At 37.6% G+C, this 144,179-nt stretch overlaps 2 protein-coding genes across 3 annotated transcripts in view; both read right to left on the bottom strand.

The window, feature by feature from the left end:
• APBA1 (amyloid beta precursor protein binding family A member 1) overlaps positions 1–3,110 on the bottom strand; it is a 225,905-nt gene extending 222,795 nt beyond the window's left edge. The window contains exon 1 of the mRNA XM_025360610.1: positions 2,901–3,110. The gene's annotated coding sequence lies outside the window, so the exon portion shown is untranslated. The remainder of the gene's footprint in view (positions 1–2,900) is intronic.
• A 35,843-nt stretch (positions 3,111–38,953) lies between these two features.
• On the bottom strand, positions 38,954–89,457 carry PTAR1 (protein prenyltransferase alpha subunit repeat containing 1). 2 transcript variants are annotated; one of them, XM_025360177.1, is made up of 8 exons: positions 89,323–89,457; positions 79,991–80,160; positions 70,677–70,743; positions 64,320–64,424; positions 62,316–62,529; positions 53,105–53,409; positions 48,142–48,176; positions 38,954–48,060 (listed from the first exon to the last, which is right to left on the bottom strand). In XM_025360177.1, exons 1-8 carry the CDS (start codon positions 89,406–89,408, stop codon positions 47,834–47,836), a joined length of 1,209 nt encoding a protein of 402 aa, XP_025215962.1. In that variant the 5' UTR covers positions 89,409–89,457; the 3' UTR covers positions 38,954–47,833. The 2 variants fall into 2 exon arrangements, with proteins under 2 accessions (XP_025215962.1, XP_025215963.1); XM_025360178.1 differs by lacking the exons at positions 70,677–70,743; positions 79,991–80,160 and having other exon boundaries at positions 38,954–48,176.
• Positions 89,458–144,179: the final 54,722 nt, after the last annotated feature.

A 144,179-nucleotide genomic window follows, 5' to 3' on the forward strand; every position in this document is an offset into this window, starting at 1 on the left:
CCCCAAGGTGCTACATACAGTTAATTCCTTTTGGACCCAGAGGTCATTTTCAAATATCTCTTACTCCTAAGTCTTCTGAAATAAACAAACAATAACAACAACCAAAATGAAAACAAAAAACAAAACAAATAACAAAAAAAACCCTTAAGAGACTCAATAATGGTAGAGAAAAGCACTGATGCTATTTTAAGTGAAGGAAAGGCATCCATGCACAAAAAAATGGCTTGCTGCAGGCCACAGCAAAAGGTACAACCATTTACCAGAGCTGTCTCATGAACCTTATACCAGTCCAATCTTTAGAAAAGCCAGATATTGCATTTTTAAAACTATCAACCTGGGCAACGTAGCGAGACTCTATCTCTGAAAAAAATAAACAAATATCTGGGTGTGGTGCCATGTGCCTATTGTCCCAGTTATTCAGGAGGCTGAGGCAGGAGGATTGCTTGAGCCAGGAGTTTGAGGCTGCAGTGAGCTATGATCACACTACTGCACTCCAGCCTGGGCGACAGAGGAAGACCCTGTCTCAAAAAGATAAATAAAAATAAAAATGATCACGTTTATGTTAGAAAAGAAATCACTGATTCCTGAGTCATCGATTATGCTGCTGTGTAATTTCTCTTTCTCTAAACAGTGTATTTACCTGGTAATTCCTCATATTATTAAACTTTCTTGTAAGACATTTACATCCCTGGTCTTACTTGCAAATATAAAAGATGATGACTTTTTTTAAAAAAAAAATCAAAACCTCTTAGAATGGCTTTTAAATTCCATAAGTACTTTTCTCAGAAAGGGATTTGGCATAACAAATAAGAGAGTAAAGAACTAAGATTCAAAATTCATTTTTACAAATCTATCCTTAAATCTTGGATGAGAGCCAACAACCAACCTCATATTAAAATCTTAGAAGGCTTGACTTGAAGAACATGGGGAAATTTACTTTACATTGACAGCTTCAAGAACACCTAGTCTATACATCATTAAATAAGATATATGGGAAGAAAAAAAGCATATGTGGATAGCCCTAGTTTTATTATTTTCAATGAAACAACGATATCGTGCAACCTTTGCCCATAAAAGAATGCAAAACAAAAATTTTAAAAAAGAAAAAGAAACCTCTGGTGCCAACATGTTGTATATTTACTTGTGTAGCCATGACTGCTACGGGCTTTTTGAAGAGAACCGGGCAGCCAGTTTGGATTCCGACAGCAATGCAGTAGAATTTAAGGTGTTATGACTAAAATATGTCCTAAACAGGTTAAGCTAGACATACAACATTTTAATACAGAAGTGTCCAGATACTCATTCCTGTGAATACCGCAGGAGAAATATAGGCGAGGAGGAATCACACTGCCCTGGATACACATGAATATGCCATCTCCCTGCCTATCTCTACCCAACCCTACACACACCTATCTTTACCACGCAGACACAATTAAACAGCCATAGACTCGATGCATTTCTGTGTCCTTGTTCCCACTGGGTGAGTTATTGCCAGCCTGACATTTTTCCAAATTCCCTACTAGTGGGCTATATCAGGTAGGAAAGCAGGGACTTTACTGACCTGGGACCCCATCACTGTGGGTCTTGGGAGATTTCAGTTTCCAAATGATACACGGCACCACCTAGCTATTGTGACAGCTGGGAGAGTGGATGTCACCAGCAGTAGAAATAAAGTATCCTGTTTCCTGAGGAAAACGCCCTGGCTGTGCGACGCTGACCAGGTGGGCACCAAACACTTCTCCGTGTGATATTTTTCTTCTTTTTTAAAGACTGCCCCCCGCCCCGCCGCATCTCTCTATACGTACACACCTCCAGAGTTCATTCTAAAAGAACCAATACAAAGACCATCCATCCTCTAGCCATAAGGTTTTCAGTGCTTAAATGTGGAAGGAGAAGGTCTAGCTAGCATTGAAAGTTGTGGGGACAGGAAGAGGAATCTGATCATTCAACACTATTCTCCTTCAGGTCAGACAGGAGAAAAACAATGGAAACTGCAGAGTCAGGGAGTACAAGACCCTTATGGAACAGGTGCTAAGCAGAGAAGTAGTATCAGAGGATGGAAGCCCCCTTCAAAACCGGGTACACCAGCAAGCCCAGAATGCGTAACGGTTATCCTATTTCCCTGCCATGTGCCTCAAAGCAACATGCTCACTTCCACATCCCCATGTCATGAGGCCAGAGGAAGGGGAAGCGAGAATCCCTACACTGGGCCATCCACACGCAGGAGCAGAACAGAGACTGTGCTCAGAGTTGCAGGGTCAAAATAACAAACACTGTCCCACAGTCTTAGCCGGTGACATCAAGTCAAGGCAGCGGCAGATCTCTGGGTTTGGGGCGCTGTTTGGGGAACGTGGATGCAACCAAACGCGTACACACACATACACAGAATTTTACAAACCCGCCCCTACCCCACTGCCTCCCTCCACACTTCACACACCAAGTGCATCCTGCCCACCTCACCGTTTCCATCATCACATTCTTTCTCCAGGAGAGTCAGCCGAGAGATGAGGGATCCTAGCGGGGATTCCTGGAAATGTCACCCCCCAACACCTCCGTCCTCCACCCCCATCCCCTCTGCTATACCTTTTACACACACACTCTCACACACTCACTCCTGCCATGACTGTCATCAGGCCCGCCTGCTGCGCCCGAAGCCTGGCATCTGAGCGGGCACCGGACCCCAGCCGTCTCGCCCGCAACGCCGCCTTACCCCGCCTCGCTGGCTGATGGTTCCAGGCACTGCCCCCTGGATGTCGCCTGCTGCCCCCGCTCCTCCGCACTATTGTTCCAGGCAGCCCCTCTCGCGTCCGGGGGCGCCCTTTGGCTAGGACCCGGGCTCCGTCGGGGGCCGCATCAGCGCCGGGCACCCCTTCTCACCCACCCCTCCCTGGCTGTGGTACCTTGCCTGACAGCTGGGTCCGCGGGCCCGCGGGAGCAGGCGGCGCTAGTGACAGCGCTGGTGCCAAGCCTGGGAATAAAGCTCCGCTCCAGCCGCTGCTACCTCCAGCGCCACCATCTTCTCCCGCCGCAGCCGCCGCCGCCGCCGCCGCCGCCGCCGGGACCGCAGCCGCCCTCGCCCAGCTCCGGCTCTGCAGCCGTCGCTCGGAACCCTCCGGTCTCGCGGCCCCACCCCCTTTCCCCACCCTCCCTCCCGCCCTCCAGCTCTCTAGCTCTCCCCTCGTGACGCGCGCCGGGGCCGGGCGGGCCTGCGAGGGAGGGCGCGGGGGAGCGCGCGCGCGCACGCCGCCTGCTAGTAGCGCCCCTGCCTCCCACGCCCACTCGCGTGCGCGCGCGGCCCGCGAGCCCGAGGCGGCGGCGCCGCCGGCGTCCTCCGTGGGCCCCTGGCCGCAGCTCCCCTGCCTCGGCGCCGGTGGGCGTGCGGGACACCGGCGCCTCTCGCCTCCCCTCGCGTCCGGGTTTCGAAGGGCCCGCCCTGCCTGTGTTCCACAGCCCTATCCTCTGGTTCCCGGCCAGACGCACGGAGGGGAAAATGCGGCTGCATCCCCGAGGGGACTGACGGGGACCTCCACCCTCCTCGGTGGCAAACCAAGGGGTCCCCAGTTTCCTAGCCAGGATCTGTGGCCAACCTCTGCGCGAAGCAACGGGCCACGCTGCAGGACCACGAAGCCAGGCAGCTGGGTCGACTCCTGCAGGGTGTTCTCTCGTGAGTGACTCCCGAGCTTTCCCGCTTCCCAGGCCCCTTAGATACCGCCTGCGCTTCAAATCCGGAGATTGACGGCGTCTCCGGAATGCGCCGCAGTGCTGCGAGTTCCCCGCCAGGGGGAGAGCCGCGCGGGTTTGGGCCTGAGCGAAGCGGGCCGGGCTGCAGTTCTCCAGGGAAACTGCCCAGTCCGGCCAGGGACAGCGGAGAGCCTGCGGATTGTGAAGCCGGGGAAGGCTCGGCTTGGTTTTCCTACCCGCTCCTCAGTTCTGGTTGATCGGAACTTAAGAGTGTCTTTGAGCCTAGCATAGGCTATCCGCCCTAGATATGGCTCCTAGCTCGAGAGGCCACCCTTTGCAGCAGGGACCAGGTGGCAGGTGCTGTGTATTAATGAAAAGCTGTGGGCTAGACAGGCCCCGAGAGGCCTGAGCTCTGGCGCTAGCCCCACCTGTAATTAGCAATGCAATAACTAAATCATTCCCCGTCTTTGAAACACAGATTTTTCATAATAATGTTATAACGCACAAAGGCTAGTAGTTTGCAAAGCCCTCTCCAGACATATATTCTCCTCCAGTAAAATGAGGATAAGCGCTGGTTATCCAGATCCCTTGGGAAATGCATCTTTTACCACACCATGTTTCCATAGTATTTTAAGCACAATGTCTCCAGAGAAGTCTGGGGGTGTAGCCTAAAGCATTCTGAAAGTCTTGTTTTAGCTTTAATATTCGTATGAATTCTGCATTGTACCTCGTAATTTTTTTTCTTTAATAAAACAGCTACCTTCTCAAAAAGATCTTTTAGTAAAATTTAAGATTATATACTAGGAAGATGTATGCTTGTCCTGTGACATTACTCATTTTTTTTTTTTTCCAGTGAATACTTATTTGGCATATGTACGGGCCAGATATAGTCCTTTTCCACCAGAGCTCACAGTAGGCTGAAGGAAATAGGTATTCAACTATTAGACTGGCCAGGCACGGGGACTCACGCCTGTAATCCCAGCACTTTGGGAGGCCGAGTACGGCAGATCACTTGAGGCCAAAAGTTTGGGATCAGCCTGGTCAACATGGCGAAACCCTGTCTCTACTAAAAATACAAAAATTAGCCGGGCGTGGTGGTGCACGCCTGTAATCCCAGCTGCTGGGGAAGCTGAGGCATGAGAATCGCTTAAACCAGGAGGCGGAGGTTGCAGTGAGCCGAGATCGCGCTACTGCACTCCAGCCTTGGCGTCTCAAAAAACAAACAAACAAATAAAACAATCAGACAAAGTGCAACTGTGATAAATTCTCAACTGCAAAGGCGCTAAGGTGCATGGGAAAACCTAATGTAGACTCCAGGACTAGGTAAGGCTTTCTAAGGAAAACGACATTTCAGATCCCCCAGGAGAGGCAGCAGTGAGACACTTCCATGTAAAGGGAAGGAAATGTCAAAAGGCCCAAGCAGGTGGGGCGGAAGTGAGATGAAGCTGGAGAGGCAGGCAGCAATCAGAACCTCAGGAGACCTTGTGGACCGTTTTTAAACAATAATTTTGTCTTATGAGCCTGGGAAGTCAATGAAGGGTTGCCAAGATTTGGGAGCAGGCAAGCAGGATTACATTTCAGTTCCTGAAAGATCGCTGAGGTGGCTTGTGAGGAATTGATTCGTGGAGGGTCAGGATCCAGGGCCGAGGGAGTCTGAGCTTATCCTACTTAGTGGGTGTTTAGAGTTTTCTGTTTTTGCGCTAACTGCTCTTTTGATTGTTTTTAGTTCTTGCCTCTGCTCTCCTGTGTACTCATCTAGGAGGCTTTCAGAGTGCTTCTCTGTAATGGTTTTTGTTTTGTTACTTTTAATCCACTGCGGTTTTAGGAAGGAAATTAACCTTGTTAGAATTTCAGGTTAAATAAGAGAATATAGGTTCTGAGTGAGAGGCTCTTTTCTGTGCATACACTTACTGCTGTTTGGTTTGCTATCTCAGAGATCTTTCTGCTTATCTTCTACTTTTTGTGTTGCGTTTCCAGTTAGACTAGGTTCTTAGATAAATGAATGAGGGTTACATTATTGCTTTAATAATATCCTCGAATCTTACCTCACAGGATTTTTGTGTAAAGAAAGTATGTGAAATTTCTCTGCAAAGTATTACGTGCCATATAAAGAAAGGTAATCATTGTTAGTTATAATGGTAGCCTAGAGACCTCCAAAACTAATTATGTACCAAATGTTCATATGTGGAAATTTCCCTCCCTCCCCTACCCCTATGAAAAACACATATTCCTATTTCTTCCAGATAGCATGAATCATTGTCTTAAGTGCTATTGTTACTCTTGCCTTGGCTGGCAGGAAACTCAAAGCCAATTTTCAGATTGTCGTAGGAAATGAGTGGATCCACATGGCATGTAGATCCATGTCTCAGTCCCTCCTTTGGTCTTGTTCTATTCTATTTCTAGATTTCCTGTGCCTGCTTTATTGTTTTTCTTTTTAGTAGATCTTTCATAAGGCACTCCAATCCACCTTCTCCTGTTAACAAGGGTCAAAACTGCTATTCAGGTGTTTCAGGAAGCAGTATATAAAATACTGGCAGCCAGGCATGTTGGCTCATGCCTGTAATCCCAGCACTTTGGGAGGCCAAGGTGGGACGATTATTGGAGGTTAGGAGTTCAAGACCAGCTTGGGCAACATAGTAAGACCCCCATCTCTCAAAAAAAAAAAAAATTAGTGGGCATGGTGGCGAATTCCTGTAGTCCTAGCTACTTGGGAGGCTGAGATGGGAGGATTGCTTTAATCCAGGAGGTTGAGGCTGCAATAAGCTGTAATTGTGCTTTAGCACTTCTGCCTAGGTGATAGAGCAAGACCATGTCACTAAAAATAAAATAAAAACACTGGCAACCTGCTGACCATTGAAGCAGGTAACAATAGTGGCCGGGCGCGGTGGCTCAAGCCTGTAATCCCAGCACTTTGGGAGGCCGAGACGGGTGGATCACGAGGTCAGGAGATCGAGACCATCCTGGCTAACACGGTGAAACCCCGTCTCTACTAAAAAATACAAAAAACTAGCCGGGCGAGGTGGCGGGCGCCTGTAGTCCCAGCTACTCGGGAGGCTGAGGCAGGAGAATGGCGTGAACCCGGGAGGTGGAGCTTTCAGTGAGCTGAGATCCGGCCACTGCACTCCAGCCTGGGCGACAGAGCAAGACTCCGTCTCAAAAAAAAAAAAAAAAAAAAAAAAACAATAGTATAGACACTGTGCCAAGTGACTTGGGTTTAAAGTAAAGCCTTCACCACCACTGCATGTGCACCTAAAGTCTCTGTGCATGCCAATTTAAAACTTCATATTATTGGTAAACTTAAATATGTCTCCCAATGGCTCATAGTTTAATCTCTGAGGTCCCAAACTCTATCAGCCTACACTATACCTACAAATACAGACGGTTCCTGTCTTATGATGTTCGACTTAGAAGTTTTTGACCTTACTTTTGGGCTTATCAGGGTATTAATTAATTTTTTTTTTTTTTTTTTTGGTCAGTGTCTCACTCTGTTGCCCAGATTGGAGTACAGTGGTGCAGTCTTGGCTCACTGCAACCTTCACCTCCCCGGTTCAAGCGATTCTCCTGCCTCAGCCTCCTGAGTAGCTGGGACTAAGGGTGCCCACCACCATGCCCGGCTAATTTTTGTATTTTTAGTAGAGACAGGGTTTCACCATATTGCCCAGTCTGGTTTCAAACTCCTGACTTCAAGTGATCCACCCGCCCCAGCCTCCCAAAGTGCTGGGATTACAGGCATGAGCCACTGTGCCTGGCCTTAAGTGCATTTTTGACTTATGTAACCCCACCATAAGTCAATGAGTGTCTATATATCTTGCTGTCACAAGCACTGTTTGTCACTTGGTAAAAGGACAGAGATTCAAAAACTTTTATTCATTTAGGGTTCTTTTTGTCAATAAAGACTTGAAGATTCCATTATTCACTACATCCATTCAAACTCCACAAGAGTGTGACCATATCTTCCAGCTTTTGATATAGTTCTGGACAGCTTAAATTGGACATCCTTCTGATATAAGTTGATACTTTTCCTTGATTTCAAGTTCTTAAGTGATTACCCTCTTTCTGTATCAGTCTTTGAGCTTATGAGCTGAGGTTGTATGTAAAACAAGCATCGAACAACCTTCGGTAATCTGGTTTCTCTTGAGGATTTCAGTTCTGCTAATATTTAGTAATCCAGCATAATTTCCAAAATATTGTATAGCCTTTTTGTCACAGGATTTAAAGTGTATGAAAGAAATATACAATTATGAGATGTATGTATCATAAACTTCAATAAATTTGCTTGTATATGCTGATTCTTATTTCACCAGCTTTTTTTCTGGGCGTAAAATCTGTCCAGAGAAATTATGCCCTTCTTTTCTTTTTTATTCTCCAAACAGGCCAGGCTCCTTCTCTTTTTCTCCCACTGTGCCCTTTAATGAGTCCAACCAGAATTTTGTATGATGTGTTTATCTGATACATTGGAAGACATTCTGGTGCCCCATATAGTAATTCTACCTCTGACAATGAAGTTTTTGAGTAAATAATGTCACGGGAACATGCTGACTTTTAAAAATGGTTGTAATCCCATTCTCTGAACCATACTCCATGACCAGGAGCTTGGGTTACACTGACTAACTTAAACCACTCAGCTCCCAGTCCTGGAGCTGGGTCAGTCCTCCCCAGACCACATGGCTGATTGAGGATAGAGCAAGATCTGGTAACTACAAAAAGGGTGAAATGGGAAGAGGGAAACAAAAACATCACCTTCCCTGTTCATCTCAGGCTTATAATAGTGAAAAACTATAAACTTCAATGTAAATGTACCACAATAAGGAAATTGGTGTATAGATCAGTATGACTGTACAGTGGAATACTATGCAGTCTTTAAAGATACCATATGCACAGAATTTTTTTTTTTTTTTTTTTTTTTTTTTTTTTTTGAGACAGAGTCTTACTCTGTGGCCCAGGCTGGAGTGCAGTGGCCCCATCTTGGCTCACTGCAACCTCTGCCTCCCGGGTTCAAGCGATTCTCCTACCTCAGCCTCCTGAGTAGCTGAGATTACAGGCGCCTGCCACCATGCCCGGCTAATTTTTGTATTTTTACTAGAGACAGGGTTTCACCATGTTGGTCAGCTGTTCTCGAACTCCTGACCTTGTGATCCGCCCACCTCGTCCTCCCAAAGTGCTGGGATTACAGGCGTGAGTCACTGCGCCCGGCCAGATTTTTTTTAGTAACATGGAAAAAGTTAATTTTATATCTTAACTGAAAAAGGCTAGATACAAAATTGTGTAGATGATGGCCATAACTTTTAAAAATGCACGGAAAATAATACATCAAAATGCGAATGGTAGCTCACTCAAGTAATACAGTTATTTTCTTCTTCCTATGTTTTGGTAGCTTATATTTTTTTTAACCAATGTACCTTAATTTGAAAAACAGTAATACTAAGAATGTGGCTGTAAACATTAATACCCCTTACCACCAGATGCCATGAAAGTAAGTATTGGGTCACTTTGCATTTCTAAAGCATTTTTTCCTAATTTGATCTATCCTTCAATTTTTATTTTAAACACCACATGCTTTAAGAAAATGTTTTTAGACTAATGTTACTCTCATTGAAATACCTTATTTTCTGAGCATTTGTTTGTAGCACTAGGAGCCTCACAGCCTTTGTGGAATGTCAGGATAGGAACAGATTTTAAAAATGATTAAATTGGTTGCTCATTCCGTTTAACACTTGCTTATATATACTTGGTTGTTTCCAAATTTATTTTGGCAGTAAAGTACTTGAATATGATGGTCATTCGGTAGGAACACCGAATGACCATAAAATATTGACATATTTAATTCATGCTACAAACCAGGCACATAAAATATTGACATACTTAATTCATGCTACAAACCAGGCACAATTTTACCAGAAGAAATTATAACTATGTGTTTCTATATAAAATATGCCATTACAATTAGAAGTATATTTCCTTGAAAATAAGAAGCTGTGAAATTAAGTGCTCAGCAATTTCAGAATTTTTTTCTTTTAATATGTGTTTGCTACAGATTTATATCTTTTTGCCATCTTCTTACTAAATCAAGTGGTAGTAAATACCAATGACTGAAGGAAGATGTCTAGGATAAGAATATAAAACTGAGAAAATTCCAGTAGATATTTTTCTGTTACTAGTTTGTAGACAAAAATTATATATACATGCATGTGTATGTGTATGTATATATATATGTTACCATTATTCATTTTTGGCAGGAGTCCACCTTGGTGCTGTTTCTAGAATGGCACTGACATATGGACACATGATTTAAAATCACTGCTCTATTCCTGTTTTCTGTTAGGTATTTTGTTCCATGTATGTTGGTATCACCTCTCCAAGTTGTTTATGAATCCTGAAAGATCAGTGACCAAATGTCAACTACATTCTCTTGGTATTTCCTTCACTAAATACCTAGCATATTACAGAGTACCTAGGAAGAACTCATCAAATATTTGTTGGCTGACTGATATACAGATACCTCTTGGTGGGGTTATAGTTTCTACTGAATGCCTATAGCTTTCCCACCATTGTAAAGTCAAAAAGTCATAAGTTGAACCATGGTATGTTGGGGACTGCCTGTACTTATTAGCTATCTTTCCAGTTATTCCAGTTAGGGTGTTCAGGAAGATTATCTAAATAATTTGCCATTAAAACAATTTCCTTTTCATTTGCTGCTATTTTTTATTAGTATTCAGTAGTGCCTGAAAAAAAGTTATAGATATATCCACTGACTCAAAAATAAGGGGCCTGGTAAGGCTTTCAGAGTATATAAAATCAGTGTGAGCGATGTTATCAGATCTTTAACCCCTCTATCAGCCAAGGAAATTTTTCCCTCTCTTTCCTCTCTCTGTCTCAACACACACACACACACACGTTCTATCCTGTGAAATTCTATTTCGTTAAAGCACTACTTCTTGAGAATTTTTTTCTATATGCTTGCACAATATCAGCATTCAGGATGAGCAATAACAATATAATGAACAGTCATGACTATATTTAACATTTTCAGTAGGTAATACTATTTTTAAAAGCCACCAAATATTTAGATCTTCATTCCCCAAACTTTATTAATCTAGTATGTGCTAGCTACTATAGTAGGCATTTGAAAGTTCAAGCTCTATCCTCAAGAACTTGTCTACTTTAAGAAAAATCAGACAGACCTATAATCAAATAGCTCCATTGAAGTTTACTGACTGGGATAAGAGACACACAAATGACAGCCTGGTTAAATGGTGTTTTTGTGTTATTTGTTTGCTTTTCTAAATACATGTGTTTCAGGAAATTACATCAATTCTCAATCTTCTAGAAGTCAAGTCTGTAGCTAAATGAGCAGGTTTTCTTCCTCAAAAGGAATTTTGTTTCCTAATTGTAAAAAATATTATGATCACCTAGATTTGATGGTTTCCATTTAACCAGAAGGCTTGTGAGTTTCTCCCAGGTGAGAAATTGATATATTTGAAAACACTTTGGGCAGACAAATGTGTCTGCTTCCCGAAAAAGAATAGAGATCATCTTCCTAAATGGATCAAACTTCTGAAAGTTCAGAAGAATTGACTTAGGGTCTTTGACATTTTCTATCAAACAGAAAACTGACTTTTAAAAGGGGACGTTAGTCAATATAAACTGTTAAAAAAAATCCGTATTTTCTACTTTTATTTTATTCCTCAGAGAAACTCATCCTTCTTCTGCCTTCTGCCTCAAACTCATATCTTTTTATTAAATCTGACTGTGGAGATGCTTCTAAGTTAGGTCAGTATTGCTATGGATTGAATTTTGAGAGCACATTTTAATTTCAGTATTCACGCAGCTGAGCACTGCTAAATTGAATAGGCTGTGGTTATGGGAACTGCAGGAACTGAGATGGAACCAAGAAATCTGTTACTGGAGAAAACTTTTGGGTGTGGACAGATTTTAAGTCACTCTTAATAAGCTATGGTAGGTTAAGGAATAACATGTTGTGGGATTCTGGAAAGCAGCTTTTCAGTCTTCCTTGCCATTTGGGAATTATTTTCATCCTTACACCACTGGAAACTTAATCAAGAAAACAGAATTTAAATGGGTCTCAGTGAGCTGCGTAGCATACATCTGAAACTTGTGCAACAATAAAATTCTTTTGCCAAGTGGATAGTTAGGGCTATATTAGTAGCAGGCCTCTCAAAGAGCATCAGGTATGCATTTTAATTCTATTTGCCTAGAACAAAGAATAATCCCCTAGGCTTCTGTATACTTTGCTTTAAAAAAAAAAAAAAAAAAAAAAAAAAAGGGGGGGGTGGGGAGGTTGAGAGACTTCAGCTGTAGTTTCTCTTGATCAATTCTGAATATTAATATAATAGGATGTGAAGTTTTTCCCAAGGTCTTCCATGGATCACTAGTTCTGGGGGAAGACAATAGTTATCATGTGGGGAAAAAAAAAAGGTTTCAAGATCAAATACATCTGGAGAGCTCTGGAGTAAGCTAAATTGTACAGGTTTTTGTTTTTAAATTGCAGGGCTTCTAGGAGACTTTAATTGTAAATTTCCAGGAGGGAAAGAGAGATGATGGAATTACCAAACTTACAGTGTTCCTTTTGCAAGAAATTTTTTGAGGGACAGGCAAGGATGTGTTATGACTTCTGTGGGCCCCTTGCTCCATAAATAAATATTAAAGATTATATTTTATAAGTGGGTTGGTACAAAGATGAATATATTAATAGTCTATAATAAAACATTTTGTTTGACCTAAAAGTTCATTTTCTTTTTGCTTCTGATTTTAAAGGAAATTAAAACATTTTCCTGAGCCCCTGCAAGTATTGTGCCTAGGCAATGTACCTACTCGATCTAATAGGTGAGTCGACCCTGGGTCTAGGTATTACACAGGAGGAATGAGTCACTGCAATAAACCTACAAAATGGAATCTAGAAGCACACTATGGCATTTCATCTGAGGTACTGAGATTGTGGCCGCAGGGTCGTCGCTTCTTTTCTTCATGCGATGGTCACTGAAGAAAGAAGTCTAACACACACACACACACACACACACACACACACACACACAGTGGCGAAAAGTAGACTGTGGCAAATCTCCATGTTATTTATCCTGTGTGAGCTCTACTCATTCAGTATGTTACCTTAAGCTAAAATACTATGTCTATTTTCAGTGTTTTCGATGTAAATCTATATGGGGTTAGATGAACTGGCTGGAAAAGGAGATTCTTAGTTACTCATTTCTAGGTATGAATCTAAACACTCATTCATGCTCAGAGCATCTTTGAGAGAAAAAGTTCCATAGCTGAAACTGATGTCACCAATCTTTATTATGGATAAGACTTTCAATTTATGGTTCTATTATTTTGTCACAGTGAACTTACTGGCTAGGGATATTGAGAAATGAGCATTATTAATCCTTCTTTGACAAGCAAAGTCTGGGTAAGAAGCTGTGGGTAATGCTCGCAGTGGGGTGGGCATGATACTAAATTTGACCTTTGGCCATGGTAGCCAAATTTCCACAGACTGATGATTCATTTTGAAAGATAAATTAGTAAAAGGGAAGTGATATAGTTTAGATATTTGTCCCTGCCCAAATCTCATGTTGAAATGTAATCCCCAGTGTTGCAGGTGGAGCCTGGTGGCAGGTGTTGGGTCATGGGGGCAGATGCCTCATGGTTTGGTGCTGTCCTTGTGATAGCGAGTTCTCACGAGATCTGGTTGTTGTAAGTGTAGCACCTCTCCTCTCATTCTCTCTCTGTCTTTACCTTCTGCCATGAGTAGAAGCTTCCTGAGGTTACCCCAGAAGCAGAGATGCTGGTGCCATGCTTCCTGTATATCCTGTAGAACTGTGAGCCAATTAAACATCTTTTCTTATAAATTACCCAGTCTCAGGTATTTATAGCAATGCAAAAACGGCTTAATACATGAAGTTTCCATATAGTCTAGAGATGTTCAACTCAGAACAGTATTATTTGGTTTCTCTACTGAGAGTACATTCACTGAAAAAAAAAAAAAAAAGTTGCCATTTTCTCGCTCAGGAGCAGAGGTAAATGGATTCTAGTGATATACCAAGTATACAGGAGAATTTAGTATACTGCCTCAGCCTCCCAAGTAGCTGGGACTACAGGTGCGTGCCACCGTGCCTGGCTATTTTTTTGTATTTTTAGTAGAGACAGGGTTTCACCATGTTAGCCAGGATGGTCTCAATCTCCTGACCTCGTGATCCACCTGCCTCAGCCTCCCAAAGTGCTATAATCACAGGCGTGAGCCACTGCACCTGGCCAAACATTTTAGACTTTTTGTTATGCAAGTGCACAAAGACATATGTATATATTCAATGTAGCATTGTTGTTAATATATGAGGAATTGCTAACCAAAATGATTATCACTCAGGAATAGATTAAATAAATTTTAGTATACCAAAAAAGGACTATTATAAAACATTAAAACAAATGTGAGGAGCCCATATGTTCATACAAGGGAAATTGTCTACAATATATTGTTTTTTGTTTGTTTTTGGGTGTTTTTGTTTGTTTGTTTGTTTTTGAGACGGAATCTCACTCTGTTGCCCAGGCTGGAGCACAGTGGCGTGATCTCGACTCACTGTAACCTCTGCCCCCCAAACTCAAGCGATTCTCCTGTCTCAGCCTTCTGAGTAGCTGGGACTACATGTGTGCGCCACCACGTCCGGCTAATTTTTGTGGTTTTAGTAGATGGGGTGTCGCCATGTTGGCCAGACTGGTCTCAAACTCCTGACCTCAGGTGATCCACCTGCCTAGGCCTCCCAAAGTGGATTACAGGTGTGAGCCACGGCAATATACTGTTAACTGAAAACTCAAGTTACAAAACAGTATGTTTAGATTGATCCCATTATTCTCTTAAAAATATTAAATATTCGTCCAAAAAATTTGGAGTAATATATAGCAAACTGTAATAGTAGCACACTCTCCATCATAAATAGCTACAACACTTGAAACTTTTATAATAAGCATTTATTATTCTTGTACTCAGAAAAAGTCATTAAAATTTTTTTAAAGTGTTTAAAAAAATGACCATTCAGAAATGTTAGTAGAATTATATTTTTCCTAAAAGTTTTTTTTTTCTCTCTCAGGCCCAATTAAGCACTGGATTTCTTGTGACATTGAAACATATAGCAAGAGAGTTTGTGGTCCAGCGGCTTTTTTTCCATATACCTGTCCTCTCTGTGGCTGCTAGGGTCAGATGGAATTGGGATCGTTATCATCCTTGGCTTAAAAACTCATCTAGAGTACCTTTATTAAAATCAGAAAACTGAACTCTATGATTAGCATGAGATTTCTCTGCTGCTGTAGACTTAGTAGCAAAGGTTAATGAGTCACATTATATAATCATAAAAAAGATTAACAATTCTCCTTATTGAAATTTTGGTAAATATAAAATAATTAAAAGAACAGAATTACTCATAGCTCCTTCACTCAAAGCAACTACTGTTCGCATGTAACATTTTTAACATTTTAAAAATTCCTTTTTTGCCATGTCTCCATTTTTACAAATATGTGATCATATTCTATAAATAATTTTTCATCTTACTTTCATTATTTAGCACATTTAATCACATTATTTTAGAAATTTCTCTGTAAACATCATCTTAATGGTTATTTAATATTTAATAATTTATCTAATAACCTTCTGAGAAGCTTGCCATTTAAGTAGTTTCCAAGTTTTCATTAATATAAGAAATTATTAGTGAACATCCTTATGCATAAAGCTTTTTTTTCCCCCAGGTTTTCCCTTTAGGGAAGTTACTAGAAGTGGTACTGCTATTCGAGAATGCAAGACTCTTGATACAAATGGCTAAATTGCTTATTCTAACTTACACTCCCACCAGTAATGAAAAAAGATACCTGAGTACCTGTTTCATTATACCCATTATTCATTTGATATTATCGGTAAAAACAAAACCAAAATTTGTTAGGTATAAATTGAAGTCTTTTTTAAAATTTGTATTTCTTTGCTACAGGACTGAATATTTTTCTGCCACATCTGTTACCCACCTTTTTTCCTTTGGTCAGTGTGTGTGTGTGTTTGTGTGTATACTTTCTGTTCATGTCTTTTACTCATTCATCTACCGGGTAAAAGAGTTTTTACAGCTTATCAAGTTGCAAGAATTCTTCACATAGCCAAGGTATTCATAAATATATATATTTTAATTTTGATGTAATCCTAAACTTAAAGAGAAAGTTGTAAGTATAATATAAAGAACTACAAAAATCATTTTTGTCTGCAGCATTTTCTGCAAAGATTGCCTTCAGTTGTAGTTTTTCTTTTGTTAGGATTTTGTTTAAAATTTATCCTTAAAATGTGAGTTTATTGGGCTTTTAAAATCACAATTATTTAATCCTTTCTAAGATACATAGTCCTCTTCTCTGGGAAAATTCAATATTAAATTCTATTTTTGTCAAAATCTTTTTAAATAATTTGACTTATTTCATATATCATTTTAGTCCATTCAAAAATGAAAGATGAGACTCTACACTGATTTTTTCCAAAATATTTAGTAATAATTGTCTCCCCAAAATGTTATTGAATAATCTTTTGTTACTGGTTTTTAATGTCCCATGGATCACGTATGAAATTCTCCTATATACACTTATTCTGCAGATATAACCTAGTCCCATGTCTATACTATAGTTCTTGGATTATTATAGCTTTAGACATAGCTATTCTCCACTGATACAGTCATTTATTTTTCCAAACTTTATAATTATGTCGTAAAGAAAATGTGGCTTTCATTGGCATTGAGTTATACAAATAAGAATTTGATCTCTCATTGAAGAACGTAGTATCTCTTCTTTTGCGCCTTTTAGCAGTTTTGTGGTTTTCTTTATATAGATCCTTCATGTTTCCTAGGATATTGGGTTACATTGTGGATGGAATCTCTTCCCCTTGCATTTTGTTATGTTTTGTAACTAATTTTTGCTACTATATTAAGAAGCAGCAAAAATGTTATAGAACAAACAAAAATCATTTACCCATAAAAATAGAGAGAATGCCTAGCTTTATTTTATGTTACCTCTGAGTGCGCTTACTCTTCAAGGTAACACGTGTGTAAAATGTACCTCTGGACAACTGAGTAGGTTAACTTGTGTGGGATTATTACTTTACATTTTGTAAGTATTGGGAAAGCCTTCAATAATTATTAACTTTGTTTCAGAATAACTCATCCAATATACGTCTATTGTAGCAATAATCAGACAGAAGAGTTAGTTGTTCTTAAAGCCACTCTTAGTTTGAGATAACAAAATCATAGTGTCTACACATAAAATAATGCTTGTCTTGCTTTTTCTTTGATTTTATCTATTCTATTCAGCTCATCCCCAAATCATAAATTTGTTTAAAAACAAGCTAAAAAGCAAACCTGTCTCATTCCTGTTGGAAAATTGAGCTGTCTGCCAAGGGGTCATTTCTTCTGAGTCTGACTCTTGTAGCAGTATAGTATGGGTAGGTTCAGTGTGGTAGTACAGTACAGGTGGGTTGCTCAGTGAAGCTAAGCTATGTGCATGCAGCTGACCTAGAACCAGTTCCCATCTGTAGAATCATAAGCCAGAGCACAAAAATCAATGACATAGTCTAACATCCCTTGAGATTTTTTCCTCATGGGAATAAAGAGTATAATGGAGACCTGAGGTGAACTAGTCATACCTAAAACCTATCTGCTTCGTAGGAGGTTCATCAAACAGTGCCTGGGAAAGCTAGATTTAGAGTTTTGAAGGGTGGCCAGTGGAAGAAAAGATAAGAGTTTTATATTTTCCAATATTTGCTAGAGTTAACATCTGTGCCAATTTAAGTCTGTTAATAAGTACATTCACCAGGAAAAATCTATCAACCTTGATGAATAAGTATATTTTCTCTTTGTTTTTTTTAGTCCATTAAATGAAACTTTACCAAATGTATTGGCAAATTAAATTTTTAGAAATATTAAAAACATTCCAATTGGATTTCAGAATTAAATGTTCACTTGGCCAGTTTTATAAGACTAAAGTTTTACAAAATATTTTAATAATTCTCTTAAATCAATTTTCAAGTTTTCCACAGTCTATACTGAAAATTCAACATTTTCTACTATTTAAGACTATATTATGTGGACAAATTTATGTATTATAATAAGTGAAAACAAACAAAATCAAATATTTTGTTTTTATATTTTTATGTAGTAAAATGTGTTAAAAAGAATGTTATTGCACAAAACCGATAGTAATTGTTGTTAAGATTGTGGCAACTCAAGTGATTTGTTCTTTTCTGTTTTTCAAATGTTTAAATGTTATGTTACCTCCGTAACTAAATAAATGTGACATTTACGTATTTTATCATTGATTTAATTTTTAAAAAGCACTCAGAAAGTACAATAATTTTATAATCTTTCACTGTACTTATATGTTCAACAGAATTCAAATTAGGGCCATATGATCAAATAGACAGATCAAGAAGTTACCTTAAAATACTTTCAATTTTATTAATGTTCCCAATTATCACTCATTCTATTAAATAGCAAAGATGATATAGTCTTAAATTTAACATAACAATTCCAATGTACTACATAATCACACCTACCTATGTCTGTGAAAGACTTATTAAAATAGTAAGCCAAATTATGTTACCCTCTATTAATTAGTCTTTGTATGGTTTGCTTCCCAAGGGAGCTACCGCATACTGGATCAGGGGTTACAAACTAGCAGCTGCAGACTGGAGCTAGGAAGGCAGCTGGATGTTTTGTTACCTCCCACAATATTTTTTAATGCATTAATTAGACAAATAAAAATTATATATATTTATCATGTATGGCATATTTTGAAATATTTATACACTATGGTATAGCTAAATCAAGCTGATTAGCATCTGTATTACCTCATGTACTTACCATATTTTTGTGAAAACACTTAAAATCTACTCTCAGCCGTGTTCATGAATACAGTACATTGACTACAGTCAGCATGTTGTACAATAGATTTCTTGAACTCATTACTTCTAGCTAACTGAAATTTTATATTCTTTGACTAACAACTCCCCAACACCTCCCACTCCCCATGAAGCCCTTGATAACTACCATTCTATTCTCTGAGTTCAACCTTTTTAGATTTCCACATATAAAAGAGATCATACAACCTTTGTCTTTGTGTCTGGCTTATTTCACATAACATAAAGTCCTCCAGGTTACTCCCTGTTGTGGTAAATAAAGTATTTCCTTCTTTTTAAAAGGCTGAATAGTATTCCATTTTGTAGATATACAACATTTTATTTATCCATTCATCCACTGCTGGACATTTAGTTTGCTTCCATATTTTAGCTATTGTAAGTAATTGTAAATAATGCCTCAATGAACATGGGAGTGTAGCTATCCCTCCAACATACTGATTTCATATCCTTTGGATAATTACCCAGAAGTGGGATTGCTGAATCATATGGTAGTTCTATTTCTAATTTACTGAGAAAGTTCCATACTGTTTTCCACAATAGTTGTATTAATTTACACTCTCCCCAACAATGTGCAAAGATTCCCCTTTCTCCACATCCTCACCAACGTTTGTTTTCATTCCTCATTTTGAAAATAGCCTTCCTAACAGGTGTGAGATATCTCATTGTGGTTTTAATTTGCATTAACCTGATGATTAGTGATGTTGAGCATTTCTTCATATACCTACTATATTTGTCTGTTCTCTCACTGCTTATAAAGGAACACCTGACACTGGGTCATTGATAAAGAAAAGAGGTTTGATTGGCTCATGATTTCGAAGGCTGTACAGGAAGTATGGCAGGATCTGGTAGGCTTCTGCGGAGGCCTCAGGAAGCTTACAATAATGCAGAAGGTGAAGAGAAGCAGGCACATCTTACATGGCCAGAGCAGGAGGAAGAGAGAGGGAGGAAGTGCCACACATTTTCAAACAACCAGATCTCCTGAGAACTCACTCACTCACTGTCACAAGAACAGCATGGAGGGGATGATGCTAGCCCACTCATGAGAACTCTGCCCTCATGATCAAATCACCTCCCACTAGACCCCACCTCTAACACTGGGGATTACAATTTGACATGAAATTTGGTAGGGACACAGACTCAGACCATATCACCTCCTGGCCATTTGTATATCTTCTTTGGAGAAATGTTTATTCAGATCCTTTGCCCATTTTTTAATGGGATTATATGACTTTTTGCTGTTGAGTTGAGTTCCTTATATTCTGGATATTAGTCCCTTCTTAAACAAATCATTTACAATATTTTCTCCCGTTCTGTAACTTGTCACTTCACGCTGTTGAAGGTTTTTTTTGCTGTGCAGAAGTTTTTAACATTGTCTAGTTTGTCTCCTTTTAATTATTGCCCTTGCTTTTGAAGTCTTCGTCATAAAACTTTGCCTAGATTAATGTCTTGAAGTGTTGACCCTGTGTTTTCTTCTAGTAGTTTTATAGTTTTGGGTGTTATGCTTAATTCTTTAATCCACTTTGAGTTGTTTTTGTATATGGTGAGAGATAGGGGTCTAGTTTCATTCCCCATCCAATTTCCCCAGCACAATTTATCAAAGAGGTTGCTCTTTCCTCAATGTGTGTTCTGGGAACCTTTGTCAAAAATCAGTTGGCTATAAATATGTACATTTATATCTGAGTTCTCTATTCTGCTTCATTGTCCCACATGTCTCTTTTTATACCAATACCATGCTGTTTTAGTTACTATATATATATATATCTTTGTAGTGTATTTTGAAGTTGGGTAGTGTGATGCCTCCTATCAGGTAGTGTGATACCTCAGAATTGCTTTAGCTATTCTGGCTCTTTTTTTTTTTAAATTTATTTATTATTATTATACTTTAAGTTGTAGGGTACATGTGCATAACGTGCAGGTTTGTTACATATATATACTTGTGCCATGTTGGTGTGCTGCACCCATCAACTCGTCATTTACATCAGGTATAACTCCCAATGCAATCCCTCCTCCCTTCCCCCTCCCCATGATAGGCCCCGGTGTGTGATGTTCCCCTTCCCAAGTCCAAGTGATCTCATTGTTCAGTTCCCACCTATGAGTGAGAACATGCGGTGTTTGGTTTTCTGTTCTTGTGATAGTTTGCTAAGAATGATGGTTTCCAGCTGCATCCATGTCCCTACAAAGGACACAAACTCATCCTTTTTTATGGCTGCATAGTATTCCATGGTGTATATGTGCCACATTTTCTTAATCCAGTCTGTCACTGATGGACATTTGGGCTGATTCCAAGTCTTTGCTATTGTGAATAGTGCTGCAATAAACATACGTGTGCATGTGTCTTTATAGCAGCATAATTTATAATCCTTTGGGTATATACCCAGTAATGGGATGGCTGGGTCATATGGTACATCTAGTTCTAGATCCTTGAGGAATCACCATACTGTTTTCCATAATGGTTGAACTAGTTTACAATCCCACCAACAGTGTAAAAGTGTTCCTATTTCTCCACATCCTCTCCAGCACCTGTTGTTTCCTGACTTTTTAATGATCGCCATTCTAACTGGTGTGAGATGGTATCTCATTGTGGTTTTGATTTGCATTTCTCTGATGGCCAGTGATGATGAGCATTTTTTCATGTGTCTGTTGGCTGTATGAATGTCTTCTTTTGAGAAATGTCTGTTCATATCCTTTGCCCACTTTTTGATGGGGTTGTTTGTTTTTTTCTTATAAATTTGTTTGAGTTCTTTGTAGGTTCTGGATATTAGCCCTTTGTCAGATGAGTAGATTGCAAAAATTTTCTCCCATTCTGTAGGTTGCCTGTTCACTCTGATGGTAGTTTCTTTTGCTGTGCAGAAGCTCTTTAGTTTAATTAGATCCCATTTGTCAATTTTGGCTTTTGCTGCCGTTGCTTTTGGTGTTTTAGACATGAAGTCTTTGCCCATGCCTATGTCCTGAATGGTACTACCTAGGTTTTCCTCTAGGGTTTTTATGGTATTAGGTCTAACATTTAAGTCTCTAATCCATCTTGAATTAATTTTCGTATAAGGAGTAAGGAAAGGATCCAGTTTCAGCTTTCTACTTATGGCTAGCCAATTTTGCCAGCACCATTTATTAAATAGGGAATCCTTTCCCCATTTCTTGTTTCTCTCAGGTTTGTCAAAGATCAGATGGCTGTAGATGTGTGGTATTATTTCTGAGGACTCTGTTCTGTTCCATTGGTCTATATCTCTGTTTTGGTACCAGTACCATGCTGTTTTGGTTACTGTAGCCTTGTAGTATAGTTTGAAGTCAGGTAGCGTGATGCCTCCAGCTTTGTTCTTTTGACTTAGGATTGTCTTGGAGATGCGGGCTCTTTTTTGGTTCCATATGAACTTTAAAGTAGTTTTTTCCAATTCTGTGAAGAAACTCATTGGTAGCTTGATGGGGATGGCATTGAATCTATAAATTACCTTGGGCAGTATGGCCATTTTCACGATATTGATTCTTCCTATCCATGAGCATGGTATGTTCTTCCATTTGTTTGTGTCCTCTTTGATTTCACTGAGCAGTGGTTTGTAGTTCTCCTTGAAGAGGTCCTTTACATCCCTTGTAAGTTGGATTCCTAGGTATTTTATTCTCTTTGAAGCAATTGTGAATGGAAGTTCATTCATGATTTGGCTCTGTGTTTGTCTGTTACTGGTGTATAAGAATGCTTGTGATTTTGCACATTAATTTTGTATCCTGAGACTTTGCTGAAGTTGCTTATCAGCTTAAGGAGATTTTGGGCTGAGACAATGGGGTTTTCTAAATATACAATCATGTCATCTGCAAAGAGGGACAATTTGACTTCTTCTTTTCCTAACTGAATACCCTTGATTTCTTTCTCTTGCCTAATTGCCCTAGCCAGAACTTCCAACACTATGTTGAATAGGAGTGGTGAGAAAGGGCATCCCTGTCTTGTGCCAGTTTTCAAAGGGAATTTTTCCAGTTTTTGCCCATTCAGTATGATATTGGCTGTGGGTTTGTCATAAATAGCTCTTATTATTTTGAGGTACGTTATATAATATTTGTATGCAATCAAAAAAGAGCCAGAACAGCCCTTCATGCTATTCTGGCTCTTTTTTGATTGCATACAAATATTATATATATTTTTTCTATTTCTGTGAGGGATGTCATTGGTATTTTGATAGAGATTGCATTGAATCTGTAGATTGCTCTGGTCATTTTAATAATTTTAATTCTTCCGATCCATGAGCATTGGATATCTTTTCATTTGTTTGTGTCCTCCTTAATTTCTTTAATCAGTGTTTTGTGATTTTCCTCATGTAGATCTGTTACATCTTTGGGTAAACAGATTTTTAGGTATTTTAGTTCTTTGAAGCTAGCTATTGTAAATTGGAATTGCTTTCTTGATTTCTTTTTCAGATAGTTCATTATTGGTGTGTACAACATTACTGATTTTTGTATCCTGCAACTTTACTGAATTCATTTATCAGTTCAAAAATTTTTTTGCTGGAGACTTTAGGTTTTTCTATATAAGGTCATACTGTCAGCAAAGAGGGATAATTTGACGTCCTCTTTTTAAATTAGGATGCCTTTTATTTCTTTCTCCTGCTGAATTTCTCTGGCTAAGATTTCCAGTAATATGTTAAATGAGAGAGGTGAAAGTGTGTATCCTTGACTTGTTTTAGTTCTTAAAGGAAAGGCTTTCAGCTTTTCCACATTCAGTTTGATGTCCTCTGTGGGCTTGTTGTATTTAGTCTTTATTATGTTGAGGTATGTTTCTTCTATGCCTAACATTTTTAGAGTTTTTAGCGTGAAAGGATGTTGGCTTTTATAAAATGCATTTTCAGCATCTATTGAAAGGATCATATGGTTTTTGTCCTTCATTCTCTTGATGTGATATATCACATATATTGATTTGCATATGTTGAAACATTCTGGTATCCCTGGTATATATCTCACTTGATCATGGTGCATTATCTTTTTGCTATGTTGTTGGATTAGGTTAGCTAGTATTTGGTTGAAGATTTTTGTGTCTCTGTTCGTCAGTAATAGTGGCCTATAGTTTTCTTTTTTGTTATGTCCTTGTATGGTTTTGGTATAAGAGTAATGCTGGCTTTGTAGAATGAGTTAGGAAGAATTTCCTGCTATTCAGGATTTTTTATAATGCTGTGAGAAAAATTCATGTTAGTTCTTCTTTATAAGTTTTGTAGAATTAAGCAGTAAAGTCATCCAGTCTTAGGCATTTCTTTCTTGGGAGAATTTTTATTACTGATTAGTCATTGTTACTCATTATTGTTCTGTTGAGGTTCTCTATTTCTTCCTTGTTCAATCTTGGTAGGTTGTATGTGTCCAGGAATTTACCCATTTCCTCTGGGTTTCCAAGTCTGGTAGCGTATAGTTGTTTATAATAGTCTCTCATGATCCTTTGTCTTTGTGTAGTATCAGTTGGAATGTCTCCTTTCTCATCTCTGATTATCCCGGCCCGCGGGATCGTCACTGCAGGCCCTGGAAGAGGGGGTGGGAATTTGGGGAACAAGAGATACGAGAAATGGAGACAAGACAGGGCTCTGATCAAGTCTCTCTTCTAATGGCGGTAATGCAGTGCCTTATATACACTTGGAGGGGAAGGGGTTGGGCCAAGGCGAAAATGATCTCATCGCGGAGGGTGTGGCCAGATAGGTATTGGTTTCTCTGGTCGAACGTCATGTGGCGCCTGCGCTGTCAGGTAGCAATTTTCACGGGCGCGGGAAAAATGGGTGAAGAAGCAGCAGGAAGAGCGCCATCTTTTATGAGGTATTAATACAGGGGAAAAGGCAAAGATAGGGAGGAGGTGTAAGGTGGAAATGAATAAAGCTCAGGCGTTTTTAATTGTCAATTATTATTCGCTATGGCCGGGGCGTGCAGCTCCGGACATCTGATTTTATTGATTTGAGTCTTTGCTCTCTTTTTCTTAGTATAGCTAGAGATTTGTTGATTTTTCAAATCTTTTTAAAAACCCAATTATTTGTTTTGTTGATCTTTTGTATTTTTTAACCTCTATTTTGTTTATTTCTGCTCTGATCTTTATTTCTTTCCTTCCTCTAATTTTGGATTTAAGTTTGTCCTTATCTTACTGGTTTCTTGAGGTGCATTGTTAGGTAGTTTATTTGAAATCTTTCTACTTCTTTGATGCAAGTGTTTATTGCTATAAACTTCCATCTTAGCACTGCTTTTGCTGTATCCCATAGGTTTTGGCATGTAGTGTTTCAATTTTCATTACTTTCAAGAAATTTTTTTTCTTAATTTCTTCATTGACTCAGTGGTCATTTAAAGCATGTTGTTTAATTTTTATGTATCTATATAGTTTCCAGAGTTCCTGTTACTGATTTCTAGTTTTATTCCACTGTAGCCTGAGAAGGTTCTTGATGTGATTTTGATTAAAAAAAAACTTTTTTGAGACTTGTTATTTGGCCTAACATATGATCTATTCTGATGAAGTTTACATGTGCTGATGAGGCATACATGTCTGCCACTCTTGGATATGTTCTGTAAATATCTGTTAGGTTCATTTGTTCTAAAGTGCAATTTAAGTCCAATTTTTCCTGGTTGATTTTCTATCTAGATTATCTGTCCATTGCTAAAACTAGGATGTTGATGTCCCCAGCCATTATTGTACTGAAGTCTATCTCCCCCTTTAGATACAACATTTGACTTTCATATGTAGGTGCTCTAGTGTTGGGTGTACATATATTTAAAATTACTATATGTCCCTGCTTAGTTGATCCCTTCATCATTATATAATGACCTTCTTTGTCTCTTTTTACTGTTTTTAATTTAAAGTCTGTTTCATCTACTATAAGTATAGCTACTCCTCTTCACTTTTAGTTTCCATTTGCATGGAATATATTTTTCCATCCCTTCACTTTCAGTCTATATGTGATTCTTTGCTGATGAATGTGAGTTTCTCATAGGCAGCATATAGTTGGGTCTTTTTTATCCATCCAGGCAGTTCATATCTTTTAAATGAGGAATTTAATCCATTTATATTCAAGGTTATTATTTGATAGATGTGGACTTATACCTGTCATTTTAAAAATTGTTTTCTGGTTGGTTTATCCTTTGTTCCTTTTTTTCTCTCTTATTATCATCGCTGTTTGGTGGTTTTCTGTAGTTGTAACATGAGTCCTTTCTCTTTCTTATGTGTCTGCTCTACCAGTGAGTTTTATACTTTTGTGTGTTTTCATGATGGTAGATTTTTTCTTTTCACTTTTAGATGTAGGACTCCCTTAAACATTTATTATAGGACCAGTCTAATGTTGATGAATTCCCTCAGCTTTTGCTTATCTTAAAAAAACTTTATTTCTTCATTTTTGAAGGATAGTTTTCGTGAATATTGCTTTCTTGGCTGGCAGTTTGTTTCTTCTTTTAGCACTTTGAATATATCATCCTATTCTCTCCTGGCCTGTAAGTTTTCTGTGGAGAAATCCACTGTTAGTGTCATGGGGATTCCTTTATAAGTGACATGACACTTTTATCTTGCACTTTTCAGAATTCTCTATTTTTTTTTTTTTTTTTTGACTTTTGACTCTGAATATACAGTGCCTTGGAGAGGATGTTCTTAAGTTGAATCTTTTTAGGGATCTTTGTGTTTCCTGCATCTGGATGTTTATATCACCTGCAAGACTTGGGAAAGTTTCAATTAATATTTTGTTAATAGGTTTTCTATGCCTTTGCCCATCTCTCATTCTACTAGAACACCCCACATTCAAATTTTAGTGGCTTTATAGTGACCCATATGTCACAGAGGCTTTATTGGTTATTATTCTTAGTATTTTTCTTTTCTGTTTGAGTTATTTCAAAAGATCTGTCTTCCAGTTCTGAAATTATTTTTCTGCTTGATGTAATCTATTGTTGGAGATCTTGATTGTATCCTTTATTTCATTCATTGAACATTTCAGTTCCAGGATTCCTGTTTAGTTCTTGTTTATGATACTTTAAGTTTTTAAGTTTTTCTTCATTAAGTTTTTTTTTGAGATCATGAATTTTTTTCTAATTTCTTTTTATTGTTTACCTGTGCTCTGTTGTATCTCACTGAGATTCTTTAATATCATTATGAATTATTTTCAGGCATTTCATATATTTCTTTTTGTCAGAATATGTTGCTGGAGAATTATTGTGTTGCTTTGGATGTATCATGTTTTCTTGCTTCTTCATGTTTCTTGTATCTTAACATTGATACCTGCACATCTGGTGTAACTATCACGTCTTTCAATTCTATAGATTAGCTTTTGTAGGAAAAGACATTTTCCTTACATATATATATAGTGTTAGTGTAGTGTGCTTTGGCATGGTGTAGTCTCTGTATTATTTCTTTAGCTATAAAAAGCATAAAGCATAAGTGGTGTCTGTGAGTTCCTTAGTGCATTAGACTGTGGTTATTAAGGGAGGCTGTGATGAGGTTTTGCTGGGCACAAGGATGCCAGGTAGTCCAGTCCTCTGGCACTAGTACTGGTGGTTGTGGACCAAGCATGCCAGTCCTTGGGCCCTGGGTTGGTACATGTGAGCACTGGTAATAGTGAGTCTGGGATGGCTGATCCTTGGCCCTCCAGGCAACTTGGCTGAGTGCCAGTAGTGGCAGCAGTGAGGCCACACATCTGAATATCATCATCATGGGAGTTAGGTTTCAACATGAATTTTGGAGGAATGCAAACATTCAGACTATAGTATTCCCATTTCATAAGTTGTCTCTTCACTCTGTTGATTGTTTACTTTGCTGTGCAGAAGCTTTTTAGTTTGATAGAATCCAATTTGTCTATTTTCACTTTTGTTGCCTGTCTTTTCGTATGAAAAAAACTCATTGCTCAGACCAATGTCATGGAGCTTTTACCCCATGTTTTCTTCTAGTAGCTGTACAGTTTAAGACTTTCATCCATTTTGAGTTGATTTTTGTGTGATGGGAGATAAGCATCTCTTAACTTCACTTTTCTGCATGTGAATATCTGGTTCACCAACACCATTTATTGAAGAGACTGTCTTTCCCCATTGTGTGTTCTTGGATCCGTTATCAAAAATCAATTTACCATACAAGTGTGGATTTATTTCTGGGTTATTTTAAGCTGATAAGAACTTTTAATTTGATCATGTCAAAAAAACTCAACACTTTTACTCTACCCTCGACAAAGTTTATGTTTTATATGTCACAATTTATATCTCCTTATATTGCATTTCTCTTATCAAATTATTGTAGCTATTAATAGTTTTGTCTGTAAACCTTCATACTAAAGGTATAAGTAATTTAAACACCACCATTACAGTACTAGAGTATACTGATTTTGACAGCCTACTTACTCTGAACCAGTGAGTTTCATGCTTTCATATGTTTTCATTTTACTAATTAGTGTCCTTTTCTTTCAGCTTGAAGAACTGAAAGACATTTCTTGTAAGACAGGCTGGTGTTACAGCTTTTGTTGGTCTGAAAAAGTATTTATCTCTTCTTCGTTTCTGAAGGACAGCTTTGCTGGGTAAATTAATCTTATTTGGCAGTTTTTTTTTTTCCTTTAGCATTATAAATACATCATTCCACTCTATCCTAGCCTGTAAAGGTTATGCTGAGAAATTTACTACCAGCCTTATTGATATGTGATTTACTTATTTCTTATTATTGCTTTCAGGATCCTCTCTTTTGTCATTGATTTTTGACAATTTGATTAATAATATGTCTTGATGTATTCTGTTTGAACCTGATTGAAGACTGCTATAGTTTTAATATTTGTCCCCTCTAAAACTCATGTGGAAATTTAATGTGAAATGTGGCCATTCTGAGAGGTGGGATCTTTAAAAGGTGTTTGGGTTATTAGAGTTCTCCCTTCATGGGTGGATTAATTCATTCATGGATTAATGAATAAATGAGTTAATTGGTTATCATGGGAGGAAAACTAGTGGCTTTATAAGAAGAGAGACCTGAGCTAGCTTGTTAGCATATTCAGTCCTCTTGCCATGTGATGCCCTGTATCAACTTCAGACTTTAGAGAGTCCCCATTAGCAAGAAGACTCTCACCAGATGTGTTTCCTCACCCTTGGACTTCTCAGCCTCAGAATTGTAAGAAATGAATTTCTTATTACAAATTACCTAGTTTCAGACTGTTATGAGCAACAGAAAACAGATTAAATAAACTTTGAACTTTCTATACTTGAATATTTTTATATTTCCCAAGATTTGGAATGTTTTCTGTGTGGAGGGCAGCCTAGAGCCTAGAGCCACAGGCGCCATCTTGGCCCAGAGGCAAGCCTGGAGCCTGAGTCTGTGAGGCTGGCCTGGTGGTGGGGCAGGCCTGGAGATTAAGTCAACCATGCAAGCCTGGAACCCAGGGCTGCAAGATTCAGCCTGGTGCTGGGGTGGGCCTGGGAGCTCAGTCTGTAAGTACTAGCCTGGGGTCTGGGGCTATGGGGACCTCTCTGGCACTGGGTTTAACCGAAGAAGGCTAGTGTTGGGGTCTGAGGCAAAGTCCAGTGCTCTCTTTCCCTTCCTTCCCTCAAGCAGAGGGTATGTCTCTTTATACTAGGCTGCCTGAGGATGGGGGGAGGAGTGACACAGATAATGTGAAACTGTCCTTATCCTCATGAATGCATCTTACTTCAGTTCTATATCCAAGTGCTGTAATCTTTCACCTGATTCCCTTAGCTCTTCTGGAGGTATTTTTTGTGCATGGATTATTGTTCAAATTGATTTTCTACTGGCAGGATGAGTACTGTAAAGTCCTATTCTGCCTTCTTGCTGATGTCTGGACCTGGAATTCCAGTATTTTAAAAGACAATGTAACTGAGTAAAAATACAAATCACTTACCAAGTGGTTTTATGTCTAGTCAGCTTTACAAGTTTACTCTAACTTCATGCTCCTGTCATCATGTGAGATTGCAACATTGCTCAAGTCTAAGGCCGATACAGAAGAGTTAGTGATGGCAATACCTTAATTTAGATGTTTCCTTCTGGTCCTTTACTTCAGTTTTGACACATGTTTATTTACACTCCTTTATGTACTTTGGTACAGACCTAAACAACTCAATAAAACCCCAAAGTGTATTTATTTTCTTTTTATATATTCAACTTGTAATATGGTTCCCCTGTCTAGCCATAATGTTCATTTTTCTCTCTGATATCTAAGGTGGATACATAATGGCCACTGTGAACTTACTTGGGGATATAATCCTATGTGATTTTCAAGTGACATACCAGCTTTTGTTAGTGGTAATAAACTGTTTGTCTTTGCTTTCACCCTACACTAAAAAATGGGACTGTTTTAAAAATTGCTTGAATATATGTTTATTTAAACACACAAAGATCATAGGGATGATAAAATAGAAAAGTAAAGCTTCCCATAATTCTACACCTAGATTATACTGTTTTAAAAGATTTATAGCTATCCTAGTGGATGTGAAGTGGTTATTTCCATGTGGCTTTGATTTGCATTGCCTTAATGACTAATGGTGTTGAACAACTTTTCATATGCTTACTGGGCATTTTTTTATCTTCTGTGGAGAAATGTCTGTTCAAATCCTTTGCCTGTCTTTACATTGGGTCATTTGCTTTTAATTGTTGAGTTGTAAAATTTCTTCACAAATTTTGGAGACTAGTCCCTTATTGGATATATAATTTGCAAATATTTTCTTCTGTGGGGTCGCTTTCCACTTTCTAGATAGTGTCCCTTTAGGTATGAAATATTTTAATATTGAACAAATCGAATTATTGATTTTTTTCTTTTGCACTGTGCTTTTGGTGTCATAACTAGAAAACTTTTGCCTAAAATAAAGGCCATAAAGATTTACACCTGTTTTCCTCTGAGTTTTATGGTTTAACACTTACATTGAGGTTTTTAATCCTTTTTGAATTACTTTTTGTATTTAATGTGAAGTTAAGGATTCATATTAACTCTTTTGCATTTAGATATCCAGTGTTCCAGAATCATTTGTTGAAAAGACTATTTTTTTTCCTCATTGAATGATGAGGAATGAAGATTTTTTACCTTGGTGAAAAATCAGTTAATCATAGATGTGTGGGTTTATTTCTGGACACTAAATTCTATTCCATTGATCATCCTTATTCCAGTACCAGACTGTCTTAATAAAGCTTTATAGTAGGTTTTGAAATTAGGAAGTGGGAGTCCTCCTACTTTGCTATTTTTTATTAGGATTGTTTTTTACTATTCTTGGTCCTATTCAATTATATATAAATTTTATAATCAACCTGTCAACTTCTAAAAAGGACTCAACTGAAATTCTGATAAAAATTGTGCTGAATCTGTAGATCAGTTTGGGGAGAACTGCCATCTCAACGATGTTAGGTCTCCTGATCCATGAACATACAATGGTTTTCCATCTTAAATTTCTTTCAGCACTGCTTTGTAGTTTTATGCTTATCTTGTTAAATTTTTATTCTTTTTGATGCCATTATACTTTTATTTTATTTTTTGTTTGTTTTTTAGAGATGGGGTCTTGCTCTGTCACCTAGGCTGGAGTACAGTGGTCTGGTCATACCTCACTGTTGTCTTGAACTCCTGGGCTCGAGTGATCCTCCCATCTCAGCCTCTTAAGTAGCTAGAACTACAGGTGTGCATCACCATGCCCAGCTAATTGAAAAAATAATTTGTTCATAGAGATGAGGTCTCACTATGTTGCCCAGACTGGTCTTGAACTCCTGGCTGCAAGCATTCCTCCACCTTGGCCTCCCAGAGTGCAGTTGTGCCACTGCAACCAGGCTAATTTTACTTTCTGATTGTTCATTGCAAGTGTATATAAAAATACAATGGATTTGTATCCTGCAACCTTGCTGAAATTGTTTAGTTCTAACAACTTTTTAGTGCATTCATTAGAATTTTCTATATAGAAGATCATGACATCTGAGAATAGACATAGTTTTAGTTTTTTCTTTCCCATTTGAATGCATTTTATTTCTTTTTCTTGCCTTATGGCTCTGGCTAGAAACTCTAGTACAATGTTGAATAGAAGTGGCAAGAGCAGATGTCATGTTTCATTCCTAATCTAAGAGGGACAGACTTCAGTTCTTTCACTATTATATTAGCTGTGGGGTCTTATTTTATTATGATTATTATTATTATTGTTTTTTTTCTGAGATGAAGTCTCACTCTGTTACCCAGGCTGGAGTGCTGTGGTGCAATCTCAGCTCACTACAACCTCTACCTCCTGGGTTCAAGTGATTCTCTGGTCTCAGCCTCCTGAGTAGCTGGGATTACAGGTGCGCTCCACCACGATGACTAATTTTTGTATTTTTTTAGTACTGATGGAGTTTCACCATGTTGGTCAGGCTGGTCTTGAACTTCTAACCTCAGGTGATCCGCCCACCTTAGCCTCCCAAAATGCTAGGATGACAGATGTGAGCCACCATGCCCAGCTGCTGTAGGCTGTTACAGACATTGTTTCTCAGCTTGAGGAAGTTGCCTTCTATTCCTAGTTTGTTAACTTTCTTTTAATGAAGAAAGGGTTTTGGATTTTGTCAAGTGCTTTTTCTGTAGCTATAGAGATGATCATCAGATTCCTCCCCACTTCATTATATTTATATGGGCTACTGTATTGATAGACTTTTTTATGTTAAACCAACTTTGCATTCCTAGGATAAACCCATATATCGTAGCATATAGTTTTTCAATGTACTCCTGAATTCAGTTTACTTGTATCTTGTTGGGGATTTTTGTTCTGTCTTCATAAAGGGTATTGGTCTGATTTTTTTTTTTTTTTTTGATATATATTGGTTTGGTTTTGATACCAGAATAGTTCTGGCCTCTTAGAATGAGTTCCCTCTTCTATTTTTGCAATGTTTTGTGAAGAATTGGTGTTAATTCTTCTTTAAACATTTGGTAGAATTTGCCATTAAATTTATCTGGTGTTTGATTTTTCTTTGTGAGAAATGTTTTGATGATAAACTCAATCATATTTATTATAGGTCTATTTAGATTTTCTATTTCTTCTTGAGTCAGTTTTAGCAGTTTGTGTTCGTTTTTAGGAATTTGTCCATTTCATGTGTTATCTAATGTGTTTACAATATTCTGTATAATCCTTCTAATTTCTGTAAAGTTGGTAGTAATGTCACCTTTTTCATTCCTGAGATTAGTAATTTGAGTCTTTTTTCTTGGTCTTGTTAAAAGAGTTTTCAATTTTGTTGAAATTTTCAAAGAAACAACTTTTGGTTTCATTAATTTTCCTCTATTGTTTCTCTTTTCTCCATTTTATCTCCACTGTCATGTTTATAATTTTCTTCTTCCTCCTTGCTTTGGGTTTAATTTACTCTTTTTTTTTTTTTTTTTTTTTTTTTCTAGTTTAGTAGTGTGGAAGTCTAGGCTATTGACTTGAGGTCTTCCTTCTTTTTAAATGTAGGTATTTACACTAAAAATTTCCCCTTGGGCACTGCTTTTGCTACATCCCATAAAGTTTGGTTTTGGTATGTTTTATTTTCATTCACCACAAAGTATTTTTTATTTTGCCTTGTGATTTTGTCTTTGCTCTATTGCTTATTTATTAGTGTGTTGTTTGATTTCCACATATTTGTTATTTCCTCAGATTTCTTCCTGGCATGTTTTCTAATGAATTTGCTGTGGTCAGAAAACAGTATTTATATTATTAGAGTGCTTTTACATTCATTAAGATTTATTTTATGGCTTAGCATATGGTTTATAATGGACAATGTTTCATATTTCCTTAAGAATGTATATTCTGCTGTCATTGGGTGAAGTGTTCTATAGATGTTTTTAGGTCTAGTTGGTTTACTGTGTTGCTAAAGACTTCTATTTCCTTCTTGACCTTGTCTCATTGTTCTATTATTGAATGTTGAGTACTGTTGACTTGTGTATTTCTCTTCACTTCTATTGGTTTTGCTTCATGTATTTGGGGGTTGTTAGGTGCATATGTTTATAACTACCATCTTCTTAATGCATTGATCCTTTATAATCAGAAAATATCCTCCTTTGGCTCTAGAAAAAAATTGTTGTCTTGAAATCTATTTTGTCTGGTATTAGTGTAGTCACGCAGCTAGCTCTTTTGGTTAGGGTTTGCATGATATATCGTCTTCCATTGTTTTACTTTCAACCTATATGCACCTGTGAGTCTAAAGTATGTAACTGGAAAACAGCATATAGTTGGACCAGTTTTTTTTTAATCTATTCTTCCAATATCTGCCTTTTACTTAGTTTAATCTATTTATATTATTGTAATCACTGATAAGATAGGCTTTATGTCTGTCATGTTATTGCTTTCTATATGTCTGTCTTTTTTGTTCTTCAATTATTTTGTAAGTGTCTTCTTTTGTTAGATATTTTCTAGTGTACAATTTTAATTCCTTTGTCATTTCTTCTTTTATAATACATTTTTCAGTTATTTTCTTAGTGGTTGCCCTAGGGAAAACTATTAGCATCTTAATGTATAACAATCTGGTCTGGATTAATACCAGCTTAGTTTTCATACTAGATATAAACTTTGCTCCTTTATAGTTCTGTTATCCACCCCAGTTATGGTGTTTTTGTCACAACCTACATTTTTATATAGTGTGTGCCTATTAACATGGATTTATATTTATTGCTACATGCAGTTGTCTTTTGAATTGGATAGGAAATGAAAGGAGTTACAAATAAAAAATATATCATACTGTCTCCACGTGGATTTGAGTAACTGTCTAGTGCCCTTTCAGTCTGAAGGATTAACCTTTAGTATTTCTTTTTAGGGAATGTCTGCTAGTGAAAAACTGTTTTAGTTGATCTTGGAATTTATTAATTTCTCTTTCATTTTTGAAGGACAACTTTGCCAGATACAGAATCCTGGTTGAGTTTTACTTTTCAGCAGTGAGAATATGTCTATTGCTGCCCTCTGGTTTCCATAGTTTCTATTGAGAAATCAGATATTAATATTATTGAGGATCCCCTACACATGACAAGTAACTTCTGTTTTCAAAATTTTCTTTTTCTTTGGTTTTGACAATTTGAGTATAATGTGTCTATGTGGGTCCCCTTGAATATATTCTACTCAGAGTTTCTGGGATTTGTACATTGACGTTTTTCATCAAATTTAGGATGTTTAAAGCAATTATATCTTCAAGTATTTTTTTCTAACACTTTCACTATTTTCTCCTACTGTGACTCCCATAATGTGTATGCTGATTGGCTTGATGGTGTGCCACAGATCCCTAAAGCTATTTACTTTTCTTTGCTTTTTTCTTTCTGCTCCTCAGTCTGTTTATTGCCAATTAACCTGTCATCAAGTTTGCTGATTCTTCTCCCTAGTCAAATCTGCTATTGAGACCCTTTAGTGCATTTAGTATACCTTTTTGGAATCTTTCTTTCCTTTTAAAATATCTTTCTTGATATTCTCTATTATATATTACATATATATGAGTCAGTTTTTATATTTTCTTTCAGTTCTTTGAATATAGTTACTTCTTTGAACATATTTAAAATAGCTGATTTAAAGTCCTTCTCTTCTAAATCTAATGTCTGGTCATTCATAGAGGCCATTTCTATTGTTTGCTTTTATTCCTGGGTATAGGCCATACTTTGTTTCTTTCCATGTCTTGCAATATTTTTGTTGAAATTTGAACATTTTGAATAATATAATGTGCCAATGCTGGAAATCAGATTATCCACCATTCACAGGTTTATTGCTACTGTTGTTTGGTGACTTTTCTGAACTAACTTCATAAAAGTCCATTTTTTTTTTTGGTCACAGGTGGCCACCAAAGTCTTTTCTCAGTAGTATGGTGGTCAGTTAGTAATTGGGACAGATATTTCCTTAAAGTAACAAATCTCCCATTTATTATTGAGGGGCTCATTGTGCATGCTGGGGCAAGACTTCCACATTCATTTAGGTAGTTTCTAGCTCTGCCTTAGCCTTAAGTTCCTGTTTGTGAATAGCCTTAAAGTCAATAAGGAGTTAAGAGTTACAGCCTTCCTGAGCATGCACACAGCCCTACACGTGTGTGGCATACCCTTCTAGATCTGAATTTTTTTAAATCATGTCCTTATTAGTGCTTTTGGTATCTTGTCCAATTAAATCTTGCCTACCTCAAGGTCATAAAGATATTTTGTTTTCTAGTGGTTTTATGGATTCTTAGTCTTATGTTTCATTCTATGATTCATTTTGAATTAATTTTTGTAAATTATGTAAAAGTTGGGCCTCTTTTTCATTTGGAAAACCTGTTGTTTCAGTACTTTTTAAAAATATTTTTTTACTTTATTTTTGAGACAGAGTCTTGCTCTGTCCCCCAGGCTGGAGTGCAGTGGCGCAATCTCGTCTCACTGCAAGCTCCACCTACTGGGTTCACACCGTTCTCCTGCCTCAGCCTCCCGAGTAGCTGGGACTACAGGCACACACCACCACACCTGGCTAATTTTTTTATTTTTTGTAGAGACAGGATATCTTGCTATGTGGCCCAGGATAGTATCAAACTCCTGGCCTCAAGCAATCCTCCCACCTTGGCCTTCGAGTGATGGGATTATAGGTGTGAGTCACTGCGCCTGGCTGGAAGAATGTTTCATGTGTTGTCTAGTCATGAATATGGCACCCTAATTTTTCCAATGTTTTTCTTCTTTGCAAATATAACTAGAAAAAAACATAGTATGCTTTATATGTGTATATATACACACACACACACACACACGTGTGTATATACGTATATGTGAACATGTACCCAAGGCCAAGCCAAGAAACAGAACCCTGTCGGAGTCCCACAGGTTCTTCATCTTGTTCCTGTCCCTGGCATGGTTCCACTCCCCAACTAGATGCAACCACCGTCCTAATCTTTGCAATAATTTTGTTTTCTTTAATGATTTTATTATTTTTAAACTTTACATGAATGGAAATATATTGCATATGTGTACTTTATTCTCATTCACCAAAGAATTTCTTCTGTTTATAATTCTAGATTACCAGTGTGTTCTGATCCAATGTTGCTGTCGAGAAGTGAGTTATCAGTTTAATCTTTTGTCTTTAGTTCTTTTTGATTTTTTTTTTCTGCTGGCATTCCACAGTCTTGGTATGATGTTTTTTAATTTATCTGCTTTGAATAAGATTTTAATATATTTTCCAACATTTTTAGTTGTGTTCAGTATGAAGGTTGGTCCTGCTATGATTAGAAATGAGATTTAAATTAAAAAAATAATAAAGTTAGAATCTTATTTACATACTGCTTTGTAACCTACTTTTAAAAACTTAACTTACTATGAGGTTTTTTCCTTGTAATTATAAGTTCTGTTTTTATGAGTGCATAGTATACCTCTACAGGAAAACACTAATTTACTCAATCGATTGTTGCACATTGTAGTTCTTGGTGATTTTCTACTATAATAAATGCTACACAAGATGATTTTTTTATTCACGTGGAATAACTGAAATTAAGACTTATATCAATGCCACCAACTGGATGTGTCCTCACTTAGTTATAAACAAGAGACAACGTGATAATTTTTGCTCCAAGGGATGTCAGTAGATGGTAATACTACACAACTTACTTGAAAATAAAACAAATAGGGGTGACTGGTGTTACACCCATCCCACGTGGTCACTACGTTTCAGTATTTTCTCAACAATGTATCTAGTGAGGTCACTAGCAATTTTAAAAAATATGAGAATATAAAGTATGACAGAGGGTCAATTCAGCCTAGTTAGCTTCCCTACACAGACCTTTCGCTGATCATGCTGCTGTAGTTATTGTGAGAGGTATATGAGAAATCTAATACGAGACATTCGTATATCATCAGACTTTTCCAGTACTAAAAGTGTAAATTCAGAAATACCATTCTGTCTGTTGCTCACATCATTAAGAAGAGGTAAAGCACTCAGAACCCCGACAGCCAGGATTACTCTAAGAATCTGTGAAATCAAAAACAAGATGTAAATTATTGCTTCCTTTTTTTAAAGCTAAGGTGGAGAGGCAAGCAACCCTTCAAATTCTATTTCTGTGACACTGTACACATATAATGATACTTCTGTGTTTCTCTTAAAGAAAAGGCACACTGTAACTTAAAGCTGATGCCCAACAGGGACAAAAGCTATGCTATTTAAATATCTCATAAAAAATACCTTTTCTTTTTTTAAGTAATAGAGTACCAAAAGCAAAACTTTGAGTTTCCAACATGAGAATTGTGCTATCTGCTAAATGTAGACCAATGACAAAAGGGTTATCATATTTAATAAATTTAATTGGCTAGTGTATCATCTTGGATCTGTTATTGTTCATCTTTCATTTCAAAAAGTATGTTACTAACCAAATCAATTTCCCAGGGAAGCACTTTACTAATACGGATTTTTGTCACACTTCTTATATAATTTGCTTATTAATTCAAATTAAGCTAGTTTTCTTTCCTAGCTTATCAGTGCAAAAACACTACTGCTTTTTTTTTTTTTTTTTTTTTTAATGTTTTATTTTTTTTGGAGACAGAGTCTCATTCTTTCACCCAGGCTGGAGTGCAGTGGAATGATCTCAGTTCATTGCAACCTCTGCCTCCTGGGTTCAAGCCATTCTCCCGCCTCAGCCTCCTGAGTAGCTGGGATTACAGATGTGCGCCACCATGCCTGGCTAATGTTTGTATTTTTAGTAGAGACGAGGTTTTGCCATGTTGGCCAGGCTGGTCTTGAACTCCTAAGCTCAGGTGATCCACCCGCCTGGGCCTCCCAGAGTGCTGGGATTACAGGTGTGGGCCATTGCGCCTGGCCAGTACTGCAATTTTAAACAATTGTAGTACTTTGCCATCATGCAAAATAAATTTGATATCCTGTTTCCTACCCAAAATATACGTAATAGTAATGCATTATATAAAATATAATCCTAAATAGTCAAGGGATAAAGTAATATAGGTCTTTCCCATAAAACACTTCTGAAATATTTAAAATTTGAGTTAAAAAAAAGCATCCGCTTTATCAAACACCTTTTGGAGTCTATCTACGTATTATATTGTGTAAGTAACGCTGCTATATCTGGCTTATAACATACAGAAGTGAGACTCAGGATTGAGAAAACACACAATGTAACACTAAAATAACCAAGTAATTCTGTGTGCTCTACAGGTTCATTTGAAATAGGTGGGAAAAAGCACATCTAGTCATAATAACTTTCACAAGGCAATTAGTCACTGTTAATGCAATTTAAAAACAACTGTGGCAATTTCTCTAATTTGTTTTTGACATTTCTTTTATGTTCTAGACATAGTGGCATTTTTATTCTTTCTACAAATGTAGGTCATAAAGTTATTGGTTTCATTTACACAACAGTTTACACCTCCACCTCCCTACCACCATCAAAGCAAATAAAATGGAAAGCTTGGTAGACTAGATTCAAGTTTAAAGCACCAAAAGTAAAAACAAAATCACACTTAACACTCATTTTAGGAGATGAAAGGTTTACTTAGAAATTGCAAACATTTAGCAAAGGTAAGACAAACACTATTTTCCATATTCTACAGAAATACAATAATTTATATCTGGCTTGGTACATGGTCACATAAGAACAAATCTAATGGAAAAAGATTTATTTTATTCTACTTTTCTGACACTTATCACAATGTAATAAGTGCCAGTAAGTCCTGGAAGACAGCTGCAGAGGAAGATTAGAATCCCAGGGCTGTTTGCTAATATACATGATTATATTGTAAGAATAATATAAAAACAAAATAGGTAAGATATACAATTAACATGCAATTTAAGCTATATTATTTTGAAGAAACAGGACAGAATTTAGTGAACGCAACTTGAAAATTTGTTAATAATGTATTATAATCAGCATATCACAGTATTTTACATGGTATGGAATTATTCCTCCTTAAATAATGCTTGGCAAATTGGAACAGGTTCATCCTACTTCTAGAGCATATTAAAATGAAGATGAAGGAAAACAAGCGGATAATTCTATTAGATGCTTTTCTAACTATTTTGAATTTGTAAAGTCCCATAAATACATGCCTACCTCACCATCTCCAAAGTTAAAATAAAGTCATACTTTGTACTCTATGAATCTGTACTGTCCGGTATAGTAGCCCTTAGCCATATGTGACTATTGAGCACTTAAAATGCGGCCAGTCAGAATTGAGATGTGCTGCGAGTACAAAATACACTCAAATCTAAGACTCAGTATGGAAGAAAAAGAAGATAGGTGTTTCATTAATAATCTTTTATATTGATTACATGTTGAAATGACATTTTTAATATACTGGGTTAAATAAAATGTTATTAAAATTAATTTTGCTTCTTTTTTAGTATGGCTACTAGAAAATTAAAAATTATGTTGTGGTTCACATTATATTTCTATTGAACAGTGTGGATATAGACAATCTATAGTCATTATATTAGCCTTAGAATTTAGCATCATACTTTAAGCACTCTGGGGTACTAACTCGAACTCCCAGAAACCCATAAGCACACTCTGCATATAAATTATTGCAAAATTCACTCTTATCTCTCTGCAAGATATGCATTTTAAGTGAAAAAAGAATTCACAAAATATTGAATCCTTAACAAATGTCAATTAGTATATGGAGAGAGCTAAAGGACTTCAATGTAGACTGTTTATACTGGGGAAAAATAGATCAAGAAACATAGCAGTGCAACAGAGGGAAGACCATTAGTCTCTTCAGTAAAGTAAGTTAGCCAAACTTACCTTTAATGGCCAAGGCCTGACCCTGCACCACAGATTATATACGTAACTTTTCCATTTAAACATAAACTATAAGAAAATCTTAAAACAATATTGATGGCAGCTAACTTAAATTTTCAAGCAATGTAAAATTAACAGGCATGGTGAATTCTAATGGCAGAATATAGTAGCTGAGAACTTCTTTTAAATGAAAGCTCCTCCATGTTAAATTATGCAATTGACTAGTGTCCAAAAAATTTGAGTAAAAAAAAAAAATTAGACGCTATTAAAAAAATCATAACTGGCCTTTGATATTTTTTCTCCCTCTCCTTTTTAAATCTTTTGTAGTGTAAAAATATTTGGCATACTTATAATACCTTGTCTTTTATTTTTTCTAACTCAAAAACAATAAGTTAATCTAAGAATGCATTCCATTATTTTCCTAAAAACAACATATGCCAAAATACAATACTCACAGTGCTCACCTCAGTCAGCAGCCAGCATCATAGTCATGCATCAAGAACCTTGCCAGGAGGCAATGCCTAATTACATTTGTACTATACACTCTGTTCCTCACAGTTCAAGTAGGAATGTTTATTTGTGTTTTATAAAACTGTTTAATCTTTTTACATTAGGTAAACTTGGTCAAAAATGCTTTGAAAACCACAAATTAACAGATGCTGAAACTACTGTATCATTCATAAAAAGTTCTCCCTCATGCCAAAGATGTTCGGAGAAAACAAGCAGAAGTTTATTGTAACTTCACATTTTACCAGTACCACTCTTAAGACGCTAGAAACAAGTAAGATTTAAGGAAAAATAAAAAGAACCTAAACCCCGATAGTACTGGATATACCAATACAGAGACTGATTGCAGAAGACTACAGTAGTTCTCTCTAGAGTTCAGCGAACTGCTTAAGACATTTAATTACATTTATTAATATGCCTTGCATAAGAAAATACTACTTAAACTTTCACATCTCCTATCTTTCAACTATGTTGTGTATAAATAATATTTTTATTACATGTTACTAACTCCAGCCTAAATAAGCCTCATAAATCATGTCAAATGATATAATTTTAAAATTCCACACATATATTACTCTACAAATATACTCCTTGGTGAAAAGATGTCAACAGTCTCCTTTCTGAAAGCTGTTAGTTTGATGTTAGATCAATCACTGACTAAGCATTTATTGAGCATCTACTATAACTGTACCCAGTCTTCAACTAATAAGAAAAAAATACCTGCTCCAAATGCAAGATGAAATAGTATTTGTAAGGGAGGATAATTTACAAACTTTTCTAATAGAATGCTCTTTGAATCAACATCTGAACATATGAGATTATGTGACAAATAAACCTAAATTTATTATGTATCACCTTATAAAGATAAATAAGCAATCTAAAGTGTGCTGCATAGTACCTTGAGGAAAGTGACTGCCATACATAAAATTAAGGCTGATTCCTTAAAGGTATGGAAGAAAAGCCAGAATGTTATTGTTTGTAAATGACTAAAGACTTAATATGAAAAGTTTACGTAACTATCTCGTTAATTTGGGCAAATGAGCACTTATGTTAGGTTTCTAACTTTGCTGGAAGATGTTGCTCTAATAAAGAAAACTGCTTTAAATAGGAGCACTTTAAATAGGAGCATACACAAAAATAAAAATCCTTTGTAAATTTCACTTGCAATGTTGTGCAACTGTATATCTTTGCCTTGTGCATTTGAAACTGATTATGTATTTTATGCAAAATGGTATATTTTTCCCAAAGCTAAGAATATGGACAATGATGATAAGACAGCTAAGCTAGTTTTATCTTTCTAGCTTTTATAAACTCTGACTTGTTGAATTCCTACAATGTGCAAAGCAGTATGCAATGTGTTGAACATATATGAAGTCTACACATAAAACAGAGGGAAATTGAAGTCTTTGGAAGCAAAATAGTTGTCAATTTGAAAACCAACAGTAATCATTTTCCTCAACAGTATTTCTAAAAGTTGAGAATGATGTCAATGAAAACAAAATACAATTATTCCCACCTCTACCAAAGATGGAACTGTAATACAGAAATCATTTCCACAGAAGACACAAGAATGTTCATACTAGAGCCATAGGGACCAAAGCAGCAAGATGAACAACGAGGCAGTCACAGAATATCTACTAGCTACTGTACTGGTAATAGTTTATAAAAAATACAATCTATACTAAAATTTAAGAGCTAATAATATATTTAGCATATTTTTGCCTTTGCTTTTTGTCACTGAATATAAAATTTGTCCTAAATTTACTAAATCTTCTACACCCTGAGGAATAACAACAGACTAATAAAGGTAATGTCAGGGTTAGCCTTCTGGACCATTCTATTGTCCAGAAAGCACAAATTATATATAGCTAATATTCTTGGAAGCACAAAGTTTCATCAGCAGACTAAACTACTGCCCTGTATTGTTCTTAGCAAAGAGTTTGGTTTTACAGTGTTAACATGGCCTGGTGAGAGTAGAGAAGTCAAAGTTGGGAGCCTGAGGTTTCCTCTCCCACCTAAGATCCACAACTGATACACTGGTTTTCTGTCTTCACCATGAACATGGCATATTGCTGCCCTTTAGGAATATATTATTCAACAGTTCTCTGTAAAAGCACTTTGGAATCTTTAGCTATATATTTCTATGAAATTATAGTTGCTATCTTGAAATATGGAATTCCTATCCCTTCCTTCTCCAGATACAAACAGATAAAATGATACATTTAAAATTTCATCTACGCATTTACTTCTTTTCCTCCAGTATCTGAAAGAAAGCAAGTACTGTTTTCACCCTTTCAACTGTATTACATTATGCCTGAATTTGAGAGGGAAGGAAGGTCCTAAAGTAAGGCAAAGGATTCATTTAGGACAACGTTCTGGCCTTTATTTTAGGGCAGAGTGCCACTGTTTCCCGTTGGACACAGGTTTCAGACTAATCTATTTGTGCACACACCATCCTCTAAATGGGATGCCTCCAACCCCCAAAACATTAGTTGCCAGAAAGAAAGAACTAAATATTGGTAGGGTCCTTAAAATGATAACTAATGGAATAATCAAAGCATCCTGCCTGCTTATATCAGTCTCTCACTGAAGGATAAAATACCCTATGGGGCCATGCCTAGCGATGGGAATAAATAAAACAATGGGCCACAATCAACTGTTTGATAAAACTTCCATCCTGTTTTCTTAAACATTAAATATAATCTTGCTCCCAAAAAAGTAAGAAAGGCACTCAAATTAACACAGTCCTATAGTTATTTTTTAAAAGACACTATGTGACAATAAGGAATTCTTGGGGTTGATTTTTCTTCTTCATTAACTTCCCAGTGCCTCTACACATCTCTCCATTAACTGGGAGCTTATTACAGAGCATACCTAGGTGTGGGGAGGCAGCAACACATAAAGTGCTAGGGTTTGCACAGTTCTATTTGAGAAATTTATTCAAGACAAAAGGTTCAGTTGTTATCAGGTTCAAATTTTCTAGCACACTTTAAATATCTTTAAGTTTTAAAATATAATTTTCCAATAGCAAAATAATAGTTAGCTTAAAACAGCTTTTTAGAAAAAAAAATCATGTTACTTCAACTTTACAACTAAATCTTTAGCATCTTCTATAACTCAGGGGAACTAGGGTAGGGATTATTAGATTGTTATACAGTAGGTGGTATCTGCCATCGTGTGCTATATAACAGAAAATTATTAAACTGATAATTTGTTTGCTTCAATATTAAAAATTCTTTTTACACGCACATACATGTGTGTGTGGCCTAACAAGAATAAATTGGCATGACCTGAACATACCTAAGTGGCATATGATCTACTATGTATTTGCTTTCCTGCAAACTACTGCATAAAAATCCAAAAACTTTTGTTTCCATATCTTGTATCACATAAGCCCTTATTTGAAAACTTAAGTACTTTTAGAGATAACCTGTATGTATTTAACCCTACTAATAATTAAGCCTTTAAGTGAGAACTGTACCATAGGAATAAGAAATATGACTGAAAGTCTGGGCCCAGAGTTTCTTAAGATGTAATAAAATGCTAAAACCTAGAGAAGACAAAGGGGACATTAATATGTATCAAATCCCTAAGCTTACAAAGTGACTCACACCGATTTAAGAAATACCTGAAAGAGTCACAGTTCAAGTTGTGGGGAAACAAGGAGAAGCATAAAATGATGATACGTGCACAGGTACAGATCAGTAAGTCACTGAAATCAAAGAATTTCTTCAGATGACCAAAAGCAGTTCTCCTCTGTGTGCAGGATCTGTCCTCTAATACCGCAAATGAACAGAAAGTGGTGTTCTTAATGCAAGTGGGTTCTTCAGCTCTACAATTTTTAGTATATGTTATAGTACAGTTAATTGACAATTACAGAGCTGCATTTCTTGGCTGGGATTTAACAAGTTTAAACAAGGTAATGAAATGAAGAAAAAAAAGTCTAAATCAACTTATTCTATAGGCAATAGCACTTCCCACGTATTACGAAACTAGAAAGCATCATTCATTCACAATCCATTGCACTAATCCATCAATTTCTCAATCATCACTCATTCTTATCACTCCCAAACAATCTTTCTCTTCTTCTGTTAGTCATTCATTAATTTAATAAATATTTAATGAGTCCTCACAATGTGCAGGGCACAAGTAGAATCTGAAAAACACCGTATTGCCAAAACAGGTACACTAAAGTACACTAAGGTACACTAAAAGTGGGGTGAAGGTGGTGGTGGAGACAGTTACAGAGCTTAATGCTTTTTGCTTGTCAGTAGTATTCTTAATCCACAGTATGGTACGATGACCCACTGTTCTTTCAGTGAAAGTTTAATGAAATACATGTCAATAAGCCATCTTTTCCTTTTAACAATTAGTTATAGAAAAATAAGTAAAGACTAACAAGTCCCAGAAAATAGACACATCCTTTCTACTACATGAGCTCAGTCAAAGACATTATCATGCTACAGCTAGCGGGTTTAAATATTAACCACTTAGGAAAAAAAACAACCATATAGGGTAATATTAGGATTTTCTATGAATGAACAATTAAAAAATGCAAACTCTAGAAATAAAGCAGCACACAAAAGTTACATACTAACAGTATCCTTTGGATATTTGTATTTTTGCTCTCTACTTAAAACTTTTAGGAAGAAACCAAGACATATTAAAGGACTGCACGGCTTCAAAAGAGTGGGTTAAGAGCCTTAGAAGATATGAAAATAGTTAACACCAAAGATGGGCAAGATCATCAGTGGAAGGTACACAAAGGCATGGAGCACTATAAAAATTTAGCTAGTGTTTCATAGGGTATTGTCACTCATTTCCTGATATTTTTTCACATCAAAGCATAATAAGCCCTATTACTCAAAATGTGAAAAATGATTTTTAGGAAAAAAGGTAATACTGAGTTCGGCCAGAATCTGGCAACATATTTTAGTGGAATGGGTTGAACCACCCATGTCTTTTCTGTGTAGTTTGCCCCCAAACCCTCACAGGAGCTAAAAATCATAAACTTATGATTTTATCCATAGAGGTCTAGGTGGACCTTGAGGTATTTGATTCAAAATATGTTTTGTACACAAAGGGCCATGGAATTATGTTCTTAATGGCATTTTTTCATCTAAATAATATAAAAGCTACAAAAAGGTAATTTTTGACTTGAGAGAAGAACAAATTCTGTCTACTGGGGCCAGGCTAGACAACGGTTTCTGGCATTCTTAAGTCTCACTCACTTAAACAGTCTGCCACTCAACAAAACCAGGATGCCCAACAAAAGGACATATTTCTGCTTCTTTAAGGTGATGTACCTAACTCAAGTCCAGGCTTTCTATAACAGTGAGACAGAGAGGTTTATTTTCCCTACATCTTTATCCCCACTTTGCAAATCACCTAGCCAGTAAAAAGCACAACAGGCAAAGCATGGTTGTCACACTTATTTCTGCCACTATTACTCACATTCTGCACAGAGATAGGACAACTGACAGCTTCCATCATTAGGGAAACCTTTAGAAGGGCCACTCTTGTTGATATTTCTGGTATATGAATGTATTTTAGATGAGGTATGAAATTCATTGCAAATAGGGGGTAGAAATCTTGAAGACACACCCCTGAAGTAAGAAAGGAAAGATATACAAAAATGACACATGAAAGTGACAAAAAATATGTAATGGATTGGCAAAACAGAAAGTATATGAAAAGAAGAAACACAGACCATTTACAAAAGGGCAAATATAAGAAAGCAGACATTACATGGCCCATTCCCCACCCTCACCCCACCTACCTGAAAAACTCAGCCCTTGTTATTGAAAACATAAGATACAGCTATAATGTGGATACTTTGGTACCTCATCCCTGATTAAGTTCAGTATAAAAGTGTTTTGTTTTGCACATACTATCCCTTCCCCTGGCATTTGCCAGTTAAACTTTAATAGTCACTTCATGATAATTTTGTAGTCTCCATAGTGTATCCTCAATAATTTAGATTTTTAAAAAGGAAGATTTTTATGGATGTATTTCTTTATATATTTCTCCCATTTGTTATAAGTAAATTTGAAATTAAAAAGTAGTAATAGCTAAAAACAGCATTCCAGGTTTTCAGAAAGAAAAAAAAATCAACTGTATAAGGACTGACGTGTTTTGGCATATACCAAATTTGAGGTAAAAATCTATCAAAACTAGCAATAAAAATAATTTTCCTTTACTGCAATTACATAAACTCTTAGTTTTTTTTTTTTTAAATAACCATTTAAAAAATGGATTACATTGGAAGCATTTTTTTCATATAAATTCCAATACTTCTGACTTTGGTAATTGGGTAGAACAGGCTAGAGAAAGAGAACTAGTTTATATTTTTACACATTCACCCATCTAGCCATTTGATTCTTAAAACAATTACATCAAGTTATTCAGCATTCATACCAACATTTCAGCATTCATACCAACATTCTTAAGTTGAACTGCAACATAAATGTTTATTTTCAACTTGTTTTAGAAACAGGGTCTCAACTCTGTTGCCCAGGCTGAGTACAGTGGTGCAATCATGGCTCACTATAGCCACAAACACCTGGGGCTCAAGCAATCCTTCTGCCTCAGCTTCCTGCGTAGTTAGGAACACAGGTGCATAGCACTATGCCTAGCTATTTTTTTTTTTTTTTTACTTTTTGTAGAGATGGGGTCTTGCTATGTTGCCCAGGTTGGTCTCAAAGTCCTGGGCTCAGGCGATCCTCCTGCCTAGGCCTTAAATTTTTAATTTTTAAAATAATTTGCCTATGCAGCAATTGGACTGAGGTGGGTAGAGGTGTGTATGTGAACCAATCAGGAAAACCAAATGAGAAGCCCCACTTACAGAAATACAAAGGGTGAGAAGTTCAACAGAAAATTTAAGACACGTTGTTTAGCACGAAGGAACTATACAACTATTTTATCCCCACAGGAATGCCAGTTATTAACAAAATAAATAAAATGAAAGATTTACTATGGACTTTCAACCTAAAGATGAAGAACATATGGTTAGCCAATAATAGTAAACAGTTCATGCAACTATGTAAATAATAAAAGAAAGCAATATTGCACTAAAAGGGGAACCTTGTAGGACTAATTCACCTCTTTCATTGACTCAAAGTAACCAGCCATTTCCTGTATGCACTGGCAAACCTGGCTTGCTCCACGTTCCGACAGGTGGACAATATTTGATCAATGAACCTGTGCTCCATTTCTAGGCCTAGAGAGTCTGGAGCTGGTGTCCGCTTCAGGCGTTTGGTTTCCTGGGAATAGCCTTGCTTGCTAGAGTCATTCAGTCCATCCACTTCCATTGCCTGAGACAGTTGGGAGCCTGCTGGGATAAGGTGCAAGTCACTCAAAGTCCCCCCAGGGCTGTCTGCAGGTGACAACTGGGTCATGCTGTGAGGAAACCTACCATTTAAGTGATGCTGAAGGTAGAAAATATGCCGCCTGCGATAGAGAGGGGAAGGAAGAGAATAAAGAAAATCACATTTTTTTCACATTCCGGAAAAAAAAGTTTGCAATTTCAAAACATACAGTATTCAGTTCACTGTCCACTTCATAACCAAGTTATACAGGGGAAGGAGGAAAAACAGTAGCAATGATGTTCCAGGATATTTGGACAAAGAAAGTCTTATAACCCCAGCTTACAGGTTTGTTTGTGAGAAAGAATACGGTCCTAAGGTTTTTCATAAGCATTTACTGAGATGACGATGACTTGGAGATGGTACTCTATGGTAACTATAACATAAAATTAGAAATATGTGATAGTCTTATTTCTGCTACAAATTATAAATATAAAACAAAACCAAAAATGAACCTCATTGATATCCTGGAAGAAAAGTGATTCAGAAATAAGGGGACTGAACAGTTCCTTTAGAGGCTGAATCTGTGGCCTCTATCAAATACTTTAATAAAAATAACGTATCTGTTGTAGGGGGTCTTATTCCCTAAAACTCAACTGAACTTTACCCTAAATCCATCACCAACTACAGTTTTAAACATCCACATGCACTGGGGATGTGCTGAGCTCTGAGCAAAACATGTTAAAAGATACAGTTCCTGTTCTCCCTTTGAGAAGAGCAATTCTCCTGCCCTTAGAACCACCTAGAATTGTTTGTTAAAAATGAAGATTCCCGTGCCTAATCTCCAAAAATTTCAATTCAGTGGGGGCACATCTATGTACAATGAACTGTATAAGCTCTAGGTTGTTATATCTCATCATTCACATTGGCAACTCTAAGCCCTTAAAAGAGAATTCTATTCATTTTCCTTGCATATTCTGAAGCAGACAGGGAGCATATAATGTACCAGTTTTACAAGGGGTAAAACTTAAAGGCCAGATAAGCTGCTTAATGACAATGAGTCAGCAGTAGACAACTGGCCTATGGCACAACTAGTTTATATTATGCTTTGCTCTTTTTTTTTTTTTTTTTTTGAGACAGTCTCACTCTGTCACCCAGGCTGGAGGGCAGTGTGGCACAATCTTGACTCACTGCAAGCTTCGCCTCCCGGGTTCACACCATTCTCCTGCCTCAGCCTCCCGAGTAGCTAGGACTACAGGCGCACACCACCATGCCCAGCTAATTTTTTGTATTTTTACTACAGACGGGGTTTCACTGTGTTAACCAGGATGGTCTAGATCTCCTGACCTTGTGCTCCACCCTCCTGGGCCTCCCAAAGTGCTAAGATTACAGGCCAGATATTGTATTTTTTACAAACCGAAGGTTTGGCAATCTTGTGTCAAGCAAGTCTATCAGCACAATTTTTCCAACTAAAGGTGGTCACTTTTTGTCTGTGTCACATTTTGGTAACATTCCTAATATTTCAAACTTTTTCAAGATTATTATATCTGTTATGTGATCTGTGATCAGCGATCTTTGATGTTACTACTATAACTATTTTGGGGTGTCACAAACACACCCATATAAGATGGTAAACTGAACCAATAAATGTGTGTGTTCTGACTGCTCCACCAACCAGCTCATCCCCCATGTCTCTCCCTCACCCTAGGCCTCCCTGTTCCCTGAGATACAATATTGAAATTAGGCCAATCAATAACCCTACAATGAACTCTAAGTGTTCAAGTGAAAGGAAGAGTCACAGATCTCTCACTTTAAATCAAAAGCTAGAAATGATTAAGCTAAATGAGGAAGGCATGTCCAAAGCTGAGACAGGCTGAAAGGTAGGCCTCTCATACCAGTTAGCCAAGTTGTCAATGCAAAGGAAAGTTTTTGAAGGAAATTAAAAGTGGTACCCCAGTGAACACACAAATGATAAGCAAAACACAGTCTTACTGCTGATATGGAGAACGTTTTAGTGTTCTGGATAGAAGAGCAGATCAGCCACAACATTCCCTTAAGGCAAAACCTAATCCAGACTAAGGCTCTAATGCTCTTTAATTCTAAGACTGAGAGAGGTGAGGAAGTTGGAGAAAAAGAGTTTGGAGTTAGCAGAGACTGGATCATGAGGTTTAAGGAAAGAAGCCATCTCTATAACATAAAAGTACAAAGTGAAGTAGCAAATGCTGATGTAGAAGCTGCAGCAAGGTATCCAGAAGACCTAGCTAAGATCCCTGATGAGGGCAGCTATACTGACAAGAGATTTTCAATGTAGATGAAATACCCTTCTATTGAAAGATGCCGTCTAGGACTTTCATAGCTAGAGAGAAATCCATGCCAAGTTTCAAAGGACAGTCTGACTCTTGGTAAGGGCTAATGTAGCTGGTGACTTTAAGTTGAAGCCAGGGCTCATTTACCATTCCAATAATCTTAGGGCCCTTAAGAATTATGCTAAGCCTACTCTGCCTGTGTTCTATCAACTGAATAACGAAGCCTGGATGAAAAGACATATGTTGACAGCATGTCCATTTAAAGAATGGTTAACTGAATATTATGAGTCCACTGTTGAGAACTGCTGCTCAGAAAAAAAGGATTCCTTCCAAAATATTACTGCACACTAACTATGCACCTAGTCATGTGAGAGCTCTGATTGAGATGTACAAAAAGATTCATGTTGCTTTCATGACTGCTAACACAGCATTCATTCTGTAGCCCATGGATCAAGGAAAAACTTCAACTTTCAAGTCTTGTTAAGAAATACATTTCATAAGGCTATAGCTGCCACAGATAGTGATTCCTCTAATGGATCTGGGCAAAGTAAATTGAAAACCTTCTGAAAATCGTTCACCATTTTAGATACCAATTAAGAACGTTTGTGATTCATGGGAGAAAGTCAAAATATCAACATGAACAAAACTCTGAGAGAAGGTGATTCCAACCCTCATGGATGACTTTGAGGAGTTCAAGACTTCAGTATAGTAAGTCACTGCAAATGTGGTAGAAATTACAAGAGAACTAGAATTGGAAGTGGGGCCTGAAGATGTGACTGAATTGCTTACAATCTCATGATAAAACTTGGATGGATGAGGAGTTGCTTTCTACGGATGAACCAAAATAAAAAGTATTTTGTTGAAATAGAATCTACTCCTGGTGAAGATGCTGTGAAATGAACATTGTTGAAATGACAACAAAGGATTTAGAATATGACACAAACTTATTTGATAAAGCAGCAGCAAGGTTTAAGAGGACTCCAATTTTGAATGAAGTTCTACTGTGGGCAAAATGCTGTCAAACAGCATCACATACTACAGAGAAATCTTTCATGAAAGAAGAGTCAAACTTCATTGCGATCTTATTTTAGGAAATTGCCACAGCCACCCCAACCTTCAGCAACCACCACTCTGATCAATCAGCAGCCACCAACACTGAGGCAATACCTTTCACCAGGAAAATACTGCAACTTGCCGAAGGGTTGGATGATCCTGAGCATTTTTTAGCAATCTAGTATTTTAATTAAGATACATAGTTTTTTTTTTTAGACATACTGCTGTTGCACACTTCTTAGACTACAGTGTAATGTAAAAGTAACTTTTATATGCACTGGGAAACAAAAAAATTGTGTGGCTTACTTTATTGCTTTATTCACTTTATTGCAGTGGTCTGGAACTCAACCTGTGATATCTCTGAGGTATGCCAGTAGCTTAAAAGATCTATCTTCTCTCTTGAAAACATGAAATAAGTGACTTGGTTTTAAGAGAAAAAGAGCATTCTCTACTAATGAAGGTGCCAAAGAGGGGAGATAATCTTTTGTTCTGAATATATTTAGTAAGGAAAAGCAGCTGACCAGGTCTCCTCAAATAACCTACAAGACAGACTAGACTGGAGAAAGAAAGAAAATCTCAGTAACTTTAGAAATAGGCAATTTTAAAGAATGCCTACCTCCTTCCTGCCTAGTGCAGGCAAGTCTTTCATTTACAAATACAATGCTATGGCCTAAAGTAGAATCTGTATTTATGAAGATGAAGACGCCTCCAAATAAAGGAAGATCCAAAAGAAATGAAGCTGGGAAGGGGTCACATATGTGACTTCATTCCAACATACTGTCAAATGTACTCACAACTGAAGTGGATAGGTTGCTAACCCTTTTTCACTCTTTGCTACCAGACTTTCCCCTCTCTCAAAGGTAAATTCTCTTACACTTTAAACAAAAAGTGTCAAGAGATTATACTTCAGGTAAGTTAATTTGCAGACCATCAGGGTTGGAAAAATGATAAAGCATACCTTATTCTCGGGGTCTAATCAAATCTCAATCCTGACTGTGCATCAATATTATGTGTTGAGTTTTTTCTCAAAAAAAAAAAAAAAAAAAAAAAGGCCAGACATGGTGGCTCACACCTGTAATCCCAGCACTTTGGGAGGCTGAAGCAGGTGGATCACCTGAGGTCAGAAGTTCAAGACCAGCCTGGCCAACATGGTGAAACTCCATCTCTACTAAAAATACAAAACTAGCCAGGTGTGGTGGTGAGCGCCTATAATCCCGGCTACTCGGGAGGCTGAGGCAGGAGAACCTCTTGAACCTGGGAGGCAGAGATTGCAGTGAGCCGAGATTGTGCTATTGCACTCCAGCCTGGGCAAGAAGAGCGAAACTCTGTCTCAAAAAAAAAAAAAAAGAGAGAGAGAGAGATGGCAGCAATTCATCCTAGATATGCTAAGTATTAGTATCTCCAAGGAAAGAGTCCAAAAACTTTTGATTCTGTTTTATTTTGGAACTAACACAGGTTATTCTACTGCACAGTCAAGGCTGAATATCACCATCCTAAGCTGCAGGCAGAGATCTACATAAGCAAGCTCTTATTAATGATGATGATGATGATGAGATGGTAACACAAAACCTCTTGTATTCACTCAGGCAAAGCTCAACAATCAGATGACCATGTTTACCCAAGCAGGCAGGAATCAGGTGTAACTAACACCTTCTGCAGCTCTCATGAGGACACGCATAGTTTTGTGTAGAAAATAGATTTTCCCTTTTCTTACCTATGACACCAAAGGGTTTCATGTCCTGGGTAGGAATCAATAAGATCAGTGCTGAATTCAACTTCTTCTTCTAGAAGATGGTGAAGATTAATCCTTGGTTCCTCTGTTGAAACTGCTGCTTCTTCATCTTTTGGAAGAACTAGCGCTGGCTCACTTCTCAAAGGATTTTGCTCCATCACAGAACTGTCTATCACAGTTTGGCTAATCAAAGACTTTAGCAAAAACTGGCGGTAGTGAAATCCACTGTGGTCTGAAACGTGCATAGATGCCCAGTGTTTAGTAGAAGACAGTTCATCAAGAAGAATCTTGTAAGAAGAAAAAAGGGAAGTAAGAAGAAGAGTTCCGAAAGGTTCTTCTTTCTCCATTATTGCCTCTGATTTCTCTTTGATTTGTTCCTTTTTTGACAAGACCATTCTTACCAATATTTTGTACACAATGTCCAGCACAGTGCTCTCACTTAGTGGAAGCTTAATACATGCAAATTTTCTCTTCCCCATATAAAAGTGATAGATTTTTTTTTTTTTAAGATTAAAGAATTTAAGAACTCATTTGTCCTCCTTCCCTTAGACCTTGACTACTCACATTCTGATTGATACACACAGAGAAGGAAAGACAAATTCTAAAATAATGATGAGCATTAGGGTATTCATTTACAAGTAATGCTGACGTAAAAGGAAAAATATAAACTCAGATTACTTTCATATAAACTTTATTTTACATTTAATAAATGTGTATAATATCTAACTTATTCTGTCTTCAACAATAGGCTCAGTGAAATTATTTGTTCTTCAGTATAAGTGCCATGAGGGCAGAGACCATGTTTGTCTTGTTCACTACTTAATTATAAGGGATTAGTAGAAAAACATGATGCACTAATAATAAGAATGTTTCAAGAGCTCGTGACTTTATTTGTCTCAAACTTATTTAACAATAATAAATGGGTTTTAAAAGAAATGAAATAAAATTCAGCAGTAAATTGTTTAAATCTTTGTGATACCAATATCTTGCAAACTGAAGAATTTCAAATGAAATGCTTTTTTAAAAAGCAGCACTTATGCAAAAATAATTTATTTGAGAGTGTCTTGGACAGGTAGCAAACATAAATCAGTGAAAGGTATATCAAGTGCCTACCACGTTCCATCAGAGGATTTTCAGACCAGCTAAGGAAAAAAGATACACATTTGTGAACAGTTAACAATATAGACAGCGTAATGCTGAATGCCACCTTTACCTGTCTGTCAAAGGTCCCAGACAAATGCCTTCTCCTGTACCATGATCTTTTTTCCATTTCTTACACCATTTTTCTTCCCCGGGAATCTTTCCTTTTCCTGAACCCCCACAGTACTTATGTATTGCATCACATTTATTAAAGAATTTCAGTGCATCTCTTCATTCCCATTAAACTCAGTGAGTGAGGGCTTTAAGATATTTATTCATTCCTATTTGATACTTCAATCCTCCTATACCTACTGACATCAGAGTGGATACATAAATATTTTATGAAATGAATGAATGAACAATTTAATAAATAAGGCGAATAGTATAAAGGAGTAAGATTACTTCCAGCCAAGACAGTCAAGTTGTATCAGTGATATGTTTTAAACATCTCCTTTAAGTTCCAATGAGTTTATTCACAGCCACCTAAATTTATTACAGAGGTTAGAGCTGGCAAGTCTCTGAGAAATGGAAAACAGTATCTTTATTTGATTTTAAAAGGCGAGCAAAAAATAGCACCAGATAAACTCCTACCTGAAATAAAAACTAATCTTACGTTTATTACATTTTTGAAAAATAAACCTGTAGAACATTCTGGCTATAATACAGCAGCTTTTTTATTTTGGCATGGCTTCTTAGTATGGATTGAAAAGAGTACTCTACTTATTTAAAGTGAACTTATATAATATGAAAAACATTTAGATTATTTCTAACTGGATATTTCTATGTATAAAATTGCAGTTTATTATTTAATTTTGAGGCAAAAATGGCACATAAATAAACGATGTTCTGGCTGGGTGCGGTGGCTCATGCCTGTAATCCCAGCACTCTGGGAGGCTGGCGGATCACCTGAGGTCAGGAGTTGGAGACCAGCCTGGCCAACATGGTGAAACCCTGTCTCTACTAAAAATACAAAACTTATCGGGCGCAGTGGTGCATGCCTGTAGTCCCTGTTACTTGGGAGGCTGAGGCAGGAGAATAACTCGAACCTGGGAGGCAGAGGTTGCAGTGAGCCAAGATTGCTCGACTGTACTCCAGCCTGGGTGACAAAACGAGACTCCATCTCAAAAAGGAAAAAAATATACATATATTTTCAACAAAATCACTTTCTTAAAAAAATTATTAGGCTTGTAAAGAGAAAATCCACTGTATTCTTTTCCCTAAGATATAAAGATGCATATTAAATGAAAGAAGAAACTTTAACTGGAATTTCAGGGCATTTTCTTGTTAGAATAAAAAGATATAAAGATATAGGGAATGATTTTTTTTAAAAAGACAGCAATTACTTTTAAGTGATCCAATTAACTTTTAAGTGATCTAAAGCTACTATATAAAGATATGGCTTTAATGTACGGTACTGATGGGATAAATGACCTTTATGTGATATACCTTAAATATCTTCCTTTTCCTATTTCCGTATGAAAACATGAGTAAGTGAGTAAATAAACTACAAGAAAACTGCAGATGCAGGGCTATGAAAAAGAGGGATAACGTGTTAAAAATGAAAGACTACTAAAAATACATATGCTGTAGGTCCTGTAAACTTTTAAAAATAACATTTGGGCTTTCTTCTGATTATAAAAGTAATACAAAATGATCAATATAGAAAATTCCAATAATACGGAAAAACATAAAAAAGCAAACAAAAATCCATTATTTTGTTGGCCAGAGATCACTACTTGTAACATTCTGGCATAAAACAAATCTTTCAGGTTTTTTTCTATGTATGCACATGCACAGAGTTTATTTTTAACAAAAATCTGGGATATTCTTTTGTACTAATTTTATTCCACTTCAATTATAAATATATTCCTATGGCATTAAATATTATTTTATAATTTTTAACTCGTAAAATATTTCACCCTCAGGATTATCAGAATTTAACCATTCCCCTGTTTGTTTCTACTCTTGTATAAGTAACACTCATATATAAATCTATGTACATATCTAATTATTTAGGAGAAATTTCTAGAAATATACTTGCTGGAACAAAGAAAAAAACTTTATAAGGTTCTTAGCACATACTGTCAAAGTGCCCTGCAGAAAGGCCATATAATTTATACTCCTATTGGAAGTACATGTTAATGCTTATTTCCTAAATTCATCATCAATACTTTAATCTTCACTAATTTAATAAGAATCATGTTTCATTTTAATTTACATTTCCTTAATTATCATCTAAATATCTTTTCTTGTGTGATTACTTTTCCTTTGTTTCTTCATTTATGAACTGCCTATTTTGCCTAATTCCCTACTTTTATGAATTGTCTAATTTACTATTTGTGATAGTCATTATTTTTCTTATGAGTTTGTAAGAGGTCTTTACATATTAAAGATACTAAGTCTCTATTTGTCATATGTGTTGTAAATATTATTTCAGTGTATTACTGCAACTGATTTTTAAAATTCTTTTCTTTTTTTTAAAGATTTGGAGTCAAGTAAAATTCTTTTTTTTCTTTTCTCCCTCAGGTCTATTGAAGTGTAAATGACAAATTAAAATTGTGTGTGTGTGTGTGTGTATATATGTGTATGTGTGTGTATATATGTATATATGTGTGTATGTCACATATATACACACATATACATACATATATATATACACACACATACATACATATATATGATGTACGGCATATTGTTTTTATGTATACACTGTGAAATGATTACCAAAATCAAGTGAATTAACATATCCATCACCTCACATAGGTTATTTTATTTTTTGTGATAAGAACATTTAAGATAACGCTCTTAGAAATCTTTAGGTATACATTATTAACACTAATTAACCATGTTCTACCATTAGACCTCCAGAACTTATTCATCCTAACTGAAACTTTGTACCCTTTAACCAGCAACTCCCTATTCCCTACCATAACCCTACTCCTGCAATCACCATTCTACTCTCTACTTCCATGAGTTCAACTTGTTTAGAGTCCACCTATGAGTGACACCATGCAATATTCATCCTTCTGCGCTTGGCTTATTTCACTTAGCATAATGTGAGTCTCCTTTTTCTTCATATAGGTTTTTATTCCGTTTAAAGTTCAATTTGGTATTTTAGATTAAAAAAAAAAACCTAACTTTCTATTTTCTAAAAAGTCAATCAATTTTACCAGCATCACAAATTGAATAAGGAAACCTTTCTCTAATTATGTGAAATGCCATATTCATCATTAATGAATATGTACATATTATGTATTGGAATTTGTTTCTGGACTTTATATTCTGTTCCATTACTGAGTCTATTTTTGAAATAGCATCACAATTTTAATTATTCTGTCTTATTAAACATTTAAGTATCTAATGGTAGAGTGTTCCTTATCGTTTTTCCTAACAATTTCTCAGGTATTCTTTAAGCTTTATTCTCTCTAATGTACTTTAGAATCATTTCTGAAGTCAAAAAAAAATCAGTGTTTTTTAATATATTCACAGAATTGTGCAATCATTGCTGTTATCTAATTTCAAACGTTTTCACCACCCCACAAAACCCTGTTCCTATTACAAGTTATACCCCATTCCCTCCTCCCCAGCCTCTGGTACCCACTAATCTGTTTTGCCTATTCTGAACATGTTATATAAATGAAATCATACAATATGTGGCCTTGAATCTGACTGCTTTCAATCAGCATGTTTTCAAGGTTCATCCACATTACAGCATGTATTAATAGTTCCTTCCTTTTTTATGGCCAACATTCCATTGCATGGATATTCCACATTTTCCTTTCCTCAGGTGAGGTGTTACTTTTTGGCTATTATAAATAATGTGGCTATTAATGTTCTCATACAAGATTTGGTATGGAATGTGTTTTCACTTCTCTTGGGTATATACCTAGGAGTAGAATTACAGTGTCATATATGGTAATGCATGTTTTTCTCCAAGAATATGATAGATATTAACTGTAGTTTTATTAATATATAGTAATTCTATGTTTAATTATTTGAGGAAATGCCAAACTGCTTTCCACAGTGGCTATACCATTTTACATTCTTACCAGCCACAAAGAAGGGTTTCAGTTTCTCCACATCCTAACCAACATTTATTATTGTCCGTATTTTGGTGTGAAGTGGTATCTCACTCCCTGCGGTTTTGATTTGCATTTCCCTAATAGTAAAGATGTTGAATATCTTTTCCTGTCCTTATTGGTGACGTGGGTATGTTTTTTTGGAGAAATAAGTATATGTGCTTTTTTTATGTGAAGCCCTATATTAACTTGTAATTTGCCAGTAGTAATAAACTGCCTGTCTGTGAGTCTTTCCTGCCACACTACCCTCAAATATAAATATTTTAAAATTTACTTAAATGTCTATTTAAGCATACAGACATCAGAGAGAACATAAAATAGAAAATTAGTGTCATAATTCCACCCCATACTACTTTTAATCAATCTTTATTCTTTAACTTTTTTCTGACTAGAAAATGTTTTTATAAAAAATACAAGAAAAAAATCTATAACATTGTTGTGTGTATGTATAAATATCTGTTGAGCATTTACCATGTGCCAAACACTGTGCCAAGCACTGTTCCAAACACTTTAAAGTATTTGCAGTCTCATTCAATGCTAATAAATACATTAAAAATTGTATTAGGCTACTGGGTGCGGTGGCTCATGCCTGTAATCCCAGCACTTTGGGAGGCAGAGGCAGGTGGATTGCTTGAGGTTAGGAGTTCAAGACCAGCCTGACCCACATAGCGAAACCCCATCTCTGCTAAAAATAAAAAAATTAGCCGGGCGTGGTGGTGGGTGCCTGTAATCCCAACTGCTTGGGAGGCTGAGGCAGGAGAAGCTCTTTTTTTTTTTTTTTTTTGAGACGGAGTCTCGCTCTGTCGCCCAGGCTGGAGTACAGTGGCCGGATCTCAGCTCACTGCAAGCTCCGCCTCCCGGGTTCACGCCATTCTCCGGCCTCAGCCTCCCGAGTAGCTGGGACTACAGGCGCCCGCCACCTCGCCCGGCTAGTTTTTTGTATTTCTTAATAGAGACGGGGTTTCACCGTGTTAGCCAGGATGGTCTCGATCTCCTGACCTCGTGATCCGCCCGTCTCGGCCTCTCAAAGTGCTGGGATTACAGGCTTGAGCCACCGCGCCCGGCCGAGGCAGGAGAAGCTCTTGAACCTGGGAGGTGGAGGCTGCAGTGAGCTGAGACTGTGCCACTGCACTCCAGCCTGGGCGACAGAGCAAGACCCTGTCTTAAAAATAAATAAATAAATAATAATATTAGGCCTACCCTAATATAATCTATTGTGAATATTTTCCTTTAAATCATCTTCTAAAATATAATTTTTAGTCATAACAAAATATTCCAATGTGATGGACTGTAATGTAACAACTCCCTCATTACTGAAGGGCTACAGATTTTCTAGTTTTTCACTACTATAAATGCTACTTTTATACATGAAACTTCTATATTTAATAGCCAGTGTTTACTGACCACTTAGTTAAGGCACTTTGATAGCCACTTTATATGAATTCTCCCATTCAATTTGCATCACTCAGTGAGATGGGAATTATCGTCACCCTCTTTTTCCGGATGAGAAAACTGAAGGTGTAAGAGGCTAAGCAACTTCCTCAAGGCTGCACAGCAAATTGGTGGTAAAGCCAGAATGCAAAGCAGGTCTGCATGACCACTGAGTGAAGCCTCTAATCATTCCACCATACTTCATTTTCCATTATTTCTTTATGATGAATTCCTGGAAGCAGAACTCCAAAAATAACACCCTATTTTAAAAAGTGTGATAAGTGCTGCCATGTTGCCCTTCAGTAAGATTATAACAATTTGAATAATGCTTATTTTCATACTCTTACTAATACTCGAGGCCAGCACTTTAAAAAGTCATTTTCAATTTTTTAAGTTAAAAAATGCCGGCTCATTTCATATATATTTTTAAGCTGATCTAGACTACTGGTATTTTTGTGATTACCTCCTGTAATAGACAAAGCATAGCAGTAAATGTTCTAGGTGGGCCCAATGGCTTATTACAACAGAAAGGGGATTTGGTAAATTTAGGACTCCTTACTGATAACAAGAGCAAGAGATGTTGCAGTGGCAAGTGGGGAATGGAAGAATGGTTAAGTCCTCCTCCAAGGGCGGGTCAACGAAGAGTGATGACATCTGAGCCCAAGAGTGGACCCTGGCAGCTGAGCTCACCATTAATGAGTTACCCTTACCACCAGATAGTCTCAAGTAACCAAGAATTTCACTTTGGCCCCTTGTTCCTGATTTTATGGAAATGCCACTTGAAAAGGTTCACATCACGGCAGAAAAATTTCCAAAGACTTCTCAGTCAACCTGGACTGTGCCTTCCTTTTTATCTCCAAGCCTCCTCATATCTCTTTCCTCTTCCCACACACCATCAAGTCATAGATCTGAGATGACCACCAAGCACTCCATATCCCTGACTACCCACCAAACAACTTGTAATCACACCTCCCGACTCAATATATCTTCCTTCCCCCGGCAGCTATTTCCAACAAGCCCATCCTAGATGAAGAACCATTTTTCTGTGCTCCCATTGTATTCTGATGCTTTGTAATTGCTGGTCTACTTTCTCCACTAGATTTTCAAGTTGTTGAGAGCAAACACTTTTGTCTTACTGCCATACCCAGTATACAGGACAGTTGGTGGGTATGATGGGTTTTATACTTTTTCATGAATAAACTGCACTGAGTTGATCAAGCAAACTGGCAGCCAATTTTCTATCTCTAGAGGAACAGAGAAAGGAACTAAAATTGAGTGAACCTCTATTAGATGCCCAGTAATTTACATCCATTAACTCAATTAACTCTCACAATAATACACTGAGGCAGACAGTAGAGTCCCTATCTTATAAATGAAAACAATAAAACCTTGCTTTCCACATATAGCTAGTGGGGCCAAAATCTGAACCTAGGTTGATGTGATTTGAAGCCTTTGCTCTTTCTATTCCATTAGGCGGCCACCCCTCCTGAAACTCAAAGCCACATAAACTGGAAGTGGAAGGCTTCTCTTCCAGAATTATTGGCTTAAAATCCTCTGGAAATAAAAAGTCTCCTATTTGTCCTCGCCAGGAAACAAAGAGGGAAATGGGAGCATGGGAAGAGGGATGTAGGAAGAAGAGGGTGGTAAGTTAAAATTATGTAACACTTCCCCACTTATCTGAAAGCACCAGCTGGGGCACTTCGATCTTCAACTTGACCTCTTTTAACTGTCTCAAGCCTGAGAAGCTTTTTAGATGAGCACCCTAGATTCTCATGGCACTGTGACACCATCAGAAAAGAAAAACCTGAGACACTGTAGTATATTAAGAAGGAGCAAAAGGGACACCTGGCTCTCATTCTGATGAATAATAAGTGGTACAACTGTAGCTAAGTCTAAGCCATTAAAATTCTCTGGAAATCTCCATCTCCTCATTTCTAAACTGAAAGGATCAGGCTGTGAGAGTTTGCAAACTGGCTCTGCATTCAAATAACCCTGAGTCAGTGGAAAATACTGATCTCTAGATCGACCCTCATTCTGTCTTAGTAGGCTTGGAGTGGGACTTAGGAATCCCCAGGTAATTTACAGGCTCAGCCAATTTTAAAAACAGCTGGGTGAGATCGTCTATTCCCTGCCCTCCTCTCCCTCTTTTCAGAGGACGAAAGTGTGAAAACACAGCCAGCTGACTTAGTATATTGTCACATAACCAAACACTACCAAGAAATAGCAATTCCAGTTCTATAAGGCTTAATAATCCCTTCCTGTTTCAGGATAAATTGAGTTATGCTCAATCTTCCTCAATTGGTTAAACCTGCCTTTGCTTTACCACTGCACTAGCCTTAAGACTGCCAAAAACAGCACTGGTGGGGAATGCAAGATTTTCATTTAATTACAGGGTTTCTCCAGAGGTAGCAGCTGTCACGATTCTCTCAAGTTGCCAGACCATCAGTTTCTCTACTCCTTCAAAGCTCTTCTGAGGATGAACTACTACCAGAAGATTTTAAGGGCAGACAGGCAGTCTGCCCAGGAGACAATAATATCCCTACCTTGACATCTAGCTTGGCCAAGTGCTGTAAAACCCAGATGCGATGGGACCAAGCATTATAGTTGCTTGGGTATCTCCCTGCTGCTTCACCACAGACCTCCATCTCTTCTTGTATGAGTCGCTGTGCCCTTTCTGTGGGAATTGTTCCCAAGTTTCCTTTGGTCATAAAGGAAGGCAAGGAGGTTTCCTGAATTAGCTGTTGTAGCACCCATCGCCTGTTAAGGTAGCATGTGGGAAAGAGAACACAGAAAGAACATAAACCAGAGAGAAAAAGAACCAGTTTTCATTGTCCCTAATTAATTTCCATTCAGAGACAATGCAAAATAATACCTGTTTATAAGTCCAGATTTTTGGAGATGGGGAGGGGTTGTTTTGTTTACGATGATATTAAATTTAGCAGTATGGATGAAGGGTGGAAAATGGATAAACAGGAAAATAAAAAAAAACTTTAAAATCTGTAATACAGAGAATGTCATTACTTCTAAAATGACAATCCCAAAACTCCACTTGGCCAGGACAGGTAAAGGCAATTGGTGTGTGTGTGTGGTGGTGGTGGTAAGAGGTTATAAATTAATGGCTGATAAATACTACAAGGAGTCATGATTCACATCTTTAATTATATATGCATGCCTCACCCTATGTGCATTTGTTTGCAAACAAGAAGTTGCATTCTGATAGCTTTCATTCAGCAAAATTCTGTATTTATAGCATAAAATCTGGAAAGTAACAAATACAATTCATTAAACCATTAAGGAGGTGTCAAAATATCCTTAACCACAAATTCTCCCTTTGTCTATTTAAGATTTGCATTAGCATGTATTTACATAAAAAACACTAAATAGTGTTTCAAGCTACTTAATGGGTTTCGTTTGTACCAATAATTTACTGATAAAAAGCATTTTTTAGACTAAAGATTTCAAACCCAAAGGTACAGGAAACTGAGTAAGAAAACTCATTTTGTCATTTTAAAATAATGGAATTTCTTATTTAACAAAATATTGCTTGATAAAAAAATTAGACAAGCCAATAAACTGATGGATGCATATTTGACAGTTCCTTTCCCCTGCCACCATCCCTTTCCAAACCCCCATACACACAGTCATACACCTTTCTGTGGTATACTACCTCAATTTCTAGTTATGAAGAAAATACAACTGATTATGTGGTTTGGAAGAAGCTGACCTGCAATGTTAACTAAAGGCATGATTACCACTAAGACACCTTGCACTGACATAAGATCCTAAAAATGCCCAGGATTTAAGAAAAATTAGAGTGGCTTAATAAACTGAGAATTTCAGAGTAACTTCTTTATTGGTCCTGACCAGCAAGCCCACACCATCCCACTTTGATCAAATAAGAGTAGTTACACAGGATTCATCAGGAAGATGCTTCCAGGTGGCCAGGATTTTGAGAGACCTAAATTGCATTCTGGTTATCTGTCCCAGGCTTTTAACCTAAAAATGTTCTTTGCATGTATGGTTTTTAGCAACTTTAGCGCAGCGTACACAGCATTCACCTCAGTTGCCCTTAGCTTCTCTGTAAGTTAATTTTAATAACCACAACCATCACCACCACCATCTTTACCAGGAAAATAACCAAATGCTTTTAAAATCCATGTTGCTCATTACAGTTGAGCATCTATAAATGCAATCTCCACAACTGCTTCAAAGAGTTAATAATAGCTAATATTTATTATTTAATATGTGCCAGGCACTGTGGGAGTGTTACATGCATTAACTCATGTAAACTTGACTGTTAACTATATGAGACAGGTGTAACTATTATTCTCATTTTACACACGAGAAAACTGAGGCTTGGTGAGTTAAGTAATTTCCCATGAACCTTAGGTAGCAAGTTATATAGCGCCTAGATTTAAACTTAGGTAACCTGACTTCAGAATTCATGCTCTGGAACCAATATGTAACCTTGCCTCTCACATGTCATGTTTCTTTCTCCAGCCATTCTGAATCCTAAGTAAGAGTACTATGTTTTAAGTTAACCACACCTGTGAATCCAAGTTTCTGGACTCTTTGGAAACTTAGTTAAGGCGAGTTTTCCCAGATGTAAATCCTTAATTGGATTTAAAGTGCCAGAGAGGATTAGCTCTTTCCTGTAAAAAAAAAAAAAAAAATTAAACATTACTTTTTTCTTATAGCCAAAGGTTCTACATGGCTTTTAATATAGCCTCATTGTGAAGTGAATGTCTAAGAATTTTAAAACAAAAAAAGAAAGAAAAAATGCCCAAGCCACTCTGGGATACAAAACACTCATAAATGTGACATGCAGTAATCAAGAATGTATTCTCATAATCCCAATATAACAAATTAATAAGCAGAAAGAGAAGGTCTTAAATCAACAGGTGAAATGTTAGCTATTTGTGTGAGGGCAAAGGGGTTTTCTGGCCTATCTCATTTCCGAAAGTTATGAGACCTGATAGTCGTATCTACAGGGCCAATCCAATACCAATCAAGAATTGGTCTAGTTTCCTAAATAGGACTTGACATCATCTATTTCATTACAAAACCACACATACAACAAACACAATATGGTTGGGGAATCACTATTCTAACCAAATTACCATTTTTTATTTTTGAATTTTCCCTATCACACATACATTTTAACATATAATTGTATATCCTGCTCTCATTATATCTTAAGAATTTTCCCATGATTCTATATAATTTTTGTAATGAACATTTTAAATGATCAAATAGTTTTCATTCAGTAGCTATGCTTTTCCCTTATTGTTAGACATTCAGGTTGCTTCAAACTTTTTGTTATTTTAAAACAAATCGGGGGGGGTGGGGGGGAAAAGCTTTGTGCTTATGACTTCTTTCTTTTGTATTCTTACTTTGGATAAGTTTCCAAAAGAGCTAATAACAAGGTAAAATACTTACATGGCCCTTGATATACTAGGCCATTCCTTTTAAAAATATTAATATAAGCAGAAGTAAAAGCAATGTAATGTTTTGGTTGTTTTTAAAACTGTTCAAGCCCAACCAAAGCTTCAATGCAATCAGTTGTCCCTTGGTATCTTGTTGGGGCTTAGTTCCAGGACCTCCCACGGATACCAAAATCTGCGAATGCTCAAGTCCTTGATATAAAATGTGTTGCTATATAACCTACATACATCCTCCCATATACTTCATATCATCTCTAGGTTATTTATAATACCTAACACAATGTAAATGCTATATAAATAGTTCTTATATTGTTCAGGGACTAATGACAGAAAAACAAAGTCTGAATATGTTCACTACAGAAAGCAATAGTTTTCCCAAATATTTTCTATCTGCAGTTGGTTGAATCCATGGATGCAGAACCTACGGATACAGAGGACCAACTATATAAAGAATGTCATACAAGAGCTTTCCATACCTGTTTCTCAGGTAAATACAATTTACGTTTAATTTCTCAGGTAAGTTTTTGATAAGTGCTGACATTACACTCTCACTGAATTCTCAATGTATCTACAATTTTATAATAAAATCAGATCATTTGTTATTATTTATTAATCTTAAAATGTCCTTCCTGTGGTAGGGCTGATAATTCGTTTATTTTAGAGAAGTTTAAGCCAGAGAAAACCAGAATCCAGCTCTTACACCATATCTACTTAGATGGATTTAATTTCTAAATACCACAATACATTTTCTTTCCAACAGTGACATACTATTTATAAAGTTTTATTTCATAAAGAAAACAACCATTTTCCTTCAATGTTCAGGAAACCAATTTGTCATTATGTATATAAAATATATATATATAAAATACATTTTTTTTCTTGGAACAGCCAATTGCTTTTGCAGTCTTGGATTCTTTTCCTTCTGAAATCAGTAACATTTTGTTCATACAGTAAGTCAGGATATCTATAAAGTAAAAGGAGGAAAATATTGCTCTATGTAATTTTAATCACTTTTGAGAGCAATGTTTCTCAAAGTGATCCCTGACTGCAACATCAGCATCATCTGGAACTTACGTGAAATGCAGAACTCAGGCCTCAGCCCAGACCCCACTGAGTCAGAAACTCAGGTGGGCACAGCAATACACGTTTTAAAACAAGCTCTTTAGATGATGCCCATTGACTGGGCATGGTGGCTTACGCCTGTAATCCCAGCACTTTGGGAGGTTGAGGCGGGTGGATCACGAGGTCAAGAGATTGAGGCCATTCTGGCCAACATGGTGAAACCTTGTCTCTACTAAAAATAAAAAAAGTAGCTGGGCATGGTGGCGCGCACCTATAGTCCCAACTACTTGGGAGGCTGAGGCAGGAGAATCACTCAAACCCAGGAGGAAGAGGTTGCAGTGAGCCGAGATCGTGACACTGCACTCCAGCCTGGCAATAGAGTGCCACTCCATCTCAAAAAAAAAAAGATGCCCATTAAAGTTTAAAAAACAACTACTATAATGAATTGATTGTATTAGGCTTAATTTCCATTTGCTAAATTTAAGACCTCTTATTATTTATAACTGCCTACCTTTATTCCCATATATATCCATATATAAAGGGAGATAATCAAAATTTTCTTCAAAAAAGAGGCACTTACCCTATAACTGAGTTTTGACAAAGTTTCTTAACTTATGGGCACTCCCTTGGGCGACCACTGAGGTACAGAATTAAAAAAAAGAAAAAGAAAAAAAATATGGGCACTCTGGTAATATCTGTATTTTGAATTAAGCAGCATTTTTGGGAAGACATCTTAGCTTGAAACAACCTCAATCAATGTTAATATATGGACACTGAAAAAGATCACCTGATGGCATCAAGCAAAATTTTTATATCAATGTGATAAACATTGCTAGGGGTAGTACTGAACATTTGTAGGTGTTGGATATTGATGAAACAAGTTTTTCAAAAACAATTTAATTCTAGCAGCCACATTTTGGTTTCTAATACCATTCTTTAATGATGTTAGAAATGGCTGATTCTAGGACCAGGACAGGAAGTACACAAGATGAGCCTGGAGCATCTTATAGAGCCAGAAAGTAAGGAAGTGCTCAAAAATATATGGTGGGATATGAAAAAGGGACATGGGGAGCAACCGAAAGAGCTTCCTGTGGCCACAGCTGGAATGATTTCAGCAACAAAATAAATAACATAGTATTGGATTATACCCCAGAGTATCAAATGGCTATCCATCAGCCCACTGAAATGAATGAATATATAAATAGGAGACAATAGACAAATATGATAGCTGGTAAAGTTAATAGCAATCACATAATCGTTTTTTATCTATAAAAAAATTTTCCCTAATACCTCAATTTTTTTTTTTTTTTTTTGAGACGGAGTCTTGCTCTGTTGCCAGGCTGGAGTGCAGTGGCACGATCTCGGCTCACTGCAACTTCTGCCTCCTGGGTTCAAGCAATTCCCCTTCCTCAGCCTCCCAAGTGGCTGGGACTACACGTGAGCACCGCCACACATGGCTAATTTTTTGTATTTTAATAGAGATGGGGTTTCCCCATGTTGGCCAGGATGGTCTTGATCTCCTGACCTCGTGATCTGCCCGCCTCAGCCTCCCAAAGTGCTGGGATTACAGGTGTGAGCCACCATGCCTGGCCAAATACCTCAATTTTACAGACGAGGAAACTGAACCCTGGAGAAGTTCAGTAACTTGCTCAGGTTTCTTTTTTTTTTTTTTTTTTTTTTTTTGAGACAGAGTCTCGCTCTGTCGCCCAGGCTGGAGTGCAGTGGCCGGATCTCAGCTCACTGCAAGCTCCACCTCCTGGGTTTACGCCATTCTCCTGCCTCAGCCTCCCGAATAGCTGGGACTACAGGCGCTCGCCATCTCGCCCGGCTGGTTTTTTGTATTTTTTAGTAGAGACGGGGTTTCACCGTGTTAGCCAGGATGGTCTCGATCTCCTGACCTCGTGATCCGCCCGTCTCGGCCTCCCAAAGTGCTGGGATTACAGGCTTGAGCCACCGCGCCCGGCCCTTGCTCAGGTTTCTTAGCTCAAAATGTCAGAACCAAACATCAAATCTGCATTAAATAAAGTTACCAATTTAAACCAATAGGCTATGAGTACAGAACATGAATCACTGGAGTTTGGCATCAACTATTCTAGTTGCTCAAAGGTGTTTTGCTTACTCTAAGTACAGAGACTGATGAAGAAAATAGGACATTATTACTAAGTCAACCTCTTTCATCAGGTAAATCACCAATTTTCAAAGCAAAAAAAAAAAAGTAGCAGTCTTCTTTCTTTAAAAAAAAAAACCAGCTAAAATTTTAAATCATGTGTATCACTCACTGTAATCACAGGAGGTTAGTTCAGAAACTTATTTTTGCCTCTATTTCCTTCCCCTAAGATTGCAATATCCACAAATTGAACTAGACGTCTATTGCATTATCCTTTAGCAGTTTGAAAAATGCATCAAAAATCACTCAATGCCTTCCAGGATTAATATAGAAGAGATCCACTAACAATTAAAAATAAAGTTCTGTGTATTTGATATGCAATAGAGACCGTACAGGGTTAGAGAAGTTTACTATGAAGTTAGCAGTTTGTTGCTCAAAATGTACCTATGATTCGATGTCTTTATATGTCAATCAATCTTACTAATACATATTAAAATTTACTAGAAATATCCACAAAGGAGTTTTAAAAAATCAAGATTCCCTTTCTACTCATCTAGCACAAAACCTTACTAATCACCTAACTAGAGTAATTTTCAGGATGAACCATCATAAACACCCCTCAAGTTAGATTTATGGAGCAACTTCCCTTCATAAGAACAAACCACACATATTTTTTTTTAAGTTTAATAGAATCATAAAAAAATTCACCTAATTCAAATCTTTTATTTCACAGATAAAAAAACAAAACTCTTGAGAATCAAAAGTTATACTCAAAGTCAGCTGCTAGTTAACTGATGAAACAGGACTAAGTTCCATGAATCTTAAGACCAGGTTTTTTCCTCCTATGCTCAACTGGTTTATAGGATAGACAATGAATAACATGTGTGTATACACATATGTATACAGGTGTGTGTGTGTGTGTGTATGTACCTATCTATGCATATATGCTATGCTAGTGAGAATTTTTTTGTTGAAGGAGTTTTGAATTCCTCTCTATAGGTGAGGAATATAAGAACATGAATAAAAATGGCATTCCTACTTCCCTATTACTCTGATTTCTTTTTCACTGAATTTGATTTCTGTGCCCAATTTGCAAACTGCATATCTATTATGTACAGGCACTAGAGTTGGATGCTAAGGAAACAAAGGGGGGGTAAAAAAAAAGACATGGTCCCTACCCTTAAAAAAGCTCTGAATTTTAAGTTCATGGTACCTTCCTAAAAGTCTCCTTTGCTGATTCTTCCTCATCTTGCAAATGCTAGAACGGTGCTGTCCAATAGAAATATAATGTGAGTCACAAATGCGAGTCATATATGATTTAAAATGTTCTAACAGCTATATTAAACACAAGTATAAATATATTTAATTCAATATATCCAAAATATTATAATTTCAACAAGTAATCAATATAAAAATTATTAATGAGATATTTCCATTTTTTGCTAGTCTTCAAAACATGATGTGCAGTTTATCACTTGTGCCACATCTCAGTTGAGACTAATCACATTTCAAGGGCTCAATAGCCACATATGGTTTTGTGGCTACCGTCCTGGATTGTGCAACCCTAGAAAACTAGAATGTCTCAGGGCTCAGTCTTTGAACTGGTTCTTGTCTCTAGCTATGCCCACTCTTTTAGTGATCTTAAAAGAGTTTCATGGCTTTAAAACCATCTATATGTTAGTAACTGCCAAGTTTACATCTGGCCCAGACCTTTTTCCTGAACTTTAAATTAATATACAACTACTTGGACACAAATCTAACATGTCCCAATCTGAACTCTTGACCTATAACAAGCACCCCCTACCTAAATCTGCTTCTCTTCCAGACATTGCCATTTCAGTAAATGGCAATTCTATCCTTTCAGCTACTCAGGGAAAAAGCCAGAGTCAAGCATGACTCCCTTCTTTCTCATCCCATACACTTTCCACTACACTGCAGTGCTTCTCAAATACCAGTGATATAATGTTATATGCCTCACAAGCCAACCAGTTATGCCGACCGCCCATTACTCGCCCACCCCAAAAAATGAAGGAAAAATAAAAGCATGTATCAAACAGTATACTGTAACTCAACATGACAATTTATATTTCAGGCAAAAAAGTTTATGAAGACATCACTACGCAAAAAGGGGCAAAATGCATATTTAGAATTGTCACAGATATAAAGAATAGGTAGAAGAAATAAGTGTAAGATGGTTTATATTTCGTTTTCAAAAGCTAACAACTTATGGGGCTAATATGTCTTCAGAAATTTGGACAAACTTTATCATATCACTAATGAAAATGACATACCTCACGTTCCATGCAGTGGTAAAGTCTGGGTTTAGAAGCAGCAGGGTACATGTGACATCTATCAATTCTAAAATAAAGAGAAGTCATATTAAAAACAAATAGTCCTACCTTTGAAAGCTTGGCTTCTTATTCTTTAAGGTTCTCTTTCTCTCTATCACATTATACTAATACATATCTCATGTCATACTAACTTTAATAAAAAATACACTCTTCTAAGCTGTCAGGGATATGAAGATTACCCTCAAGACCCTCTCCTACTTTTGGTAAGTGTAACTCTCTTAAAAGCTGACACAAACAATTTTACAATATGCCTATAAGGAATAATCTAATTAACCTCTTCCTTTTTTTTGCTGTTTTTTGGTACTAATTTAATATTTACCAAGGAAAGAAACAAAATTTCTATGCCACTATTCATTTAACTTCACAAATATCTCAAGTATTGACGGTGTGCGTGAATTTTCAAAAGGAAAAAAAAAATCACTCAGAATCCAACCCACTTAACATAATTCATTTACAATCTCCTGCAAAAATTATCCTTTCTTGCACGTATTTTTACATAGGTATAGCAACGACAAATGTACAACTTTGTTCTATATATTTCACTATTATTTCATATGTATCCTCCTTTATTACTACAGTATGTATTTTTAACAGTTGCATAACAATCCCTTAGTCCTACGTACTATCAATTACCTTACTCTTTAGGCTGTTTCCTGTTTGTTTCTAATGTTATAAATAATACTACTATAAACATTTTTAAACAAACTTTTTGTCTTGTAGGCTATTTTCTTGGGATATATTTCCTGAAGCAGAACTACTATGTCAAAACAACATAAAACTCAGTATGACTCCTACTAAGCATTTCCAGATTGTCTTTAAAATGGACTGTATCTATTTATACTGCCAAAAGGAACATGAGTGTACTTATGTCCCTATAACTGACCTATATATATTTTTAAAAAAGAATGTGACAGACAAAAAATTACAAATTCATTTATTTTAATTTACATTTGCTAACAGGAACATTTTCATTGTTTATTACATATAGTTCATCTTATGAACTGGCTATTCACATTCATTAGCTATTTATTTACCATGGTTTGACAGAATTCCTATATATTCAAATAAGCACCATAAGCCTGTATTTGAAAGAACAAAATTAGCAAAGTTTAGACATATTGTCTTTGTCTTACTAAAACTGAAAAGAATTCCAGGATTAAGGTTATCTATCTAGGGGCACAGTACTAAATTAAGGCAACCCTATCAAGCTCTTATTAAATGCCATGTAATAAAATAATAAAAATAATTATTACCATTTACTTAGCATTACTGTGTATGAGGCATCGTAGTAAGCACTTCATTTTATATTATTTCACTAAATCCTCATAATCACAATCCAAAATATTCTTATCCCACTTTACAGATAGGGAAACTGAAATTCTGCAATTTAAGCAATTTGCCTGTAGTCACCCAATTAGCATGTGGCAAACTCAACATCAAAATTGTTTCCAACAAGTCAATTATGCTGCAAACAAAATGTCTGCCCATAATAATTGGGACATTTTCAGTGTTTAAGTAAAATATAAACTTTTTAATATCTAAGAGCAAATACACATAAACACATCCAATAGTCATTTTAAAATACTCTAGTTAACAATAAAATCAATTATTTTATTCTATCTTAATAGGAGATTAACATTTACTTGGGGCCCATGATTTCATTCTTAGTGAGCATACTGAAATATTCAATTCCAACTAGCAACAAACAGTAGGATCAGCACACATTTATTTTGACCTCTAAGTCATTACATACATTACAACACGTTATGCCTATGAAGAATAATTAACCTCTTCATTTTTTTACTTTTAGTAGTTTTTGGCACTAAATGTTTATCAAGAAAAAGAAATACAATATTCTATGTCACTATTCAGTTTAAATCCATAAATATTCCAAGTATTGACTATGGACAAAGATTAAAGTAGGCCCTTAGGACTGAGTGCTTGAATGTAATGATAAATAAGACCTAATTTTGCCTCTAGGTTACCCTCAAGTTGGAGAGACTATATAAACAAATAATTATATAAGGCAAAATAATTATGAAGTAGAAACATAAACCACATTTTGGGGCCCACCAAAAAAGCTGCAATTAATTCTTAGTGGAATTATACATGGAAGACTAAATAAATAAAGTGGTCACGGCACCACCTTACCATACTGGAAAAAGTATGAGCAAAGATAAAAATGCATGGAACTTCACACATAGTTTGCTCTCCAAGAGATTATGGATACCAGAGCATGACTACAACACAAGGTAGTGGTAAAATGTACCAGGAAATGAAGCCTTCTGAAACCTGGTCTAAATCTCCTGATCAGCTTGGCCTTCCATTACTTTCCCTCACAGGTTACATTCCACCTCAGTCAAACGCCACTATCCTATGAACACACCTCCTACCCGCCTACCTTCTTTTCTCTGAACAGAATTCAGATTTACCTGCTTGCTATTCTTTCTGCCTCATGTCTTCCCATCTCCTAATATTTAACAAAAAAAATGTTTAAAGCCTTTCCTAACCTACCTAGTTGGAAAAAATCTTTCATCTCTTTTTTTTTTTTTTTTCCTTAGAGATGGAGGCTCACTTTGTAGCACAAGTTGGAGTGCAGTGGGACAATCTCGGCTCACTGCAACCTCTGCCTCCCACGCTCAAGCGATTCTCATGCCTCACTCCCCAGTAGCTGGGACTACAGGCGCGTGCTACCACGTCCAGATAATTTTTTTTTTTTTTTTTTTTTGAGACGGAGTCTCGCTCTGTCTCCCAGGCTGGAGTGCAGTGGCCGGATCTCAGCTCACTGCAAGCTCCGCCTCCCGGGTTCACGCCATTCTCCTGCCTCAGCCTCCCGAGTAGCTGGGACTACAGGCGCCCGCCACCTCGCCCAGCTAGTTTTTTGTATTTTTTAGTAGAGACGGGGTTTCACCCTGTTAGCCAGGATGGTCTCGATCTCCCGACCTCGTGATCCGCCCGTCTCGGCCTCCCAAAGTGCTGGGATTACAGGCTTGAGCCACCGCGCCCGGCCCAGATAATTTTTTGTATTTTAGTAAAGACGGGGTTTCACCATGTTGCCCAGGGTGGTCTTTAACTCCTGAGCTCAGGTGATCTGCCTGCGTCAGTCTCCCAAAGTGCTGGCATTACAGGTGTGAGCCACTGCACCTGGCCTCATCTCTGTTTTGTGTGTATCTTACTTTTGTTACTTACATAAATATTGTCCTCTTAATCGGACCATAAATTTTTTGCAGGCAGGTCCTCTCTAATACATCTTCAAATTATTCATTCACTCAACAAATTTTGTAAGCATCTACAATAAGCCAGGTATTGAGCTGGCTGAAGATGAGTAAGCACAGTCCCTGGTCAAAAGCAGCTCCATGTCTGACCACAGCACAAAGGAGTGGTAAGAGGATAAGCCTTCCTGAAAGCCATACTACCTGGGTTTGAATCCCAGCTTCTCCATTTACTATCTACATAACCTAACCTCTTGGAACCTCAGTGAAACAAGGATGGTAACATCAACCTCATGGTGTTGAGAGCAATGAAATTCATTCCAGTTCTCCACAGCTTTTTGACACATAGTGAGTATTCAATAAATATTGTTCACTTAAACGCCATCACTAACTGACCAAGAAATGAGTATTTTCAAAATAAGTAAGGAAGTCTGGAATAATGAGGAGGTTGTTCCCTTAGTAAAACTGTCTAAATTTCCAAACTTGTAAAATAGGCAGCAATAACAAAAAAACCCTTCATAGTCAAGTAGTTACATGGAAAGGTTTGTAAATGATGGGAAAGCCTCTGGAATTTCTTTTGACATCTACAATTTTCTAAAAAGTGATTATTCTACCTAGGTAAATTGGCATAGTCCCTTGGAATCTCCCTTTTTACATTAAAGAAAATATGTCTGACCAATGGTAGTTGCTGTTTGTTTGTACTTCTAACACAATTCCCCTCCTCCCTCCATCATAAGACAAGAAGTTCATCCTCCATGAGAGACTTCTGTACAGGAGCACAAGGCAAAAACTGACACAGCAAGTACTTAAGTCCCCACTTTTCATTTTATGGTTATGTGAAGATACAGGAAGACTTATCAAAGTAACATTTCCTCTACTGGCAGGTCCCTCCCTAATAGAACAGCAGCAGCTACCGGGTTCAGACACAGCCCAGCTCCATTACTTACTGGGAATTCTTGGGCAAATCACTTAATCTCTCTAGGCCTTACTGTCCTTCTCATATGTAAGATGGAGCTATCATGGGGATATTAGATGACTAAACCCTTGAGGTGTTAGTACAGTCTCTGACATACAGTAAGGACTGAATGGTAATTCCTGTTACAAAGCCTGTATTTCCTAGTCCAGTTCCACAAATGATATTGGGACTGGATGCCTCCAGAGGGAGCAAAAGAACCTCCTAAGCTGGATAAGCAGTGACTGCTGAGCAGAGGGATACTTTTTGACTTTTAAGAGTCTTGGAATTTAAAACATCAACAGCCTTGACCACCATCAGTGTTACCTAGTAACATATACAACCACAAGCCGTTCTCTTCTCCTCTTTCACAAACTGCTAAAACTTCCTCATTCAGGACTTAGGTTCAGACAAGACTTCCTTCAGTAAAGATTCTAGTCTGATATAAAACATAGGGGTAAAGTGCAATGACAGAAATGAGAAAGGACTAGGAGAAGTAACTAGATTAGAAGTATCAGACATAATTAAAGAATGAGATCCTCACAACAACCCTCTGAGGTGTTGATTAGTATTTCCTTCTTTTGGTGTGCAAATAGGAAGAAAGAGGTTAAGTAATTTGCTAAGTCATTGTTAAGTGACTTCAGTGTGCTGACAAGTTCAATTTAAATCCAGGTCTGCTGTCCTGCAAAGCAGATGCTCTTTCACTCTACCACACTACAGGCAATTACTTTGCCTTCTGCAGGTCAGGACTGAAACAAAGACCTGAAAAAGAACATGTATAATCAACGGTTGTAACTATTTCACTCTCTCAATTTCATCAACAATATACCATTTCCTCTGCAGTTTCACCAAAAAGATATGAGCTATTGAAATCTCGAAAGTCTCTTGAAATTAAACAGGTCTCTCTCCAAACACTAGAACGTATACCAGCAAATAAATGTTTCTTTGTTACACACACTACAATATATGCCTAACCCATAGTCATGTCACAGGGAGAAAAAGAATCGGGGCACATTATACATAGAAAAGTAGCTAAATTTCAGCTATAACAGGGAGAAGATAAAAGGATGCTACAGAAGTTGGAGAAAAATCAATATGCTTTTCTTGCTGCACTGCATTCTAGAAATGGCCCAAGGCCAGTAGTCACCTGGTAATGGTCACTGGATTTGACAACTGTCTCTAACAGAGAAAGGTTTTCGTGCATCTAGAAATAAATTCAAGGCCAACTTGAATCAGTAATTCTTTTCCTCCAAAATACATTCAGGTTACCACAAGAAGTGAAGCTTGAGGTAAAGCTATATGGTAAACACCAGAGAGGCCTTGTTTATTATAGCACACAGTCACGGAATCAATAGCTAGATTAAGCTAAAACCTCTTGCTTACAAACTCTTATTACTCATTTGACAAATGTCTGTTGAACACGTAAAGGTTCTGAGTAAACAAAAATGATCCACAATCCCTTTTCCTATAAACTCACATTCCAGCCAGGAAAAAGGTTGTTTAAATAATCAGCTAAAATACAGTGTGACAAGTGATACTATTATGCAAGCCATCTGAATAAAGGGCTCCCATAAGAGAGCAGAGAATTATTTTTGCTTCCTGAAGCAGTCAAAAAGGCTTCACAGTGTTAAGTGTGTGCATGTGCATGCACGTGCATGTGCTGGCAACCACACTGATAATGCCAACATTAAGACATGAGCCTGGCCTCAGCAAAGGCATGGAAGTAAGGCAGTAGTACACACAGAGTCAAAGAATGGAAGAATGTTGCTTGTGGCTGCAATGAACATATGTATCAAATAGCTGCTAACATAAATGCTTCTAGGGTTCAAATGAATGTCAAAAAAGCACCAAAGGAAATTTGACAAGAAGTGTCAACTAACACTCTGCCACAGTGTCTCAAGAGCTTGAAAAGGCTGTGATAAACTGGAACAGACGTGCCCAGTTAAGAAGAGTAGAGGCTATATGTCCCAGCCAATTGTTGCCAGGTAGAAAGTCGTATACTCAACCAAGCCTTATGATTTTTCAAATGAAGACAGAAATCAGATTTATCCAACTAATAAAAAGTAATTTTTAAGACATTATACAAGCCACACCAAAATGTATCTAGATTAGCTTCAGCCTACGTGCTGAGAATCTGCAACCTCTGATGCTGAATATAAACCGGAGGAAAGACTGGGGACAGACTGTGAAGGGCCTTGAATACCATGCTAAGGAGTTTCAACTCTACATTGATCCTGTGTGTATCATGAAATAAGATGAGCATATAATGTATTCCAGAAAAGCATCGGTCAAACTGTTTTTAAGAAACGCTGTTCAAGCGTGTCTGAAATGACTGGCTACTGGCATGATGGACATGGGTCACAAAAGAGCCTGGAAATTGGGTAGACCGGTTATGGGGTAATAAAATTTGTCTGGATGAGAAATAACGAAGGCCTGGTCAGCCAAAGAAATGGAGCGCAAAAGATAGCTTTTAAAGAGAGAGCTCAGATACAGACTAAGTGAGGGCTGTGGAAAAGAGAGAGGAGCAAGAAAAGATGGCAGGAGGCACATCTGAAGAGTTGCATCAGAGAGCTCTGTCCAGAAAGAACTCCAATGCTGTGGTCTTCCCTCCTGCTTCTTATTTCTGTTATGGATTTCTCAAACATCAGAATTACAGAATCAGTCCTCTCCCAAACTGAATGTGGGTATTACTATCGCAGACTTAAAAAACAAACAAACAAAAGTCAATCTCTAACTAACTAAACAGGGATAATTCCTAAACATCTAAGGAATTCAGCAGGTTAATGAAAACAAGAATTCAGTTTGGTTAGGAAGAAAAAAGTCTATCCCAGGAGTAAAGGTCACCTTCATTTACAGAATACATTTTTAGGTAGATGCCTAGGATTCTGGCATGATTGATCACACAGACAGACATTCAGAAACTGTTACTGAAATTGTCAGCTTTCTTCACTTGGGCCTTCTTATATGTATATTCTCTATAACAGTTTTAAAGGTGTAGCATTTTAATGAAATAATTGGTTTTTCCTAACATTTTTGACATGTTTTTCTTAGCAAGATTCACCTCTGTGCTCTAATTGCTTCAGTTCTTAAGTTTGGCAGAATACTCTTTTATTTTCAGCATTTTCAGATATATTTTTCTGTCAAACCCAAAATTCACTTCCTTATATTTACTGATAATACAATATATAACCTGAGTAGTATGTGATACCATACTATCCACCCCCCTCAAAATAGTGAAATCAAAAACTGCTTCCATGAGGACACAGGCTAGGATCAAATCAAAAGCTGCTTTCGTACACATGCACAGTTGCATCTGAATTCAAAGTTTAGATGCCAGCTATTTGTGTGAGTGAGCTTAACCATTTGATCTTCTGCAAGGTTCCTCTTGAGCCTATTAAAACTACGTGGTAAGAAGACACAGCAAAGCCTGCAATACAGCATCCAGAAAGACAAAAACAAGAGAAATGAAGAGGACTTGGAAGACCACAGAAAGAGGGTAGGTTGAGATAGCATACAAAAATGGGCAACTATAGCCTCTCACTTTTTAAAATTCAGTTTCTTTTCTATAAGATAATCATTCTATCCCCCAACTAAAGTTAGTTATACATTAGTTCGATTACACATTTCTGTGCACCAGAAAATAAACAATACGGCTTTGTTTGACAAAAAATAACTTGATGGCACCATATGGTGTTACTTTTTACCTCAGTGTCATTGAAAACTACAGCACGGTGATGGAATGCAGAATTAAAGAGGGTCTAACAACAGATAAACTTGCTTACCTTTAAGTTTATCCCTAAACCCATGCCTTAAAAGTTTATGCCATAAATTTGGGCTATGACTAAACTTAGGCAGGGCCTTCTAATAAGAAAATATATCACAAAGGATTGAGTGAAACAGTCACACAGAAAATAGAAACCACTGCTCATTAAACCTTCAGAGTCTTTTTCTATGGTCTAAAAAGGGAAAAGTGTTATTAACCAATTAATGACAGTATGTTACAGATAGTGTGAGAGAAATTCAAGGAAATCAGTATGTCATACAATAGGCAACACTCTTCTCTACATCTCTCACCCCCAAAGAGATTGTTTGTCACTCAACTGTAAGCTTCTTGAATAAAGCGACCATGTATTTATTCATCTTTTTATCCCCCACAGTACTCAGGACACCATCTGGTATAAGTAGACCCTTGGTAATGGCTACCAAACTGGCAACTAAAATTCTCAAGGAAACAAAGTTCTTATTCAAAATCAGCCTCCAGGCATACTGAGCGCTTTTGAAGGTACTGTCGTACGAGGGAAGGGGAAGAAGCTTTACAAAAACAGTAAAGGATGTGGTGTTGAATGAGTCTTCTCCCAAAAAGTGAGACCTGAGGTGGGCATACAACGATAAACAGAATTTGTACACATGGAGGCTTAATATGGCAGAACATCAAGAAAAGAGACCAGATGGAATGATTAGGGATTGTCTGATGCAGTTAAAAAAAAAAAACTGTCTGAGAGAAATGGAAGAAGCAAATGCTGGATAGTTTTGTTTTGCTCATTTCAGCACAAGAACAGTACACAAAGGGCCAGAGCTCAGTTGGAATTTGCAGCGGAATGGCGCATCCATAAATCACTGGGCTGGTTCACAATATCACTACCACCATCATGCCTACATTATCTCATTTGGACTGCTATGGAAATGAGTTTTGCTGCCTATAAAATACTAAAGGTTTAGAAACCAGAGACTGAGCCTATAGGGACTAGAGTCTTCTTCAGTGACATTCAGATTATTTTCCTTCAAATTAAATCTTACAAATGACCCCAATAAATAAACAGATAAAATCTGAACTGCTGTTGTTACAGGAAGTGCCCTGAAATTCTGCTTGAGGGCTTCCATATAATCACTGTGGTTGTAAAATTTGTACAGGTGAGTCCAAACTACTCACTTGACAGAAAGGTTAGCACCTACCGAGACAGTGAACAGAAGAGCCAGAACTAGAATCCAGGAATGCCAACCTGGATTGGCATTGATCAGACAAGGGCTCTTCCTAGTGTATTCCGTGTCGCTTTTAAAAACTAAAAGAAGAAAATATGATTCATACTTACCGTCTCTGTTCAGCCATTGCTTTCTTGTTCTGTACAAAAGGAGCTTGTTGTGGACATATGGTAAAAGGAACTTGACACACCAGCTCTCCACACCCAGTTTGTTTTCAACCAGGACTATGGGACTCCGGTTATACCTAGCTTCAGGACATGGGATCAGGCCAATTTCATCTCTTAATATGTAAAACATAAAAAAGAATTAAAAATAAGAATACTAACCTTTTCAACATTTTTCTAATTTCAGAGTATTTTAAAAACCCCACATATTTCCCCCTTCCTTAAAAATATTATTTAGCTCACTTACTGGGATTGGTAGATGTTAATAGTGGCAAGGGTATGGGAAAACGAGTATGCTGTACTCTCTGTAGACAAGAGTGAAAACTGGTCTTGCCTTTGGATGGTAACTTAAAAAAAAAAGTCTTTCAAAATTTTGAATGAACATACCTTTGATCCAGCAATTCAACTGCTCAGAAATTATCCCATACCAAAATATATGAATCAGATGTTCACTGCAATGTTGCAACAAAACTAGAAACAATCTAAATGTTTATCAATACAAGACTAGTAAAATAAATATGGCCCATCCACATAATCAAGCCATTAAAAAACAATGAGGTAGATCTGCATATGCTGATATTAAAAAAGTTGCCAAGATATATTAAAAGAAAAACAAAAAAGCAAAATGCTGAACACAGTGTACAGAACAAATTCTTTTGTATAATTTCTTTAGAAGATATATAAATGCATTAAAAATTTTCTTGGAAGGATAACAAGACATTTTTGGAGAGAGAAAGGTGTTAAGGAAGGATTTTATTTTTATACAGTTTCAATTATCTAATAACTTGTATGTATTTCTATTTTTTTAATGTTAACAAATGTGTTTATGCTTGCTTGCTAATAAATGCATATGGACCAGAAACAAAGAATCAAAAAAAGTTATTTTATCAGCGAGATTTTGGGCCATTTTTTCTTCTTTATACTTTCCTGAATTAAAAAATCACCCAAATGTTAAAACACAAAATACATTTCAGAATTCAATCATTTTCATCTGTGGTAGCATCTATATCCCTCAATCCACCTCAACTTAAGCTGAAAATCTGCATTAAAGGCAGAGATTTAATAAACAACATGTGGGGCATTTGACTTACTTAGTAAATGAACCAGCAAACATAAAAAATGTGTGCAAAACACACTCACATGCCTTTCAACTCTAAAGGAAGTTATAATTCTTGCCTACACAAAGGATCCTTTCTCAATCAGAATGTCCTCTGTTTAATTAATAACGAGAAACTTTTTAACAATAAGAGTAGTTGAAATAAATGTTTTTACAGTGTCTATATAGATATTTTAAACATGTCTTTAAAAAGCAGAATAATGAACTGGTTTTCGGAATTTGTGTGTGATATTATGTATTATGTCCCTGGCATCCCCTTACCAAAACCACAGTGGTTTGATAGACCTAAAAAGAGGGAAACTGGTTCAACTACAAAGTAGGAGAAACACCCTGTCTTTTTGTTCGGCCACTATCACAAATTGGTAGGAGGCTGTGGATTTAAAATCAAACCCCTCCTGGAAACTAAACTGGATAGCTTAGAGGTAATCTACTTTCTACTGATCACTTTATTAGTGACACAGGGATTTATCAATAATAAGGGTATCTTAGGGGTTGCAAGACACTAACAATTCTTTCAAGCTAATTTAACTCTCAAGAAGGCTGTGCGATCTATGGGTTTTTATCCTTACAATTGGCTCAGTTGACTCAAAAGTGTTTTGATATACTATATCAATACTATCATAAGTTTTCTGATTAACTACAATGTACTGGGTACTTTGTTAGGTTTTAAAATTCAAAAAGAATAAAGCACAGTGGTCTCAGACTTCAAAGAGCTAAAGTCTTGCTGGGGAGCTGTGTCAATATCCATAATAAAATGTTACCACTTTACCACTCCAATAATATAAACAAAGTCCTATAGGAAGAATATGGACAAAGCTGAAAGAGTACCTGAGGTCAATGCCCAGTATTTCAAAATATATTTTTGCATCTCTATTTGGTGGTATCCTGAAATCTATCTAATTCATTATTATGACCCCTAGCCATATCTGGCTATATTTGACTAATATATGACTGAATCTCTGGTATTTTCTGATGTTTGTGTTTTACTACATGAAGAATATTAAAAAATAAAGTAAAAATAAATAAGTAAATAAGTAAATAAACTCAATGTGATTATTTCAGGAAATTCTGCTCTCTGAGATATAATAATCTACTTACAACACTTCAAAGAACTGCAAGATTCAACAATATAAATGTTATAGTAACAAGAATAAAAGAATCCTGTTTCCAGGTATGGTTTGTTTTTTGGGGGGATTTTTTTTAACTTAAATTCACAATATAAAAACCTATCTTGCTCACTAATTAAACTAGGATTAAAATGCCCAAGTAATAATTTGGTATCTAAACTACAGAAAAGAGCCATCTGGCACAATTAAAAAACACACTGCTTTGACTGGCTGTTCTTTCAAGAAATACTTTACAAAATAAGAATGGCTTGGATATAGCAGGTACCCAATAACTGCTTCCTGAAAAGCTGATTATCCTTGTACTTCAGTGATAATATTCAAATTAATAGTTTTCACTTCTTGACCCTCTAAAAAAACATTATCTCTGATTTTCTCCTAATAAAGTATACTGAAAACAGCATGTGTCCAAGTCCTGGATGGAAATAGGTATATATACACATACACACATATACATACATATCAATATCATGTCATTTTGGCTTCTATAGACTTCAGTTTCCTCATCTGTAAAATGGTAGAATTGTATTATATCTCCAGTAAGGAAAATGGGCTAGATTTCACCCGGCTTTCAAATTTTATGACTGAGAAACCTAGCAGCTATTTTCATGTAAGGAGAATAAAAACAGTCTTAACAGATAATGTAGAGCACTAGGGGGAAAACACATGAAAAGAGGTAGTAGGGTGTAAAGACAAATATACTTGATTGGAAGTCCAGAGTTCTAGTTAGTTTCCATTCTATCTACTGACAAGCAATGAGAATTTGGCAAGTCACTTGCCATCAGTACCCTCATCTGAAATACAGGAATAGTATGTTCCCTGCCTGTTATGGAAACCAAATAATGTCACGTGAAGAAAGTGGCAAACTACAAAGTGCTAAGCAAAGATGAAATACAGTACCATTAATCCATTTAAGAGCCTTTAGTCCACCAGTAGAGTGTGTTGGTTAATAGATAATGGAAAGCCGAGGCAAAGAATTTAAGCCTTTGTCAAGTTATGTGACCCTAAGATACAGTGTTATGTTGCTTCCTAAAACACATTACATGTACTTTGTAAAGACAGATAGGTCAGTAAGCTTTCAAATAATAGTGTGTTTGACTTCAGACTTCTGTGTCTCATCCCATAAGTCACAGTCCACTTTTTTCTAGCCAATTTCGAATAGATTCCTTCCAGAATCATTTTAAAGTTGGAAGGGACTGCGTTTCTCTGTCATTTAATCTGATGAGGAAATTGAGGTCCAGTGAGGTTTATGAGGATTACCTAAGGTCATATTGCTAGTGGCTAAGTTAAGAATCGGGGCCTCCTAATTCTTAGCCTAAACCCACGAAACTAGAACGAAGAGCAAAACAGGATTTAGATCAATTCCTTCTATTTTTCTGTAAATTTAAGTTCTAATTCTATACTCAAGAAACACTGGGAAAACTCAGGAAAAACAAAAACAAAAACAAAAACTAAAAGTACTTGCAATCCCTCTTTAGCTATTAACATGTTTGGGTATATATCTTTTTTTTTTTTTGAGACAGGATCTTGCTCTGTCATCCAGGCTGGAGTGACGTGGTGCAATCCTCACTCACTGCAGCCTCCAACTCCTGGGCTCAAGAAGTTTATATATATATATACATATATATGGGGAGAGAGGGAGGGAGAGAGAGAGAGAGAGAGAGAGAGAGAGAGAGACCCACTATGTTAACCAGGCTGGTCTCAAACTCCTGGCCTCAAGTGATCCTCCCACCTCAGCTTCCCAAAGTGTCAGGATTACAGGTGTGAGTCACTGTGCCCAGCTGGGTATACATCCTTTTTTCCTAAGTATTTTCAAAAACTGGGATCATATTGAGCATATTCTATAATCCTTTAGGGAAAAAACTGAGCAATCCGCATTAAATATTTTCCCACATAATCAATTTTGATATTTTTAATGGTTGCAATGAATGTGCTATAAATATCAAACATATCTCTAGTTATTTCTTTACAAAATAGTCTTATGAGAGCAATGTTTGCACTCTTTCACTACCAATAAATTTCACTCTTTTACATTGTGAGGTTTCTGGCCATTTATATTCCTAGTATTTAACAAGGTATTCGATTACCTGCATAACTAAGAAGATCGTAGGATTTTTAAAGATATAATGGTTTGGGACGGCAATCAAGTTCTAATGGTACTCACTTTTTAGGTTACCTTCATCACAGGCTGCTCCAAAGGCAGAGCAATGTGGAATAAACCAGCACATTTACTTAAGATCACACTATGCTACATCTCTCTGAGTGCCTCACATCACAATGGGGATCCATTCACTGGCTTCCAGATGATGTTCACAGTTCATGTAACACTGATACTGACTTTGTTCCTCATGTTTAGATAGCTTGTCCTATATATACTTCTCAGAAACACCACCAACTAGAATACAGCCACTTATCCACAAAAGTTGTATCAACCAGCTTACCTTCTGGGAGAGATGGATGGTACCCAAATACTAAAACTGAATCCTGTAATGTGGAGCAACCAAACAGAAAACAGTCCAAGGATTCAGGAAATGGTAAAAACATTTTAAATCTAAACAGTAGTTATTTTGGTTTTGTTCTGCTCCCACCCCCCAAAAGAAATGGAATTCTTTCCAGCATGACCAAAAAGGAAAGCTAGTAAAACATCTAAATGAACTGACCCTTGCATATTGATAATTAAAATTCTCCTGGTGATTTAGATACTTCAGAAACCTTATAGGCTTTCTCATTAATTCCAAAGATTATCAACTTAATGTTTCACTGAAATTATATTACTGACCTTATTTAGAAAAAGCTACACAGATTACTACTGTTTATTGTTTGTTATTTGCCATGCACGGTTAGGTTTTACATATACTATTTTATTCTGCACAATAATCTCATAAAGTAGGAATTCTGATCCCATTTTACAGATGAAGAGTCTTGTCTGTCTACTCAGTTAATAAATGACAAGCAAAGATTCAAATCCAGTTTGACAGCTTAGACTGTCAAACTCTAAACTCAAATTTTTACACTATACTACACTATTATTTAAATAAATAAAAATCAGATACAAGAAGCCCAGCAGGCCGGGCGCGGTGGCTCAAGCCTGTAATCCCAGCACTTTGGGAGGCCGAGACGGGCGGATCACAAGGTCAGGAGATCGAGACCATCCTGGCGAACACGGTGAAACCCCGTCTCTACTAAAAATACATAAAAAACTAGCCGGGTGAGGTGGCGGGCGCCTGTAGTCCCAGCTACTCGGGAGGCTGAGGCAGGAGAATGGAGTAAACCCGGGAGGCGGAGCTTGCAGTGAGCTGAGATCCGGCCACTGCACTCCAGCCTGGGCGACAGAGCGAGACTCTGTCTCAAAAAAAAAAAAAAAAAAAAGAAGCGAAGCCCAGTAAACTCTGGCTTTCTATTCTTCAGTTCACCTTGCAGACAATCTAAAACTGCCTTTCATTATTCTTTACTAAATAATGTTCACTGGTGCCTACCCATTGCCTTAGAAGTGTGCATCCATGAGCCAGCTTTTCTTCACCCCTCATGTCTCATTCAGTTTAAATGCTATTGCCTCAGAAAGAACTATCTTGACCTCATACTCTAAATTAGGCCTCCATGTTGTTAATCTAAATACCCTTCTTACTTTTTCTGACTCTTTTCATAATCTGTATGTTGACTGCTTAACATCCCATTAGGACAGGGACCATGTCTGGTTTGTTCATTAAGCCACCCAGCTTTGAACCCTGTATACCCAGAGACCAGCATTGTGCCTGTCAAACAGAGGTAATCTTTTGCAGAATGTATAAATGGAATGAAAGAAATTAAATGAGACTCAAGGATTTCCATAATCTGGCCCTACTGTACCTTCTCAGTCACAGTTTGCTTCTTTAAGTCAATTCACTGTTCCCTATGGAGGTCTCTGGCTCCCGCTGAGACTACAAATCCTACCCAGACTTTAATATTCGGCTTAAAACCCATTTCCACTAAGAGCCCTATCCCAGACATAACCAGCCTCCTCTCCACTTCTATTAGACTCCCATAGCACTTGCTCACCATGCTGCTATCCAGCTTTTATTATAAACTACTTTGGAGTGTTAATTTACTATTCATGCAGTTGGTCTTAGGTCTCATCTACACCTGCACTACACATCACAGTAGTCACTGGGCACATGGAGCCACTACGTACAAATCAATTTAAATTACATAAAATTTAAAATTTGGTTCCTGTCCATATTAGGGACATTTCAATTGCTCAATAGCTACCATGGCTAGTGGCTACCATAGCGAACAGCACAGACATAGAAAATTTCCACCATTACATAAATTTCTGTTAGTGCCTTGGGTTCAAGAACTGTATTTTAAACTTGTTTCACATAGTAAAGATGGTACCCACAACACCTCATAAACAGGGAGAGTTCAATATTTAATAGAAAAAACAGTAACTTGCTGAATAAGATAATTTTAACATGACTATTTACATTGTAAACTGTTGTCTTCTACACTAGCACAGGGTCCATACACTAAGTTAAAGACTATCCCTAGGTCAAGTTTACCGTTTTAGAGAATCCGATATGATTATCTAAGAGTCAACCATAAAAACAGCATTTATATAGTATTATCCAGTTTATAAAGTGCTTCATATTCACCAATTATTTGGCCAATATATTTTTGGTGAGGAACAGAGATTCAGGGAAGGTCTAATATTTATTGAGTGGCAACTAAGTACCACTGTGTGAGGTGATTTTCCTGTGTTCTCATCAGCCTCACAAGATCAAGAGGACACTGAGGCTGAGAAGGTACCTATTCACATCATACAGTAACAAAACCCACATCTCACCACTGCATCCTCAACTCCTTCTGGCTAAATATTTCTACATAAACAAACAGTGTATTTAATGAAGTAGATGTTGGCTAATAAAATTACAACCGACCTTAAGTTTGGAGAAGGAAACTTTTATAATACTGAAAGTGTAATTAGATACAGTAAAGTTAGATACAAATGTCACAGATAAACAATGCTTTTTTTAAAAAAAGAAAAGAAACACAGCCTCTTTATTTTGGGCGTAAATGGGCTAAATTAAGGGAAGAAAGTGCAGGCAATTTTCAAAAGCCCAAATTATAAAGCACTTAAAAAGATGCATAGTAATATTATTGAAAATAGTTTTACTGTGGGGAATATGTACTCAAATATAGCTGATGACTAGTATTAAACAGTGAGGTAAGCTATTCAAATGTTTAAGATCCATATTACAAATCATTTCATTATTCCGAATATCCAACTTATCTCAAAGTTTTAAATCTCGAATGAGCCAAACCCTTATTACTAATAAATTATACATTGAGAATATATTGATGAGGTTTCACAGTAGAAAAAGGATTAGGGAGGGGCATTAAAGTCCTTTAAGAGCTTCCGTAAATGTGATCCACAAGAACTGGGACGTGTTCCAAACTGCACTGTTAAACTGCCAAGCCAATGAACATTCAATCTTGGTTTCTTCAAATATAATGATGCTCTTTTAGTCTACCTCAAAGAAGAGAACATAAGATGATTACAATATTTTTTATTAGACTTCTAATCTCTGCTGTAATTTCTTCTAGAAAAATAATACCAGTGATGAGAAAATACACTCTTCATTTGTCCAACTTTTTTTTTTTTTTTTTTTTTGAGGTTGTCTCTTACTTGCACTAAGGCTCCCATTCTCAAAAAGAAATCGAAAGACTGATATACAGCAAGGCATCAAAGCATTCTTTAGAAGGCTCAGCAACCACTATGGATACTGCCAGGAAATCATTCCAAACACTCTCATTTTGAAAAAGGCAGCAGTCATAAGGGGGAGGGAAGTGGATGCTGTCAGAGGTGGCAGGTGTGTTTTGAGGCCAGCAGTGTTTTGTTTTTAATGTGGCATAGTTGCACGTCTCCAATTCTGTGCCACAAGGGAGCAAACATCCGAGAGCTTCTTAACTCTTTTACAATCATCTCCTTGGAGGAAAAGAACACTTTGGTACGATACAAGTTTGGCAACTTTTTTAGGCAGAAAAGCTGAACCTGTTAGAATACTTAAAAAAAAAAAAAATTGAGTTCCAGTCTAAAGGATAAAAGTAAAAATAAACTCCAAAAACAACTAAAGTGAAAATAATGCAGAACTGAATGCCATGTTTCTTTTCTTTGAGGAGGAAGAGGTACGGGAAAGGAGGTACACTGTTGCTTCTTCCCTACACCTTTGTATAATGGAGATCTCTCTCTAATAGTTTTCTTTTCACTTGTTACACAAAAGCAAAGTGTTACAAAAAGTAGACTCTTGTGGTATCTTCCAAGAGTACTTCAAGTAAAACGGAAGAGATACATGTGTCAGTTCTGCAGTGTCCCGTTAAAGAGGGCAGCAGTGCTGGGATAAAAATGAGTTAACATGCTCCTTGTAACTATGAATCCGCTTATGCTAAAAAGTATCGAGGTTTCATTTGCATTATCCCAGACTCCACACCGCGCCCACAGAAGCTTCCCTTGAATGCTCCGTTCACCTTCAAAACACAATGTTTTATCGGAGTCAATTTACAATTTTGTGGCAAGTAAGGCGAAAGTCAAAAGCAGCCTCAAACCACCTTTAGTTAGTAAACTGAGGGGTTTAGGGCTCATTAAGACTAAGACGATCGGTTACCCCCTCTTGCCAATGACCGGGATGAATCTCAAGAGTTGCGTTTACAAGGTATGCACAGACCCACATTGTTGCGTGCGCCCGTGTACCTTAAACAGAGGAAGGATGTGGACCTACGGGGGAAGTCTTTGGAGTTTCGTGAACTCCTATGAAAAGGTGGGAAGGGAGAGAGAAAGTCGTTCCGTTTCCATTTTTCGAGGTCACTTCTAGGGACTCGTCCGCCAGCGCGTCCCGGTAGCGGAAAGCCCGGCCAGCGGCGCCCGACACGGCTCTGCCTCCTCCCTAGAAGGGCGCGTGGGCCAGGACCCGTGGTCAGCCCGCCGCCCGAGGTCGGGTGGACGCTTGGCCCCGCCCCCGCCCGCTCCCGACGACCCTCGGAGGTGGCGGAGGCGCGCGACTCACATGTGCGGGTTCCTCCTGAAGGCGTTAGTGATGTCCTTCACTACCCGCTGCACCAGCACCGCCACTTCCTCGCTGGTCTCGGCCATGTTGGCGGCGGCCGCGACTGTTCGGGCGCGCCTCCGCGTGAGCCGGGCCGCCAGCAGGAGTTCCGCGGAGAGCGCGCGCGCGGGTGCGCCGGCTAGGCCGCGCCCCCGTCGCCGCAGCCGCCGCCGAGCACTTCCGGGTCAGCCTGTCGGCGGCCTGGGCGTGGCGTTAGGTAGAGCTGGTGGCCTCCCAGTGAGTGGAGGGGTTCGCCTCCGCGCGAGTAACGGACTTTCTAAGCGTCAGGGAAGATGGTGCACGTGTGTTTGCAAAGTTCTCTCAGGCCGCCGATTTTCTTATTTTAATTTTTAGGCCACTCCGGACCGAGGAGAAAGGGAACCTCAAGACACACTCCACGAGAGTCAGACACCTGCCTGAACACCCCTGGCCAGGTCCCCGGGCACTCTTGAAGGAATGTTCAACTGAGGGTGCAGGGCCTCTTAACAGTTAGTCTAGTCCTGGGCGTTTTTCAGAGCTTGTCCGCTTTATTTTCCCAGCCAGAGAGATGAAGAAGTCCAGAGGCGTTGCGGCGGAGCGAGTCCCTATTTGACCGCATTGGTGACCTCCTTTCTAACTGTGCCAATTTTGGTCTCTGAACCTGAAAGCAGCCCTTTCTAAAAACATTAATTAAAATTCTTAAATTTATTAAAGGAAGACAAAGGAAAGTGAAGGAAAAGTTATTTGCCATCTGGATGTAGGAAGTAGAAATGAAATCGTTTTTAAATTTTTCGATTTCATTTTCTACTACATTTGGTAGCCTTTGCGTCAATTTTGGAATATAAAAAAAAGTATCAAGACTCTGACAGGGTTTGCTCATAACAGCAAAAATAAATTTTTGTAGGAAAAACGAGCTTTCTAGTTTATTTAGGATTTTGAAATGCCATAATTAAAATTTGTGTGTATCCGGTTTTCTTTTGCTCCTCTGTGGTAGAAAAATCTGGCTGCCTTTAGTTCAGTTTTATTCTTCCACCCGTGAAATCTGCATCTTTGGCCGGGTGCGGTGGCTCACGCCTGTAATCCCAGCACTTTGGGAGGCCATGGCGGGCGGATCACGAGGTCAGGAGATCGAGACCATCCTGGTTAACACGGTGAAACCCCGTCTCTACTAAAAATACAAAAAAAAAAAAAAAAAATTAGCCAGGCGTGGCGGGCGCCTGTAGTCCCAGCTACTCGGGAGGCTGAGGCAGGAGAATGGCATGAACCCGGGAGGCGGAGCTTGCAGTGAGCCAAGATCGCGCCACTGCACTCTAGTCTGGGGGACAGAGGGAGACTCCGTCTTAAAAAAAACCAAGAGAAAAAAAAGAAATCTGTATCTTAAAAAACTTAGAAAAACAAACAAAAAAAAGAACAAGTTCATGGTGTGTTTAATGTGAACATATGCGGAGCATTTGTGGTCGTTGTTATGATTGTAAAACTAAAAACTATCCATTGCATGTAAAGTGAATGAGAAATATAAACGAAAAATATAAATTTACTATACTCAGTGGTCAGTATTTCCTGTGGGTATGTTTATAAAGGCTGGACTTGGCCTTCTAGTTGCAAAAGAAGTGAGATAGGATCAGGCGCAGTGGCTCACACCTGTAATCCCAGCACTTTGGGAGGCAGAGGCGGGAGGATCACGAGATCAGGAGATCGAGACCATCCTGGCCAAGACAGTGAAACCCCGTCTCTGCTAAAAATACAAAATTAGCTGGGCATGGTGGCACATGTTTGTAATCCCAGCTACTTGGGAGGCTGAGGCAGGAGAAGCGCTTGAACCCGGAAGGAGGAGGTTGCAGTAAGTGGTGATCGCGCCACTGCACTCCAGCCTGGCAACAGAGCAAGACTCCCTCTTAAAAAAAAAGAAAAAAAAAAGGACATAGAAGTTTCACAAAATTGTAGCCAGTGAGGTGGGACAGATTTAAGAATTAGTAAAATCGGCCAGGCACGGTGTCTCATGCCTGTAATCCCAGCACTTTGGGAGGCCGAGGTGGGTGGATCACCTGTCAGGAGTTCGAGACCAGCCTGGCCAGCACGGTGAAACCCCATCTCTACTAAAAATACAAAATTAGCCGGGCGTGGTGGTGCATGCCTGTAGCTCCAGCTACTTGGGAGGCTGAGGCAGGAGAATCGCTTGAACCGCGGGAGATGGAAGTTGCAGCAAGCCAAGATTGCACCCTGCACTCCAGCCTGGGCAACAAAAGCAAAATTCCATCTCAAAGAAAAAAAAAAAAAAGAAAAGAGTTAGTAAAACCAAACAAACTTTAACCAATAACAAGTTCTGGAGTGAAACAGTGAAAAGAGTGGAATGTGTGTGTTTAGATTCCAAGGCAAAAGGCAACTGTAAATATCCTGTTTAAGAATGTAAGACCAGTTCTTAAATTAAAATTCTTAAACTTAGTAAGTTTTCTTAATCAGGATCTTGCATCCTAATGGCAGTGGGAAATAAATCCCAATTTCTGGAGGCAGAGATCAAAGCAGCACACTCAGAAATAATGATTTTCCCCCAAAGACTTTATTTAATAGGGAAAAAAGCAAACTTTGTCCCCAAATTTTGATGTAAAACAGGTATTTCAGAAACAGAATTCCTCTGTATGATTCTGTGTATGCCCTCTCCACATGAAAACTCTTTATAGTATTTTTTTTTAAAAGAAAGGGAGCATAATTACAACTCTGAACCAACTCTCTAATTTTACAGATAAGAAAACTGAAGTCCAAAGAAGTTAAGATTTGAAATTCATGAATCCTCAATAATGATATATATATGTATACAAGAATAGGGTATAATAAATTTAGCGTGATTTTGTCGAAGAACAAGATTTATGTTCATTTATTGATAATAAAATACAGTAAATAAATGCCCAATGAAAGGGGATTGATTAAATTATGATTTTATATGGTAAGATGCTATTTAGATAATTGAAAATCACATTATAAATAGAAGAATATATACCAAAGTGTTAGAGGTATTTTCATAGGACAATTTGACTATGCAATGTAAAGAGCAAAGTAACACTTGTAATTTAAGATTTTTTTTTTTTTTTTTTTTTTTTTGAGATGGAGTCTCACTCTGTTATGCAGGCTGCAGTGCAGTGGTGCAGGTTCAAGCAATTCCCCTGTGCCAGCCTCCTGAGTAGTTGGGATTATACACACACGCCACCACACCTGGCTAATTGTTCTTAGTAGAGACTGGGTTTCACCATGTTGGCCAGGCTGGTCTCGAATTCCTGACCTCAACTCCTGACCACCCACCTTGGCCTCCCAAAGTGCTGGGATTACAGGCTTGAGCTACTGCACTTGGCCTAAGAAAAGTTTTTTAAAGTATATATTAATAAGGAGCTGATGTATTTGTTAATTAGCCAACTATCTCATGTGCATACTAATTTTCTTACAGATATATTGATTTTTTTAAGTGATCATATCTATTATTATCATTTACATGGTTGTGAATATATTTTGACAGTCTTCCTACCCACTCCCAAAAACCACACGTTTGTTATTTTAGAAGACTAACTGATGATAGAGGAAAATGTGGATATGTAATGACCAAAACAAGTACCAAATACAAATACAATACAATATAATCCTAATTTCACATATACAGTATAATTTGTACATAATATAGATATAATTGTACATATATATAAAATAGATGGGGGGCTACAAACTAAAATGTTAACAATGATTAGCTCCGTATGATAGAATTGAGATAATTAAGACCAATAAATATATATTGTTTATACTTTTCTGGATATCCCAAACTTTTACAATGAAAAACCTAATGTATGTCTTGAGGGCCCTGGAGGGAAGGAGGACAGTGAAGTAGTTTTAATGACTTTTGTGAAGAAATTAAGATGTCTTGTCATCCGTTTCCATCTTTGCTTTGTATTATTCTGCTTACATAACTGACATGTTGTTTATCACTCCATTTATTTTTATTTGAATCCCATTTTCTGATAACATCTTACAAAATAGAATTCAAATAGTACTAAATATGTTCTACCATATGCTAGCTATTATTACAGAAAGAACAGCCTTATTTCCTCTGTTACAAAAATTAAGTAGCCAAGTGCAGAGGCACACTTCTGTAGTCCTAGCTACTCTGGAGGCTGAGAGGATTGCTTGAATCCAGGGGTGTGAAGATCAGCCAGAGCAACAAAGCGAGACCTCATCTCAAAAAAAGTAATGCCCAATTTTGAATGGCTTATTATATTGTCATTGTGGTTACCTATATCTTAAATTTTGCCAGACCTCAGCCCTATCCACTATCTTAAAATCTAAAATTTAAGAACTTACTAGCAAAGAAATAGGAGAAGGGTAACAAAATATTAACCAAGAAGCCACAGTATTGATGTATTTTATGAATTCATAAGAAAAATCAACAGAAATGATGATCATCTTTAAAAATTTTGTTAGGCCAGGCATGGTGGCTCACGCCTGTAATCCCAGCACTTTGGGAGGCCGAGGCAGGCAGATCACGAGGTCAGAAGATCAAGACCATCCTGGCCAACACGGTGAAACCCTGCTGTACTAAAAATACAAAAAATTAGCCGGGCGTGATGGCAGACGCCTGTAGTCCCAGCTACTTGGGAGACTGAGGCAGGAGAATGGCGTGAACCCGGGAGGCGGAGCTTGCAGTGAGCTGAGATCGCACCACTGCACTCCAGCCTGGGCGACAGAGTGAGACTCCGTCTCAAAAAAAAAAAAAATTCTTAAAGATTATTTCAAGAAAAGTAATAGAATTTAATAAATATACTTTAAAAGATATGTACATTAAATTTAGGACATTTGTATACTCTTCACTTTGGTGTGTTGGTTTATTTCCCCAAGTATGACTTACTATATATTCAAGAACTATTGAAAAATATACAAAACCACTCATGCATGGTGGTGCATCTATTGTTATAATTAGTTGATATTTCTAGCTCTTTATTATTCCAGTTGTTGGGATAAAAATGAGAAAATACATGTGATAGCATCTTTAAACTGAGAAGCACTGTTCAAGTTATTATTCATTTCTATGAATAAAGAAAGTGTCATTACTACTAAATCTGTATTAAAACATAATAGTAAACTAAGGCTAAGCTAGATAATTTCAATAGGAAACTTGTTTAACACTTTTAAAGAGAATTTTTGTACTGCAATTATAATTAATCTAGTTAAAGCATGAACTTTTTCTATGCTGACAAAGTACGTAATGTTATCAAGATGATAATAATGAAGATGACTTTAAATGACCAGTTTATGCTGATGTTAGAACCCATGAAGATACAGGGATGAGGATATCAGTTACATAAATGGTTTTTGTTGCTAAGTGATGTTTTATTTTATTTGATAGTTCCAAAATATCATCCTTTTCCTTTGCCCTGTTCTTCCTTCCTACCACAGAGGCCCAGGAGACTCATTATGTAATCTTTAGAAAAGAACAGGAGAAAATGTCTAGAGAGAAAGCGCCATTCCAGGATCTGCATATAGAAACAGCTAAGGAGATGGGTATCTCAATGATGCGATTAGTTTCTCATGTACAGTACTAAAGATGTCAGACTGTCGTAAGAATTTTCTTAGTAATAATGCCTTTTAATGGATGACTAAATTTTTAAAGTATACAAATATGAGTACATCCTTAAGTTTTTTTCCTGTATATTTTTCAATGTAACTGTGACAGAGGTGAAAGCCATAGACAGGTTCCAACATAACTGGAAATTTAGAAAAAGAGTAGGAAACTTCATTTTGGCCACAGTAGAGGTGCAGTCTGAAGCCTCTTCAGTAACTATCTAAAAGCAAGACAAGGCTATACCTCCTTTTATCTCCCTTCTAAAGTTAATTTTTCCATTCAGGAATTTTCTAATGTACCTTACATTTCAGTTTCTTTCTGTTTCTATGTTTTAAGCTATGTCTGCAAAATATTAACACCAGGTCAAAATTACCCATAGGAAATGATGAGCTTTTTTTGTTTTTTGACTTATGCTCTTAACTTGCAGTATAATATTTATAGAGACTGATAGTCTGAATTTTAAGAAGCAATGTCAAAGAATAAGACTCCAAATGATGTCTTCTGACTTTAAGCACTTTAATTTCTATGATAAGTCCTCTGAGTCATCCATGTGCAAAAAGGGCAGTACAAAAGATAATCTCTTGGGTTTATAGGAGGAACAGGCTAAACACTATCCCTGAGAAGACAAGACGCCAAACAATTTGATTTATTCCATAAATTTTAATGAGTGATACTGTGTGTTAGACATTGTGCTAGCTGCTGAGTATTCAATGGTGAGAGAAACAGACATGGTTCATGCCTTCTGTGGGACTTACAGTCTGATAGAAGAGATAGACAATATTCAAGTAAACAGACAAATATATAATGAAAAATTGTAATAAATGGCACAAAAGCAGAAAGCAGGGTACCGTGATAGATGATAAAAGTGTCAGGGTAAGGACATAGCTTTGGGGGCTGTGGTCAGAGAAGCCTGCTCTGGGTGGTGATGTTTAAGCTGAAACCTGAAAGATGAGAAGAAACCAGCCCTGTGAAAAGCAGGGAAAGAACTCACCAGTGGTGAAACATTAGGGTGAAGGCCTAAGAACAGAAGAGGTAACTTAGCATGTCTGAGGAATTGAAAGAAGGCCAAATTAATAACTTTTACCAACCTTACAACGTTTGTAAAGTAATTTCAGATTCAGGATGGTGGTTACCCAAATGACAACAATGAACGTGACTGCCTAGTTACAATTTTTTTCCATTCTGTATACTCTGTGTTCTTTATTGTACTACACGAACGGTTTTTTGGGCTGAATGTTAAATATATTTGCAGAATAAAAACTTAAGTGTTATGAAGTATATCAGTTAAGGTCCTGTCAGGGAAACAAGTCACACTCTGTATTCTAAGTAAAAGAGGTTTAATATAAGTCATTCGAGGCTTACATACCTGTTAGAAGGGTGAGGTAGAAAGTCAGGGGACCTGTCGTCAAATATCTCAGTCTTCAGCAATAAAACAGGTGGCTATACCTTGTCCAGAAGTTACTGCAAGTCTCAAGAACCTCTAGGAAGCTCCTACCAGCCCTTTTTATAGCACCTACTCAAGTGTTTCTCAAGAAACTCACCCAGAAGTGTGTCAAACCTCATGTTGGTTCTCTGTATATGCTTCTCCTTGAAACTGTCTCTGAAGAATAATGGTCTCTTCTTTCTGCTTTCCAAATCTTGTGTTCTCACTAGCAAACTCTGCTACGCCATGAAGGAGAATTTAGAAAGAGGTAATGATAATGCCTGGGTGACAATCCCAAGTTGCCAACAGACAATTCAGTACAGTTCACTTATTTTGCTTTGGTGAATGAAAAAAAAACTGTGAGATTCATTAGGGGTAAAGGTAAGAGAAGCCACTTGCCCTTGGTCCCTGGATATATGTATTCTGGTTATGGAAAATATGACATAAGGCACTGGATGGTGCTTCAGATTGCATATCGATCTTGTAAGACAGCACCACAACCCGCATTGCGCTGTCCAATCTAGCACTGTATTTGAGACTTCAATAGGTCATTCTACTGCCTAATTAAGTAAACTGCTTTAGAATGGTGGGGTATGTAATGGTCAGCGAATCCCATGGGTATGAACCCTATTCCTATGCTCCTTTTGTTTTAAAATGAATTCACTGGTCAAAAATTAGGTGTGCTAGTTATGTACTGTTGTGTAACAAACTTCAAGCTTAGTGACTTAAAACAACATTATTATTTCTGGCAGTTCTGTGGATTGACTGGGACCAACTGGGCAGTTGTTAGTGTTATGTGATTATAGAAAGATAATGGCTGGGGCTGAAGTCATCAAAAGCCTTGACTGGCCTAGATGTCTGATTGTTTCTTTACTCACATGTCTGGTGCCATGGTGCTTCTTGTTCTCTCTTTTCAACTGGCATCTCGTGCTCCAGGGCTTTTCAGAGCGGAGTGAGCTCAGGAAATGATACACAGAAGCTAGCTTCCAAAAGGCAGGAAATGAGAGCTTAGGTTGGTTAAGGGCATAGCATCAGTTTTGCAATATTAAAATGGTCAAAGTGGTCACAGTACTTCCCCAGAATCAAGGGAATGGAGGAAGTCCCATGGGATAGTATGAAGGTCATGTTGCAGAAGAGAATATGGGATAGAAGATGGTGCTTTGCCTGTCTTGAAAAGAAAACCTATCATGTGTTAAATGAGGTACTGTATTAGGCTATTCTTGCGTTGCTGAAAAGGAATACCTGAGGCTGGGTAATTTATAAAGGAAAGAGGTTTAATTCACTCGTGATTCCACAGGCTTTACAGGAAGCATGATGTTGGCATCTGCTTGGTGTCTGGGGAGGCCCGAGGGAGCTTAAAATCATGGAGAAAGCAAAAAGGGAGTAGGTGTCTCACATGGTGAGAGCAGGAGTAAGAGAGAAAAGGGGGAGGTTCCACACACTTTTAAACAACCAGATCTCATGTGAACTCAGAGCTAGAGTTCCCTAATGAAGGGGATAGCACCAAACCATTCATGAGGGATCTGCCTCCCACAATCCAAACAACTCCCACCAGGCTCCACCGCCAACACTGGAGGCAACATTTCTTTTTTGAAAAAACTGTTTTCATTTTTATTTTTTGTGAGTACATAGTAGTTACATGTATATATTAATGGGGCAGGAAATGACATTTCAACATGAGACTTAAAGGACACATATATCCAAACCATATCAGGTATCATGATAGTAAACAAGGCATTCAGTATATCTATGGATAGTGATGAAGAAGAAACTGAGGCAGGAAAACATCATATTGCTGTCCCGATGATGGAAGAATCCATCGTAAGCAACCTGCCATCAGGTAGCTTGTTGGTTCCTTTTGGTCCCTTCTGTTGAAAGCTTGGGCACCTAGCAATGACTCTAACAAGATCAGCCTTGCATGGGGGTTGGAAGGGGAATAAAACCTGAATTATTGTGCATAGTATAATCTCTATGGCCACTATTATCATGAGCCCATAAAGCAAACATTGTCGTGGCTAGGGAAAGAGGCTGAGTATTAGCCATAGAACATTTTGTACTGATTATTGAACATTTTCTGCAATGGATGGCCTTTTTTGAGCAGTCATATGGAACATAAATAACACCAGAATCTATGCCTATCCAGAAAGGTCTCTCCTCATACCTCTTCCCCAAACTTCTTTATCATCAATTACCAAATTTTGCTAATTCCTATATAATTAGTTCATACATTGTATTAGTCAGGATTCTTTTAGAGGGACAGAACTAATAGGAGATATATATCCTATAGGATATAATACATCCTATTTATATATATATACTGAGAGAGAGACAAGAGTTTATTAAGTATTAACTTGCATGATTGCAAGCTCCCACAATAGGCTATCTGCAAGCTGAGGAGCAAGGGAGCCAGTACGAGTCCCAAAACTGAAGAACTTGGAGTTCAATGTTTGAGGTCAGGAAGCATCCAGCACAGGAGAGAGATGTAGGCTGGGAGGCTAGGCCCATCTTGTCCTTTGAGGTTTTTTCTGCCTGCTTTATATTCGCTGGCAGCTGACTAGGTTGTGTCCACCAGATTAAGGGTGGGTCTGCCTTCCCTAGCCCACAGACTCAAATATTAATCTCCTTTGGCAACACCCTCACCAACACACCCAGGGGATCAATACTTTGTATCCTTCAATCCAATCAAATTGACACACGGTATTAACGGTCACATAAATATACCAGAGTCCCTGACTATCTAAGCAAACTGTTAGACACTGTCCATGAATCAATGTTGATCTACTCCTCTGCCATGTCTTCTTTTAGTGTAAGTGGACTGCTAGATATACAGTGTGAAGTTCTGCCTACCTGGAGAATCTCGCTTCTCAGTTATTAAAGACTATTTCTGAGTGAGACTGTCATGCTAAAGCCATCCACTTTTGGGTAGTACCAACGTATTGTGGAGAGCTGTTTGGAAACCAAACGAGGTCCAAATTTTCTCTTCCTCAGTCACATGTCATAGAGAATTCTCCATGTGGCCATACATGTAAATTGAGGGAGAGATATCAATGCAATAGGAGTAAGTATAGTTATTCCTCTGTATCTGTGGAGGATTAGTTCCAGGATCCCTGTGGATACCAAAATCTGTATATATTCATGTCCCTTATATAAAATGGCACAATGTTTGCATATGTCCTATGCACATCTTCCTATATACTTTGTTTTTATTTATTTATTTATTTATTGAGATGTAGTTTTGCCCTTGTTACCCAGGCTGGAGTGCAACAGTGCAATATCAGCTCACTACAACCTCTACCTCCCAGGTCCAAGCGATTCTCTTGCCTCAGCCTCCAGAGTAGGTGGGATTACAGGCATGTGCCACCACATCTGGCTAATTTTTTGTATTTTTAGTAGAGACGGGATTTCACCATGTTGGCCAGGCTCGTCTCAAACTCCTGACCTCAGATGATCCACCCACCTCGGCCTCCCAAAGTGCTAGCATTATAGACGTGAGCCACTGCACCCAGCCTATACTTTAAATCATCTCTAGACTACTTAAAATACCTAATAAGATGTAAATGCTATGTAAATGGTTGTGATACTATATTGATTCTTTTAATCTGTATTTATTATGTTTTTATTTTTTTCTGAATATTTTTTATCATCATTTCGTTGAATCCAGGAATGCAGAACCCACTGATACTGAGGGTGTCTGGGTCACTTACTTATGCAACTTGTGTCTTTGGGAACTGCTTGAGCATAATCTTGTATATCTCGTTACAGCATTGTGGTCCTGAGTCAGGTAACGCCGTAGCTCTCTATGGACAGTTCATGTCACATGACTAGTTAGTGTTTCTTAGTCAGATATTCAGTCCTGGGGGCCCCATAGCAACCCCAGAACTGTTTCTCAAAAGTATAATGCTTATCAACAGAAAAGAGTTGGCTTTTCCCCCAAAACCCAGGGGGTATTGCCATGGTATTTTTTATTTGCTACTGTTAGAACGTTTCAATGTGCTCTTTCAGCACCATTCAGTCTGCTGAGTCATATGGCCCAAGATCAGCTTGCATAGAAGCTTAGAGCTGCAACAGAAGCTTCTGTTGCTCTGGAATCCATTCAAATCTATGGGTTACTCAGTAAGTGACTCAAAGTAGAACATTCAACTAGGGTATATGTCACAATCTGAATCCAAAGTGGCCGTGTGTCTCCTTCTCAGTGGTAGAGTGTGCAAGATGAAGCAACTTGCCCTTCACCTTGGTAGAAATGTTGTGCCATGCCCCAGCTAATGGACTCCTAGAAACTTCACTAAGGTGGCAGGCCCTTGAATGTTTTAAGGGTTTATCTTCCATTCACTGTGGTGCATGTGTCTAGCAAGGTAGCTAGGGCACTGCCGGCTAATTCTTGCACATAAACTTGAATCCCTCAAAGTAATAAGTGAGTAAAAGCCCTCATTATACTCTCATAGACTCCTGCATATATCACATGCAATTAAACAGTTGTCTAATTAGTTCCATATGTTTATCCATCTACAGAATGTAAACTTCACAAGGGCTGGAACTGTATTTGTCCTGTTTATTTTATGTACCACTGTGTACATTGCATTGCAATATAGTGGGCTCTGAGTACTTAAATAGATGGATGGATGAAAGGAAAGGATGGGAAACAATAGGGAAGGGTAGAATAACCTACATGTATAAATGTAATAAAGAAACAGTAGGGGAAGTCACTTGGAATTTAGAGGCCTAATCACAAGGAACCTTGAGGCCATATTTTGGCAGTGCCGAGGCAGGCTGATCATGAGGCCAGGAGTTCAAGACTAGCCTGACCAACATGGTGAAACCACATCTCTACTAAAAATACAAAAGTTAGCTGGGTGTGGTGGCGCGTGTCTGTAATCCCAGCTACTTGGGAGGCTCAGGCAGGAGAATCACTTGAACTCGGGAGGCAGAGGTTGCAGTGAGCCAAGATCACACCACTGTGCTCCAGCCTGGGTGACAGAGCAAGACTGTCTCAAAATAATAATAATAATGATTCTAAAGAGTTGGAGCCACTGGAAGCATTTATGCTTCTTTGTCGAAATCCACTCATTCTTCAAGAGTGTTCTTATTCACTTACATATTGTTTTAGTTATACAAAAATACATAAATGCACACACACACACATATATATGCTTCTACACTTCTGGGTTTTATCACATAACAAAATGAGATAATCCATTTCATCTTTATTGTTGTTTCCCTGGCACCTGGTACAGTTCCTGAATACAGTAAGCACTGCAAATGTAGTGCTGAGTCAGCTGAACAAAGAAAGACCCAATTCCACTGCCACCTTTCCCATGAAGCCTTCATTAATCACCTCAGTTTGAAATGCTCTCCTAGAAATAGGAACGCTTTTGCACAGTTGGTGGGAGTGTAAATTAGTTCAACCGTTATGGAAGACAGTGTGGTGATTCCTCAAGGATCTACAATCAGAAATAGACCCAGCAATCCCATTACTGGGTATGTACCCAAAGGTTTATAAATCATTCTGCTATAAAGACACATGCACACATGTTTATTTCAGCACTATTCACAATAGCAAAGACTTGGAACCAACCCAAATGCCCATCAACGATAGATTGGATGAAGAAAATGTAGCACATATACACCATGGATAAAGAAAATATGGCACATACACACCATGGAATACTATGCAGCCATAAAAAGAAAGAGTTCATGTCCTTTGCAGGGACATGGATGAAGCTGGAAGCCACCATTCTAAGCAAACTAACACAGGAACAGAAAACCAAACACCTCATGTTCTCACTCATAAGTGAGAGTTGAACAATGAGAACATATGGGCACAGGGCGGGGAACATCACACACCGGGGCCTGTCATGGGGTGGACTGCAAGGGGAAGGATAGCATTAGGAGAAATACCTAATGCAGATGATGGGTTCATGGGTGCAGCAAACCACCATGGCACATGTATACCTATGTAACAAACCTGCACATTCTGCACATGTATACCATAATTTAAAGTATAATAATTTTAAAAAAAGAAAAAAGAAATGCTCTCCTGTAATCTTGGATTTCACTATACTTTGTATAGCCTTTGTTTGGAACTTTTTATATATGACCTTGTTTTACAGTTATTTTTGTAAATCTCTAATATCTTTTTCTAAGTTGAAGCGGTTGTCAAATTCATTTTTGTAACCCAACAACATGGTACAGTTCCTTATATGAGGCAGATATTAAGTATATATGTATTGAATGAAAAAAATGAGACAATGTATTACTTTTTTATTGTTCATGTTATGAGTAGCGAAGAATGTAATAAGAATCATAATTCGGCCGGGTACGGTGGCTCAAGTCTGTAATCCCAGCACTTTGGGAGGCCGAGACAGGTGGATCACGAGGTCAGGAGATCGAGACCATCCTGGCTAACATGGTGAAACCCCGTCTCTACTAAAAAATACAAAAAACTAGCCGGGCGTGGTGGCGGGCGCCTGTAGTCCCAGCTACTCGGAGGCTGAGGCGGGAGAATGGCGTGAACCCGGGAGGCGGAGCTTGCAGTGAGCCGAGATTGTGCCACTGCACTCCAGCCTGGGCGACAGAGTGAGACTCGTCTCAAAAAAAAAAAAAATCATAATTCTTAAAATTTATCAGTTTTCACAATTACCATAGATATATTTTATTCTATAATTTGATGTTATTTTTCACCAATTGTGTGAGCATGGAGAATATAGGAAAACCTTCATTTTGGAAAAAGTTATAAATAATTATGTAAGTCTTTTTAAAATTATTTTTTAAATTAAGATAGTCATAAAACAGAAAATTCACCCTTTGAAACATATAATTTAGTGGTTTTTAGTGTATTAACAAGGTTATACAACCATTACCATTAATTCCAGAATATTTTCTTTTCTTTTTTTTTTTTTTTTTTTTTTGAGACAGAGTCACCGTCTGTCACCCAGGCTAGAGTGTAGCAGCTTGATTTTGGCTCACTGCAGCCTCTGCCTCCCGGGTTCGAGCAATTCTCCTTGCCTCAGCCTCCCGAGTAGCTGGGACTACAGGCACCTAAAAACACGCCTGGCTAATTTTTGTATTTTTAGTAGGGACGGGGTTTCGCCATGTTGGCCAGGCTGGTCTCAAACTCCTGACATCATGTGATCCACCCGCCTCGGCCTCCCAAAGTGCTGGAATTACAGGCTTAAGCCTCTGTACCCAGCCAGAATGTTTTCATTATTCTTCTCCTCCACGCCCCCTCCCACAGGACGTGGTTTCGATGGAGGTTCTTGCTTTGTCTCTTCAGACTGCTTTTCCTTGCCCTTTAGCTTGCCTTGTAATCTTTTGCTAAAAACTGGGTATAATGTGTGGGATAATAGTAAAGTTATAATGGTCATATGGCCAGGAGCTGGGCTGTGTTTAATGTTTGCTGAAACCGTAAGTGCCAGTGGATTCAGTTTCCTCAGGTGTACTTGTATTTTTCTTCCTTGTTATCTTTAGGTTTTCCTAAGAACTTCTTAGATGGAATCTGTGTCCTGTCACTTTTTTAGTTGAAATCTATTGGTATAAACTGGAGCCTTGCAGGTGTGGTGGTAAGGTCCTGTGGGAGAGGAATCTATAATTTTATGATTAACTCTAAGTCATTTAGTGGGCCTGAGTCCTTGGACTTTGACCTACAGTAGTGTTTCTTAGCCTTTTACATTTCTCCTGTTTGGTGAGATAAGGAAGCTAAGGGGGCTGGGATTGGGTAATTGCCCTTTCTTTTGTCAAAAGTCCTGGTAGCATCATTTCACTTGGAGCATTGGTTCTTATTATGAAGATTGCTTTGGGTATATTTCAACATGCCCCTCCCCTTGACTAAAATGTGAGGATGTTGTTCTGGGGTCGTCTCCATGAAAGCCTGGTGTGGTTCCTGGAAGTAAAATACATAAAAGTATGGGAGACCCCTAAGACTGGGCCCCCAAGGATTTTCTCAGTTTAGAGCAAGTCCACACTCAGACTCCAGCAGCTGGTCAAGATTACCACTAAATGTTCATACCAGTTTATGGATTCAATGTCTTCTGCTCCAGGCAAGCTGATATCAATTGTATTTTCTTCTCTCTAGATTTCTGGGTGGCAGTTTGTTCTGTGACCTTAATTTTTTAACAGGTCTCAGAAAAGTAATTTATTTTCAGTTTCACCTTTTGTCTTATTGTAAGGATGAGAGTGAAGACTTTGAAGCTTTTACGTGTTGGAGCAGAAACCAGAATTCTTCCAAACCTTTTATTAAAGGGCTAGATAGGACATATTTTAGACTTTGTGAGTCATATGCTCTGTTCCAATTACTCACATCTACTGTAATAGCATGAATGCAGCCCTAGCAATGCAGAATGAATAACAGGCTCTCTATTTTGCTGCTGTTTCATTTATTTCTGTTCAATCTTTACTATTCCCTTCCTTTCATTTACTTTAGATTTAGTTTCCACTACTTTTTCTAGTTTCTTCTTTTTGGCTACTTTTCATTTCAAAAATTTTTATTTCAATAGTTTTGGGGGGACAGGTGGTTGCATGGAAAGGTTCTTTAGTGGTGATTTCTGAGATTTTGGTGCACCCATCACTGGAGCAGTGTACACTGTACCCAATGTGTTGTCTTTTATCCATCACCCCTCTTCAACCCTTTCCCCCAAGACCCTGAAGTTCATTGTATCATTCTTATGCCTTTGCATCCTCATAGCTTAGCTCCCACTTATAAGTGAGAACACACAATGTTTAATTTTCCATTCCTGAATTACTTCACTTAGAATAATGGCCTCCAACTCCATCCAGTTTGCTGCAAATGTCATTATTTCATTCCTTTTTATGGTTGAGTAGTATTCCATGGTGTGTGTGTGTGTATATATATAATACATATATATATGTGGTATTTTCTTTATACATACACACATATATACACACAGATATATATAATACATATATATATAAATATATGTGGTATTTTCTTTATTTACTCATTGGTTGATGGGCATTTAGGCTGGTTCCATATTTTTGCAATTGTTAATTGTACTGCTGTAAACATGCATGTGCAAGAGTCTTTTTCATATAATGACTTATTTTCCTCTGGGTAGATACCCAGTAGTAGGATTGCTGGATCAAGTGATAGTTCTACTTTTGGTTACTTAGGGAATCTCCATACTGTTTTTGATAGTGGTTGTACAATTTATATTCCCACCAGCAGTGTGGAAGTGTTCCCTTTTTACCACATTCACGCAATATCTGTTTTTTTTTAAATTTTTTAATGATGGGCATTCTTGCAGGAGTAAGGTAGTATCTCAGTGTTTTTGACTTGTATTTCCCTGATAATTAGTGTGTTGAGCATTTTTTCATGTTTGTTAGCCATTTGTCTAACTTCCTTTGAGAGTTGTCTATTCATGTCCTTTGCCTACTTTTTTGATGGGATTTTTTTTTTCTTGCTGTTTTGTTTGTGTTCCTTGTAGATTCTGGAATTAGTCTTTTATTGAATGCATAGTTTGCAAAGATTTTCTCCCACTCTGTGGGTTGTCTGTTTACTGTGCTTATTATTATTATCATTAATATTATTATTTTGCTGTGCAGAAGCTTTTTAGGTTAATTAGGTCCCATTTATTTATCTTTGTTTTTGTTGCATTTGCTTTTGGATTCTTGGTCATGAACTCCTTCTCCAAACCAATGTCTAGAATAATTTTCCTGATATTATCTTCCAGAATTTTTATGGTTTCAGGTCTTAGATTTAACTTTCTGATATATCTTGAGTGGATTTTTGTATAAGATAAGAGATGAGGATCCAGCTTCATTCTCTGCATGTGGCTTGCCAATTATTCCAGCACTATTTGTTGAATAGGGTATCCTTTTCCCACTTTATGTTTGTCTTTACTGTTGGCTGTATTTGGCTTTATTTCTGAGTTATCTGTTCTGTTCCATCGGTCTACATGCCTTGTTTTCACCAGTACCATGCTGCTTTGGTAACCATAGGCTTGTAGTATAGTTTGAAGTTGGGTAATGTGATGCCTCCAGATTTGTTCCTTTGGCTTAGTCTTGCTTTGGCTATGCAGATTCTTTTTTGGTTTCATATGAATTTTAGGATTGCTTTTTCTAGTTCTGTGAAGAATGATGGTATTCTGATGGGAATTACATTGAATCTGTAGATTGCTTTTGGCAGTTGGTTACTTTCACAATGTTGATTCTCACAATATTCATCCATCCCATCCATGAGCATGGAATGTGTTTACAACTGTTTGTGTCATCTCTGATTTCTTTCAGCAGTGTTTTGCAATTTTTCTTGTAGAGATCTTGCACCTCCTTGGTTCGGTATATTCCTAAGCATTTTTTTTCAACTATTGTAAAAGGAGTTGAGTTCTTGATTTGATTCTCAGCTTGGTCATTGTTGGCATATAGCTACTGATTTATGTATATCAACTTTGTATCCCGAACCTTTACTGAATTTATTTATTAGATCTAGAAACTTTTTGGACGAGTCTTTAGGGTTTTCTAGGTATACAATCATATCATCAGTGAACAGCAACAGTGTGACTTCCCCTTTACCAATTTGGATGCTCTTTGTTTCTTTCTCTTGTCTGATTGCTCTGGCTAGGACTTCCAGTACTGTGTTGAATAGAAGTGGTGAAAGTGGGCATCCTTGTTCCATTTCTCAAGGGGAATGCTTTCAAATTTTCCCCATTCAGTATAATGTTGGCTGTGGGTTTTTCACAGATGGCTTTTATATGTTCCTTCTATGCCAACTTTGCTGAGGGTTTTAATCAAAAAGGGATGCTAGATTACATCAAATGCTTTTTCTGAATCTATTAAGATGATCATATGATTTTTGTGTTTAATTCTGTTTATGTGATGTATTACATTTATTGACTTTCGTGTGTTAAACCATCCCTGTATCCCTGGTATGAAACCCACTTGAAAATGGTATATTATTTTTTTGACATGCTGTTGGATTTGGTTAGCTAGTATTTTGTTGAGGATATTTGCAGCTATGTTCATCAGGGATATTAGTCTGTAGCTCTCCTCTCCTCGCCTCGCCTCGCCTCGCCTCGCCTCGCCTCTCCTCTCCTCTCCTCTCCTCTCCTCTGCTCTCCTCTCCTCTCCTCTCCTCTCCTCTCCTCTCCTCTCTTTTTTTTTGAGATGGAGCTTCACTCTTGTTGCCCACACTGGAATGCAATGGCGCAATCTTGGCTCATGGAAACCTCTACCTCCCGAGTTCAAGCCATTCTCTGCCTCAGCGTCCGGAGTAGCTGGGATTACAGGCATGTGCCACCATGCCTGGCTAATTCTGTATTTTTAGTAGAGACGGGGTTTCTCCATGTTGTTCAGGCTGGCCTCTGTAGTTTTCTTTTTTTATATCCTTTCCTAGTTTTGGTATTAGGGTGATGCTGACTTCATAGAATGATTTAGGGAAGATTCCTTCTTTCTCTATCTTTTGGAATAGTTTCTTTAAGATTGGTACTAATTCTTCTTTGACTGCCAGAATTCAGCTGTGAATCCATCTGGTCCTGGACTTTTTTTGTTGGCAGTTTTAAAATTACTGTTCTAATGTCACTACTTATTATTTGTTTGTTCAGAATTTCTATTTCTTCCTGATTTAATCTAGGAGGGTTTTATATTTTCAAGAATTTATTAATCTCCTCTAGATTTTCTAGTTTGTGTACATAAAGGAGTTCATAGTAGACTTGAATGATCTTTTGTATTTCTGTGGTATTGGTTGTAATATCTCCTGTCTTGTTTCTAATTGAGCTTATTTGGTCCTATTTTCTTGGTTAATCTTGTGAATTGTCTATCAATTTTGTTTATCTTTTCAAAGAACCAGCTTTTGTTTCATTTATCTTTTGTATTTTTTTGTTTCAATTTTCTTTAATTCTGCTTTGATCTTTGTTATTTCTTTTCTTCCGCTGAGTTTGGGTTTGGTTCATTCTTGTTTCTCTAGTTCCTGGAGGTGTGACGTTAGATTGTCTAATTATGCTCTTTCAGACTTTTTGATGTAGGCATTTAATGCTATGAACTTTTCCCTTAGCACAGCTTTTCCCATGTCTCAGAAGTCTTGATTTTATTGTTGATCCAAATATCATTCAGGAGCAGATTGTTTAATTTCCATGTATTTGTATAGTTTTGAGGGTTCCTCTTGGAGTTTGGAACTCCAAATGATATTCCATGCAAATGGAAACCCAAACCAAGCAGGAGTAGCTATTCTTATATTAGACAAAACAGACTTTAAAGCAACAACAGTTAAAAAACACAATGCGGGACGTTACATAATGATAAAACAATCAGTCTAACAGAATATATCATAATCCTTAATATATATGCAACAAACACTTCTATGTCCAGATGTGTTATTCCATTTGCGTAGAATATTATTCCACTGTGGTTTGAGAGTGTACTTGATATAATTTCAATTTTCTTAAATTTATTTAGACTTATTTTGTGGCCTATCAGATGATCTATCTTGGAGAATATTCCATGCACTGGTGAATAGAATGTATATTCTGCAGTTGTTGGGTAGAATGTTCTGCAAGTATCTGTTAAGTCCATTTGTTCTGGGGTACAGTTTAAGTACGTTGTTTCTTTGTTTACTTTCTGTCTTGATTACCTGTCCAGTGCTGTCAATGGAATATTGAAGTCCTGTACTATTATTGTGTTGCCATCTATCTCATTTCTTATGTCTAGCAATAATTGTCTTATAAATGTAGGAGTTCCTGTGTTAGATGCATATATATTCAGGATTGTGATATTTTCCATTGGACTGATCCTTTTTATCATCATATAATGTCCCTCTTTGGGTTTTTTAACTGTTGTTGCTTTAAAGCATGTTTTGTCTGATATAAGAATAGCTACTCCTGCTTGCTTTGGGTTTCCATTTGCATGGACTACCTTTATCACCCCTTTACCTTAAGTTTATGTGAGTCCTTATGTGTTAGGTAAGTCTCTTGCAGACAGCAGATAGTTGGTTGGTGGATTTTTGTACATTCTGCCATTCCGTATCTTTTAAGTGGAGCATTTAGGCCATTTACATTCAATGTTAGTATTGAGATGTGAGGTACTGTTATATTCACTGTGCTAGTTGTTGCCTGAATACCTTGTTTGTGTGTATGTGTGTGTTATTGTTTTATAGGCCCTGTGAGATTTACGCTCTAAGGAGATTCTATTTGGTTTTTGAAGTTTTGTTTCAAGATTTAGAACTCCTTTTAGCATTTCTTATAGTGCTGGCTTGGTAGTGGTGAATTCTCTCTAAATATTTGTTTGTCTGAAAAAGAGTTTATCTCTCCTTCATTTATGAAGCTTAGTTCTTAGCTGGCAATTATTTTGTTTGAGGAGACTAAAGATAGGACCCCAGTCCCTTCTGACTTGTAGGGTTTCTGCTGAAAAATCTGCTGTTAATCTGATAGGTTTTCCTTTATAGGTTACCTGATGCTTTTGCTTTTAAGATTCTTTCCTTTGTCTTGACTTTAGATAACCTAATGACCATGTGCCTGGGTGATGATCGTTTTGAGATGAATTTCCCAGGTGTTCTTTGGGCTTCTTGTATTTGGATGTCTAGATCTCTAGTAAGGCCAGGGAAGTTTTCCTTGATTATTCCCTCAAATATGTCTTCCAAACTTTTAGATTTCTCTTCTTTCTCAGAAATGCCAATTATTCTTAGGTTTGGTTGTTTAACATAATCCCAGATTTCTTGGAGGCTTTGTTCACTTTTAAAACTTCGTTTTTTTCCTTCATCTGATTGGCTTAATTCAAAATCCCTGTGTTTGATCTCCAGCGTTCTTTCTTCTACTTGTTTGACTATATTTCTCTAAGTGTGTTCTTCATTTCCTGAAGTTTTGATTGTTTTTCCTTTATGATGCCTCTTTATCTGGAGCATTTTTCATTCATATCTTGTATTTTTAAAAAATTTCTTTAAGTTGGTTTTCACCTTTCCTGGGTATCGCCTTGAGTAGTTTAATAATCAACCATCTGAATTCTTTATCTGATAATTCAGAGATAGCTTTTTGGATTGGATCCATTGCTGGGGAGCTACTGTAGTCTTTTGAGGGTGTTTTAGAACCTTGTTTTTTCATATTACCAGAATTACTTTTCTGATTTCTTCTCATTTGGGTAGACTATTTCAGTGAAAAAATCTGGACTCCAAGGGCTGCTGTTCAGGTTCTTTTGTTCCATGGGGTGGTCCCTTGATATGGTACACTCCCCTTCTCCTAAGGATGGGGCTTCCTGCAAGCCAAACTGCAGTGTGTGTAATCCCTAGGACAGCCATCAAGAATATAACTCAAACAATAAATACGGTAGGGCTGGGTGTGGTGGCTCACACCTGTAATCTCAGCACTTTGGAGGCCAAGGTGGGTGGATCACATGAGGTTAGGAGTTCGAGATCAGCCTGGCCAACATGGCAAAATCCTGTCTCTACTAAAAATACAAAAAAAAAAAAAAAAAAAAGTTAGCCAGGCGTGATGGCACATGCCTGTAATCCCAGATACTCGGGAGGCTGAGGCAGGAGAATCACATGAACCTGGGAGGTGGAGGTTGCAGTGAGCTGCGATCACACCACTGCACTCCAGCCTGGGCAACAGAGTGAGACTCCGTCTTAATAAATAAATACAGTAAAAGAAATGACAAGGTAATTTAAATGGTACACTATAAAATATCTATTTAACACAAAGGCAGTAATGGGGGACTAGAGGAACAAAAAGACATAAGGCATAGAAAACGAATAGCAAAATGTGGCAAACATAAATCATTCCTTATCAGTAATTACATTAAATGTACATAGAAGAAACTCTCCAATTAAAGGACAGAGATTGAAAGAAAAGACTTAAAAAATGATCCAATTGTCTACAAGATAATTTATAGCGTACCATTTAAATTACCTTGACATCTCTTTTACTGTATTTATTTTTTGAGTTATATCCTTGGTGATTGTCCTAGGGATTACAATTGAAATTTAATTTTATAACAATCTATTTAAAATAGTAACAACATAATTACAATCACATTAAGAAAACTTTGCTCCTATAGATCCTCATCTCCTCCTCCCTCCTTTGTGTTGTTATCGTCATACAAATTACATCTTTATACATTATCTGTCCAACACTAATTATAATCATTCCTTTATAGAGCTGTTTTGAAAATTAGATAGATTTTATAAAAAATAGTTACAAACCAAAAAATACATGCATGTAGCCTTTTATATTTATTTAGTTACCTTGACTGGTGCTCTTTATTTTTTCATGTGGATTGTGCTGCTATCTAGTGTTCTTTCATTTTCTGCCACAGGATTCCCTTTAGTATTTTTTGTATGGCAGGTGGGCTTCTGACAAATTCTCTCAGTTTTGTTTATCTGGAAAGTTCCTAATTTTTTCTTCATTTTTGAAGGATAATTTTGCTGGATAATGAGATTCTTGGTTGATAGTCTTTCTTTCAGTATTTTGAATATGTCTGCCCACTGCCTTCTGACTTGCATGTTTGTGATGAGAAATTGGCTGTAAATTTCATTAAGGATTCCTTGTGCATGATGAGATGCTTCTTTTTTGCTGCCTTCAAATTTACTCTTTGTTATTGACTTTCACCAATTAGATTATGATGTTTCTAGTTGTGGCTTTCTTTGAGTTTATCCTTCTTGAATTTTACTAAGCTTATTGTATGTGCTGATTAATAGTTGCATCAAATTTTGGAAATTTCCAGTCATTATTTCTTCAACTATTCTTTCTACACCTTTCTCTTCTCTCCTTCAAAGATTGCCATTTTGCTTATGTTGTTACGTTTGGCGATGTCGCACAGGTCTCAGGTTTCATTTATTTTTCTTCATTATTTTTTCATCCATTGGATTTGATCATCTCAATTTATCTATCTTCGTGGTTCATGATGCTTTCTTCTACCTGCTTAAGTCTTTACTTGACCCCATCAAGTGAAATTTTCATTTCTGTTATTGTACTTTTCAAGTCCAAAGATTTTTGTTCCTTTTCTATAATTTCTATTTAAAAAAATTCTATTTGGTAAGACATTGTTTTCATAATTTTCTTAAGTTATTTATTTATTTGTTTATTTATTTATTTGGCAAGGTCTTGCTTTGTTGCTCAGGCTGGAGTCTGATGGCTCAATCATAGCTCACTGCAGCCTTGAAGCTCTGGGCAAAAATGATCCTCCTGCTTCAGCCTCCTGAGTAGCTGGGACTGGCGCATGTGCCACTATGCCTGGCTAATTTTTTAGATTTTGTGGAGATAGGCTATCACTATATTAGTCAAGTTGGTCTCAAACTTCTGGCCTCAAGTAATCCTTCTACTTCAGCCTCCCAAACTACTGGGATTACAGGCACAAGCCATTGTGTCTGGCCTCAATTAGCTAATTTAAATTATTTGTCAGGCCAGGTGCAGTGGCTCATACCTATAATTCCAGCACTTTGGGAGGCAGAGGCAGGCAGACCTCAGGATCACCTGAGGTCAGGAATTTGAGACCAGCCTGGCCAACGTGATGAAACCCCATCTGTACTAAAAATACAAAAATTAGCCAGGCGTGGTGGCTCACATCTGTAATCCCAGCTACTCTGGAGGCTGAGGTATGAGAACCAATTGAACCTGGGATGCAGAGAGTGTAGTGAGCCAAGAGTACACCACTGCACTCCATCCTGGGAGACAGCGTGTGACTCTGTCTGAAATAAATAAATAAATAAATTACTTGTCTGGCAAGTCCAACATTTGGTCTTCTTCAAGGATAGTATATTACTATGTTTCTCCCCTGTGTATGAGCCATACTTTCTTATTTCTTTGTATATATTGTAATTATTTGTTTGTCAAAACTTGGACATTTAAAATAATGTAATATGAAAACTCTGGAAATCAAATTCTTCCTCCTCCTCAGGATCTGTTGTTGGCTGCTGCTAATTGTAGTAGATAGTTGTTTATTTAGCATTTTTTCCAAATCGATATGGTAAAGTCTGTGTTCTTTGTTATATGTTGCCAGTGAAGTGAAATCTCTGCTTAGCTAAGTTAGTAATCAAGTAATGATTGGATAGGGATTTTCTTAAATGCCTGCAACCAGTAAGACTCCAGGTCTTTTCTAAGAGATTTTATATATCTGTGGTGGCATGCTTTCAACAGTCATCCAGGCAGTTAACAAAAAGTTAAACTTTATGTTCTCCTTGTAAAGAGCCTCCATTTTAGCCAGAAGTGAGAGGGGTTGAAACTTCTCAGGATTTTCCTGAGTATTCACACAGTCCTAAATATATGCTCTTCCTTCTAGATTGCAAGAAAATGTTGAAGCTTTTCAGAATCTCTTATGGACATCTAATTCCCCAGACTTTCCTTTTAACCTTTTTGGCTAGCCTATTGTAGCCCCAACCATTGTATACAATTTTAGGCAATTGCCCTTAATTGTTTTTGACAAACAACATATATGGTTTGAATGTGTGTCCTCTTCAAATCTCATAATGAAATATAATTTCTGATCTTGGAGGTGTGGCCCAGTGGGAGGTGTTTGGGTCATGCGAATAGATCCCTCCTGAATGGCTTGGTGACCTCCCCATGGTAATGATGAGTTCTCACTCTGGTAGTTCATGTGAGAACTGATTGTTTAAAGGATTCTTGCACCTCCTCCTCCCTCTCTTCTTCCCTCACTTGCCGTGTGACACACTGCCTCCCCCTTTGCCTTCTGCCATGATCGTAAGATCCCTGAGGCCTCACCAGAAGCTGAGGACATGCTGGTGCCTTGCTTGTACAGCCTGCAAAACCTCTTTTCTTTATAAATTACCCAGTCTCAGGTATTCATTTGTAGTAATGCAAGACAGACTAATGCAGTCCCTAAAGATACAGCTGTTTACACTAAATGAGCTCTGAGTCAGATTAAATAAAGACGAATTTGTGGATGTGGTCTTCCAGGGAACCACCAACAGATAAAACAACAACCCTCTGGAAACAGGGCTTTGAAGGAAGCTTAACCCTATTCTTCCCTCTCCAGTGCCTGACCGGCTGCTGGTTTTCACCATGATTGTGAGCCGTTCATTTTCAAGGTGCTGAATAGCTGAGAAGGAAGGATAAGAATAGGGTAAGTTACAACAACACAAAGCTCACTGTTCTTATCAAGTTTCAGTTGTTTTTCTTGAGTAAATATTTCCTATAGTTTTGCATTTGGTTAATTTCTAGAATTCTGAAAAATTCAGAAATTTCTGTCAATTTTTGCACTGTTGCTCATTGCTTTTATGTAGAGAAAGAATTTTTGGAGGTCTTTACTCTGCCATTTTTACTGATATCACCTAGCTTCATCCTTATTCTTGAAAGGTATTTTCACTGAGTTTAGAATTCTCATTTGGCTGTCTTTTTCCCCTTGCATATTGAAGAATATCTCACTGTTTTTTTGACTCATATTTTCTCTGCTGAGAAGTCAGTTATCAGCATATAACTCCTTTGAAAGTTATCTGCTAGTTTTTTTGGTTTCTTTTTTTCTGACTGATTTTAACATTTTCCCTTTTGTCTTTGGTAATACTTAATATCAGTATGATATTCCTAGTTATGGTTTTATTTTTATTTGTCCTGCTTGGAAATCACTAGGCTTTTTAAACTAAAGAACTTGTGCATTTAATCAGTTCTATAAAACTCTCAGCCTATATATTTAAAAATATTGTCTCTGTACCCTCCTCTTTTTCCTTTCCTTCACATTAAAAGAATGTTGGAATTTTTCACCTTTTTTCCATGTCTCTTAGCATTCTTTTCATATATTCCATATTTTTGTTTCTTTTTGCTGCATTTTGAATCATTTTATATGTCCTGTCTTTCGTTTTACTAAATTACTCCTTTGCAATGCTTAATGTACTTAGAGTTTTAAATTTTATTATTTTTAAATTATACAAGTTATTTTTTGTTTTTCTACAAATATACTAGGTTTTGTTTTAGAACTCCCTGTTTTTTGAAAATACTTTCAGGGTTATCTTTTTATTTGTTCAAGTAGACTAAGCATAGTTATTTTATAAGCTGTATATAATAATTCCAATATCCAAATTCTTTGCTTATGTATTTCCCTAAATTCTTGTTTTGGTTGTTTATTGCTCATGGTATTTCTGCCTTCTGTGCTTATTATCCCTGAATAAATATTTTGGGGGATTCTTGAAAGCCCAGGATGAAAACGCCTTTTTAATGAAAGGATTTGCTTTTGCTTCTTCCAGGTACCTGGTGCACCACCAGTCTGAAACCACCGTTAACCAAGTTCACAGTTTGGGTTCCCTGGATGTCTTAGTCTGTTTATGCTGGTAAAACAGAATACCACAAACTGGGTAATTTTAAATGAAAATAAATTTATTGGCTTATGGTTCTCAAGGCTGGGAAGTCCAAGACCAAGGGGCCAGCACCTGACAAGGGCCTTATGGCTGTGTCATCTCATGGTAGAAGGGCAAAAAGAGGGTGAGAGAGATCAAGAGATTGAACTTGCAACCTCAAGCCCTTTTATAATTGACATTAATCCATTCATGAGGGCAGCACCCTCATGACCTAAACACCTTCCCTTAGGCCCCACCTCTCAATACTGTTTCTTTGGGGATTAAATTTCCAAAACATACTTTTGGAAGGTGACATTCAAACCATAACACTGGATATAAACCTCTAACAAAAAATTTGTGTTAGGACCTTAAGTTCTCCGGGATATTTTTCCTTTACCATTTTAGCCTCTCATACTCTACAATGTGTTGGAAGTAGGGATGGGAAATGTAATTTTGTGTTATATGTAAAGAAAATATTAACATCTTACATGTTTTTAAGGGGTCCTATATTTTATAGACAGGATTGATTTTTAGTTTTAGGTTTTTTTGAAATTGTGGTCTTTATTCTCTTACGTTTGCCAAGTTTGTGAAGTCATATTGTCATTGGGTACAATGGTTCATTTGAAGTACGCATGAAAAGGAAATTTGTCACAAAGCCGCAAATCACTAGTTGATGGATTTTTAGCTTAAAAAAGTGAGGCATTTAAGAAACCTTACCATATACCACATTAAGACAGCAGAGATTTCTATCCAGAATTTATAAAATGACCTTTCTGAGGTGTTTTTTATTTGTTTCACGTCATTCACTAATTCCTAATTAAACACAAGTTGATTTTTGTGTATGCATTATAACAGTGTATTTTATTTGCAGAAAAGATGTTTCATTCTTAGCAACATATGAGATTCTGAAAAAATCTTGGGCCATAAAATAATAGAGGTGTTTCTTTTTTTTTTTTTTTTTTTGAGACAGAGTCTCGCTCTGTCTCCCAGGCTGTAGTGCAGTGGCCGGATCTCAGCTCACTGCAAGCTCCGCCTCCCGGGTTCACGCCATTCTCCTGCCTCAGCCTCCGGAGTAGCTGGGACTACAGGCGCCCGCCACCTCGCCCGGCTAGATTTTTTTTTTTTGTATTTTTTAGTGGAGATGGGGTTTCACCGTGTTAGCCAGGATGGTCTCGATCTCCTGACCTCGTGATCCGCCCGTCTCGGCCTCCCAGAGTGCTGGGATTACAGGCTTGAGCCACCGCGCCTGGCCTAGAGGTGTTTCTTTACTGAATAATTTAATAAATATAAGCAATGATTTAGGAACTATAGAGTTCTTAGCTTAAGTAACTGTTTATCAGCTATTGGTGAGGTATTATAATGAGGAATGTTAATTTACTTATATGCTTAAACTACAGTGAAATATTTTATTAATGATATAGTGAATTACTATAAAGAAAACTGTAATATAGAATTCTGAAGTTCTTATTCCCTTATTCCATTTTAGACTGAGTGACAAAATTACCATCAATACATGCAATGTTCCTCAGATTTTTAAATTACATTTTGTCTCATTAATTTATCCAACTTTTCTTATTTTATTGGAAGCTAATACATATAAAATTTCCTGTATGATAGACTTACAAAGACTCACTGAGCATTATATTTTTTAATTTTATAACAGGCTATATTTTCACCATGATAAATTGCATTCTGCCTGTGTGGTTTCTCCATGCTACAAAGAATGTATGTAGTGAAGCTTAGCTTGTCATATGGTGAACTGGTGAAAATGGCATCATGAAAATTGTGTCAACATTGTTCTCTAATGAAAGAGAAAAAGAGCAGACAGAAAACCTCTCATGGGAGTATAGAATACTTTTGGGGAAAAGATTCTGAAAAAACATTCAGTTTCTACAGTTTAGTTGTAATGAATAGGAATCATGAATATTGAATATAGCATGACTTCAAAAAAATCTTGCTTCAATTTTTTTTACTGCTGCTTAGCAAAGAAATGTATATTGAACTAAACATATAAGCTACAGATGTATCTTAATCAAAAATATAAGAGACAGATGTATCTTACATTTTTAATGTAAGGTGGAAAGCTAGCTTACAGAACTTTTTCATGCACAAGAAATAATCTTAATGAATGCTACAAAATCATACAGTCCCATGAAAATTATTTGCTTTAAAATTCCTGTATTTCATAAACTCTAGTTAAAATGACTTTATGTGTTACTTGAGCAAATTTAATCTTCTATAATGAATATGTTCTTTTCAAGAAAGTTTAAATGAAATATTTAAAATTCAGTTAAAATGGTTTAATAATTTTTCTCACATTTTTAATGAGATTTAATTTTGACCGAGAGTAGTTCCAACCACATTGTACTCACAGCCCCCAAAAGTCCATATCCATTTATATCTGTGTCAGAGTGAGTTAGGTTTTTGGTTGTCATTAATGACTGACATATACTTGAGCCATAGGTTTTTGGTTGTCATTAATGACTGACATATATTTGAGCCACCAGACCATATACCAATAATATAACCAAGTAATGTAGTTTTCTTATAATCCTTTTTTTTATTATTACAATCCTTGGGTAAGTCTGTAAGGCAGTGACAACTCAGTAGAAACATCAATACCAATACCAAGAAAAGATTTTTCCTTCTTTCTGGCTCTAACAGAGCTGACAGCTCTCTTCTTTTTCAACAAGAAAAGTGTTATTTCACAAACTTTTTTTCAAAAAGAATGAGTAAAATTATTTTAAATATTAATTTGACACCCTTCTTTAAAACTTACAGAAAAATTATTTCATTAAGGAGAGTCAGTCTGACTAGCGATAAACCTAAATTGTAGAAGTAATTTCAATATGATATTATGTCTTTCATGTACTCTATATTTGGTAGCTGGAACTATTAAATAAGCATTTTTAGCTTGATGCAATAAAAAGTTGAGGTTCATTTACGGTTAACATCATCTATCTTCACATAAATAATCTATTTGATGATGTATTTCAATTGAACAATATTTGTTGGGTATCTGCTGTAGGCATGGCAGTCCATGGGGGTGACAAAGATGACCAAAACCTAGACCCTGATCCCCAAAACTTGTTTTTAAAGCAGACTAACCTTATCCACCTACAGTTTTATTAAGATGTAAATCTAATTTGCATAGCAATAATTTCTTTTGAAATAGAGCAAATGGAAACTTTTGCTTATCCACTGATTGAAAGATTAAAAGCTCTAAATTAGTACTATTCTAATAAAGGAGACATAACTTGTTTAAACAAAATATATTTCAGACTTATTTCAGAAATCATATTTGGATAAATACAAACTACTCTGACACTTTTTTGACTATGTAAACTAAGACTCTTTCATTTTAAATTATAAACCTGAACTAGTACTTAATGTCATGCAATTCAATTCCTTTGTTTTTATTATAAAAGTAGTTAATTGATGCCTGTAATCCCAGCACTTTGGGAGGATGAAGCGGGTGGATCACCTTAGGTCAGGAGTTTGAGACCAATCTGGCCAACATGGTGAAAACTGTTTCTACTAAAAATACAAAAAGTAGCCAGGCGTAGTGGCGTGCACCTGTAATCCCAGCTACTCGGGAGGCTGAGGCAGGAGAATCACTTAAACCTGGAAGTCAGAGGTTGCGGTGAGCCGAGATCGTGCCACTGCACTCCAGCCTGGTTGACAGAGTGAGACTCCGTCTCAAAAAAACAACAAAACAAAAACAGAGTTGTTAATATGAGCGGCCAAATGTAGCTTTTAGGACTAAAATGCCTTTTCAAAAATCTAGATTTGTCCTTCTAAATGCAAGCACAGAGTTTTACAAGCAAGCTCTCAATTCATTCCTATAGCAGCCCCCTCTAATCTGCTATTCCACTTTCTGAGGTTTCAGTTACTTGTGGTCAACTGTAGTCAAAGATACTGCAATATTTTGAGAGAGAGAGAGAGAGAACATAACTTTTATTACAGTATATTGTTATAATTGTTCTATTTTATTATTAATTATTATTAATCTCTTACTGTGCCTAGTTTATAAATTAAACTTTGTCATAGGTATGTATATCTAGGAATAAACATTGACATATAGGGTTTGGTCCTTTCTGTAGTTTCGGGCATTCACTGGGGGTCTTGGAATGTATTCCCCGTGGATAAGGGGAAACTACTGTACTGTCTTTAAAACAGACAAGAACTTAAACCTTTAGAATAAGTAATTTTCCAGCCTAGGATATTTCAAACTTTAAAGAACTAATAGAGGAGAAGGTTTTAAAAATAGTGTACATTATTCTAGATATTTGCTGGTAGATATAACATTGGAAACCTATGAATTGCCTAGATAGGGAAAACTGGTTTTATTTTTAATTCCTAGATTCTTCCCTTTCTTACCAGCATTTAGATGGACTGTGTTACAAGAAAAATAAGGGAACTAACAAGCTCCATGAAGTACTTTGAGGCATCATTTGCGTGTGTGTGTGTATATATGGACATATTTTAAGATCACTCCTATAGGAGAAAAGTCTGTCTGATGCTATTGACCTTCCCTCTTTCACACCTCAACATGGAGAAAGGATGGGAAGGGAGATTACAGTTGAAAGTGTTTGTTCTGTGTCCTATTTTTTAAATTTCTTTTTGTTTCTAAACATTCCTTACATAGCAGGCTATGCAAACACTAAGCTCCGAAGAACACACAAGGCGAGGGCACAGAAATACTTAATGAGCTATTTTGAAGAATAACTGATTTTTTCTAGTAGATGACTGATTTCATGGTGGTGGTGGTGGCTGGATAATCATATTAGGTTGCTGACTATTTTGAATTTTTAAATTCATATATTTATTCAACAAGTATTTGTTGAGCACTAACTGTGTTCCAGCCACCATACTAGGCACTAAGGACAGTTTTTATGGAATATATAATCTTGTAAGTTTTCTTCCACCTAAGGGTTTTTTCATTACTCTATTAGTAATTATGCACCTTTTTCCATTGTTTCAGTTCATTTGCATACATTTTCTCATGTTAGAATCCAACATAATTATGTAAACACATAGTTGGGTGTTTTTTTTTTTTTTTAATCCACTCTGACAGAGTGGATTACCGAGTAAAAGACAGAGACTACTGTCTTTTAATTTCTGTATTTAGACCACTGAAGCTTAAAAGTAGAGCACTAATGTTTACTGTGATTGATGTAGGTGGATTTTTATCTACCATATTTGTTACTGTTTTCTATTTGTTACCCTTGTTCTTTGCTTTTAGTATTATTTTTTGTTTTTCTCTCTTTTTCTGCTTTCTGTGGTTTTAATGAAACATTTTATATGATTCCATTTTCTCTCCCCTCTTTAGTATTAGTTTGCTAAGGCTATCATAACAAAATACCATAGACTGGGTGGTTTAAAAACAAGTGAAATCTATTTTCTCACGCACCTGGAGGCTAGAAGTCCAAAGTCAAGGCATTGGCAGGGTTGGTTTCTTCTGAGGCCTTTCTCCTTGTTTGCAGATGGCTGCCATCTTGCTGCATCCCCACATGGTTTCTCCTCAGTGTGCACACATCCCAGTGTCTGTTCGTGTGCCCAAATTTCTTCTAAGGACGCCAGTCATATGAGATTGGCAGTCACCCTAATGCTCTCAATTTAACGTAATTGTCCTTTTAAATGCCCTATCTGCCAATTCAGCCAAATTCTGAGGTACTGAGGGTTAGGTGCAAAACTCAACTTATGAATTTTGGGGGGATACCATTGAGAATATACCACATATCAATTATACTTCTTTAAAAAAATTTTAATGGTTGTCCTAGAGTGTAAAATATCTATTTACAGCTATTCAAAGTCTACTGCTTAAAGAATGGTTCAAGTGGCCAGGTGTGGTAGCTCACACCTGTAATCCCAGCACTTTGGGAGGCTGAGGCAGGTGAATCATTTGAGGTCAGGAGCTTGAGACCAGCCTGACTAACACAGTGAAATCCCATTTCTACTAAAAACACAAAATTAGCTGGGCATGGGGGTGCGCACCTGTAATCCCAGCTGCTTGGGAGGCTGAGGCAGGAGAATTGCTTCAACCTGGGAGGCAGAGGTTTCAGTGAGCTGAGATTGTGCTATTGCACTTCAGCCTGGGTGACAAGAGTGAAATGCCATCTCAAAAAAAAAAAAAAAAAAAAGAAAAAGGTAAAAAAGTATGGTGCAAGTACCTCATAACAGTATATTCCCAGTTTGTCCCCCATCCCTTATAACATTGCTGTTTTTTATTTTACTTATATATAAGTGATAATCACTGAATGCAATGTTGCTATTATTACTATTTTGAACAAACTTAGCTTTTAGGTTAAGAATAAGAAAAATAAAACATTTTATTTTACTTTTATTTTATTCCTTCTCTAAGTCTTCTCCTTTGTGTAGATCCAAGTTTCTGACTTATATTATTTTACTGCTCTTTGAAGAGTTTCTATTAACACGACAAATTCCTTCAAATTCTATTTGTCTAAAAAGTCTCTATTTTTCCTCCACTTTTGAAGGATAATTTCACTGGATACAAAATCTAGGTTGGTGGGTTTTTGTGTGTGTGTGTGAACAATTTAAATATTGTATTCCATTCTATTCTTGCTTGCATGATTTCTGAACAGAGAAATCTGATGTAATTCTTATTCTTGCTCCTCTATAGGTAACATGTTACCCCACCCCCACTGACTTCTTTCAAGATTTTATCTCTGTCTTTAATTTTCTACAGTTTGAATAAGAAATATCTAAGTACAGACTTTTTTGGAATTCATCCTGCTTGTTGTTCTTTGAGCTTCCCGGATCTATGGTTTTGTGCCAACATCAATTTTGAAAATTCTCAACCATTATTATATCAAACTTTCCTTCTGTTTCTTTCTCAATGTATGTTATGCCTTTTATAATTGTCCCACAGATAAACATACAATTCCAACATCTTGCAATGTCCAGGAAATATATTTTCTCAAGAATAAGGGAAAACCGAAAGCTGGATTTAGGAACCATGATTCTAATTCATTTGCTCCTCCATTTATTCATTCAACTTGCATTTTTATTGCATACCTACTTTGTGTCGGTTCTGAGAACCTTTATTTAAAAACATAGCCTTGCATGCATTATGTCCCTTGAGCATTGCTCGGCAGTGACAACTTCATCACTTTGGTAATGAACCAGGTATTAATAATTCTATCTTTTGTTGTTCATTTCTAGACTGTAACAGAAACAAGTTGGAAGAAAAACCATGTAAAAACCTGTAATGACATTTTCACCTTTTCTACGGAAAGAAATAGGTATAGAATTGGTAGTTTTTCTATTACGGCATTTTGCTTTTGAAGGAGAAGCAGCTGTATGGTCGTGAAAATTCATCAAAAATAAAAAATACAAATGACTGTGCAAGTTTTGCCAGTTAAATACAGTTTTTTAAAATGAAGAGGACATCTAATAAAGGGGGAATATATTTATATATCTTAATGACTTACCATTAAAAGTACCAGTTTAAAAGAAGAAAATGAACACCACCACAGATGGCTTAATTTTATTCGTTGAACATGGTTCTTTTTGCCATATGGAGTCATGCATGAGCAGCAGCTCATTCTTCAGTCTATAATAGTCCTACCAAAAGGGAAGCCTTAACAGAACAATATGGATTAATAACAAACACAAACACAGAATTGCTAAATATTTTGATTTATATTTTTGCTTCAAAATTGTTGCCTTGGGAGTGTTTTTAATATCTATGAATATCCCTTCATTCTAAGAGGATAAGAAATACGATGGTTATGGATCGATGAGATGTAGTTGGAGGTAGATGTAGATGTAGATGTACATCGATGAGATGTAGATGTAGATGAGAGTAGTTGGAGGGTGGTGGCTAAATTGGGTGGGGTTTCTTTTGGGGGTGATGAAAAACTTTCTCTCTGTAACTAGGCAAAGATAGCATAATTTTCTAGTGTTGTACTTCGCAAAAGAGCAACTGTATATATTCAGGGGTATCTTGATTTATGTAATAGAATATCTCTGAAAAGCCTGGTTACATGTAACTCAGCCATTACATTCAAAAGACATCTTTTTTTTTTTTTTTTTAATTATTATACTTTAAGTTGTAGGGTACATGTGCATAACGTGCGGGTTTGTTACATATGTATACTTGTGCCATGTTGCTGTGCTGCACCCATCAACTCGTCATTTACATCAGGTATAACTCCCAATGCAATCCCTCCCCCCTCCCCTCCCCATGATAGGCCCCGGTGTGTGATGTTCCCCTTCCTGAGTCCAAGTGATCTCATTGTTCAGTTCCCACCTATGAGTGAGAACATGCGGTGTTTGGTTTTCTGTTCTTGTGATAGTTTGCTAAGAATGATGGTTTCCAGCTGCATCCATGTCCCTACAAAGGACACAAACTCATCCTTTTTTATGGCTGCATAGTATTCCATGGTGTATATGTGCCACATTTTCTTAATCCAATCTGTCACTGATGGACATTTGGGTTGATTCCAAGTCTTTGCTATTGTGAATAGTGCTGCAATAAACATACGTGTGCATGTGTCTTTATAGCAGCATAATTTATAATCCTTTGGGTATATCCCCAGTAATGGGATGGCTGGGTCATATGGTACATCTAGTTCTAGATCCTTGAGGAATCGCCATACTGTTTTCCATAATGGTTGAACTAGTTTACAGTCCCACCAACAGTGTAAAAGTGTTCCTATTTCTCCACATCCTCTCCAGCACCTGTTGTTTCCTGACTTTTTAATGATCGCCATTCTAACTGGTGTGAGATGGTATCTCATTGTGGTTTTGATTTGCATTTCTCTGATGGCCAGTGATGATGAGCATTTTTTCATATGTCTGTTGGCTGTATGAATGTCTTCTTTTGAGAAATGTCTGTTCATATCCTTTGCCCACTTTTTGATGGGGTTGTTTGTTTTTTTCTTGTAAATTTGTTTGAGTTATTTGTAGGTTCTGGATATTAGCCCTTTGTCAGATGAGTAGATTGCAAAAATTTTCTCCCATTCTGTAGGTTGCCTGTTCACTCTGATGGTAGTTTCTTTTGCTGTGCAGAAGCTCTTTAGTTTAATTAGATCCCATTTGTCAATTTTGGCTTTTGCTGCCGTTGCTTTTGGTGTTTTAGACATGAAGTCTTTGCCCATGCCTATGTCCTGAATGGTACTACCTAGGTTTTCCTCTAGGATTTTTATGGTATTAGGTCTAACATTTAAGTCTCTAATCCATCTTGAATTAATTTTCGTATAAGGAGTAAGGAAAGGATCCAGTTTCAGCTTTCTACTTATGGCTAGCCAATTTTCCCAGCACCATTTATTAAATAGGGAATCCTTTCCCCATTTCTTGTTTCTCTCAGGTTTGTCAAAGATCAGATGGCTGTAGATGTGTGGTATTATTTCTGAGGACTCTGTTCTGTTCCATTGGTCTATATCTCTGTTTTGGTACCAGTACCATGCTGTTTTGGTTACTGTAGCCTTGTAGTATAGTTTGAAGTCAGGTAGCGTGATGCCTCCAGCTTTGTTCTTTTGACTTAGGATTGTCTTGGAGATGTGGGCTCTTTTTTGGTTCCATATGAACTTTAAAGCAGTTTTTTCCAATTCTGTGAAGAAACTCATTGGTAGCTTGATGGGGATGGCATTGAATCTATAAATTACCTTGGGCAGTATGGCCATTTTCACAATATTGATTCTTCCTATCCATGAGCATGGTATGTTCTTCCATTTGTTTGTGTCCTCTTTGATTTCACTGAGCAGTGGTTTGTAGTTCTCCTTGAAGAGGTCCTTTACATCCCTTGTAAGTTGGATTCCTAGGTATTTTATTCTCTTTGAAGCAATTGTGAATGGAAGTTCATTCCTGATTTGGCTCTCTGTTTGTCTGTTACTGGTGTATAAGAATGCTTGTGATTTTTGCACATTAATTTTGTATCCTGAGACTTTGCTGAAGTTGCTTATCAGCTTAAGGAGATTTTGGGCTGAGACAATGGGGTTTTCTAAATATACAATCATGTCATCTGCAAACAGGGACAATTTGACTTCTTCTTTTCCTAACTGAATACCCTTGATTTCTTTCTCTTGCCTGATTGCCCTAGCCAGAACTTCCAACACTATGTTGAATAGGAGTGGTGAGAGAGGGCATCCCTGTCTTGTGCCAGTTTTCAAAGGGAATTTTTCCAGTTTTTGCCCATTCAGTATGATATTGGCTGTGGGTTTGTCATAAATAGCTCTTATTATTTTGAGGTACGTTCCATCAATACCGAATTTATTGAGCGTTTTTAGCATGAAAGGCTGTTGAATTTTGTCAAAAGCCTTTTCTGCATCTATTGAGATAATCATGTGGTTCTTGTCTTTGGTTCTGTTTATATGCTGGATTATGTTTATTGATTTGCGAATGTTGAACCAGCCTTGCATCCCAGGGATGAAGCCCACTTGATCATGGTGGATAAGCTTTTTGATGTGTTGTTGAATCCGGTTTGCCAGTATTTTATTGAGGATTTTTGCATCGATGTTCATCAGGGATATTGGTCTAAAATTCTCTTTTTTTGTTGTGTCTCTGCCAGGCTTTGGTATCAGGATGATGTTGGCCTCATAAAATGAGTTAGGGAGGATTCCCTCTTTTTCTATTGATTGGAATAGTTTCAGAAGGAATGGTACCAACTCCTCCTTGTACCTCTGGTAGAATTCAGCTGTGAATCCATCTGGTCCTGGACTTTTTTTGGTTGGTAGGCTATTAATTATTGCCTCAATTTCAGAGCCTGCTATTGGTCTATTCAAGGATTCAACTTCTTCCTGGTTTAGTCTTGGAAGAGTGTAATTGTCCAGGAAATTATCCATTTCTTCTAGATTTTCCAGTTTATTTGCATAGAGGTGTTTATAGTATTCTCTGATGGTAGTTTGTATTTCTGTGGGGTCGGTGGTGATATCCCCTTTATCATTTTTAATTGCGTCGATTTGATTCTTCTCTCTTTTCTTCTTTATTAGTCTTGCTAGTGGTCTGTCAATTTTGTTGATCTTTTCAAAAAACCAACTCCTGGATTCATTGATTTTTTGGAGGGTTTTTTGTGTCTCTATCTCCTTCAGTTCTGCTCTGATCTTAGTTATTTCTTGCCTTCTGCTAGCTTTCGAATGTGTTTGCTCTTGCTCCTCTAGTTCTTTTAATTGCAATGTTAGAGTGTCAATTTTAGATCTTTCCTGCTTTCTCTTGTGGGCATTTAGTGCTATCAATTTCCCTCTACACACTGCTTTAAATGTGTCCCAGAGATTCTGGTATGTTGTATCTTTGTTCTCATTGGTTTCAAAGAACATCTTTATTTCTGCCTTCATTTCATTATGTACCCAGTAGTCATTCAGGAGCAGGTTGTTCAGTTTCCATGTAGTTGAGCGGTTTTGATTGAGTTTCTTAGTCGTGAGTTCTAGTTTGATTGCACTGTGGTCTGAAAGACAGTTTGTTATAATTTCTGTTCTTGTACATTTGCTGAGGAGTGCTTTACTTCCAATTACGTGGTCAATTTTGGAGTAAGTACGATGTGGTGCTGAGAAGAATGTATATTCTGTTGATTTGGGTGGAGAGTTCTATAGATGTCTATTAGGTCTGCTTGCTGCAGAGATGAGTTCAATTCCTGGATATCCTTGTTAACTTTCTGTCTCGTTGATCTGTCTAATGTTGACAGTGGAGTGTTGAAGTCTCCCATTATTATTGTATGGGAGTCTAAGTGTCTTTGTAAGTCTCTAAGGACTTGCTTTATGAATCTGGGTGCTCCTGTATTGGGTGCATATATATTTAGGATAGTTAGCTCTTCCTGATGAATTGATCCCTTGACCATTATGTAATGGCCTTCTTTGTCTCTTTTGATCTTTGATGGTTTAAAGTCTGTTTTATCAGAGACTAGTATTGCAACCCCTGCTTTTTTTTGTTCTCCATTTGCTTGGTAAATCTTCCTCCACCCCTTTATTTTGAGCCTATGTATGTCTCTGCGTGTGAGATGGGTCTCCTGAATACAGCAGACTGATGGGTCTTGACTCTTTATCCAGTTTGCCAGTCTGTGTCTTTTCATTGGAGCATTTAGTCCATTTACATTTAAGGTTAAGATTGTTATGTGTGAACTTGATCCTGCCATTATGATATTAACTGGTTATTTTGCTCGTTAGTTGATGCAGTTTCTTCCTAGCCTCGATGGTCTTTACATTTTGGCATGTTTTTGCAATGGCTGGTACCGGTTGTTCCTTTCCATGTTTAGTGCTTCCTTCAGGGTCTCTTGTAAGGCAGGCCTAGTGGTGACAAAATCTCTAAGCATTTGCTTATCTGTAAAGGATTTTATTTCTCCTTCACTTATGAAACTTAGTTTGGCTGGATATGAAATTCTGGGTTTAAAATTCTTTTCTTTAAGAATGTTGAATATTGGCCCCCACTCTCTTCTGGCTTGTAGAGTTTCTGCCGAGAGATCTGCTGTTAGTCTGATGGGCTTCCCTTTGTGGGTAACCCGACCTTTCTCTCTGGCTGCCCTGAAGATTTTTTCCTTCATTTCAACTTTGGTGAATCTGGCAATTATGTGTCTTGGAGTTGCTCTTCTCGAGGAGTATCTTTGTGGCGTTCTCTGTATTTCCTGGATTTGAATGTTGGCCTGCCCTACTAGGTTGGGGAAGTTCTCCTGGATGATATCCTGAAGAGTGTTTTCCAACTTGGTTCCATTTTCCCCCTCACTTTCAGGCACCCCAATCAGACGTAGATTTGGTCTTTTTACATAATCCCATACTTCTTGCAGGCTTTGTTCATTTCTTTTTCTTCTTTTTTCTTTTGGTTTCTCTTCTCGCTTCATTTCATTCATTTGATCCTCAATCGCTGATACGCTTTCTTCCAGTTGATCGAGTCGGTTACTGAAGCTTGTGCATTTGTCACGTATTTCTTGTGTCATGGTTTTCATCTCTTTCATTTCGTTTAGGACCTTCTCTGCATTAATTACTCTAGCCATCAATTCTTCCACTTTTTTTTCAAGATTGTTAGTTTCTTTGCGCTGGGTACGTAATTCCTCCTTTAGCTCTGAGAAATTTGATGGACTGAAGCCTTCTTCTCTCATCTCGTCAAAGTCATTCTTTGTCCAGCTTTGATCCGTTGCTGGTGATGAGCTGCGCTCCTTTGCCGGGGGAGATGCACTCTTATTTTTTGAATTTCCAGCTTTTCTGCCCTGCTTTTTCCCCATCTTTGTGGTTTTATCTGCCTCTGGTCTTTGATGATGGTGATGTACTGATGGGGTTTTGGTGAAGGTGTCCTTCCTGTTTGATAGTTTTCCTTCTAACAGTCAGGACCCTCAGCTGTGGGTCTGTTGGAGATTGCTTGAGGTCCACTCCAGACCCTGTTTGCCTGGGTATCAGCAGCAGAGACTGCAGAAGATAGAATATTTCTGAACAGCGAGTGTACCTGTCTGATTCTTGCTTTGGAAGCTTCCTCTCAGGGGTGTACTCCACCCTGTGAGGTGTGGGGTGTCAGACTGCCCCTAGTGGAGGATGTCTCCCAGTTAGGCTACTCAGGGGTCAGGGACCCACTTGAGCAGGGAGTCTGTCCCTTCTCAGATCTCAACCTCCGTGTTGGGAGATCCACTGCTCTCTTCAAAGCTGTCAGACAGAGTCCTTTGCGTCTGCAGAGGTTTCTGCTGGGTTTGTTTTTGTTTACTGTGCCCTGACCCCAGAGGTGGAGTCTACAGAGACAGGCAGGTTTCCTTGAGCTGCTGTGAGCTCCACCCAGTTGGAGCTTCCCAGCAGCTTTGTTTACCTACTTAAGCCTCAGCAATGGCGGGCGCCCCTCCCCCAGCCTCGCTGCTGCCTTGCCGGTAGATCACAGACTGCTGTGCTAGCAATGAGGGAGGCTCCGTGGGTGTGGGACCCTCCCGGCCAGGTGTGGGATATGATCTCCTGGTGTGCCTGTTTGCTTAAAGCGCAATATTGGGGTGGGAGTTACCCGATTTTCCAGGTGTTGTGTGTCTCAGTTCCCCTGGCTAGGAAAAGGGATTCCCTTCCCCCTTGCGCTTCCCAGGTGAGGCAATGCCTCGCCCTGCTTCAGCTCTCGCTGGTCGGGCTGCAGCAGCTGACCAGCACCGATTGTCCGGCACTCCCCAGTGAGATGAACCCAGTACCTCAGTTGAAAATGCAGAAATCACCGGTCTTCTGTGTCGCTGGCGCTGGGAGTTGGAGACTGGAGCTGTTCCTATCCGGCCATCTTGCTCCGCCCCCCTCAAAAGATATCTTAAATGTACTATGGGAAAGCTAAAAACAGCCTGTAAAGTCCTCTCACAGTCTATAGAAATCACTGATAATGTTTTTCTCTTGTTGGCTTTGATCTTTAAAATTATTTATACTATGTGAAAAACATCACGTTTTATTCAAAGACAAAGTGCTCTGTATAACTACAGTTATTTTATGTGATTGAGGTCTACATTTCTAACTTCTAATACTTTTAAAAAATGTCAAGGTGACCGGGCACGGTGGCTCATGCCTGTAATCCCAGCACTTTGGGAAGTCGAGCTGGGCGGATCACGAGGTCAGGAGATCAAGACCACCCTGCCTAACACAGTGAAACCCCATTTCTACTAAAAACACAAAAAATTAACCAGGCATGGTGGCGGGCACCTGTAGTCCCAGCTACTTGGGAGGCTGAGGCAGGAGAATCACTCAAACCCGGGGAGGCAGAGGTTGCAGTGAGCTGAGATCGTGCCACTGCACTCTAGCCTGGGAAACAGAGCAAGACTCTGTCTCAAAAAAAAAAAAAAAGTCAAAGCATCTATATTTACTGTTCTGAAAAATGCAGGCTCTAGAGGTGGACTCATTGGTTTCAAAATCTAGGATCTACAACTCACTAACTCTGTGACCTCATCTATAAAATGCCTCAGTTTTCTATAAAATAAGTATAATATTTCAAAGTTTTTTTGTGCGTATTAACTAAAACGATGCATGGAAGTACTTAGCACAATACCTGGCTTACTAGATCTTAATCGCTCTCATTTGTCACATGGTTTGAAGGGAAAACTACAGATTGCAGAAAGCAATTATCATATTGGTATTTAACAATATGCATAAAATATATTTTTTCCATTTTTAGATTATAAAAGCAAGAAATGCCAATAGTAAACAAAATCAAGTAAACTAGTACAGAAAGGTTTAAATTTAAAGTAAAGTCTTATAGTACTACATGTATGGACATTGAAAACATTTTGCTAAATGGGACAAGTCAGTTGCAAAAGACCACATATTATGCTGTCTATTTATATGAAATATCCTGAATATATAACTCTATTTAGACAGAAAGTAATTAGAAGTTGCCTAATGTTGAGTGGGAGATGAGAGTAGTTGGAGGGTGGTGGCTAAATTGGGTGGGGTTTCTTTTGGGGGTGATGAAAAACTTTAAAATTCGTTATGGTGATGGATGCACAACTTTGTGACTATACTAAAAGTCATTCATTTATACACTTTAAAAGGGTAAATTGTATGGCATGTGAATTATATCTCAAGCTATTATTTTTAAAGTAAAGTCTGTCACTCTTATTCCCACTCCTAGGCCCACTGCCCGTAGTGTCTACTTTTAGTTCTTCTGGGCGTTCTCAGCTTATCAACTGTGGATTGTATGTGTTAACCTCCTGTAAGAATTCTTCCTCATATGTCTACCTCTATCTGTGGATCCTCCTTTTCCTGATTTTCAAAATGTTTTTATTTGTTTTCATATCTGATCCTCCCTCTCTCTCCTCTTCTCTCTCCGCATACATACAACACATATCCAGGAAAAAATCTGCAGATAGTTGTATTCCAAAACATAGTTTATCTCTGAGAGGTAGGATATGGATAATTAATTTTTCCCCTCTCTGTATTTTCTAATTTTCCGTAACTATTAGATATTAATTATATTATTAAACATAACTAAATCAAATGTTAAAGATATTGATGAAAATATTTTTAAAAATATTTTAAATACTTGCCTTCCTAATTAGGCAGAGTTCTTAGACTATTTTCCCTTTCCTTGATTACGTTCATTATGCAGGTCATACCTGCAGACCAAACTTCCTCCTAACTTCTACACAACTTTCAGAGTGATTTTTCTAATACACAAACATGATTGTGTTAATCGTCTGCTTAAAAGCTTTGACTTACTCGTTATCACCCCCTGAAGACATATCTGGATTCTTGCTCATGACACAGAAGGCTCTCATAGCCCAACCTAACCTACTTTTTTTAGAGTTAATTCTTAGTGTTAGACTCGGTGCTAGGGTTGCAAAGAAAAATGAGAAATTGATATTATACCCTTGGAGAGTTCACAGATTGTGAACTGGTTCTGCTTCTTAGTAGCTGAAATTGTCTGGTTAGCACATAGAACAGGAATCATCATGGCATATCAAAATCCTGGGCTATTATGTCCAATGAACAGATAAAGGCTATTCACCTGTTATCTGCTTTGGTCCAAATAAAGGAGTCCAGAATCAAAAAGAGAAATGGCTATGAGGAAAATAACCCTTGAAAAATAGTGGGAAGACAACGAGGCTTTGCTAATAGTAATGCCACTTTTACACATGCATGTGGAGTGACGAGTAATTATAACCCATATTGTATGGACTTTTTGAGTCTACAGAGGCTTTAATGCCAAAAGAACCATCTCTTACCTATCTACTTTATTTAGCCCTCAAAACAACTTCATGTGATCTTATTGGTATCCTCGATTCACAGATAAGGAATCAAATTCAAAGAGATCAAGTTGCTGACTCAAGATTACACACCAAATTAAATCAGACTTCCTTCTGTCCTCAAATTCTGTTATCATCATGGAGAAAACATCAGGGTTTACTCTTTGATTTAAGAGCAAAGAATTGGAAAGAAGTGGGCTATTAGTTTCTGTAACTAAAGCCACCATGAAGAAATGTCTTAGAGCTATCTGTGCTCCTTATTGTGACAAAAACCACAGCAAGAGATCATTATTCTGCTTACCTTGTGCCCAGCACTCTGCTAAATGCTTTACATATACTATTGAATATATTTTTGAATTTAATTCTGAGAAACTCTGTGAGGTAGCTACTTTCTTTTTCTCCGTTGTCTAGATGAGGAAAGCAAGGCTTAGAGAAGTGGCTTAGCCCAAAGTCCACAGTAAGTGGCAGACCTGGGACTTGCACCATAACAGAACCCATGTTCTTCCCTTGAGCTCCACAACCCACTGCATGCCTTCCTTTAAGAGAGTGGTTAGAAGTAATTTTTTTTTTTTTTTTTTTTAATCCAGAAAAGCTGTTTCTAGAATTTTGGGTGTCACACATTAGCTTTTTACAGTTCTCTTCTCTCTCTCTCTGGCTCAAAGCCACCCTGCTTAAACAGATGGATGGTTATGATGACAACTTGTTCCTGCTACGATTTTCTTGTCGCCTCGACCTTATCTTCTTAATGCTCTAATATTACCAAGCCATTGCAACTGTTTGTAACCAGCTTATCATTTGGCCTTATTATAAAATCTGAGAAAATGAGAAATGTATGGTAAAAGGAGTAGAAGGAATACCAAAATTATAAATTGAAAACATGATTTCCAATGTCAGTTCTGACCCTTTTTAACTTTTTTGAGGTGTCTATTTTCCTCACTTTACATTGTCAATTTCCCCTGACACATGGAACACATAGAAGATCCTAAACTGATCAGTAATTTATTAAAAACAAAACAACCCAAAACACCTGTATCCTGAATTCTCTCACTTTTAAATCAACTTCTAAGAAAACTCTCAGAGTACTGTGCGAGAAGCTTTTTAAAATTTCATTGGTTTATCTCTGGAAATTGAGCCCAACTCATTTCTGTCTCTCTTTTTTTAATTTACTGATTTTAATTTTCTAATAGAATATAACTTTTCTTTAAATAGTGGCAAACATAGCAATCTCTTTGTGAAAAAAGTAGACATATAAGACATACTCAGAGGGAAATGACTCGAACACATTTTCCCTCTTTTTCAGTTAAGACAGGTAAGTAGATGTATATTCTTTAATCATTACAAAAATCCTGATTGCTGATTTCCCATCCAGTGCATATTTCGAGAAGAAGCCACGAGTATTTCCTTTTCTCAGTCCTTCCTGCAGGTTTTAATTTTGTGGTTCCAGATAGCATTCTTGTTTCTTGCAGCAGGAGTTTAAAGCTGGATTCACTTTGACCTTGGTCAGAGCAAACAGAAGATTAATGAAATGAAGCTGAATGGCAGTGCAAGCCCAACATTCAGAACATTCATCTTTTCCCTTCAGTTATTTTGTCCCAGGGTCTCAATTCATTTCCCCTGACTCTTTGACTCTCTTCTACTTCTCATGACTGGGGGAATTCCTTTACATGTTGGACTGGAAATTTGGATTTGGTGGTCATCAGTGTGAATGTAGTAGCTATGAGTGATGATGATGTCATCCAGGTAGAGTAAATAAATGTGAAAGAAAAGAATGCCATCAATAGGACAAAGGCCTGCCTGAAAGCCCTCATTTCTCATGTCAGCTTTAATGTATTGCCTCAATAATTTTTTTGTTGGTATTTGAAAAGTTTTCATTAGCTAAATATATAAATACATAAATAAAGCTGACATTTATGGTAAAACTAAAAGGCTTAAGATCCTTGAAAAGAATGAGTGGATATACATACCTAATCTCTGAATGAGAAACCTTAAACATGTCACCCCAAGGCAGAAAATCTTAAGAAAAAAGATTAATAGAAGGTATATCATCTATATCTCTATAGCTATTAATAGAAGATATATATCTTCCATTAATCTATGTATCTTCTACTAATAGAGATATAGAGAGAATATGTAGAAGGTATATATTTTCTAATTAATAAAAAATCTTAGATTAATAAAACTATATAGATTAATAGAAGATACATACATACAAAAATAATTACATCTGTCCATAGATGGATGGATAGATATTTCTAATCAAGTCTGAAAGACAGAAAAATAATGTGAAAAAGATCTAGTAACCCATATAACATATAATAGAAAATTCTAATATATAAATAGCCCACATACCAATAAGCAAATGGTAAAGAATGCAATAAATAGTCAAGTATTATTGTTCAAAAAGGAAATCTTCTTTAGAGGAGGGAAATGTATTATCTAGTTATTATAATTAAAGTATGTTTAATTAGTAACTGAAATAGAAATATTGGAAGAAAACAGATACAGACAAGGAGAGATTGCAGTGGTTAGTGCAGTTCACATTAATGAAGCTAATGGTACAATTAGATTAATCTATTTATATCCATTCTCAGTGACATCAATGATTTATCAAGTTAATGATATTAGAATAGAAAATACCTAAGCAAACAAGTGTAATTGGAGCCAGAGCCATGTGTCATATCTTTTTCTACCTTAAGGGAAGCGTGGGGAGGAGGTTGTAAGAGGCCTGGGACATAGATTACAATATGAAATCACAAGAGAATGCTCTTAAGTTGTTGTGAAACTTCAGGAGCTTCTTGGGAGCTGCAGTCCTCTTGATTCTCCTGCTGATAAAGATATGGTTAATACAAATAATAAATGTTTTTTGAATTCATATTGCTGCACCTGTTCTACTAGTGGTCAGTGTGCTTAGGAGGAAAGTTGTGGACTTGGAAATGTAGAGGGAATTTGCTCAAAATAATGGCTCTTACAAACTAGCTGGAGTTTCTAGTAATGATATCAGCCTGCTACTTGGATTATTTTTCTATTATTTTTCTTTGCTTTTTTACTGCCACCAAGAAGAATTGAGCTCTCCCAAAGGAATTTAAAAAGGACAGAAAGTGGCCAGGTGAGGTGGCACACGCCTGTAATCCCAGCACTTTGGGAGGCCGAGGTGGGCGGATCGCTTGAGGTCAGGAATTTGAGACCAGCCTGGCCAACATGGTAAAACCTCATCTCTACTAAAAGTACAAAAATTAGCTGGGGGTGGTTGTACATGTCTGTAATCCCAGCTACACGGAAGGCTGAGGCAGGAGAATCGCTTGAACTCGGGAGGTGGAGGTTGCACTGAGCCGAGATTGCACCACTGCACTCCAGCCTGGGCGACAGAGCAAGACTCCGTCTCAAAACAAAACAAAACGAAAGAGGATAGAAAGTTAGCAGAATGTATAAGAGAATGTTAATGCAAACTATTAGCCAAAAAAGTGCAATTTTAAGGCCACGCATGGTGGCTCACGCCTGTAATCCCAGCACTTTGGGACTCCAAGGTGGGCGGATCACCTGAGGTCAGGAATTCGAGACCAGCCTGGCCAATATGGTGAAACCCTGTCTCTACTAAAAACAGAAAAACTAGCCAGGCGTGGTGGCGCATGCCTGTAATCTCAGCTAGTTGGGAGGCTGAGGCAGGAGGATGGCTTGAATCCAAGAGGTGGAAGTTGCAACGAGCGGAGATCGCACCATGGCACTCCAGCCTGGACAACTCTGTGAAAAAAAAAAAAAAAAAAAAGTGTAATTTTAAGTAGTAGTTCTTCACCAAATTGTCAAGGTTTTTTGCTTTTTGTTTTTTTTTTCTTTTTCTTCTTCTTTTTTTTTTTTTTTTTTTAATGTTAAGACTCAATTTTTTTGTCTACTGCAGATCCACCTCACCCTAACTTCTTCCCTACTGGTGGAATACCCATGCGACTCTGCTCTACGGTAAAATCCAGATTGGTTTAGGCCTAGATAGAATGAATTCCTGTTAGTCCCAGGCCCCTTGTCAGTGGTTGGTTTAGGAGAGGGAATGTCACCCATTTCCAGCCAATGAGACCTGAGGGAAGTCTGCTGTCAAGCTTCTGGAAAAGATTTCTTCATCCTAGGAAGGAAACACCAGAAAAGACGATCCATTTTTACGTCTGGTTATGGCCTTCCTGGGATGTACAGCCCAGAGCTGTTCAGCTGTCCTGTAAATCTGAGGGGAGTCAGCTTCAGGGCAAAGTACAAAAAGAAAAATGACACCATCAAGCCATGGAACCAAGCAGTTCTGAAAACTGTTCCATTGGTCCTTTGTCAAATGCGATGTTTTTTTCCCTTATTAACTGGTTTCTATTAGAGTTTTCTGTTCCTTTTAGCTGAATGCAATCTGAAGTTTCAGATATGAGAACTTTGTTCACTGCTGATGGAAAAGAAATTATTTTAATATTTCTGGAGGGAAATTTAATGAAATATATAAAAAAATTTTAATCTAACAAAGCCACTTTAGTAATTTTAATAATTATATATTAGCTTCAAATTTACATATGTAATATTGCTTATAATAGTGAAAATGGTGAAATATAAATTTCTAATAATAAGGGACAATGATTAAATAGATTTTTGGATATTCAAAGAATGACATACTCCCTTTTACCAACAAATAAAAAATTGCTTAAAATTAAGTACCCCCCTGATTACACCCATAACAGTTGTATGTGCATGTAAGAAAACCTATTACCAGAATGAAAATGTGGTATATACCTTCTGTTTACCTATTTATCAAACATTCTTTGAGCATCAGCAATGTGCCAGGCATTCTACTAGGTGTTGGAGATACAATGGGTCAGTGAAAAGTAAGTCGCTGGACTCACAGAGATTACATTTTAGAGACGAAGACAGTAACCAAGCATGCAAATAAATAAAAAGGTAGTTTCAGTTTTCTAATAAAGGAAAAAAAAAATAGCATTGTGTGATGGAAAGTAAATGGGTTGGTGGGTGGGGGCAGCTTTAAATTGGGTAGTCAGGGAGGTATTTTCTGGGATGGGACATGATAAATGAGAAGAGCTACCCACAAAAAGAGTGAGGAGAAGACTGGTCAAGGAGGTGAAACAGCAGAAACAAAAGTTCTAATGTGAAAAAGAACTCAACATGCTATAGGAGCAGAAATGATGCCAGTATGGTTGGTGTAGAGTGACAGAGGGAAAGAGTACTGCTAAATGGTGTTGGAAAAGTGGGCAGGATCCCCTTCATGTGTAATGGCTTATAAGCCTCATAAGGAGTTGTGGTTTTATTGCAAGAGTTATAGGAAGCTGTTGGATTATTTTAAGTTGGGAGATGACGAGGTGACTATCACCCTTTGGCTGCTGTGAGGAGAATGATTGTAGAAGCAAGGAGAACAATTTAGAGTCAATAGCCAGATGGGAGATGAGAGTAATTTGGAGAAAAGTGGACCAGATTATTTTAGAGGTAGAATGAATAGGTTTCTCTAATGCACTCTATGTCGGTAATGTGGTGATGAGATAGATATCTAAACAAGTGAAAACCTGAAAATAGGTAGTTACATACGTAAGTCTGGAGTTCAGGGATAAAGTTTACACTGAATATAATATCCAGAAGATGGTGCAAACATCGACTGACTTCTCCAACCGAGTCACCTATTGCTCTACAGAGAGTCTTTCTCAGATGAATAACCAAGGGCCAATTTTTATTTTTCCTCATTGTCCGCATTCAGATCTTTTTTATTACTCTGCTTTTCCCTACAAAGCCCCTGATCTATCCTGGAGAAGTCACATCCTCCGGATTCTGTGTATCACTAGTCCTTGGGAGCTTTTGATGAAATGTTTATAAGGCAAACAAACATTTCTTTTAGTACAACTTTGGCATATTATTGTGTTGATAGTTGGCAAGACGTAGAAAGGGAAGAAAGGCCAAAGAAGGGGGAAAAAGACCTTCTTAAATATAATGTTCATAACAGCCGGACACGGGTGGCTCATGCTTGTAATTCCAGCACTTTGGGAGGCTGAGGTGGGAGGATCACTTGAGCCCAGGAATTCGAGACCAGCCTAGGCAACATAGTGAGGCCCTGTCTTTAATTTAAAAAAATATATATATATATAGATAGATATATATCTATATATATCTCACAACAAAGAGAATTTGGGAAAATTAGTATACTCAGGCACTACTGGAGGGAGTATAAATTCTTTCAGCCTTTCTGGAAGGCTATGTGGTATAGAGATCAAAAGCCATAAAGATGTGCTTAGTTTTTGATCCATAAATTCAGTTTCTACCTATTTTCATATAGAGATAATTATGCATGCATGAAAATATTTAGTTAGAAGGATGTTAATGGAGCATTTGTTATAATAATGAAGAATAGGAAATAATAGATATCTAACAATAGGGGATATTTTTGGACTACTCAAACAATGAAATGTTCTCCTGTCATGAAGTATTATATTCGGAATATTTAATGACATGGAAAATGTTAACTTATTGTTGAGCAAAATATATTGTTGAGCAAAAAAGTTACAAAACAGTGTATATATTGTCATTACATAACAATAAAAAGATTATTAATACAAATATTAACAGTGATGTTAGTGTTCTTTGTGACCTTCCTTCCTTCTTACCTTCTTTCCTTCCTTCCCTATTTTCTATTTTCTACATGATACAAAGATAAGATGAAAAAATCTTGAGAAAAAAAAGGAAATTGTGTTATTGAATGATATATGCAAATTTATGGAATTGGAATTGGGAGCTCTATTATGGATGATGGGATGAATATTAGCAACTGTGATTAATATCAAATAGGAAATTGTCAATGCGGAGAGAGAGAGAAGTAGACATTCATAGTTAGCAAATAGTTGTTTTAGCTAATGTTCCCTCTGAAAATATTTGTTTATTTAGGTCTCATATTTTTGAAAATGAACATCTTGACTGTGTCAAAGTCCCACTTAAGAGTCAAATGTGACTGTGGTCCTTGTGCAGTGCAAATGAAGGAGAACAACCTCCAGAAGGTGATGTCTTGGGGCTAAGCTAAGCCTATGATGTCGCTTGCCCTCCTTAGTGCAAGAGAACCTAGAAATAAGTGGTCTTAAGAAGGCTCCCCTTAGGGCACAGCTGATTGTTTCAGAGTCTTTTCTTCCGTTAATTCCTCTGCCTGTAGAAGACGAAAGCTTGCGTTTGAAATTAGATGTGAGCCATATGGCATGTTTCAGAGGCCTGTGAGAGGCATCACCTTGCTCTGTGCCTTCCTGCCTCCTTGCCTTTTCTAATGCTGCAGTCTCTGCCTAGAATGCCCTTTCTCCCCTAAATGATACCTGGCCCCAGGTTAAGAAATACTACCATAAGCAGCCATCTACTTATAAATTCTACCCATGGACAGAAGACAAAATCTCTATATTCATCCCCAAAATATATAATCCCTACCTACCTGAACTGAAAAGTGAAAAGTGTATGACCATAGTATTGACCAATGTCAGTTGTAAGCTCAAAATGGTGGAAACAGTGGACACATACACCTTGGGTAGATCAAACAGGTTTTATTTATCTAAAGGATATAAAAGGAAATCAACACAGTTGTGATGTACATTATAAAGATCAACAACATCGTTCAGGACAGATGGAAGTTTATTCTTCTAAAATCCTCACTGCAGGGTGCATAGTTACAGGTGATAAATCTGAGTAAAAGCCATAATCAGTCGTTCTGGGGACTAAACGGTCTTTCTCTTTACATCTATACTTACACCCAACCCTGGATTAGTTCTCTAAGTAGGCTAGTCTGAGTATGTGCTAGGGACCACCTCATAGGAGCCAGGAGCACCCATTAAACTTAGCTTTATACCATGGAAGTAACTGAAGACCAAACGAGAACAAGCAAAAGTTATTTAGAACAAGCTTGCTATAGCAAAGGAGTCAGCCACTATCAGTTGCATTTTGGCAGAAAACTCAAAGGCAGGCATAGGACTGCAAAAAACGGAAGACTTCAAGCATGCTTGGATTGGAGGGTTTTGGCATGAGGAAGCTGTAGACACGCTGGGGACAAAAATTACGAAACTGTCAGCTAATTATCAAGTTGATGATGGCAAACCCCAAAACTGGGGCTCAGCCCAGGAGGGTTCTTGGTTTCACTCAGCAAGGATTTGAAAAGTAAGCTGACAGTGAAATAAAGCAAATGTATTAGAGCCACAGTGAACAGGAAAATGAAATGACTACTCCATAGACAGAGCAGGGCTACCCTATAGGCAAAGTGGCTCAGGGTAGCACTCATGGATTAGTGGCTAGTTATACTCACTCTTAATTATATGCTGAAAAGGGATGGGTTATTCACAAACTGTCTGGAAAAGAGGTGAGGAGTTCCCAGAACCATATAAGGTAACTTCTGGGTCATTGCCACGACCTCATTTATAAACTGTCATGGTGCTAGTGGGAGTGTCTTATGCAAACACATTATAATTCTGGGTATGGGAAAGCTGTAGGCATGCTGGGGACAAAAATTAGGGAAACTCAGTTAATCAAGTTGATGCAGGTGAACCCCCAAATTGGGACTCAGCCCAGGAGGGTTCACGGTTTCACTGAGGAAAGAATTCAAGAGTGAGCTGATAGTGAAAGAAGGCAAATTTATTAGAGCAACAGTGAGTGTACTCCAGCTGGTTTTGGCCAGTTTCTTTGCTGCATCCTGTTTTAATCAGCAGGGTGATGACCGGTGCTCAGAAAACAAGCTGATCTGCTAATCTCCCACCTCATTTCCCCCTCAGAGATGATATACTCCTCCTTAATCTTTAGGGGTTGTTGAAGGGTGGAGTCCATCTTCTAAGACTGCTTCCTGCTAATTTTACGAGTGTAGGCCCGGCCTCGCATTGGAAAAGTGAAAAAATCTTTAGAGGCTGAGTGCAGTGGCTCATGCCTGTAATCCCAGCACTTTGGGAGGCCAAGGCGGGCAGATCACTTAATTCCAGGAGTTCGAGACCAGCCAGGCCAACATGGCGAAACCCTGTCTCTACTACAAGTACAACAATTAGCTGGGCATGGTGGCATGTGCCTGTAATCCCAGCTACTCAGGAGGCTGAGGCAGGACAATCTCCCGAACCCGGGAAGCGGAGGTTGCAGTGAGCCAACATTGTACCATTGCACTCCTGGTATCGCCTGGGCAATAGAGCGAGACTCCATTTCAAAAAAAAATCCGAAGAATCTCTAGATGCCTGAATTGAGGGACCCAAAGGCAGGATTCCTTATTTTTTCAGTTAGAAGATGGGATGGGTTGGAAGCCTTGTGCCAACATCACACCCACATGGAATTGTTGTAATCTAGAAGACACAAACTTTACAAAGAGGTTAAATAAGCGAGGGCCAAAGATTAGTAATAAGATAGCTAGTAAAAGGCCTAGGAATGATTAAAAAAAAAAATCCACATCACACTTGGTAAGTATCCTTTGACAGAGTCCCAGATGTTTTGAGTGGTGGGGTTATTAAAGTTATTAAAATTATGTAACTAGGTAGCCTGTTGGTAAATCTTTTGAATTTGCAATTCAACTAACCCTGAATTGTTAACCCTTCAACAACCCCTAAAGATTAAGGAGGAGTATATCATCTCTGAGGGGGAAATGAGGTGGGAGATTAGCAGATCAGCTTGTTTTCTGAGCACCGGTCATCACCCTGCTGATTAAAACAGGATGCAGCAAAGAAACTGGCCAAAACCAGCTAGAGTACACTCACTGTTGCTCTAATAAATTTGCCTTCTTTCACTATCAGCTCACTCTTGAATTCTTTCCTCAGTGAAACCGAGAACCCTCCTGGGCTGAGTCCCAAGGAGGTGTGGTTTATTACTGCACATACTCCTCCTTGCCGTGCTATTTATCTACGTGTTTGTGAAACAACAGCTTTAAGTCTTCTAGGTGTTCATAAGTATAGGTCATGGTGTCCTCCTCTTGTGTCTCCAGAGACTCATAAGAAACAGGTTTAGTCCTGGACAGGTGTACCCAGCTAGTGACTGCCTTAAGTTTCACCACAGTGGGGCCCTTCCATTTCAGTGGTAATTGATCCTCAGGGGATCCTTCTTTCCAAGTTTTTAGTAAGACTAAGTCTTCTGGTGGAACAGGATTGCTATTCTTTTCCTTTGTGGAAAATAACAATAGTTTATTTCCATAATCTTGAAGGGCCTTTTGAACCTGACCTAAGTTGATAATATGGGTGAGTATTCTATGTGTCTTCTCATCAAATATGAGGTCTGAAGTTAAAAAGGGCCTCCCATGCATCATTTCAAATGAGCTAAGTTTTAATGTGCCCTTTGGAACCATTCTTATGTGCAAGAGAACTATAGATAGGAGAGAAACCCAAGTCTCCAAGGTCTCCTGATGGAGCTTTGTTAATGTCATTTTTTGAAACAGGGTTGGCTTTTTCTACTTTATCTGAGGATTGAGGCCTCCACGAGGAGTGAAGATGATAGGTAATATAATGCCTAATGCTGAGGAAGCCTAAGGCTGGGTCACCCTTGCTGTGAATGTAGGTTTGTTATTACTTTGCAAACTTTTTGGTAATCCAAACCTTGGAATGACTGAAGTAAGGAATTGCACACTTCCAGTGCTTTTTCTGCCCTTGTAGGGAACGTTTCTATCTATCTGGTGAATGTCTACAAGTGCTAGCAAATGGCATCTGGGTGAAATCCGTTTGCAAGTCTTCCCTAGGTTATATTCCCTGGTGTTAACATACGATTTGAGCAGGGGTTGGGGCATGGGGTGGCTTTTTGGGCTGTTATGAGCACAGAGTTCACAGGTCCTGGTGATCCTTTTTGCAGCCTGGAATAGTCCCTTCCCCAGGAATATTTGGGAAACCAATTTAAATAGAGAATCCCATCCCAAATGTGAGGAGTTGTGGAAAAGCTTAATTATTTTCTGTTGCTCAGCCTCAGGGAGACTTTGTTGCCTTATAGCAACCACCCAGAGGAATGCTCTTATAAGCCTAGCTGTTCTGCCCATTTAATTCCCTCGGGTGTATAATATGATACCACTGACATGGGTGGAGTATCAGGTATTAGTACAGTGGCCAGTAGCACCAATCTTCCTTTAGCGGTGGCCTTGGCTGCTCTGTCTGCCAGGACATTTCCCTTAACAATAGAGGTGTCTCCCTTTGGTGTCTTCTGCAATGAATAACTGCCATTAGTTTTGGGATCTGGACAGCACCTAAAAGTTCCGAGATCTCAGAATGATGTTTAATGGGGGACTGCTTAGCTGTTGGTTATCTCTTTCTTTCCATATGACAGTGTGAGCATGAAATACCAGGAACCCATATTTAGAATCAGTAAATATACTGACTCTTAAGTCTTTTCTCAGCCAGAGACTCCTAAATTAGATTAATTCCACTTTTTGAGCAGAAGTCTAGGGAGGGTAAGCTTTGGCCTCAGCAACTTCTTGTTGGCTGACTACAGCACATCCTGAGTTTCTCATTCCTTCGTGAATAAAGCTACTCTCATCTGTAAACCATGCAATGTGGGGGTTAGGCAGGGGTTCATCTGTGAGGTCAAGCCTGCTAGAGTAGGTCTGTGCTACAGTTCCTACACAGGAGTGAATGAGTTGGGGATCTGTTTCTTGAGACGTGAGGTCTGGCAACAGGGTAGCAGGGTTTAAAACTTGACATACATTAAGGGTAACATCTGGGGTGTCAAGCAGAGGGCCTGATATTTAAGTAACTGGCCCCCTGTTAGCCATTGATGTCCTTTTGCCTCTAAGACCCGCTGTACTTGATGGGGTTCATGACATCTAATTGTCCCAATGTAAACTTACTGGCTTCTTCTACCAATAGAGTGGTGGTGGCCACAGCTCACCAGCATCCTGGCCACCCAGCCACCACCTGGTCTAGCTGATTAGGGAAGTAAGCCACTAGTCCAGGATCACTCCTGAGCTTTGGTTTAGAACACCAAAAGCTGTCCCTTGTTTTTCAGCCATATAGAAAGTGAAAGTTTTTTTCTCTAAGTTTGGGAGTCCCAAAGC

Source organism: Theropithecus gelada, chromosome 15 (assembly GCF_003255815.1).
Source record: "Theropithecus gelada isolate Dixy chromosome 15, Tgel_1.0, whole genome shotgun sequence".
Taxonomy (NCBI): domain Eukaryota; kingdom Metazoa; phylum Chordata; class Mammalia; order Primates; family Cercopithecidae; genus Theropithecus; species Theropithecus gelada.

Bases quoted from the DNA above. Each gene is read 5' to 3' on its own strand.
- PTAR1 (XM_025360177.1), bottom strand. From the start codon at position 89,408: ATGGCCGAGACCAGCGAGGAAGTGGCGGTGCTGGTGCAGCGGGTAGTG. The intron at 80,161-89,322 runs GTGAGTCGCGCG...TTACATATTAAG, and splicing joins TTCAGGAGGAACCCGCACAT to AGATGAAATTGGCCTGATCC. The intron at 62,530-64,319 runs GTGTGGTTAACT...CTACCTTAACAG, and splicing joins CCAGAAACTTGGATTCACAG to GCGATGGGTGCTACAACAGC.